A 144,179-nucleotide genomic window follows, 5' to 3' on the forward strand; every position below is an offset into this window, starting at 1 on the left:
AACAGACCAACTACCAAGCCCCTCTCTGCCTCGAGTTAGAAGTAGGACTTACTCCTCAGGGCTTTTTAGATAATTCTGGGGAAGGGAAAAAGGTCTTGGGAAGGAGATAGCACACTTGTTGCTCATAAGAGACAATGGTACATTGATAACTAACAAGAAAATTTGAAAAGGTACTTCTTTTTCTTGCCCTAAGAGAAGTGGGCCAATCAATTATAGCAAGGGTCAGCAAACTTTTTCTGTAAAGGGCTAGATAGTAAGCATTTTAAACTTATGGGTCATTTGGTCTCTACCACAACTGCTAAACTCTCATTGCAGCTTTAAAGAAGCTATAGTAAATATATAAACAAATGAGTGAATACGTTCCAAAAATTTTCATTTATGAACACTGAAATATGAATCGCATATACTTTTTGTATGTTACAATATGCTATTATTTTGATTTTTCCCAACCATTTAAACATGTAAAAACCATTGTTAGCTTATAAGCCATAAAAAAATAGGAACAGACCAGATTTGGCCTGTGGAGTATAGATTGCCAACCCCTGAGTTACAATAGTAACATATTATTCATTTGGATGTTCTTTTACTTATGAGAGTGTTAAACATTATATTATTATCTCATTCAAGAAGTCTAAAAGTTGGTTAACTTAGAAACCCAGGGATTCAGGCTCTAAGTCACTCAGCACTGCTGTCAGTATGGAGGGTGTGGACCAAGGAGGCAGCAGTGGTGCCAGACATCACCTCCTTACCAGTGGTTCTCAACTCCCACATGTATCAGAATCATCTGGAGGATTTGTTAAACTACAGTAACTGGGTCCTCCAGAATTTCTGGTTTAGTAGGTCTGGAAAGGGACCTGAGAATTCACTTTTTTTTTCAGTACTCATCACTAAAGTTTATTAAACAAAAGGGTTCAAAGCCAAATCAGCAAAAGGAAAAGACACATGGGGTGAAATCTGGAAGAAACCAGGTGCTAGCTTCCAAGAGCCCTCTCCCAGGAGAGTCACAAAGGATGAATCTAATTTTTCCAGCAATGAGTTGTGGCAACACGTGTGAACTGTTGTCTGCTAGGGAGGCTCATTAAAGACTCAGCGCCCATGATTTCCATTGAGGGCTAATCACTTAAGAATCCTCTCCCTGACATGTACCAAAATTTTGGAAAGCAGGTGTTCAGCACAGATAACCTCATTTTTACAGTTTAGGCATGATGAACCATTCTAATCAGGGAGTGGTGGGAACCATCCTGAAACTCAGTTTCCAGATACCAGCAAGGGCCAACCTCGCAAGCTTGGGCTCTTGAGGAAAGCAATCTCAGGCCTGCTATGTTAACTTTTGAGATTTACATTTTTAACAGGTTTCCAAGTAGTGCTGATGTTGCTGTTAGAGGACCAGACTTTGAGAACCACTGGTTTTAACAGAGCCTCCGGTCTGGAAGCAGGCAGGCTGGGCTAGGGGCCTTCTCCTTGTGGCCTTTCATTCTTTATAGCGAAAGGACATCTTAAAATGCCCTACAAACTTCTCTTTATGTTTCTATGTCTAGAATTGGTCCACATGCCCACCTCAAAGCTAGTCATTGGTTTAACCAACCAAGACTCACTTCCTGAAGCCGGACAAATGACAATCTAACCAAAATTAAATCTCTGCCACAGAATCAACACACAGGGTTTCTATCCCCCAGCCCTCTGTCTTCTGTCATCAACCTCACAACCTGTGAGGTAAGTAAAAGTAGGAATCTAAGTTGAGAGACCTTTTCGGTGTCAGCTGTGATCTTCTGGGATGTGGCAAAGTATGCTTTCTTAGTCTTGTTGCCTGAAGTCAGATGGCCTTGCTTGCTGCCTGGGGCAGAAGGGGGAGGTCAGAGGTCAGACGGGAACCATCTGAGCAATGACCAGCCTTTTTTAAATAGTTCATCTAACAGGACCTGGTTTAGTGATGGAGCTCCTTAACTAGGTTTTATTAATCTCTAGAAAGTTTTCTGTGAACACACAGGCACAGGTCAATATTTGATCTCCTCAAATATTAAAATGGAATGTGTCCAGTCCAAGAACCTCAGCCTCCACATTAAAAGAGAGTAACCTGAAATAATTAATGACAAATTTTCTCATTCTGATATTTTTCTCTTTCTTCAACAGGCTCCAAGTGCTTCACTAATATTTATTATTAATATTTCTCATATCCTACCTCAGCTGAACTGTATTAGGTCTAGAATGATCAGGTAATTTCCTCAAGGTGACACAGTGAAGCAAGAGCCATGAAGTTTTTCAATGGCGGTCCAAGAAATATTCTATAGGGAGTAAGTTGTGTGTGTCATTACCCAAAGAATCTTGATCACTTCCCTAGAAAGTAACCATTCCATAAATTAAGAACCAATACCACAGTAGCTCTAGCCTTTATTCTGTGCTTCCCAATATGAACTGAACTTCAAAGAAACAGTAAAAATATCCTGGAGGGGCTGACCCTACTAATTTATCCTGGCTGTCCCCCCAGTCTCATCATCTTGGCTTCCTTGAACTTGAAGACAAACATTATCCATTATCTCTGGTAAACTGGACTTGGGAAGATGAATTTTAAAATGTTAAAGGTTATGCCATGATTTCCTTCAAAGATAAACAGATTAAAGAGATAGCCAGCAAGGAAGGCAACAATAGCTGCTTGTATTTTGAAAAATAGTTCTGGCTGTATTGTATTATAATAAAACAGGCACAAGTTAACCCTCAACACTTCTGAAAAAGGGAAAGAGTGGTCACACACTCAAAGAAAGGTTTAGATAACTGAGAAGATGCTTTGGTTACTCTAAAGGTACCTCCTTTTAAAGATAATCTGATTCTAACTCATTCCTTTAAAACTCTTTCTAGCTTAGAACAAGGTGCCACAATGAGCTACTTAGAAGTGTAAGCACGAATAAGAATAAACTACTTAGAGGTGTAAGCAAAAATAAGACAATTTGCTTTTCTTCCACCTGAACTGTCAACTGTACAACTGAAGGCTGGGTTGGTGTTCACTATCCGTTCTTACTATGAAGTATCTGCCAAGTCAAACCATAGAGAAGAAATATGGACTTCTAGGAGGGATTTTTCTAACAGAAAAACTTTCCTCCAAACATAGGAAATTGTATCTGTTGAGGAAAACCTATTTCAACAAACAAAATCCCTAAATGCATTATCTCTGTGGTGAAAACCAAGATCTTTCTGATGTAACCTCAGCACAAAGACTCAAACTTGAAATTAGGGTAAAATGGGAGCCTACTTACAGTCCTGACTTGGACCTAAGTCAGGCTGACAAATATGACTGGCATGCTTACAGGTACATTCCTAAAGTTTATCCGTGGCAGACATGGCTGATTAATCAACGAATGCACAATCCTTTTCAACACAAGCTTCTAGTCCTGCATGAACTACTGCTGTTCAGCTTGGTAGTCGCTAGCCACAAGTGACTGTTGAGCACTTAACATGTGGCTAGTCTGAAATGTGACGTACTTAAACAGAAAATAAGCACCAAATTTTGAAGACTTTGTTTTTTAAAAAGCAAAATATTTCATTAATAATTGTATACCTCGAAGGTTTCAAGTGTAGTGAGTTATATTTACACACACACACACACACACACACACACACAATTAATTCTACTGGTTTCTATCTTTTTGAAAAAACATGTCTTCTAAAAAATTTTAAATTACATAAGAAATAAACCCTTGTGTATATGATTAAATGATTTGAGAAGGGTGCCAAGGCTATACATGGTGGAAAGATAGGTCTCTTCAATAAATGGTGCTATAGGAAAACTGTATGTCCACATGCAGACGAATGAAGTTGGACCCTTGCTTCATACCGTATCCAAAAATTAACTCAAAGCAAAATGAAGATGTGAAATTATAAAACTCCTAGAGAAAAACAGAGCAGAAAAGCTTTTCATGATACTGGATTTGGCAATGATTTCTTGGATGAGACCAAAAGCACAGGCAACAAAAGCAAAAACAGACAAATGAGACCACATCAAACTTAAAATTTTCTGCACAGCAAAGGAAATAACAGTGAAAAGGCAACCTACAGAATAGGAGGAAGTATTTGTAAATCATACATCTGATAAAGGGCTAATTACCAGACTATATAAAGAATGCCTGTAATTCAACAACCACAAAATAATCCAATTAAGAAAAGGGAAAAAGACATTTCTCTAAATAAGATATGCAAATAGCCAACAAGCATATGAACAGATCCTTAGCTTCCCTAATCATCAGGAAATTCAAATCAAAACCATAATGAGATATCACCATACCTGTTACGATGGCCACTGTCAAAAAAACTCAGAAAATAATAAATATTGAATATGATATGGAGAAACTGGAATCTTTGTGCACAGTTGGTGGGATTGTAAAATGGTGCAGCCCTTATAGACAACTATGTGAGGTTCCTCAAATAATTAAAAATAGAATTAACTATAGGATCCGGCAACCCTACTTCTGTAGCTAAAAGAACTAAAAGTAGGATCTTGAAGAGATACTTGCACATTCATGTTCACCGTAGAATTATTCACAATAGCCAAGATGTGGAAGCAACCTAAATGTCCACCAATGGATGAATGGATAAAGAAAATGTAGTATATACATACAATAGAATATTATGCAGTTTTAAAAAAGAAGGAAATCCAAGCTACAACATGGATGCACCTTGAGGACTTTATACTAAGTGAAATCAGCCAGCCACAAAGCACAAGTTCTGTCTGATTCCACTCACAGGAAGTATCTAAAATAGTAGTCAAAATCATAGAAACAGAAAGTAGAAAAGAGGTTGCCAAGGACTAGAGGAGGGGGAAAGGGGATTAGGTATCTATTGGGCATAAGTTTCAGTTTTCTAAGATGAAAAAGTTCTAGAGAGCTGTTACATAACAAGGTTTGTATAATGAACATGACGGTACTGTACAATTTAAATGGTGGACATGGTGAATCTTGTTATGTGGTTTTTACCAGTTTTTTAAGAGATTGCATACATGGCTCATCTGTATGTCTCCCTGTTTCTATCGGACAGCACTGCTGCAGATAGCCACCGCCTGTCAGTCAGCGTTGGCACACAGCATGAAACCTATTGAGCGGTAGCATCATGCTTTCCCGGATATGGAACTAAATTGAGATTTCCACTTGACTTTTTAAAGAATGTTTTATTAGAAAAGTTGGTTGCAAAGAATTTTTTATATCTAAAACTAAGGGATAATAACTAAATAGCAAATACCTTTATAATTTGGGGACTGAATTATAGATTATGTGGACAATAAAAGGGAGGTTTGGCAGGTTTATTTATTTTTATTTTTTATTAAGGTATGATTGATATATACTCTATGAAGGTTTCACATGAAAAACAATGTGGTTACTACATTTACCCATATTATCAAGTCCCCATGCATACCCCCATGCAGTCACTGTCCATCAGTCCATTTGGTAACCGCTAGTTCATTCCTGGAGTCTCTGAGTCTGCTGCCATATTGTTCTTTCAGTTTTGCTTCATTGTTATACTCCACGAATGAGGGAAATCATTTGGCATTTGTCTTTCTCCACCTGGCTTATTTCACTGAGCATAATGTCCTCCAGCTCCATCCATGTTGTTGCAAATGATAGGAATTGTTTCTTTTTATGGCTGAATAGTATTCCATTGTGTATATGTACCACCTCTTCTTTATCCATTCATCTACAGATGGACACTTAGGTTGCTTCCATATCTTGGCTATTGTAAAAAGTGCTGAGATAAGCATAGGGGTGCATACGTCTTTTTGAATCTGAGAAGTTGTATTCTTCGGGTATATTCCAAGGAGTGGGATTCCCATGTCAAATGGTATTTCTATTTTCAGTTTTTTGAGGAACCTCCATATTGCTTTCCACAATGGTTGAACTAGCTTACATTCCCACCAGCAGAGCAGGAGGGTTCCCCTTTCTCCGCATCCTCGCCAGCATTTGTTGTTCTTAGTCTTTTCGATGCTGGCCATCCTTGGTGGTGTGAGGTGATATCTCATTGTGGTTTTAATTTGCATTTCCCTGATGATTAGTGATGTGAAGCACCTTCTCATGTGTCTGTTGGCCATCTGAATTTCTTCTTTGGAGAACTATCTCTTCATATTCTCTGCCCATTTGTTAATCGGGTTATTTGCTTTTTGGGTGTTGAGGTGTGTAAGGTCTTTATATATTTTGAATGTTAACCCCTTGTCGGATATGTCATTTACAAATATATTCTCCCATACTGTAGGATGCCTTTTTGTTCTGTTGATGATGTCCTTTGCCATACAAAAACTTTTTAGTTTGATGTAGTCCCATGAGTTCATTTTTGCGTTTCTTTCTCGAGAAGATGGGTTCAGGAAGAAGTTGCTCATACTTATATTCAGAAGATGTTAACCTATGTTTTCTTCTAAGAGTTTTATGGTTTCATGACTTACATTCAAGTCTTTAATCCATTTCAAGTTTACTTTTGTGTATGGGGTCAAACAATAATCTGGTTTCATTCTCTTACATGTAGCTGTCCAGTTTTGCCAAAAGCAGCTGTTGAAGAGGCTGTCATTTCCCCATTATATGTCCATGGCTCCTTTATCATATATTAAGTGACCTTATATGGTTGGGTTTGGCAGATTTGGCAGAGACTTCATACTTTGTCAACCAGAGAGCTTAGGCCCGGGCAGTGAGCTTTCCTGTCTTTACACAGGGCTCTTTGAACCTGGACCCCCACTGCCAGTGCTCCACACAGCCACCCCAGTGGCACAGCATTGCTCTTGCTCTAATTCCTAGTGTTACTTCTAGACTGTGACGAGGTGGCTTTGTGACATACTGAGCTTTTCTCAATTTAGACCCAGAAATCCTTCCCTGGTCTTTGTTTAATTATCCTGTCACCCTTTCCTTCTCTGAATCCTTCCCAGAGACCAGGAAGAAGATACAGTTTCTCTTTACACCATCGCTTCACCCTTCCACCTCCCTGGTCAGAGTGAGAGAATGAAGTTCTCAGTGTTGTGTTCCTCTCTGAGCTCAGAATGCGCTGATTTCCCGTTACCTGTTTCCCAGCAAATAAACCATCTTAATTGAAAAGGGAAATATCTACCTTATTCCTTAACTTTTCCCCCTTCTATCAGGACAAGTCATTACCCATGGAAATTAATGCCCCACTGCACTGTTTTCACTGGTTCCCTTGGCAACAACTCCATCACAAACTTTCTTCACACACAGACTTCTTTCTATTAAAGGAACCATGTGCATTCTATGGAAGAAAACTTTCTATTGTAACATTTTAAGCATTTTAACAGGTCCAGCTTTAAAAAATTTTTTTAAACTGGTTTCATCCCATTTATTTTGTCAGGACCTCAAGGCCTGAAGATCTGTATTCCTTAGAGGAATAAAGACATTTCTCACCTTGTTTCCCTTTGGACTAATTACCTAGGAGGATCCCTTTCTGTGCCAGAGAAGGCTCAATAGGTTTGGCAGGAGACACTTGTGACATGGTCGGCTGGGGCTCAGAAATGGAGTTAGGAGTAAGGGGCAATTTTTTTTTAAAGGAACAAAGCTTAGATATTTTTTAAGATGCTGATTTAGTGGGTTATTGAAAATGCTGCCCACATAGCCTTTTAACCCTCAAAGATATCAGATAACTTTTTTCTTGCAGTGAGATGAAGTGGCTGTCATTATCTCCGAAGGTCTGTATCATATTGGAATCTGTCAGTGCAGGTCAGGGAGTCTGCGTGCTCTGGGCCCAGCTCCGGGACTGAATTACATTTCCCCAGCACAATGGCTGCAGAATGGGTGGGTGCTTTGTCATTTAAACTGCATAAAGAGGCAGAAATTGATTTTTATTGTGGATCTTCATATCTAATAAAGCTCCAAGGGGCTCTTTTCTTCTCCGATTGAATAGCCATTGAATGCTTTCAATCTAGTTCTGTGTTTCATGCCTAAACTGAATAGCAGGAAGGCAGAAAATAGATGAGGGAGAAGAGGCCAAGTCACTTTCCAGATTGAAAAGGATATGGGAGAGAAATAAATAAAAAAAATAAAATAAAATAAGACTATTTGGAAAAGCATTTAAGTGGAAAGGGGAACTTTCTTGATGCTCTGGGGGGGAAAATTGCTTTTTGAGGGGTGTGTGTATGTGTGTGTGCACGTGTATGTGTGTCTGCATACACATACACACACGTGCAAATCCACTTGTAGGTGTGTGGGGACAATTGCAGTACTTTATGGGCATTGTAAAAATCTATTTATGGTCAACTGGCCCAGAGCTAAAGTGCTAACCATAAACTTACCTCTCAATGCCCACCTTGCCTGTCTTCAGGGCTCCACCCAAAGAAATCCCAGCCAGAGCCATTTCTTCAGGGTTCCTGGAGTGGAGGATCCTGGGGGAGGAGGAATGTGCTCTTGTTCCTTCTGTGGAGGCCAAGGAAAACCCTGGGACCCAGATTTTTGTCTGATGCATGCAGAAGTCTGGCAGTCTGTCAATTTAATAATCCAGAAGAGAATTTAAACTCTTCTGATACTTCCACCTGCTAAATCCTGACTTCCCTCCCTGAATGGAGTTTACTAGTTATTCGGGCTTTTGAGTTTTGACCCCAGTCTTCTAAAAACAGCACAGAATCCTAAGAGCTCTATGAGGATTTGTGCTTTCAACCATGGATCCCAGACATCTGGCTCAACAAAAGTGTACTCAATCCCTTCTCTGTATGCAGTCCTTCACTAAAGATACACTCCTTTCTGGTGTAGGCATCCAGACTTTTGATGTTTACCTTCCCAGTATCTAACCTACCACCTCCTGGCAACAGTCCCATGTTCATTCAGGGATCATCCTCCCCCTCTCTCAGGCTGATGATCTGAATCAGATCCATCCCTGTCTCCAACCCTTAGCAAATTAGCCAATCATTTCCCCCTGGCAATTTTGTTTGGTCCAGGGGATGCAAGTGACCTAAACTCATTTAATCAGAATAATACATTGTAGGAGCTAGGAGAAAATGAGACTCCTATCCTGGACTAGAACCTGGAAGAGAGAGCCTGGAACTGCTGCCACAATTTTACCGCACAAGGGGCCTCACTGAAATAGAACCATCACACAGAGGAGAGAGGACACCAGCTGAGAGCTGAAGGGAAATCAGGAACCCCTTGATCCAACTGTACCTGAAGCTATAGACCTATTGCTACACTGTCCATTTAAATGAGCTGATATGTTTCCTTTGCACTCAGTTCAGTTTGCTTTGGGTCTATGTCCCTTGCAAAGAAAACAGACTTTACTTATACATTAGATCACTATTATTTGTAGAAAGACTAATAACATTTAGTTTAGAAAGTCCTTTTCACACACACAACCTCACTTTTTATCTACTTGAGGTAGAATCTTTACATTTAATTAGGTTCAAAAAAATCTCTTCAGGTAAAATGCTAACATTTCAGAAATGATGAACCTGAAATCTAGAGAGAGATTAAGTGACATCCCAAGCTGGAGCACCAAGGATCAGTATTACTAAAACCAGACTCAGTCCCCCTCAGACTCCCTCCTGCTTCTGTGAGCTCCATCTCAGATGGGCAGGTCCATGCACCTAGGGACCTAAACCAAGACTCCTTCCTTTGCAGCATCTCCCGCAACCAATAGGTCACCAAATCCCGAGGCTCCACCTCCTTAATAGTGCTGGAATCTGCCTGCCCCTTCATTCTCACCATCACACAGATGCTTCCTCGAATTCCATGGTGACCTGCTAACCACTGTTCTCTTCTACCTCACCCCACTCCAGGCCAACGCTCTCATGGCTGTCACAGGAAAGTTTATGCAACCGGACTCTAGTCAGTTGCCTCGTGCACTTAAAATCCTTCCCTGGCATTCCATATTTAGGATTTACTTAAAATTCATACCCTGGCATAATGTTTTTCTAACTATTTTACCTATTTTCACATCATGATCCAGCATACACACACACACACACACACACACACACACACACACACACATACAGTCATTGAAACAAAATATTCAATATAACACTTCAGATGTTTTCTGATATTTTCCATTCCACTCTAACCACATTTCCCTTTAAAATGCTGGTCATGACCCTCACAATCAGGGGCTCTTAACAAAGTGATAGTGGGTACTTTCATGGGGGCCGTGACTGTATTTCAGAGGAGTTATAAACTTTAATGGGAGAACTTCCATCTTCATTTCAGTAACCGAAACTTAATGTTTTCTTTTGTTATTAATGTAGGCAATAAACACCATAGTGTTAGCAGTCCCTGTGACTTGATTACCATAGAGCTCCCAGCTATAGGTCATTGAATATATCTTGAAATCGTGTTCATGCTCATCACTACTTTAAAATTATGCCCCAGTCTTCCCAGAGAATTCTTCCTCCCCTCTTTACCTATTACGTCTCCCTTTGGTCTTTCCCTCTCCCATCCTCTGTGTTCCTTGTATTTCTCGACCTGACACATCATATGTGCACTCTAACTCACACATGAGCACATAATGAAGATCATACACTTATGGAGTTTTGAGCACATCACCATATATACTTGCTCCTATTTCCAAGCTCACACATACACGCTCACTCACACAGGGCCATGCATCCGCATACAAGGGTACATGCCCACTCGTGCACACACGCAATTCCCTAGACGCTCTTCTAGAAAGATTCCTCGGCTAGCTCTTCTCTCTTTGACGTGCCTCAGCGACTTGGGGCCTTTCCCAGAACCTTGTTAGGGGACAATAGCCCAGAAGTGCAAGCACCCCAGTGACCAAGAATAATGAATAATCCAGAGAGGCATACGACAAGGTTAGGGAGAAGTGACCTTGGTCCCAAACAGCCAGATCAGCTGAGCCAACCCTCATTTTTAAGGTCCTAATTTATTATTACTTTTTATATTGTAGACATCATATAAATCTTAGTTGTTTTGGAACAAGATGGGGTGAAACATGTACAATTCACCAACACTCATTCACTTTTTTGGAACATGGGCTATTCTGAAAATCTAATGAAAGTCATCAACTGTTTCCTGAGTGAAAAAAAGCAAATCCTCTTATTCACATAAGATTTTATATATAATTTCAGGATGTTCTGGACTCTTTTACCTGAATTCTGGGAAATTATTTTCCATATTCATAAGATTTGAGTATTTAACATTCATGAATTGGACAGGTTGGTATCTGCAAAGATCTGTGGCATCTAGTCGGGTCTGAGATACAGTGAGTGCTGTTCGGTCTACAGATGGCCTTGGCCAGTCACTGACCGTGATCACTCGGCTGCTGCCCACACCCATAGAGCAACAGTCCTTGGCTGGTCTCTACCCAAAGACCAGGTAGTGGTAAGTCTCCAGAAGTGATCATACACTTTATTTCCTGTCAAGGTGGCTCTGAAAAGACAGCCAGCTGCTAGAGTTGATGATGAAAATGAAGAAAGGGGAGGAAGTGAGGTCTCCTAACTGAAACTGTGGCAATTTGCAGGGAGAACTATAGGCTGTCACGGAACATCCCATGATGGTTATTATCCAGTGATGTTTATAATATATTCCATAAGGCTAATTCCCATGGGGCTCTTGACTGTACACATGCATAGACTTGAAGGGTTACAAGAACAGATTGCCACAGGGGCCAGGCAAGTATCACACGTAAGTGAGGCATGCTGATAAAGCATGCAGCCCTTGAAGTCTTTTATTTCCTCCAAGAGAGTCACAGGACCAGGGAAGAGTCCATTTCTTCTTTACCATAAGATGAACAGCAGCACAAGCTGAGTGAGCAGTGGCAGGGACAGTGGGCCTCCGTGAGGAGTTAGGGGACAGTCGGCTAGTTAAGGCGGGTGTGGCCTGGGAGAGGCAGTGTGTGCACCCACCTAGCCTACTGGGAACAGACGGTCACCAGGTGGAATGCAGGTGGAGTCACCACGGCACAGCTCTCCCATTTCCCATGAGCCAGACATCTGGTCACTGTGTGACGTGTACTCTACCCTGCAGCACTGTGTGAGCTAGCTCTAGGCTGAGCAAACAAAACATACATGCGAGCTGGGCTCTCGCTGTGGATAGTTCTTTCCTTGCACCTCCCCAACCCACAGTCAGTCCCCAGGGAACAGAGAGTCCAGGCTCGTCCCTGGAAAGAGGAGCTGCGCATACCAAGGCTAAGCTAGGCTGACCCAGATGCAGACAGGTTTACGCAGAAAGTGTGCTCAGAAAGTGCCCTCTCAAAGGCTCAGAGGAGAGGAGCTGCCTTGTGCCCTGACCAGCGTTGTCCTAGCATTCCCAGCAGTCCAGCTTCTTGAAATGAGAAAAAGAGAAGTCACCTGAGGCATTCCCCAGCACCCCAGGCCACTTAGAGGCCTGGGCTCAGCCCAGTGTAAGGGGCCTGTCTGCCTCAGGCTTGCCCAGGCTCACCAGGTGGATGCTGCACTCCTGCCCGAGTCCTGTGCGCAGAGCTGACTGACGGGACAGGACAGCTCACCCTCCCTGCCCTGCCTGGGAACTGCCTGTCTGCACAGCTGAGGCCGCTCTCCCCTAGGTGTGTGGGGGGGGGGGGAACTGGGCTAGCACTTCTATGTGCTCCACACACATCTGCATCTCAGCAAACCCCGTCACCCACCACATCAGCACCGTTTGGGGTTATCTTTCTGATTTGGATTAACCTCTTAGATACAAATTGAGAATATTATATTAATTGAGCCATTCTCTTCTCTCTTCCCACTTGTTCCTTGTGTTTTACAGCAGTCACATCATTGTTAGGACTCTTTAACTTTCCTGAACTATTTTTTCAAGGGTGCAAGGAATCTAAAACATACGTTACTTCATCTGTGTAAAACCATAAAATATTTGTAATGGAAGTTGAAGATAATTGCAGGCTGTTCTTGATTTTACTAGTGTTTTATTAACAAATCTGCTTTAATCCAGGATTAAAACTGAGTGAGATTAGAGGATTTCTCCCGTCCACAGCTTGGAGCAAGGGACTTTATGCAATGGTATGCCTCTTCACTTGCCATAAGGCTGCCTCCTCACAGCCCCAGCAGTGCCAAGCGCAGACCGGGTCCCGCCCGCCCTGTGAGGTGCATGCACAGTGACAAGCAAGAGGGGCTCCCAGCCTGGATAAAGGCCATTGCCTCCCTGGGCCCCTCAAAAAGGTGTCAGGACAAAGTTGACAATCTCTTTGTCTGTGTTCTCAGTGGCCTTTTCACACACTACAGCCCTTCCTCTGAATTTAGCATTTAATTTCAGCATTATAAGTGCAGGGCACGTCATTCCAGGAAAACAGGCAGTGACCAGAGTATAAAGCACCCTCTGCTGGGCGTAACTGGTTTGCTCCATTGATTAGAGCACCATTAATAAGGGCAAGGTCACAGGGCCTCCATTCTCCTGGGCACCATTCAGTATTCTTCCGCTCCAAAGTCTTTGGCTGCACCTGAAGGCTGAACCAGCTGCTGCTCTGACAATGTCATCATCCAAGGGATGATGGGGACTCAGAGGGCTTCTCTGGCAAACAGTAGGTAGTGGCATTATGTCCGCAGACACAAGATATCATTTTATCTATTGAAGGTCACCATTATAGGGAAAAGGTTATGTCAATCAGAGGTGACTACAGACAAAGCAGGCCTAGGTCATCCCGCGACCAGTGACTGGTGTATTGTTTCCTTCCTGGCCCTAACCTCACTCTGAACCTTCCAGGGAAGCTGCAGCCTTCCTCTATGTTCATTTCAAGCACCCACACAACCCCTCTCTGTCACCTTTGATTCTGTTTCTTTTTAATGTCAAGAATTATTAGTGGGTGAATGGCGTGTATGGACGTGTGAGCACAGGGGCATGCAACGAGCATGTCTGTGTGTAATGAGCTCATTCTTTCACCCCTAATTCCAAGGAGGATCCAGGAATGATTCCACCATCCAATAGTTTACCCACGTAGGCACACTGGCTGTCACTTCTTTCTGTTCTCAGTACTCTGTGTATAAGTGACCTCAAAATCTTGTCCAATCTACCGTTAAGAAGTCTTGCGACCCCTACTTTCTTTCTTCCTTCCACTATGCCAGTTCAGTCTCCTTCCCTTGCAATGTCCTCCTACCTTACCCATTCTCATTATGGCAGCCTCATCAATCCACCTAAACACATATCTGACCCTTCCACTCCCTTACTCAAAAGGTTTCAGTGGCCTCCACTGCCCTCAGAAAGGAGTGTAAGCTCCTCAGCAAGGAAAAAAGACCCACTGAGATCTGGTCCTAGCCTCAGCTGCTGCCTTCCCAATAGTAAGCATTCCACATTCAGCCATATCAGACAACTCGCCACCCTAGATCATCCCAAGACCTCTCAAGACTTCAGCTGCTTACATATATGTCCTCACTTAGAATGCCCTCCCCCATCTTCTCTAATTCCTCCTCTGAGGCCTGTCTCCAAATGACCCAGAAAGAGCCAGCCAGGCCTGCCTCTGCGAGGCATGAGTCACAGCACTTATCTGCCCGTTACTAACAGGAGATGGTGTTCATACACGTATCTCCTCCCTTTGCCCAGCTAGTAGGTCTGGGCAGGGGTTGGTGGGGGCGGGGGGCAAAGGATGGGTCATGTCAACGGGACCAAGGAGCCAACCAGGAAGAGCTCCCCATGCCAAAGTTGGAACAACAAGCTTTGCCTGTTGCTTTGTTTCAGCAACAAAATTAACTACAATAGTATTGGATTATAACACCATCATTTATATTCATATAGAACTATTATATAAATTTATACTTACATTTATATAATATTTATTTTGTATTTATATAATATTATTATATAAAGAATAAAATAAGTATCTATGAGACCCTATTGATATAAAACAAATGACTGAATAAATAAATTAATAGGGGGGGTAAGGGACAAATTTCTCTTATAAAAGAATTCCAAAGTGTAAATGATTTATCTGATAGGGGGTTAACATCCTAAATATATAATGAACTCATATGACTCAATACTAAAAATAACAAATAACCTGATTAAAAATTGGGAAGAGAACCTGAACAGACATTTTTACAAAGATGAAATTCAGATTCAACAGGCACATGAAAAGATGCTCCACATCGCTAATCATCAGGGAAATGCAAATTAAAACCACAATGAGATATCACCTCTCACCAATTAGAATGGCCACTATCCAAAAGACAAGAAATAACAAGTGTTGGTGAGAATATGGGGAAATGGGAACCCTCTTACACTATTGGTAAGAATGTAAATTGATACAGCCACTGTGGAAAGCAGTATGGAGGCTCCTCAAAAAACTAAATATAGAAGTACTATAAGACCCAGTAATTCCACTTCTAGGAATTTACCCAAAGAAAACAAAATCTCTGACTTGAAAAGGTATATACCCCTATGTTTATTTATTGACACATTATTTACAATAGCCAAGATAAGGAAGCAATTGAAGTGTCCACCAAATAGATGAATGGATAAAGATGTGGTCCATGTGTACATATTCAGCCAAAGGAAAGAAATAAAGATGCCGTCCAGTGTTATTCAGCCAAAGGAAAGAAAGAAACCTTGCCATTTGCAACAGCATGGATGGGCCTAGAGAGTATTGTGCTCAGTGATATAAGCCAGGCAGAGAAAGACAAATACTGTATGATTTCACTTACATGTGGAATCTAAAAACAAAACAAAACAAAATGAATAAAATAGCAGTAGACTTATAGACACTGAGACGTGACTGGTGGTTACCATAGGGGAGGGGTTAAGGGAGTGGGTTGGGGGAGGGAGATAAAGAGGCACAAAAATTCTCATTCATAATGTAAGTCAGTCACGGGGATGGAAGTGCAGCATGAAGAATAGTCAATGGTTCTGTAACATTTTCCTCTGTTGACAGTACTGCACTAGTTGGGGTGAGGATTTAATAATTTGTGTAACTGTTGCATCACTGTGCTGTATCCTTGAAACCAATATAATATTGTGTATCAACTACACTTCAATAAAAAAAAAGAACTCCAAGTAATATGTGTAGACAGTCCCCTGTCCTGGAGTGGGGGCTGGACTCAATGACCTGTGTCCAACAGAAGGCATATGGAAAGGGAGAAGTAAAAAGCTTACAGAGGAGAAACCTGAAAGACAACAGACACTACCTTAACCAGGTGACCACCAAGGTCAAATATCACATGCCCCTGATAGGATTTGAGAGCGGCATTTCATCTCTGTGGCATTCTACTCCCAAATCCATGACTCCAAGCTGATTGTAAGAAAACACCAGGCAGATCCCGATTGAGGAATGAATGTTCTACAAAATAACCAGTATTCTTCAAAACTGCCAAGGTCATGGCAAACCCAGGAATACTGAGAAATTATTATAGATCAGAGGAAACAAAAACACCTGCCACATAAATGTCACATCATATTCTGGATTGGATCCCAAAAGAGACAGAAGGATGTTAGTGGAAAAACTGATGAAATCTGAATAGTCTGTATTTAGTCAACAGCATTGTACAAATCTAATTTTGACAAATGTACTGCAGTTATATAAGAAGATAACATTGAGGGCAGCTGGGTGAATGGTATATAGGAACTCTCTGACTCTGTCACTCTTTAATAAATCTAAAATTATTCAAAAATAGAAAGCTTTTTAAAAAAGCATCTGAAATTGTTATTGGTTCAGATACATATGTATATATAGTTCTGATTTTTAAGACATGTAAAAATATTTCTTACTCAAAAAAATAAAATTAAAAAATAAAACAAGCACAGCATTCATTATAATATGCTTCTGAAAGTGGTAGGGTTATAAATTTGCTGCTTTTCTTATTCTGCATTATTTTAGGGCATTGTTTTTGTTTCCATAATAATCTGGATTTATACCTAGGAAAATGTCAGCTTGAGTTTTGTGCAAATGTGAAGTTTCTCCATTTCTCTTTGCTGGTCTCAGGGGTTGAACTCCAATTTGGGATAGATTCAGAAATGAATCCTCTCTAATTGAAATTCATTTGCAATGGCTGAATTAGGCCCCATCCCCTGGGTTTGACTAAGCCCAACGGCTTATGCCTGGGCAGAAAAAAAGACTAGAAACAGCAGACAAATGCCCTCAGTAAACTTGCCACACAGAAACTTTTAGCAAAGAGGCCTGTTTTCATTGTGAAAGGTTGGTCGGAGAACTAATTTGGATATCTACTTCCTTCCAGATTTGTTTCATGCCCATATCAGCTGGAACATACAAATCACTGATGACAGATAGAGGTGTGAGCTGCTCTGCCATAATAGGGTAATTCTAGGTGTATAATCAGGTGTTTTGTGGCTGTCACTGAAGCAGCCCCTGACAAACGTCACTGCCGATGAAGACTGACACAAATATATGAGGCGCCTTCTTGCCATCACTTGTGCCAAAGCATCAGGTGAAACACATCATCTGTGACAGGGCAGCATTAAGCAAATTAATGTTCAGGAGTTTTTTAAATAATAATTTTTTTAAAAAGCAAGGGATTTATTTTTCAGGCATGACTAGGGAGAAAAATTGTGGCAATCCAATGTGGAGATGGCTCTCAGCCACTGTAAATAGGTTCCACAGGACTTGGCTCCCTCCTTGCTGCCACATCTTCTCGTCCTAGAATTAGAGGAAGAGCCTTGGAGGATGAGTGTCAATCCTCCCCTGCACATTCTGTGGTGTGCTCTAGGAGGAAGACATGTGTCCCTTAGGAGGGATCCCCCACACAGGCCTTGCCTGTGGATGGCCCGGGGAGGCCAGGAGAGCAGCTCAGAGGGACAGAAAAGTCCAGGTTGTCCACACCCATCTCTGGGCTCCCAGGACAAGGGAACAGGATGCTGGACAGAGGCAGCTGTTTCTTGAATGGTCCCCCTGCCTTCATTTTTGCCCACCTCAGTCTCCTCTCCTTAACACAGCCAAATGATCTTTTCTTTTCATTATTTTTTAAAATTTTGCAGTCAATATTTCTATGAAGAAATTTTAATAACATGGAGAAGTTTAACATAAATTTATGTTTTTTTTTAATTAAGGTATCGTCGGTGTACATTCTTATGCTCAGGTTTTACATGAGCAACATTGTGTTTACTACATTCCCCTCTATTATCAAGTCCCAGTCACATACTCCATTATAGTCACTGTCCATCAGCATAGTAAGATGCTACAGAGTCACTACTTGTCTTCCTGTGCTATACTGCCTTCTCCATGCCCCCCATATCATGTGCACTAATCATAATACTCCTTAATCCCCTTATCCCTCCCTTCCCACCCAACCTTCCCAACCTCTTTCCCTTTAGCAAATGTTAGTCCATTCTTGGGTTCTGTGAGTCTGCTGCTGTTTTGTTCCTTCAGTTTTTGCTTTGTTCTTATACTCCACAGATGAGTGAAATCATTTGGTGCTTGTCTTTCTCTGCCTGGCTTATTTCACTGAGCATAATACCCTCTAGCTCCATCCATGTTGTTGCCAATGGTAGGATTTGTTTTCTTCTTATGGTTGAATAATATTCCATTGTGTATATGTACCACATCTTCTTTATCCATTCATCTACTGATGGACACTTAGGTTGCTTCCATTTCTTGGCTATTGTAAATAGTGCTGCAATAAACATAGGGGTGCATATCTCTTTTTGAATCTGTAGTCATGTTTTCTTAGGTAATTTCCTAGGAGTAGAATTCCTGGGTCAAATGGTATTTCTATTTTGAGTTTTTTGAGGAACCTCCATACTGCTTTCCACAATGGTTGAACTAATTTACATTCCCACCAGCAGTGTAGGAGGGTTCCCCTTTCTCTGCTTCCTCGCCAGCATTTGCCTTTGCTTGTCTTTTGGATGTTGGCCATCCTAACTGGTGTGAGGTGATATCTCATTGTGGTTTTAATTTGCATTTCCCTGATAATTAGTCATGTGGAGCATCTTTTCATGTGCCTTTGGCCATCTGAATTTCCTCTTTGGATAAGTGTTTGTTCAGATGCTCTGCCCATTTATTAATAGGGTTATTTGCTTTTTGGGTGTTGAGGCATGTGAGTTCTTTGTATATTTTGGATGTCAACACCTTATCAGATATGTAATTTATAAATATATTCTCCCATACTGTAGGATGCCTCTTCATTCTACTGAAGGTGTCTTAGCATGATGTAATCCCACTTGTTCATTTTTGCTTTTATTCCCCTTGCCCAAGGAGAAGTGTTCAGGAAAAAGTGGCTCATGTTTATATTTAAGAGATTTTTGCCTATGGCTTCTTCTGTGAGTTTTATAATTTCATGACTTACATTCAGGTCTTTGATATATTTTGAGTTTACTTTTGTATATGGAGTTAGACAGTAATCCAGTTTCATTCTCTTACATGAAGCTGTCCAGTTTTGCCAACACCAGTTACTGAAGACGCTGTCATTTCCCCATTGTAGGTCCATGGCTCCTTTATCATATATTAATTGGCCATATATGTGTGGATTTATATCTGGACTCCATATTCTATTCCATTGGTCTATGAGTCTGTTCTTGGGCCAGAACCAAATTGTCTTGATTACTATGGCTTTGTAGTAGAGCTTGAAGTCAGGGAGCATAATTCCCCCTGCTTTATTCTTCCTAATCAGGATTGCTTTGGCTATCTGGGGTCTTTTGTGGTTCCATATGAAATTTAGAACTATTTGTTCTAGTTCATTGAAGAATTCTGTTGGTATTTTGATAGGGATTTCATTGAATCTATAAATTGCTTTAGACAGGATGGCCATTTTGACAATATTAATTCTTCCTACCTAAGAGCATGGGATGCATTTCCATTTATTAGTGTCCTCTTTAATTTTTCTTGAGTTTCTTATAGTTTTCAGGATATAGGTCTTTCACCTCCTTGATTAAGTTTATTCCTAGGTATTTTATTTTTTGATGCAATTGTGAATGGAATTGTTTTCCTGATTTTCTGCTAATTCATTGTTAATATATAGGAATGCCACAGATTTCTGTGTATTAATTTTGTATCCTGCAACTTTGCTGAATTCAGATATTAGTTCTAGTAGTTTTGCAGTGGATTCTTTGAGGTTTTTATGTACAATATCATGTCATCTGCAAACAGTGACAGTTTGACTTCTTCCTTGCCAATCTAGATGCCTTTTATTTCTTTGTGTTGTCTGATTGCCATGGCTAGGACCTCTAGTACTATGTTAAATAAAAGTGGGGAGAGTGGACATTCTTGTCTTGTTCCCAGTCTTAGAGGAAAATCTTTCAGCTTTTCACTGTTAAGTATGATGTCGGTTGTGGGTTTGTCATATACGGCCTTTATTATGTTGAGGTACTTCCCCTTTATGCACATTTTGTTGAGAGTTTTATTGTGAATGGGTATTGAATTTTGACAAAATGCTTTTTCAGCATCTATGGAGATGATCATGTGATTCTTGTCCTTCTTTATGTTGATGTGGTGGATGATGTTGATGGATTTTTTAATGTTGTACCATCCTTGCATCCCTGGGATGAGTCTCACTTGATCATGATGTATTAACTTTTTATTATATTTTTTAATGAGATTTACTAATATTTTTTTGAATATTTTTGCATCTATGTTCATCAGGGAAATTGGCCTGTATCTTTTTTTTTGTGGTGTCTTTGCCTGGTTTTGGTATTAGGGTGGTGCTGGCTTCATAGAATGAGTTTGGAAGTATTCCCTCCTCTTCTACTTTTTGGAAAACTTTAAGGAGAATGGGTATTAGGTCTTCTCTAAATGTCTGATAAAATTCAGCACTGAAGCCATCTGGTCCGGGATTTTGTTCTTGGGTAGTTTTTCAATTACTGATTCAATTTCATTGTTGGTAACTGTCTGGTCAGATTTTCTGTTTCTTCCTGGGTCAGTCTTGGAAGGCAGTATTTTTCTAGAAAGTTGTCCATTTCTTCTAAGTTATCCAATTTGTTAGCATGTAATTTTTCATTGTATTCTCTAATAATTCTTTGTATTTCAGTGGTGTCTGTAGTGATTTTTCCTTTCTCATTTCTGATTCTGTTTATGTCTGTAAACTCTTTTTTTCTTGATAAGTCTAGGTAGGGATTTATCTATTTTGTTTATTTTTTAAAAGAACCAGCTCTTGGTTTCATTAATTTTTTGTATTGTTTTATTCTTCTCAATTTTATTTATTTATTTCTTCTCTGATCTTTATTATATCCCTCCTTCTACTGACTTTGGGCCTCATTTGTTCTTCTTCTCCAGTTTCATTAATTGTGAACTTAGACTGTTCATTTGGTATTGTTCTTTCTTCTTTAAATAGGCCTGGATTGCTATATACTTTCCTCTTAGAACTGCCTTTGCTGCATACCACAGAAGTTGGGGCATAGAGCTGTTGTCTTCATTTGTCTCCATATATCAATTGATCTCTGTTTTAATTTGGTCATTGTCCATTGGTTATTTAGGAGAATGTTGTTAAGCCACCATATGTTTGTGAGACTTTTTGTTTTCTTTGTACAATTTATTTCTAGTTTCATACCTTTGTGATCTGAGAAGTTGGTTGGTACAATTTCAATCTCTTTGAATTTACTGAGGCTCTTTTTGTGGCCTAGTATGTGATCTATTCTGGAAGATGTTCCATGTACGCTTGAGAAAAATGTGTGTCCTGTTGCTTTTGGGTGGAGTGTTCTGTAGATATCTGTTAGGTCCATCTGTTCTAATATGTTGTTCAGTGCCCTTCTCTCCATACTTATTTTCTGTCTGGTTGTTCTGTCTTTTGTAGTGAGTGGTGTGCTGAAGTCTCCTAAAATGAATGCATTGAATTCTATTTCCCCCTTTAGTTCTGTTAGTATTCATTTTTGGTGCTCCTATGTTGGGTGCACATTTATTTATAATAGTTACATCCTCTTGTTGGACTGACCCTTTTATTGAGATACAATGTTCTTCTTTGTCTCTTGTTACTTTCTTTGTTTTGAAGTCTATTTTGTCTGATACAAGTATAGCAACTACTGGTTTTTCTCCCTATTGTTTGCGTGAAATATATTTTTCCATCCCTTACTTTTAGTCTGTGTATGTCTTTGGGTTTGAAGTGAGTCTCTTGTAGGCAGCATATAGATGGGGCTTGTATTTTTTTATCATTCTTTAACTCTATGTCTTTTGATGGCATTCAGTCCATTTACATTTAGGGTGATTATCAATAGATATGTACTTATTGCCATTGCAAGCTTTGGATTTGTGGTTACCAAAGGTTCAAGGGAACCTTCTTTACTATTTAACAGTCTAACTTAACTTACTTATTACACTATTTTAAAGACAATCTGAAGATTCCTTTTTCTCTTCCTTCTTTTTCTTCCTCCTCCACTCTTTATATGTTATGTGTCATATTATGTACTCTTTGTGTATCCCTTGACTGAGTTTGTGGGTAGCTGATTTAATTTTGCATTTGGTTAGTAATTAATTGGTCTACTTCCTTGGTTATGGTTTTATTTTCTCTGGTGACAGCTATTTAGCCTTAGGAGCACTTCCATCTAGAGAAGTCCCTTTAAAATCCACTGTAGAGATGGTTTGTGGGAGGTAAATTCTCTCATCTTTTGCTTATCTGGAAATGGTTTAATCCTTCTTTTAAATTTAAATTATAACCTTGCTGGGTAGACTATTCTTAGTTAGAGGTCCTTCTGGTTCATTGCATTGAATATATCATGCCACTCCCTTCTGGCCTGTAAAGTTTCTGCTGAGAAGTTTGATGTTAGCCTGATGGGCTTTCCTTTGTAGGTAATCTTTTTTCTCTCTCTGGCTGCTTTTAATATTCTGTCCTTGTCCTTGATCTTTGCCATTTTAATTATTATATGTCTTGGTGTTGTCTTCTTTGGGTCCCTTGTGTTGGGAGATCTGTGCACTTCCATGGCCTGATGGACTATTTCCTTCCCTAGATTGGGAAATTTTCAGCACTTATTTCTTCAAAGATACTTTCTATCCCTTTTTTTCTCTCTTCTTCTTCTAATACCCCTATAATGAGAATATTGTTCTGTTTGGACTGGTTACACAGTTCTCTTAATATTCTTTCATTTGTAGAGATCCTTTTCTCTCTATCTGCCTCAGCTTCTCTGTGTTCCTGTTCTCCAATTTCTATTCCATTTTCCATCTCCTCTACCTCATCTAATCTGCTTTTAAATCCCTCCATTGTATATTTCATTTCAGCTACTGTATTTTTAAGGTGACTATCTCCCTCCTGAATTTGTCTTTTAGCTCTTGAATATTTTTCTGTAGTTTCATTAGCATGCTTACGACTTTTATTTTGAGTTATTTTTCAGGAAGATTGGTGATTTCAGTCTCACTGAGCCCTCTTTCTGGTGTTTGACAGATTTTGGATTGAACAGGTTCTTCTCCCTTTTCATAATCCTATTGGATAGTGAAAAATATTAGGTTTGTGTAGGAGGCACACTCTAGTGTCCAGAAGCTCTGCTCTTTGGAGCTGCCTAGTACCTGGAGCAATGGCAGTGGTTGCAAGCAAGCAGTGCTAGTGCTTACCCTAACGTGTGAGTCCTTTCCTTCTTCCTGGCCACAGTGCCTGCCTCTACTGTCAGGGACAGTGAAGAGTGCACAGGGAGCAGGCTCTGTGTTAAGGCCCTAAGCTGCCATAGAGGGGCTGCCCTCCAGCTGGCCTGGAGCAATGACTGGGGTTGCAGGCAAGTGGCACCAGTGCCTGCCAGTAGGACAAAACTCTTTCCTGTTTCCCAGCTGCAGTGCCTACCTCTACTGGCAGGGCCAGTGAGCTGCACACATGGGGCAGCCTCTGATTTAAGCTGTGTAGTTGCTGTAGGTAGGGCTACTTTCTAGCTGGTCTGGAGCGATGGAGGGGGCAGCAGGTTTTTGCATATGTGCAGGTGTGGAGGAAGAAGCGCAGCCTGCTTATCATGGTGGGGGACCTTGGGGCTGCATTGCCAGCCAGGGGGATGGAGCACCTGAAGCCCCTAAAAGTTCCCGAAATACTGGCTGAGTGTGCTGGGATGATTTTGTCCACCTGTTCCTTCTCCTGTGTCCTTGCCCCTTTAGCAGACCTCTCACTGTTGGGAAGTCTTTCAAAGTGCCTGCCTTTCTTTTGTACCAGTGCAGCCAATTGTGGGAACCTGTTTGCAGTCTTAGTGTCTGACTTTGGTTTTCAACCCCTCTAATCACCAGAGCACCATGCAATGTGGGTCTGTGCTCCTGGGGTAGATTTCTAGGGCTGGGTATTTAGCAGTCCTGTGCTTCCCCTCCCTTCCTGATTCTCTTTCTTCTGCTGGTGAGCTGGGATTGGGGGAGTGCTCAGGTCCCGCTGGGTCGCAGTTTTGTTACTTTACCCTTTTCCATGAGATGTTCTCTTTTTGCACATGTAGACTGGCTGGTGCAATGTTATTTCTGGTCACTCTTTTAGGAATAGTTGTATTTGCTGTGTTTTCATATTATATGTGGTTTTGGGAGGACATTTCTGCTTCATTTCTCACATCTCCATCTTTTTTCCTCTCCCTCCAAATGATTTTTTAAAAACATAAATCAAATCACATCACTCCTTCATTGCAAATCCTTCAACAGCTCTCCATCACACTTGAATTAAAATTCAAAATCCTGATCATGGCTACATACCTTATCCTGGGATGGGCTCCTCCCTTCCCTTGCCCACAACCACCACCCCCATACACTCCAGCCAACTGGTCTTCATGGCTATTTTTCTAACACATGGAGCCTATTCCCACACTGGGACCTTTTGCTTGCACTTGCTGTTTCCTTCTTCCTAAAATATTCTTTCCCTAGATCTTCTTGTGGCTCATTTCTTCACCTCATTTATCAGCTCAAATGTCACATTCTCAGAGAGGTCTTTCCTGACCACCTTATCTTAAAAAGCTTCCTGTACATGTTGCCTCTACTACTCTCTATTCTTCTGCTGCTTTAATTTTTATAGCACTTAATTCTGCTTAATGTTATTCACAGATTCATTAACTGCCTGCCTCACTAGAATAAAGACTTTCCACAGTATCGTGTTGCCTAGAATATGTCATGGCCAACATCGTGCCCTGCCAGTACACATGTTCGAGTGATTTTTTTTGGCCAGTGAGATGTAACAGAAGTGACACATGTCATTTCCAGATAGAACCATGAAGAGCTGGTGCATGGTTCTTTGCTTTCCCTTCTCCCTGCTGTAGGTCAGGAAAACACATGTCAAGACAGAACCTGAGCAAAAGACCCCTGGCAACTTACACTTTTTTTTTGTTATATATAAATTTTTGTTATTTTAAACCCCAGAGCTTTGGGGAGTGGTCTGCTGGTTATGTCAGCATAATCTAACCTATCCTAACTAGCACAGGGCCTGAATGAACAAATGAATGAATGAACACAGTAAATAGATGATTTGCTGAGCCTGGCAGTATGCTTTTCTGGCATCGGCAACCACAGGGCAACTCAGATTTGCCCATAGCCAGTAGGATAATGAAGAAGGGCAAGGCTGGGACAATGACCTCAGTAGAGAACACATAGGAAAACTGAAGGTCTTAATGTATTATAGGTCCAGCCTAACTCTATAGCCAGCAATCACACACAGCATGCTCCCTCTCACTCCAGGTTATTTGCCTAGAAAATAGGCCTCCCAACAGAGTCATGGCAGAGGGGTATCTCTAGTGCAGGAGCCTGGGTGGGGCAATGTGAGGAAGGAAGCCCAGTACCTCCCTTATTCCTCCCATTAGTCAGCTCCCTCTGATGATTTTAAAAGCATCTCTACTATTCCATAGCTATGTGCCCTCTGGCATATTACTTAACCTCTCTGACCTACAGTTTTCTTCTCTGTAAAAGGTGGATAATAATACCCCTACTACATAGGGTAGTGAAAATTAAATAACAAAAGGCATTTGCAACAATTGACTAAGTGTTTGGCACAGATTATATGCTCAGTAAATGCTAGCTACTAATGAGTGTTTTCTGAAACTCCAGAAATCTCTCAGGTAGGAGCTAGAGGACAGGAAGGAGAAGCCACCATCTTAGGATGGATCAAACATGGTAGAAACAAATGAAATATTCTTCTAAAACAACCCAGATGTCCCAGAATCTAAAATAATTTTCATTCAACAGAAAGCACCAACAGACACAGAGAGGCCCAGCCACAGCCACCCTGCATGACTTGGCATGCCCCAAAGGAATATACACATTGGTTACGTTTGTTGCTTTTAGTGTTATCGTATTTTTGCACAGACCTTTTAATCTCAGAAATTAAATGACTACTCTAGAAGGTTACAGGACTTCTTACTCTCCCTCCCTCTGGTTGTATTTCCTTTTGAGACATTTAAAAAGTTTTCAGTAAAAAATAAATATGCTGTAAAAGGCTAGGTTGAATTATATGATACATTTAAATTAAAATGAAATTTTAAATTATCATGCAGTTCAGAATGATGTAGAATGAGTGATAATAAATAAAGGTTAAAAGGATGATGGTAGATTCTTTTTCATGGTTTTTATTTTTTTCCCTTTCTGTTGTTTATAAAAACCTTCTCAGAAGATTAAAAATAATATTTCTTTCCCTATTGATTTTTTTCTTTTCCCATTTGGCAAACATTAATTTATTTCCTGTGTTTCTAATGGAGCTGATATTAATACAACTTTATTTATTTATTTCATCCCCTAGACATCGGCATTACTGATGATAGCCCATGGCCTGAGTACAGCAGCCAGACAGCTTCAGGGGTGACAGGGTATATCTGGGGACAGTGGTGCAGTTCCCACCAGCCTCTCCCCAATGTATGCACGGGAAGGCCTCTGCCTACACCACCTGAGATTCAAGGGACTTCTTGCCCACCCCACTGCCCTGGCAAGGCTGCTCCAGAACTGGACCAGGGCCTGCTCACATGGTTCCCTCTGCTTGGAATTCTTCTTCCCTCCTCTCCTGCTTTCCTTTGGTGCCAGCCCAGATTCTGTCTTTCGGGAGGAAGACTGCCCTGATCTCTTCTTTATGTGAGACACCTACCTCCCAGCAGAGCAAGTTTCTAATGTATTCAATACACCTTTAGTATGCTTGACTCTGGGCCATGTGCTGGAGATGCAACAGTGAGAAAGACACAGTTTCTGCCCTTGAGGACATGAGTCCAGTTGGGGAGGCACAGCGGCAGTATTACGGTGCAACACTCCTCTGTGAGGGGCACTCACCAGGGCACTTAAACCAGGCTGGGATCAGGAAAGCCTTCCAGGAGGAGGTGGCTTCTGAGCTGAATCTTAGGAACGAGAGAAATGAAAAGAGGAAGTTAGAGAATGGAGCACCAAGGGCTTAACTCAAAGCGCATCCCCGGGTGGCCAGGCCAGGACTGAAACTAAGGTTCCCAGGTATGCTTCCTGTGCCCCGCTCCTCCCAGGCCACACCTTGCTTTCTCATACTGTGGATGCAGCCTGTTAGTTAAACCATGGTTTGGGGTTTATTAGTTATGCTGTTTGATAATTTACAGAATCTTCTGGAATCAATGCTAAAGTTCAAAGGAGCTGCTTTAATAGTGGAGATTCCGATATGTGGCAGAGAAAAGTCTGAAGGCACCAGTGCCTTACATTCAATGTGGCTGTTACCTACCTGCACACGGGGCTGTCGCTGAGGCACTGAGGTTCTCCAGGGAGCCTAAGACTGTTCACCCAGCCCTCACTCCTCAGCCTGCAGCGTCAGCTTTCTCCAAAGGGGTGGGGCTGGGCTGTGGTCTGGGTATCCAGGAGGGAACTTCTGCTCTTTTTCTTGTCCTTCTCTCCTACTATCCTTTTCTTATAGAACCTTTGGCGAAAATCTGTGTGCAAACTCTTTCCTCAGCAGGCCTCTCCACCAGGTCACCAGGACTGCCAAAGACATCTGTATTCATAGGGAAATGCCGGCTGCTGTAATAGTCAAACCAAAGAGAATAATAGTTTGGGCATGTTAGAAGTTTCTTTTTTGCACAAATAAAGTCCAAAATGGCTCCTCCTAATTAGTGGGGGGACTTTCCTCTAAGCAATGATTTAAGGGCCCCGGTTCCTTCCAGCTTGTAGCTCTGCTATGCTCAACACGTGGCCACCGGGGTCACCAACACTGGCCTGTGTTAGGTTTGTAGAAGGAGAAAGAGCACAGAATATAAAACAGTCCAGCCTGGATACGCTGCACTTCACTTCCATTCTAATTTCAATTCTTGAACTTAGTCACATAGTCACATTTAACTATGTAAAGTCTGGCTGGGAGTCCAAGAAGAAGGGAAAACAGTTATGTTAATGGTTAGTCGGGCTCTGCCAAACATATATGGATTCCAGTCTTAGACGCCATGAGGACTCAGTAAAAAATAGCTACTAATCTCTGACTACAACTGTGCGCTTTGGGAGATTGCTAGGGGATGGCATTATCCATTTCTCTTCCCCAGAAAAAGCAATGGGTTCACACAACAAATCACAGAGCTAGCTGACTGATTCCAAAGCCACTAGGCTATGTCATGTCAGTGAGAAGATTTAGATAAAACCCCTACTCTCAAGGAGCTTACTTGTTAAAAGTAACAGAAAACAATTAGATACTTACTGAACTGGAATTTACTATTTATTCCTAATGTGAAAAAGATAATCACTTTCACTTTTTCACCAATGTAAGACCCTTTGCACTCTCTGTGGCTATTACCTCTTCTAAGCCCCACAGGTAGTTATTGGTGTTTCTCATCAAATATTTCTCGTTTTCTCCACTTCCAGGCACACAATAGAATTAATTGTACTTCACTGTCACCTTGAAGTTAGTTGTGGCCTCATGACATTCTTTAGGTTATAAAATGTCGATGGAAGTGATATTCACACTCCTAGAAGGAAATTTTAAGGACCAGGATACAATTTGCCACTTTTTTTCCTCTGAGGTAACCACCAGCACTATGCGGGACGGCAGATACACCATTAGCCTGGGCCCTGGAGTGGAGCGACATGGTGCAGGCCCCCAGGGAACTTGCGAAGGACCTTAGAATGAGTGTGGAAAAGACACTTACTAGGAATCACTAAGCGTCTGCCATTTGTGTTACTGCCACATAGACTAACCTTATCCTGATACACACTTTCCTTGCAAATATGATGAGATAATTAAATATGACTAGATTAAAAAAAAAATATGACCAGATATTCAAATACATTATCATTTATTTTGTGGAACTCTTGGCCTAGAAGAAAACAGAGTCTTTTAAGACAAACAGGTTATTCATATGCTTATTACAAAATAGAGTCCAAATTTATTAATTTATTCCCTGGTGGAATGGTGGTCTCTTCTTCCATTTTACGGCCATCGAAGAACTCCAAAGCTTAGGATAATTCTGCTGATGGTCTGGTCTCTGTTGTTATAGGAACCAATGAAGGAAAACAAACTTGGCCTCAGTAGGCATTGGCCTGTAGGAGACTTCTGGAACAGAAACAGACAAGGCTCAAGGCAGTAAAAACCATAAGTTCCACAGAACCCGTGCATAAAAGCAGCACTTTGAACAGATTAATTGAGGCAGTTCATCCAACAGGGGTGAAAGGCCCTAAGGGGATTCTGTTTAGGAAAAGAGTCAGAAGACTTAAGTTTTGCTGTACAGCAGGAGCAGCTCAACCAAAGACTTCCCCCGTCAGACCAGGCAAGTTGAAGTTGGAGTCCCAGTAATCAGTGATGAGGAGGTCATAAATGATGACCAGGCACTGGTCATAAAGTTAAAAGGAAAGGCCCTATTAATTACTTTAATCTCAATATGTTTCTAGCTCTTTTTTGGAGGAAGAGGGAATTAACATGCAATACTAGATTTTGGAATCTGCTCTTCCTCGGGTTAGGATCCTGCTGTGCTGGTGAGCTTGAGGAAATTTTACAACCTCTCTGATCCTAAATTTCCTTTTCTATAAAAATGAGCATAATTATATCTCCTCATAGGGTTAAATGGGATGAAATGGAGTGTTCTTGCTGGCCAGAGGTGTGCCCCAGTCCCTTTAGACTGATAGTGATATCCCCTCCTACAGAATCTGTTTGCAGGAGGAGGCCCTCTGCTTTCGGTTGGCAGAGAAAGGAGGAGAAAGAGGCCTTTCATTGCAAATAATCCTAGAGGTAGAAGACAGTGGGCAGGATGGCCCAGATGGGTGTGTTGAGATGTTGTCTATGTTCTCTTGCTGGTCTAGAGGGTGGTGAGGAAGACAATTGAAGGAGCTGCCTAAAGGAAATCTGTGCAAAACTGGACAGCCCTATGGTTCTACTTCTGGGCTTGGGTGACCCGGTTAAGCCTAGAGTAAAGGTAGGGGGCACCATTCTCTTCCTGATGCCCCCGCACTCCATGCCATTCCACCACATTTGTATGCACCAAATGGTAAACTTGAGAAATTCAGATCACAGAGACAACATAAGTAAATTGCTATGCTGTGACTGCTAAAGTATTTCCTCAGTAATTATGCATTATATTTCATGAAATCTTCCTTCAAGAAGTATTCATTTTGAAATGTGGGGTTCGTGTCTTATAAACAGTTTTTAATTTTTTAAAAATCATTTATATTTACCTATAAAATAAAATATGAGTGGATCTTGAGGGCATCCCTAACTACTTAAAGTTTTCTCATCCTGTAGCAATCTGACCAGAGAATTCCTACCACAACGTGGTGTTTCCCCAAAGCCAGTCTATGTTTAGGTGCTAGGCTGGTTGCCTAAGAATTACTTGGACAAAGTCAAACATGTTGAATTTGTCAAAATGGAGGTTTCCAAGCTCTATCTGAGAAATTCAGATTTAACAGAACTGGAAGATTCCACAAATGATTCTCATAGGCATTCTGACTTGAGAACCACTGTCTCAAGCAATTCCATTTCCTACTTACAACAACCAGTAAAATTGCAGACATAGAAACATACAATCAAATCCTGGGGACATAATTTGCAAGTCCAATCCATTTCAAAAAAATAAAGGACATAAAATGAGAGTTCAAGTAAGTGAAAGAGAATGAAGCTGCTCATACATGGATATTTTTTTGACTCTTGTTCTTGTTTCTATCCTTCCTAAGGCTTGTTGAGAGAAAGAAGAGATTTTGGTTTGGTCCAGAAAAGTATGTGAGGAGAATAAGACATGAAATCAGAGAGGTAAAGGAGGAGACAGAACATGTAGGGCATTGTGAGGACTTTGGCTGTTACTTTAAATAAGATGAGAAGTCCTTCGAGTGTTCTGTGCACAGATGTGACATGATCCAACTTAGGTATTTGCATGAGTGCTTTGACTGCTTTTTAGAGGGTGGAATACATAGAAGAGGGGAGGAGGAGTAATTTGGAAAACCCTCTGGAAAGAGAGTGCAATGACCTAGTTAAAAGATGATGATGACGTGGACTGGGTAGTAGGAGTGGAAAGGTGAAAAGTGGTCAAATTCTAGATATATTTAAAGGTAGAGTTGACAAGGTGTGCTAATGGGAAATCTAAAAGGAGGAGTCCAAGATGGCCAGAAGATATGGCTTAACCAATTGGAAGGATTGGTTGCCAATAACTGAAATGGGGAAGAATAGAACTTTCTAAGTGAAGTGTGGTGTCTGGAAATATCAGTGAGTCCTCTATTATGATGAAGATTCATCAAGAATTTATTCTATTTCCTGAAGAGAATAAGGAATATAAGCAATAGTCTTGTGTCCAGGATTGTCATAAGGATTAGAAGTAGACTATCTATGCAGGGGAAATATCTAGATCAGCAGCTGTTAATAATGATTTCTTCTGAAGAATATGAAAGGGAGAGTTCACAAAATTTTCTTTTTGCTTTTCTTAACTGTCTTACTATGCACATGCTTCAATTTTTAACACTGCTCAGTGATAAAAAGACAAATAACTACCAATAAATGTAATAATGTGGATGAATCCCCAAAACAACATGTTAAGCAAAAGAAGTCACATACAAAAACAGTATGCATTGTATGATTCTATTTATATGCATTTAAAAGACAGAAAAAACTAATCTATAGTCATAGAAGTCAGGATGGTGGTTGATTCTGTGAGGATTGACTAGAAAGGGCAGGAAGGAATTTTAAATTGCATCCAAGTTAATTTTCTTAATCACTGCCTTTAAATATTGCCTGTGAGTAACTAAGTGAACTACAAACACAGCTGCTCCTCTTCAGCCCACAAATCACTATATAATGTGCATCACTTTTCTCAAAATCTGTCTGATTGGTCACTGTACTGTTTGCACACAGACAACAAAGCTTATAGTTGTGTTGCCTCCTCATGACACAATGATACACGCAAGACATTTTACAAAAACAGGTAATTGAAAGAGGGATTGACCAACAAAAACAAAAGTGAAACAAATGAATGGAAAGTGGTAACACTGGAAATGAAATTAAAACAGTGATAGAAGAAATTGCTGACCATGGAATGTTGACACTGCTGCCACTCAAGAAACTCTAATATGCCACCAGAGAAATTTAATGAAGTCAAACTTATGGATATAAATAGCTCATGAAAGGAATAAAAATGTACCAGAAGATCCCAGCAGAAACTTCACACTAAAGAACTCTCAGAGGTATTACATTAAGAAAAAAAAAGATTAAATGTTGGAAGCTGAATCAAGCTTAAAAAACAGGATGACAATCTGTCAAGACAGAAAAGATTCTCACTTCATATTGTAAGAAGGCAATTACTATCCAAACTTCTCTTGACCATTTTTTAAAATAAAATATTTTAGTTCTCAATGTTTCTAATGTTTTATAGTGTCTAAGTAGTAGTTCTACTATTTTTTATTCCCAATACATTTATTTAAAAAAATAAGAGTTTTTAATGTTCTGATAAAAACTTTGAGAGGTCATGGCACAAATATAATTTTCCCCATTGATAGCTAAGATCATTTTGTATGATTTCAGTTTGCACAGTTATTTTTTTTGGTCCCAAGCATCCATGCAAAAGGAGACCTGCCTGTACTTGTATAACTTTAAAGAGATACACATTAAATTATATCTCCGTATTTTATTAATGTTAGACAGTATATATTTTTAAATTAAAATATCATTGATATACAATCTTATGAAGGTTTCACATGAACAACATTGTGGTTTCAACATTCACCCATATTATCAAGTCCTCACTCTCCAACCCCCATTGCAGTCACTTAGACAGTATCTTTTGGTACCCCTTTGGCTGGGTAATAAAATTACTACTCCTACACCACCCTCAGTGTCAAGTTTCCCTTTCTTCCCTCAATTCTTTTTGTTTTAACATTACTTTGTAGTTGTAAGAACAATAAAATGTTAGTTTTAATTTTGTCTGATAAATTTTAAAAATAAAAAACCAGTAAGTAATATTGGAGCTTTTAAATTTTTTGTTTGTTGCTGAGAAGAAGGATATGACTTCTACGTATGAAAATCCTTTAGCTTCTTAGTCATAGTGTTTGTTGTATACAATTCACTTCCATATTAAAGACAGTCATTTTAGAGACTTCTGACTTCCCATTCTAATTTGGATCAGTTGACTTCTGATCTGTTGAATGCCCATAATTATGGAACATTTATCTTAGGTTAGTTCCAGTTTTTTTAAATTAATGTCTCACTTTCTTTTGCTGGATACCATCATTTTAAAAAAATTAAAAGGGGATGGTGGATGAATGAATGATAGTTTTGCTGGGTATAAAATTCTGATTCAACATTATTTTCTCTCAGAGTGTGATGATATCACTCCTTATAAAACCAGTGTTACTGATGGAAATAAGATTTTTATAGATAACTCTCTAAATTATAAAGATTTATTGTCTATGAAAGCTTTCAGGATCTTTATCCTTAATGTCCTGAAATATAATCACGATATGTATTATCATGTTCAACACTCAGATATCCTCTTAATGAAAAGTCACATTTTTCTCCAACTCTAAGAAACCATTTTTTGTTATTTATTTGAATATTTACTCCCATATACGTATATATTATATTTTTTATTTATGGAATTTATAATGAATAGATACTGCCTTTCCTACATTGGTTCCTTTATCATTTAACTTTTCTCTAATACTTTAGCTGTTCTATATTCTAAAAGAATCTAGTTTTTATTCCAGACTTTCTCTCTTTTTTATTTTAATTTAATTTTTATTCTGGTATAATTTATATAAGCTAGAGTACAAACATTTTAAGTTTACATATATACATCCATACACACCCATGTAAACACTACTGAGATTAAGCTATAAAATTTCCAGTACCGTAAAAGACTCCTTCCTGGCTCTGTCAGTTGATGTCTCCAAAAGTAACCACTATTCTGACCTCTATCACCATGAATTTGTTTTGCCTGTTTTGAACTCATTTTCTATTTGTACTAATTGTTCTTTCTTTCCTTCTTTTCCTGCCTTTTAAATAATTGAATGTTTTTTATGACTCAGTTTTTCCTTTGTTGGCTTATATTTCAGGGATTGTTTTAGGGCAGGGTTTCGCAACCATGGCATTACTGGTTGATTGGACCAGAAAACTCCATGTGCACTGTATGATGTCTAACAGCATCCCTTGCCTCTACCCACTACATGCCAGTGGTACTCCCTCATTCATGACAACCAAAGATGTCAGCAGACATCACCAAATGCGCTCCAGGAAAGGAGGGAGTCAAATCATCTGAGTTAAAAGCTATTTGGGTTACAAAATAGATCTTTAACTTATTGAAGTCTAACTTCACATGATGTATCCCACTTCACCTTTAGTACAAGAATTCATGAAAGCAAAGTTTTTCCCTCCCAAACCTTGTCTCACTGTTTTCATACATTTTACTTTTACATATTCTACATTCCCACACTTCATTTTTTGTTTAAATTGTCAATTTTTAAAGAGCTTTAAATAAGAAAAAATATTTTATACCCATATAGTTACCATTGTTCACTCCTGTGTAGATTCAGACCTTCATCTGATATCTTTCTTTCTGCCTCAAAGACTTGAAAAGTTCTCATAATGCAAGTCTGTTGACAAATTCTTTGTGCTTTTGTGCATCTGAAAAAGTTATCTTACATTCATTTTATAAAGATATTTGGGATAGATAAAGAATTCTAGGTGCAGGAGAAAGAGTGGTAAACAAGACAATGTTCCTGCCCTCATAAAACTTATATTCTAATAGGGGTGGATAGAAAACAGCACATAGGAAGAAGTAAATAAGAAAGATACCAGTTAATATTAAGAGGTATGCAGAAAATTAAAATAGGGGTCATGTAACAGAGACGATTTAGGTAGACTGGTCAGGAAAGGTGGCATTTGGGCTATAATCTGAGAGCAGAGGAGTCAGCTATATGATATGACCAGAGCAAGCACATTGCAGGCAGAGGGAACAATGAGGATTGCTTGTTTTTCTCTCATCAGTGTGTAAGATCTTGATGTAATTAGCAATATTACCTCTTTGTCAGTGTTATATACTTGAAAAATGGTTTCCCTTTACATTTAATCTATGTGCTGTATTTTGCCAATCTTAAATTTTATTTTACCTTTTTTTAATTATTCAAAGAAATATTTCCTTTGTGGTGTCTCATCCTCTCTTTCCCTCTCACTAACTCTTCCACTCATCAGAATGGTGTGCCCATCTGATGGATGAGACTGGGAGTAGGCACTTCCACTCACTCAGCCCCTCAAGGTTACTCCCTCCTTTCTTGCCCTGAGCTTTCCTCAAGGACACACATTCTCTTCTCTGGTGGGTTGTGTGCTATACCTTCCTGTTCCCACCTCTTTTTCCAGCCTCAATATCCACTCCTGACATCTACAGTGGAAAATCTCCCATATTGTTTAAGGATTTCACTCATGGCTTTAACCAAGTGCCAGATGCTACAACCAGACTCTCTGGGAACAACGAGCAGCCATTCATAACTCTGCAATTAAATATCCTGCTTTCTGCTCCCAGCCCAGCTTTCTCTGATCTGAGACTTTTTCTGGAATTATTCACTATTTTGGATATCTTTTTCTTGTGCATGTAATTAGGGATTCTTCAGCTCTGTTGAGTATTGTCATCAATCTGAAATTCTTTTTGTTTCATGTTTTACAGTATTTTCTTAATTTGCAAAACTGTAAGTGCTTGTATAGTTTTGTTGCCTTTTATAGCTTTGTAGGATTCCAGAAATATTATGAAACATTTTTCTTTGTTATTTCAATGAAACATTGTGAGAAAGAAGATGTAAATGCATCTGATCAGTTACTTGAACTAGAATTCTCATGTGAACATTTAGGATCCTTTTTTTTTCGAATTAAAGTTATAGATTAATTTGGGGAGAATTGATATTTTTTCAAAAGGGAGTCCTTGGTACTGTCTGGTCCATATGGTATTGTATAACTTTTTTTTTTTTTTTTTTTTTTAATAATTATTTTTTATTGAAGGGTAGTTGACACACAGTATTACATTACATGAGTTTCAAGTGTACAACACAGTGGTAGAACATTTATATACATAATTCTAGGTTCCAGCTATCACCCTACCAGGCTGTTACAATATCTTGACTATATTCCTTATGCTATACATTACATCCCGGTTACTAATTTATTTTACCATTGGAAGTCTGTCCTTTTTTTTTTTTTTTTTTTTTTTTTTTTTTTTTTTGTGAGGGCATCTCTCATATTTATTGATCAAATGGTTGTTAACGACAATAAAATTCTGTATGGGGGAGTCAATGCTCAATGCACAATCATTATTCCACCCCAAGCCTAATTTTTGTCAGTCTCCAATCTTCTGAAGCATAACAAACAAGTTTTTACATGTAGAACAAATTCTTACATAATGAATAAGTTACATAGTGAACAGTACAAGGGCAGTCATCACATAAACTTTCGGTTTTGCTCATGCATTATGAACTATAAACAGTCAGTTCAAATATGAATACTCATTTGGTTTTTATACTTGATTTATATGTGGATACCACATTTCTCTCTTTATTATTATTATTTTTAATAAAATGCTGAAGTGGTAGGTAGATACAAGATAAAGGTAGAAAACATAGTTTAGTGTTGTAAGAGAGCACATGTAGATGATCAGGTGTGTGCCTGTAGACTATGTGTTAATCCAAGCTAGACCAGGGCAATAAAACATCCACGTATGCAGAAGATTTCTCTCAGAACGGGGGGGTGAGGTTCTAAGCCTCACCTCTGTTGATCCCCAATTTCTCACCTGATGGCCCCCCTGCGACTGTGCCTGTCTTAGGTTGTTCCTCCCTTGAGGAATCTTACCCGTCTCTGGCTAACCAGTCATCTTCCGGGGCCATACAGGGAAATGTGAAGTTGGTAAGTGAGAGAGAAGCCTTATTGTTTGAAAAGGTTAGCTTTTTACTTCTTTGCATATTAATGCCCTGTGGCTTCTATGCCCAGCATTTGTCTTGAGGTATCTTTACCACTTGGAAGAATTATGATACTCGGTAAATTTGATATGAGGCACGAATTCTATTTAAGGGTTGTAATTAGGAAGGAAGAAGAAAAGCTATAGAAGTAGCAGGCGGAAGAAAACATGGGAAGATTGATTATTTCTTTGATATATCTTCTTGTAGAGTAACTTCAGCATGTATAGGTTTTAAGCTACTACTTAAATTGCACACACACATTAACATAATAGGAGTATAGTTACATAACCAAAGCATATCTGTAATTACCAGCCATCTGCAGTGAAACCAAGAAAACCAGTTAGGCACCTTAGGCATTTGTGAAAACTTATCTATGATATGGTGGATATTGTCCAAATGAACTTGAACAGTCTGAGAGAAATCAGACAAATTAAAACAACCCATTCCTGGGGACTGTTCACATGCCATATGTTCTTTTAACAATAAATAGTTTGTAGTTGTAAGACTTTGGAGCGCTACAATTTGCACTTCTCCAAATTCTTGGTTGAGTTCCAACAGTATAGATCCAGTCCAATTTTGTTGTTTTACTGTATGCACAGGCCAGCTTAGATATCTCCTTCCTCATTCCCATGGCAGGTCCAGGAACTGGTGGGATGAGTGCATCTACAGCTGTAGCAGTGCGTGGATCTTTGTTGGGGTTTTTTGATGATCATCTTCTGGCATGAGTCTTCCAGAGGGTGCAGATGTTGGAAGTTCTTTTTCATATCGTATCTTAGTTCATTTTCGGGGTAGCCCAATTAGGCTTTGATCCTCTGTATAAACACAAACAGACCCTTTGCCTACACTTTTATATGCCCTTTATACCCTTGTGTAGAACTCGTTGGAGGTTACCACACAGGAACTGCCCTTTTTTTTTTTTTTTTTTTTTTTTTTTTTTTTTTTTTGCTATCACTAATCTACACTTACATGACGAATATTATGTTTACTAGGCTCTCCTCTATACCAGGTCTCCCCTATAAACCCCTTTACAGTCACTGTCCATCAGCATAGCAAAAAGTTGTAGAATCACTACTTGCCTTCTCTGTGTTGTACAGCCCTCCCTTTTCTCCTACCCCCCCATGCATGTTAATCTTAATAACCCCCTACTTCTCCCACCCTTATCCCTCCCTACCCACCCATCCTCCCCAGTCCCTTTCCCTTTGGTACCTGTTAGTCCATTCTTGAGTTCTGTGATTCTGCTGCTGTTTTGTTCCTTCAGTTTTTCCTTTGTTCTTATATTCCACAGATAAGTGAAATCATTTGGTATTTCTCTTTCTCCGCTTGGCTTGTTTCACTGAGCATAATACCCTCCAGCTCCATCCATGTTGCTGCAAATGATTGGATTTGCCCTTTTCTTATAGCTGAGTAGTATTCCATTGTGTATATGTACCACATCTTCTTTATCCATTCATCTATTGATGGACATTTAGGTTGCTTCCAATTCTTGGCTATTGTAAATAGTGCTGCAATAAACATAGGGGTGCATCTGTCTTTCTCAAACTTGATTGCTGCATTCTTAGGGTAAATTCCTAGGAGTGGAATTCCTGGGTCAAATGGTAAGTCTGTTTTGAGCATTTTGATGTACCTCCATACTGCTTTCCACAATGGTTGAACTAACTTACATTCCCACCAGCAGTGTAGGAGGGTTCCCCTTTCTCCACAGCCTCGCCAACATTTGTTGTTGTTTGTCTTTTGGATGGCAGCCATCCTTACTGGTGTGAGGTGATACCTCATTGTAGTTTTAATTTGCATTTCTCTGATAATTAGCGATGTGGAGCATCTTTTCATGTGTCTGTTGGCCATCTGTATTTCTTTTTTGGAGAACTGTCTGTTCAGTTCCTCTGCCCATTTTTTAATTGGGTTATTTGTTTTTTGTTTGTTGAGGCGTGAGAGCTCCTTATATATTCTGGACGTCAAGCCTTTATCGGATGTGTCATTTTCAAATATATTCTCCCATACTGTAGGGATCCTTCTTGTTCTATTGATGGTGTCTTTTGCTGTACAGAAGCTTTTCAGCTTAATATAGTCCCACTTACTCATTTTTGCTGTTGTTTTCCTTGCCCGGGGAGATATGTTCAAGAAGAGGTCACTCATGTTTATGTCTAAGAGGTTTTCGCCTATGTTTTCTTCCAAGAGTTTAATGGTTTCATGGCTTACATTCAGGTCTTTGATCCATTTTGAGTTTACTTTTGTATATGGGGTTAGACAATGGTCCAGTTTCATTCTCCTACATGTAGCTGTCCAGTTTTGCCAGCACCACCTGTTGAAGAGACTGTCATTTCGCCATTGTATGTCCATGGCTCCTTTATCAAATATTAATTGACCATATATGTCTGGGTTAATGTCTGGATTCTCTAGTCTGTTCCATTGGTCTGTGGCTCTGCTCTTGTGCCAGTACCAAATTGTCTTGATTACTATGGCTTTATAGTAGAGCTTGAAGTTGGGGAGTGAGATCCCCCCTACTTTATTCTTCTTTCTCAGGATTGCTTTGGCTATTCGGGGTCTTTGGTGTTTCCATATGAATTTTTGAATTATTTGTTCCAGTTCATTGAAGAATGTTGCTGGTAGTTTCATAGGGATTGCATCAAATCTGTATATTGCTTTGGGCAGGATGGCCATTTTAACGATATTAATTCTTCCTAGCCACGAGCATGGGATGAGTTTCCATCTGTTAGTGTCCCCTTTAATTTCTCTTAAGAGTGACTTGTAGTTTTCAGAGTATAAGTCTTTCACTTCTTTGGTTAGGTTTATTCCTAGGTATTTTATTTTTTTTGATGCAATTGTGAATGGAGTTGTTTTCCTGATTTCTCTCTCTGTTGGTTCATTGTTAGTATATAGGAAAGCCACAGATTTCTGTGTGTTGATTTTGTATCCTGCAACTTTGCTGTATTCCGATATCAGTTCTAGTAGTTTTGGGGTGGAGTCTTTAGGGTTTTTTATGTACAGTATCATGTCATCTGCAAATAGTGACAGTTTAACTTCTTCTTTACCAATCTGGATTCCTTGTATTTCTTTATTTTGTCTGATTGCCGTGGCTAGGACCTCCAGTACTATGTTAAATAACAGTGGAGAGAGTGGGCATCCCTGTCTAGTTCCCGATCTCAGAGGAAATGCTTTCAGCTTCTCGCTGTTCAATATAATGTTGGCTGTGGGTTTATCATAGATGGCCTTTATTATGTTGAGGTACTTGCCCTCTATTCCCATTTTGCTGAGAGTTTTTAACATGAATGGATGTTGAACTTTATCAAATGCTTTTTCAGCATCTATTGAGATGATCATGTGGTTTTTGTCTTTCTTTTTGTTGATGTGGTGGATGATGTTGATGGACTTTCGAATGTTGTACCATCCTTGCATCCCTGGGATGAATCCCACTTGGTCATGGTGTATGATCCTTTTGATGTATTTTTGAATTCGGTTTGCTAATATTTTGTTGAGTATTTTTGCATCTACGTTCATCAGGGATATTGGTCTGTAGTTTTCTTTTTTGGTGGGGTCTTTGCCTGGTTTTGGTATTAGGGTGATGTTAGCTTCATAGAATGAGTTTGGGAGTATCCCCTCCTCCTCTATTTTTTGGAAGACTTTAAGGAGAATGGGTATTATGTCTTCCCTGTATGTCTGATAAAATTCCGAGGTAAATCCATCTGGCCCGGGGGTTTTGTTCTTTGGTAGTTTTTTGATTACCTCTTCAATTTCGTTGCTGGTAATTGGTCTGTTTAGATTTTCTGTTTCTTCCTGGGTCAATCTTGGAAGGTTATATTTTTCTAGGAAGTTGTCCATTTCTCCTAGGTTTCCCAGCTTGTTAGCATATAGGTTTTCATAGTATTCTCCAATAATTCTTTGCATTTCCGTGGGGTCCGTCGTGATTTTTCCTTTCTCGTTTCTGATACTGTTGATTTGTGTTGACTCTCTTTTCTTCTTAATAAGTCTGGCTAGAGGCTTATCTATTTTGTTTATTTTCTCGAAGAACCAGCTCTTGGTTTCATTGATTTTTGCAATTGTTTTATTCTTCTCAATTTTATTTATTTCTTCTCTGATCTTTATTATGTCCCTCCTTCTGCTGACCTTAGGCCTCATCTGTTCTTCTTTTTCCAATTTTGATAATTGTGACATTAGACCATTCATTTGGGATTGCTCTTCCTTTTTTAAATATGCTTGGATTGCTATATACTTTCCTCTTAAGACTGCTTTTGCTGTGTCCCACAGAAGTTGGGGCTTAGTGTTGTTGTTGTCATTTGTTTCCATATATTGCTGGATCTCCATTTTGATTTGGTCATTGATCCATTGATTATTTAGGAGCGTGTTGTTAAGCCTCCATGTGTTCGTGAGCCTCTTTGCTTTCTTTGTACAGTTTATTTCTAGTTTTATGCCTTTGTGGTCTGAAAAGTTGGTTGGTAGGATTTCAATCTTTTGGAATTTTCTGAGGCTCTTTTTGTGGCCTAGTATGTGGTCTATTCTGGAGAATGTTCCATGTGCACTTGAGAAGAATGTATATCCCGCTGCTTTTGGATGTAGAGTTCTATAGATGTCTATTAGGTCCATCTGCTCTACTGTGTTGTTCAGTGCTTCCGTGTCCTTACTTATTTTCTGCCCAGTGGATCTATCCTTTGGGGTGAGTGGTGTGTTGAAGTCTCCTAGAATGAATGCATTGCAGTCTATATCCCCCTTTAGTTCTGTTAGTATTTGTTTCACATATGCTGGTGCTCCTGTGTTGGGTGCATATATATTTAGAATGGTTATATCCTCTTGTTTGACTGAGCCCTTTATCATTATGTAGTGTCCTTCTTTATCTCTTGTTACTTTCTTTGTTTTGAAGTCTATTTTGTCTGATATTAGTACTGCAACCCCTGCTTTCTTCTCACTGTTGTTTGCTTGAAGTATGTTTTTCCATCCCTTGACTTTTAGTCTGTACATGTCTTTGGGTTTGAGGTGAGTTTCTTGTAAGCAGCATATAGATGGGTCTTGCTTTTTTATCCATTCTGTTACTCTGTGTCTTTTGATTGGTGCATTCAACCCATTAACATTTAGGGTGACTATTGAAAGATATGTACTTATTGCCATTGCAGGCTTTAAATTCGTGGTTACCAAAGGTTCAAGGTTAGCCTCTTTAGTATCTTACTGCCTAACTTAGCTCGCTTATTGAGCTGTTATATACACTGTCTGGAGATTCTTTTCTTCTCTCCCTTCTTGTTCCTCCTCCTCGATTCTTCATATGTTGGGTGTTTTGTGCTATGCTCTTTCTAGGAGTGCTCCCATCTAGAGCAGTCCCTGTAAGATGTTCTGTAGAGGTGGTTTGTGGAAAGCAAATTCCCTCAGCTTTTGTTTGTCTGGGAATTGTTTAATCCCACCGTCATATTTGAATGATAGTCGTGCTGGATACAGTATCCTTGGTTCAAGGCCCTTCTGTTTCATTGTATTAAATATATCATGCCATTCTCTTCTGGCCTGTAGGGTTTCTGTTGAGAAATCTGACGTTAGCCTGATGGGTTTCCCTTTATAGGTGACCTTTTTCTCTCTAGCTGCCTTTAACACTCTTTCCTTGTCCTTGATCTTTGCCATTTTAATTATTATGTGTCTTGGTGTTGCCCTTCTTGGATCCTTTCTGTTGGGGGTTCTGTGTATTTCCGTGGTCTGTTTGATTACTTCCTCCCCCAGTGTGGGGAAGTTTTCAGCAATTATTTCTTCTAAGATACTTTCCATCTCTTTGCCTCTCTCTTCTTCTTCTGGGACCCCTATAATACGGATATTGCTCCTTTTAGATTGGTCACACAGTTCTCTTAATATTGTTTCATTCCTGGAGATCCTTTTGTCTCTCTCTATGTCAGCTTCCATGCGTTCCTGTTCTCTGATTTCAATTCCATCAATGGCCTCTTGCATTCTATCCATTCTGCTTATAAACCCTTCCAGAGTTTGTTTCATTTCTGCGATCTCCTTTCTGGCATCTGTGATCTCTTTCCGGACTTCATCCCATTTTTCTTGCGTATTTCTCTGCATCTCTGTCAGCATGTTTATGATTCTTATTTTGAATTCTTTGTCAGGAAGACTGGTTAGGTCTGTCTCCTTCTCTGGTGTTGTCTCTGTGATCTTTGTCTGCCTGTAGCTTTGCCTTTTCATGGTGATAGGAATAGTCTGCAGAACTGGGACGAGTGACGGCTGGAAGGACTTCCTTTCTTGTTGGTTTGTAGCCCTCCTCTCCTGGGAGAACAGCGGCCTCTAGTGGCTTGTGCTGCGCAGCTGCGCGCAGACAGGGTTTCTGCTTCCTGCCCGGCTGCTATGGAGTTAATCTCCGCTGTTGCTGTGGGCGTGGCCTGGCTCGGGCAGCTACTCCAAAATGGTGGAGTCGCGTTGGAGCAGGAGCTGCTGGGAGGCTATTTATCTCCGTAAGGGGCCTCCCTGCTCCCTGCAGCCCAGGGGTTAGGGTGCCCAGAGGTCCCGGATTCCCTACCTCTGGATTAAGTGGCCTGCCCTGCCCCTTTAAGACTTCCAAAAAGCACCCGCCAAAACAAAACAACGACCACAGAAAAAAAAACAAGAAAAAAAAAATTTTTTTTAATTAAAAAAAAAAAAAAAAATTTTTATTTAAAAAAAAAAAAAGGTGGTCGTTCGTTTTTCTTTATTCTCCGGTGCCAGCCTCAGGCCTCTGCTCACCGGTCTTTCTGCCCTGTTTCCCTAATATTGGGGTCCCTGTCCCTTTAAGGCTTCCAAACAGCGCTCGCCAAAACAAAGCAACAAAAAAGCCAAAAAAAAAAAATTGGTCGCGCGCTTTTCTTATGTCCTCTGTCTCCCAGCCTCCAGTGCCTGCTCACTGTTCTTACTGCCCTGTTTTCCCAGTATCGAGGGCCCTACACTCTGGCCCGGATGGCTGGGGCTGGGTGTTCGGCAGCCCTGGGCTCCGTCTCCCTCCCGCTCTGCCTGCTCTTCTCCCGCCGGGAGCTGGGGGGAGGGGCGCTCGGCTCCCGCGGGGCCGGGGCTTGTATCTTACCCCCTTCGCGAGGCGCTGGGTTCTCTCAGGTGTGGATGTGGTCTGGATATTGTCCTGTGTCCTCTGGTCTTTATTCTAGGAAGGGTTGTCTTTGTTATATTTTCATAGATATATGTTGTTTTGGGAGGAGATTTCCGCTGCTCTACTCACGCCGCCATCTTCCGCCCCCGTTGTATAACTTTTTATTTATTAAAATTATATTTTTCCGTTTCTCTGGTGCAATCTAGCAGTAAGTTATATCACATTTCCATCAAATTATATTGTGAATCCAATTACTTATCAAAACCTCTGCTACTACCCTACCCAAAGGCTCTTATAAATTCTACCTTCAACTGGTCATTGTTGAGTTATAGGAAAGTTACTGGTGTTTTTGTATGTTTTGTTTTATAAATAACAACTATGCAGAGAATTAAAGTTTAAAAAGACACTTTTTTCAACTTATTATGGTTTTAACAGTTTTTCATTTAATCTTTTTGGGTTTTCCAAAGAGACAATCATCACCTTCAAATAATACAAATTTTGCCTCTTCTTTCATAGTTGTTGATTTATTAAACTTTCTTATCTCTAATAAAGTAAATTATAATCACTTAATATTATACTAGAAAAGTCTCCAGATTATTGTTTCAAATGTATTTGTATCTGTTGTTTTATTCCTCCATAATGTGCATGTTTCTCTCTTTCCTCAACTGACCAGGAAATGTGGTTTGCAAGACTGAGGCATTCTGAGAGGTCTTGGTGCCTTATTTTAAATAATACTCTTTGTCATGTTAAGAAAACAAACTTCCCAATTTTCATACTTTCAATACAAAATTTATGTCCAGTTATTTTGAAAGTCAGGACACCAAGGCCCAGAGAGGTTAATTTTCCTAGTCACACAACAAGGAAAGGCCAAAACTGTAACTTCCAATTCAGATCTGAGACCTTACCCTCTACCACACTGGGTTGTAGTTTTTAGTGTGTATACATGCATGCACACACACACACATGAACACACACACGTATAGTATTTCTTACATTATATCTCCTTCATGCAAAGGAGCCTGGAGAAAGGAAGCAGTTGAGGTTCAGGAGATTGAGAGGACAGTTTCCGTACTGAAGAACTTCAGTAGGCAGAAAGAAATGGAACAGACTAATTGTAAAACCTATTTGCCTCACCATAGCTCTGCTTATCTGAGAGCAAGGGCAGGGCTGGGATGCATACGACCAACCTAGGGTGGCCTCACATTGCCTGTTGCCCAGGGCTTCGTCCACCAGAGGTTATGTGGTATCCTTGGTGCTGCTCCTCTGCTGGTAGAACTGGGATTCTTCTAGTGTCTCATTATCAGTCAGTTTGGTTAATAATGTCCCCACCTCTCAAATCAATGTCCTCTCAGAAACTGTGAATGTGACACTTTTTGGAAATTAGGTCTTCGCAATCAAGTTGAGATGAAATCACACTGGATCCAGGTGGACCCTAACCCAATGACTGGTGTTCTTATAAGAAGAGAGAAATATGGAACAGACACATACAGAGGATAGATGACCACATGAAGATGGAGACAGAGACTGGCCACAAGCCAAGGATTGCCAGCCACCCCCAAAAGCTAGAAGAGAAAAGAAAGAATTCTTCCTTAGAGCCTTTGGAAAGAGCATGGCCCTTCTGATTTCAGACCTCTAGCCTCCAGACTTGAGAGAGGGAAATTTCTGTTGTTTAGAGCCACCCAGTTGATTTGTTAGGAGACTAATAAAAGCAGGAAGCCTCCCAGAACCACATCCCCAACTCCCCACCACCACCCCTGACCTAGCACAGCCACACAAACCATTTTTCTTTCTAAATGTGGGTAAGCGCAAAACTCCATTTTTATTTGGGGCTTACCTGTGAAGTACTGTTCTTCAACCCTCAAAACGAGGCACTAAATGAGTAAGTGGGGAGATAACCACATTTCAATAACTCTACGTTTGGTTTTATATAGATTTTCAAAGCAAGTGCATGCAGCTGTAGGAGTGCGCGCGCACGCGCGCACACACACACACACACACACACACACACATTTTGAAGTCCTTCTTCAAAATCTGAGAGTTGAAGTAATAAAGCCATGCTTATTCTTACAACTTTAAATGTCAGGGCTCAGAATAAACATATAAGTCACCTTGCCATTTCTTTCATTTTCTTTCTTGGTGACTTGTCTTTGGCTCCAACATTTCAAAGAAAAAGGGATCTCTCTTTGAGAACTGTTCTTAAATGAAACTGTCTGGACCATTCTAATTTGCATGATGAAATTTCTTTCATGTAATGGACTTCTTGTTCCCTTGTATCCCTGATCCTGGTATTCACAGGACTAGTCTTTCCTGTTTCCTCAAGGGTCCCGTTTATGTATGAATTTCCTCCACGTACATGGTTTTCACCTCCCTTCATAGGACATGTAGACATTCTTGAGTTTCTGGGCTTCTCGATTTTGTTCTTAGCTCCCTGTGATTCTTGTTCACTCTTTACAGATATTTCCATATTTTTGCTGTCCTCTAGTTTTGTAACTTGTTTCATTTTTAGCATCATTGTTACTTCTTTTAAAGTTATCAACTCATTCAAGCCTCCTTCAGGGGTTGGTCCTGCCTCTCTGGTGTTGCAGAACTGCTTGGTTGAATCAGGGTCACTGCATTTACTTAGATTTGTTGGTTGTTTTCTTGGCCTAGACTAGGGGGTCACTGATTTTCTTTTCCTCGGAAGATGCTATTGTTCTCCCGTTACAGCAGCAAGGAGGGGGAATCTGGTCCTGCTTTTGATCCCCCATCTTCCAAGAAGGCCCCCATCATCTTTAAACCTTCCTTCCAGTCAAAGCTCTTGCTCTTGAAATCTCTTCAGTTCCTTAAGTTCCCTTTCACATGCTAAATGTCTCTCCTGCAAGTTTAGCTTTGCATAAATGTTGGTATCAATTCTTTGTTCTAAATAAATCATTCAGGGTTATACCAACAAAAACAACATAGTTCATTTACATTCTTACAATGGCTAGCACAAGGTTGACTTGTCTACTTACATCTAATGTTTTAAAACTTAACTTACTGAAGTCACAGCTTCATTAAAGAAAATTTGGGCAATGATCTTGCATACGTTTTTCTATTAACATTATTATAAGCATTTCTATATGTTATTACAGAGATGTGTATAAACATACTTTTTTTTTGGCTGGATCATATTCCCTTAAGATGCAGCACCATGCCCCCAGTGGGACATTTAATTTTTACAGCAGGTGGTACTGTTTTCGTCTGCTAAGCATCCTTTCCTCCTCCCTGTGGTAATCATACTGTCTCATCCCACCTTCCCTTTGGAGAACTGTGCTTGCTTTCCTCACATGTGGTCCTGGGGCTATCACCTCAGTACTTGGCTTCCATGTCCCTGGGCCTCCAACCCCAGTGATGGGTCTCAGGCCTGGTTAATCCTAACTCCTGTGGTAGTTTGGACCTAGTCCGAAGAATGCTCTTGTGACTCTAGTCCTTGCCAGGCCATTATCACGTGGGATGCATTTGCTGCCAGTAACAGCAAACCTAACAATGGCTTAAACCTTAGGGACAGTTATTATTTTATTTAAGAAGTCTGGAGGTAGTGATGCTATGGCTTGATTTGTGTTTGCCAAAAAGATATGTTCAAGTCCTAACCCCAGTGCCTGTGAGTCTGACCCTATTTGGAAATAAGGCTTTTGCAGATGTAATCAAGTTAAGATGAGGTAATTATGGTTGGCTCTCACTCAGTATGACTGCTGCCCTTGTAAGAAGAAAACACCATGGGAAAACAAAGACACACAGGGAGACCGTCACAGGCCAACGGAGGCAGATCCTGGAATGCTAAGGATCAACTAAGCCACCACCAGAAGCTAGGAAGAGACAAGGAAGGATTCTCCCCTACTGGTTTCAGAGGGAGCATGGCTCTGCCAATACCTTGATTTTGGACTTTAAGCCCCCAAAACTGTGAAAGAATAAATCTCTGTTGTTTTAAGCCACCAGTTTTTAGTACTTTGTTATGGAAGTCTGAGGAAACTAATAGTGATGCATTAAGATCCCAGGAGATAAACAAGAAACAGAAGGAAACCTGTCATCCTAAGTATGGAGACAAAATGGTCAGTGAAGGTAGAGGACATGTAAGCTAGTACTCATTCATCCAAAGAAAGATATTTACTAAATGTTTACTACGTCTCAGTAACTACAGAGTGGCAAAAAGCAGCCTGACTCAAATAATGCAGTGCACAGACTTTGTTATGATCACAACTATTATTATTGTGGTTTTAATAACTGTCACTGTTTGTTGAATATGTATTACCTGTTTAGCCATATGCCTGGTGCTTTTAAGACATTATCTCAGTCACTCATCTCAACAACCATGGGAAATGGTACTATTATTCTGATTTTTCCCATTTCTAAGAAAGAAAACTGAAGCTCTCAACCAATGATATCTTCCGCAGACTGTTGTGTTAAGTGTACATGCAAAAGAAGCCGGTGGTAGCCACCCACACCGCAGGCTTTGGAAAATGCCCAAATGCATTCTCCCTGTTGCAAATGCAACCCAGACTCACACCAAACTTGCCTGGCTACTGTGGCCCAGGACTTTGGGCTTCTGCATGACCCCATGCCAGGGGATCGCAGACTGTGTCAGCAGCCAGTCATTCTCACAGCAGACTCCACAGCAAATGCCCTCTGTGGGTCAGCATGAGGACCCAGCCCTACCACTGTCAGTCGCCTGGTGTTCACGAGAGTCCCATGAGAGCCCCATGGCATTCTAACATAGTCTGAAACTTTCCCATCCTCAGAGACTCTGTAACCCAAGGCATGTTATAGTCAACATTATTTTATATCTGAAAGCAAACATTAGAATATGCTTTGAGGTAGAAAATGAGTCAAGGATGTTTATGCTTAAGAGTTGAAGAAAACTTACCAAACTATGGATAGGCATAGCATTATAGGAGATGTTAATTGGAGCCTCCCAAAAATGGGTTCCCTATTTTAATAAATAAATAAATCCAGGAAACACGGCATAATGGAGGCTCTGCGAAGTACTGGCTGTTCTCCAGAAACCAATTTAAATGCATTTTCATCCTTATTTGACATGGGATGTGCACCCCTTCTCCCTCCTTTCTTCTCTCTCTCTCTCATTCATGCTCTTTCATTCTCTGCCCTCCCCCCATTTTTCTTTCTTTCAATTGCCTATTAATGTCCTTTAGAACAGTGTCAGTGGGGCATCAGTTATGACACGCTGAGTTACAGCACATTGTAAAAGTGCTCTGGAGATGCTCACAGAAAAAGTGAAGAGCAGGATAATGGTGTGGAGCATTTAAAGAAGAAGGTTCTCACCACAATACTGCAAAGTCCGAGTAAAGCTCATTTGTAGGAGGTTGGGTTCTTCCTGACGCCAAGCAGGTGGGAGCATATTCCTTTTGTTACAGAATTATAAGTAAAAATCATCTTACACTAAGACTTTTTTGTAGCTTCTGCTCTGGAATTTTAGAGAATCAACCAAAAATTCTGAAAAATTTTGAAAGGACACATTAAACCTCTCAGAAAAGGAACTCCTAAACAAGGCACACTCCTGCCCACCAGGGCAGGCATCTCCCGGCCATGGGTTTCAAGTGATGAGGCATAAAACAGAGGCTCGAGGTAGGGACAAGAACTTCCTCTTTAAAAGTGAAGATGTAAGCCTTAATTAATATAGTTGGGTGCAAACCACTCAGCTAGGCACTTTGACCAGCACAGTACTAGGCACCAGAACCCGAGGGAAGCACAAACACAGCCTCTGCAGGGCTGGAATGGTGAGGACACGGCCAGTGGGATGAGTGGGGAAGTAAAGGGGTAGCCAGAAGGCAGTGAACCCCGCACAGCGGTTCAAGGGGAATTAATGGACTTAACGGAGCCGAGCCTTGAAGGATGAGTGAGATCCTCCCAATAGGAGATGAGAACATGTTCAAAGGTATAGAGGCCTGAGAGGTGATGGAGACCAGCACTTAGGTCCGTGCGGCCGGGACACAGAGTGGAAAGTGCACAGGGTGGCGATGGAGAGGGAGAACGGGGCTGCAGCGGTGGCTTGAAAGTCTGGCATTGGATCCAGATCCACCAATCAGGTGGCTGTGTGACCTTTCTTAATATGTCACCTGCCTTGCCCATGCCTCATCTAGTTCATCAAAAGCACAGTTTCTGGAAGTGGGTCCCCAGGCTCTACCACATACTGTGTGATCTCGGACAAGTTATTTAACTTCTCCTTGGCTCAGTTTCAACTATAAAATAGCACTGACCTTAAAGGGTTGTTGAAGAGATTAGATGTAACAGTCTATATGCTTGACACAAAAGGAGCACGCACCAGTGTTTGTGGCCACCGTCGTGGTAACTGATGATGCTATTATCATAATCTTCCCCATATGGAGGGATGTGTTAAAACAATTTGTGTGCAAGTGCTTAGTAAGCTGAAAAGAAGAATATTATTATTGCCACGCCAAATAATCAGCCCATTCCCTGGACACCAGGGCTGCCTTCTGGGCCACCACCAGCCCTCCACAGATGGCAGTGCCTAGCTCTGCGGCACCCCTCGCCTGGATCAGGGCTGCGAGCGGGCTGCAGGGCCGGTCACACAGACAGACACATATGTCACAGCCAATAAAACTGGTCCCTTAGGACCTATCCATTTTAAAGTATTTTTAAAAATCCCAGTTCTGAGTCCAAAGCACTTTCAGTTCAGGCTGGTATCTAACCAAAGCATCGCCAGCCTCTCTGGTTAAGTCCTGGCACGGAGTCATTTCACTACAGGATGGAAAGACCTCGAATGACTTATTTTTGTCCATTTCTACCAGTTCTCTGTCTCTTCAGGTAAAGCAAGGGGGGCAGGAAAACCCACTCACTGCCCCGATGTAAGAAGACGTCTGGCTCCGTCTGGTTCCCCTTTCCTCGCCACTGGCTGGAGGCGCTCAGCTTGGCTGACTTGCCTTAGGACAAGTTTTAAGTTCCCGAACTTTCAGAATTCTTTTTTGAAAAGCGAGTTTCGCTTACACAAAACAACACCTTAAAAAATCCAAGCGATTTATTTTTAACAGATTCTTAAAGTGCTCTAAATCACCAATATTTGCCGGCGGGGCACGATGTAAGACTCGGCCATCGTTATCAATCAAGTACCGGCTCTGCAGCGAGCAGGGCGCTGAACAAAGCGAGAGGCACAAATTAAGGACGTTTTCTGGGCTAAGCCCCTGGTGGGCAGGGGCTCTGGCTAAATTGCTTTGTGCCACACAGAAGAGAAGAAACGAGCAGTTTTTTATATTAGTGATGGTTATGTGCTTGCTGCGGACCCACCAAAGTGAGCAAAGGCCAGAGCTGTCGGGGGCGTCTGACAGAAGATTTTCTTAGGGGGGACACAAGACCTAAGTCCTCAAGCAGGTGGAAATCTCTCAGCAAAGGAGTTCTGGATAAAAAATTTTTAAAAAAAGACTAGCACTGCCTATGAGCTCTAAACACCTCACAGAATTCACATTGATTTGTTTATGTTTCTTGAAAGACACACCATCAACTACTAATGGCTCTAGAAACACTGGAGAACAAGTGTCTGTTTCACAGGGGTGTGCACGAGCAGCTTCCCACACCGGGGGCCCCCCGAGGAGGCCCGCCTCCCCGCGGCTCACCTTCCCGGCCTCTTCCAGCCAAACTGCATCCCCCAGACTGGGCCCAGAGCGTGTTTCAGGAGAGATGACCGGGCCGAGCAGCTGTGTGGGTCTCCCTTTCTCCTTCTCGCCTCTCCCTCTTGCCTTCTGCCTCCTCCTGTGCTCCTCTCTCTCTCTCTCTCTCTCTCCTCTCCTCTCCTCTTCTCTCTAAACCTTTTACACTGCAGTTGAACAAGCCCCTGGATAAAGACTTTATCCAAAAACCCCCTCTTTAAAGTTATTTCAAATTTCTCTGCAAGGCTTTCAGAAATCTGTTTGTTTGAGGGCAGAATTAGATGTGACCGGCGTTTTATTGTGACATAAAACCATATTTCTTCCCCGGAAGATTAAAAAATAAAATCGGTTAATAAGAAAAGCTGTCAGCAACAGAAAATGGCTGACATAATCCGTTTATCCTCCGAGCAATAAAGATATTGGTCCTTGGGAGTCTATCCTCTCTCTCATGTTATTTCGCCCAAAACATTATCTTCCCAGCATTCTGATGGATTAAGAAGTCATATGGGAGATAGCAGGGAAATGACAGATACAAAAAAATATATAATATCCTTTCATTTCCCCTCCTCCCTCCACACTCACTCATATTCCCCCTCTCTCCTGCTCCCTCCCCCTACCCAAAACACACACACACTTTATTTTCTCTTTTCGCTGTCCCTGACACCCTCCCATTTTCTCACCCTTTGGAAAAGAAATAGATCTTCTTTTACCCACAATTCCAATACTCTGATAATCCTAATGGGGGTGATAATGCAAAGTGGCAGAAAAGTCAGTTCGTGCTTTGTGTGCGTGGGAGTGTGTGTATGTGTGAGAGACAGAGAGAGAGAGAGAAAGAGACTTGCACACATCTACATAGACACAGATCCCCACATGAAGAGATGGACCTTTGATAAGGGTGCTGAACACCTACAGAGAAGAGACTTAAATGCATTTAGCCACACTACTAGATTTTTAATCTAGGATTTCGACAATAGCATAAATTTCAGGAACAACGCTGAAGGCAGCACAAGTTAAAGGAAACAAAAGGTGCTTTGGAGAGGTGCTAAAGTACAGTTTGGGTCTTAGGGGGTTGAGTAATCCATTAAAAAAAATGCACAGTGTTGACAAACTTGTTTTCCTCTTTTCTAGCTAACGGTGCCAATCACCATCTTCTCCGTATGCATGCAGACTGTTCTGGGGAAAAATTCTGGAGATCACCCAGCAGAACCTTCAGGATACTTTTAAACTACTTTACAAATAATCCCTAGAACCCCTTCCTGGGATTTGAAGGAGGGGTAACAAAGAGGGATAACGAAGGAGGGAATGCAAAGAGAAACTAAGCAATGTCTTTAAAATGTGTTCTTCTGTCAGGAATGTTACTCTCTTTTCTAATTCATCACGTAAAACACCAGCACCTTAGTCATTTGTATGAATTCCGTTCAAACAGCTAAATATTTAGAGTCCTAATGACCAGGCCTTAGCTGGGTTCCAAGGGAATTTGATCAAATGAGGTTACTGCTGACATGTGTCCTCTTAGGTGAGTTGACAGGAAGCTGCAGAAGGAATCATTAATACCAGAAAGAGATGATGAACCCAGTAAATGAAAGATTGAAGGATTTCTGGATGATTTATAATGTGTCCCTGAAGGTAGATAATTATATGTACATATACATGTCTATTTCAGTATTTAGAAATCTTCTGAACTGTATCACTCATAATTATTTTTTAAGTTTATTAGTGCATCCTCACCTAAATTACCAGAAGTGGAAAGTTTTATATATTTCCATTTTTCTAATAGCTATTCCTCAAGTGTGTCTGTGACTGCAGTATACTCATGTGGGTGTGGGGTGAGAGCAGACCTGGTGGAGGGTGAGAGGTGGGGGACGAGGGAGGAGAAGGAGGATGTTTGGGGGTTCCACTCCATAAATTACCTTTCTTTCCCAAAGCATTTGACAGTTTGCTAATGATATAACAGACATGCAATCAGGGTTCCAAGGAGAAAATAATTTTGATTTCCTTCAATTTATATACTTCCATCTACTCACATCTTTCTACAGCAAATGTCTTTTGGATTATAACGTTCTATACATTTTGAAAGCTAGTTGCTATAGAAGGCTTTAACTGCATTATACAAGACACACTCCCATAAAAAATCATGTTACTCACTCAAAACAAATATACACATTTTATTATGGCAAAACCTCTTCATTTAAATGGCTATAAAACCAGATGTTTAGCAAATGTCTACAGCAATTAAAAACAGGGAGTAAAATTCATAAACCACATTTACTGAAGCTAAATGTTTAATTGAAGAAGAGGCTATTCCTCAATTAGAGGCTTTTAGTAAATAAAAGCTGCTTGAATTTTAAGTGTATTTAAGTTCCATAGCATAAAGCTGAGCTCCTCAAATATTTCCATGTGATAGTATTAATGATTAAAACAGAAACTCTGAATTAAGTTAATTCCTAGGTTTGATAATTGGCCATGTCTAAAACACAATTCATGTATTATTTCATTGAGTATGTTCTTGTCATTGTGTTAAGCCAGGCATCATAAATCATTCCAATGCAAGGTTTAATATGGCCCTAAGCCACTGCTAGGAATCGGCTAGGAACAAGTTTGAAGTTGATTACAATCCCTGATTTATACACTTTGCCTATAACATTTGCTCATTTTTCTTTCAACAAACATTTATGGAGAGCTCACTGTGCACCAGTTGTTGTGCCAGGCACTGGGGATCTACAGATAAATAGGACAAAGAGTTCTGCCCCAGGGTTCAAAGGTCACTGCCCTCTGGAATGCCATAGTCTGGCAGGGGAAGCAGACCAGAGATAGGCAGCGACACCTCAGTGTGGTAGGTGTTTTGACAGAGAAGGCAGAGGGCTGGGGGCTAGTCATCCCACAGAGGTGGAGGCTCCAGCCCAGCCTGGGGGTAGTGCCACGGAAGCCCTTTCTTCACATACCACTTGCCCACTCTGGTGCCCAAACCATACTGCTTCTGGGAGACAGATGCCAGCGTCTTGTCCCCAGGGTCCCTCCAAACTTTTCTGCAGGGGAGTATGTGGGAGTCACAGTTGTGAATACATACTGTATCTCTGATATGGGGCACCTGCCCATCAATGATCTAATCTATTGGCTCTGAAATAGTCACAAACTAAAATAGAACAGTTTAAACATAAATGTGCCTATTTTCTTCAAAAGCACTTTAAAAACTGCAGGCTTGCCAGGTTGTTTTTATTACAAAAATTACAAAAGTCAAGACATTGGTAACACTTGTGTTTTCCCCATAACAGTATTAACACTGTACGGAAATTCTAAATGACCTGACTATCTCTCCCATGACACCGTGAGGTCATTGGGAATTGGGATGGCTCACGATGGGTGGTCTAGAAATGCCTGTCAAATCCAGTCAATGGAAATGCCTTCAAGTTAATGGAAAGAATGAATCATTAATGTTCAAAACGATTCAGTTTGCGAGTGACTCTTTTCTGCAGTAGTTGTCCTAGCAAGATTTTTAGACAACTGGTCTATATAACTCTTGATCTGGCCATGGAGTGGGATGTTCTATTTAGTCAAGATATTCATTTCTACAGAACATTACCCAAAATACTTTATTTGGGTTACCAATTCAGATAATAAATCTTATGATAAAGTTTACTTTACACTAAACCTATATGGACAGGATCAGGAGGTTGATGATTCAGGATTCAGGAGGCTGGTCACTCTGAAGATCAAGTAGCCCTTGCATAGGGGGCGCAAATGCCACTAACAGCTTTTTTCAGTGGGTTGTCCCTGGAATGAGACACTATTTAAAAATGAAATTCCAGGTTTGTTCAGGTCTACCTGCAGCCTTCTGGGGTTCCGCTTGGCAGTTTCTTAGGAAATTTCCTGGTGTTGTGAATTTAATCAAGCACACCTAGCAGTGTAGGATATTATGTGTATGTGTGATTTATAAAGAAATTACTGTGCCTGGAAAATCCACTTAGCATTCATATAGTCCTCACAACAATGTTCTGAGCTAGGTATTATTAGAGCTAATTTACAAGTAAAGAAATGGTGACTTCAAGTTCACTTGCCCAAAGTATAAACTAGGACTTCCCAGAGCTAGAGCTGGAATGCCTATCTGCCAGATCTAAAGGTTCTCACTCTTAATTAATATTTCAAACTACTATCTCTACTCAACTTATTTACTGAATTATCAGGCAAACCATGCACAAATTACTATCTTATTCCTGGTTGAATAAAACTTGAGAGGAAAAATAGAAATGCAATCCTCAGAATCTTTACTCAGTGATTTGGCCTGTTTTCTTCATCTGGGCCTTTTGGGATTTTTATCACCCTTTTTCCCTGCTAACCTGACAGTGCTCTTTTTTCTCCCCTGATGTGTGCAAGTCTAGGGTCAGGCAAAGGTCAGTTCTTACCACCTAGTCAGTCAGTAAGGACCTGCCATATGCTTAGCTTGGTGCTAGGTGGGGGTAGAGTAAATGTGAGTGTTTAGAAAAAGTCCCAGTGAGCTGCAGTTCTAGAAAAACTCCAGGTCATGGATATAAAACTAAAATGAGGAAACATGGAAAATAGGCAGGTTTCCAAGACAGAGGCCAGGCCTTACACACATTCTCTCTTCTTCTCCTTCATTATTCCCAGGAATGCACCTTGAATAGCTAGAGTAGGCCTGAATTCTTCAAGGAAAATGTGTGGGAAGTTCCTCTGCATTCCTTACCCTCTAGTGCAACTGTTGAGTAGCTCATACAGAAAGAGTTTATTGCATACAAATTTAAGTAATTGAAGAGAAAGTTTCCAGCCTGGGAAGAGATGTGTAGGTAAAGTAAAAGTCATCTCCTGATTGGGAAAAATAAAAGTTCTTCCTGTTGCTATACATACATGCATAAATATCCCAAATAGAAAAATCTCTTTTTCTGACTGAGAGGGACCACTTGGATTATAGAAAGGCTTCTTGCAGAGAAGTACTTTCCTCATGTGCAAGAAGGTATAGGAAATGTAAATCCCTCAGTTTAGTTTAAGAAGTCTAAAGATAAGGCTCCTTTATAACAGCAGTTTAAGGCTAGCACATGGCCTCTAATTAATATCAGCATATTAATGCTAACAGGGAAGAAAGTTATCAACCTAAGATGAGTTTGGACAAGTTTTTGATACCTAATATGTATACCTAATATGAGAGAAATAAAGAGATACTTTTTAAAGCAAAACAAGAAAATCTAGGATTGGATAAGTAAATGATGATGCTTCCAATTGATAATGAGAAAAATTTATTTTTTATACTTCTTTAATCTTGCTCTAAATGGCATCTTCCCTAAATTTGGTATGCAAAACCAATAACAAGAAATAGCTAAATAGCTAACAAAATGTTTATGTGCAACATACATTGTAGCATAGTATCTATTTGCAACATACAGACAAGTATTTTTTCTGTAAGAAGAGCTCCTACAAACTAGACAGAAAAAAATCTCTACAGAAAGATGGACTAAGGGTTAAAAAAACAGGCAATCCACAAAAGAAAAATCCAAATAGCCAACAAGATATACATGAAACAGAATGTTAAAATGGAATCAGTGAAAAAGTAACTGCCAGGGATCCTCGGGTCCCAGAGCAGGGCTGGACATGCTGAGTGGTCGTGAAGTTGGTTTTGCCAGCTCCGGTGACCATGCACAGCTAGGCTACAGGAAGTAGTAACAAAAGAGGCCCCTTGAAAAGAGTTGTCAGTGTCATTGTACTGTGCTTTCCCTCCCTCCTTTCTCGCACTCTTCCTCCTCATTTCCAGACATCTGGGAGGGCCTTTAAGGGAATCTTTCACAGAACCTGACATGGGGTTCCTTAAGCCTGCCGTGACACAAACACTGGGTTTCACATTGTCTGAGAAGACTGAAGGTAGAGAGCTGTGTCCAGAGCTCACAGAGTAAAAAGACTGAGATCAGAAGCTAGTTCCTTCCTGCATTGGTGGGGTGTGCCTGTGGGTTAAATAACTCCAAGGGAAGGAGCAAGAGGATTTTTGAAAAAAGTCTCCATCCAAGTGGGCTTCTTGCCTGGAGCTGGACAACCTCAGAAATAAGAGGTTCTAGATACAGAGGGAGGTGGGGTGCATGAGAGGCCAGCCCAGGAAGAGGTGCTGTCTGTGAGCAGGGGGCCCAGCAGGGAGTCTCTGAGGATGGTCGGCACTGGCATGGTGTCTGGCTCTTCTGGAGTTCTGAGGAAACCTCAAGTTTGGAACAAACAACTTTTTACTCATTCATAAAGTTAAAAAAATTATACTTTTGACTAAAACTTCACACTTAACTAATTCACTGATTAGTACAAGGTGGGAGGCCAGCCACACCCTGGCTTCCCAGCCTAGAGCAGTTGCAAATAAGAGAGATGAAGTGTTACGGTGGAAAGGAGTAGAGTTTTACGATATGACATTGGATCAGATTTTTCATTCATTCTACGAAGCTGTTCTTGGAATAGGAAGGGAAAGGGTATCTCGCCACAACCCTCCTTACCCCAGAACCTCTCAGGAGACACGGGCCCATGCACGAGATTCGATTATCTGAAAGAGAAAGTGGCTGCCCCCAGAGGGAGGGAGCAGCAGCTCGTGGATGAGGAAGCGCATTTTTAAGGAGTAGGGGTAGGGTGTGTTCTGCCTTGGTGATTGGATCTTAAGGGGTGGGCGACCATCTGGTCGGTGGTGATTGGGTCTTAAGGGGTGGGGGTCTTAGCGCACCAGAATTTGCCTTCATTCCCGTATTTTTCTGTTCTTAGTTGGACTTCTGGGGAATTGGGCGTAGAATCTCATTCTCTAGCTACTTCCTGCTGGAAGGGGGTGTAGATTCTGGGGTTAGCAAGGCCATTGCTGTAGAGTTGGGGAAGGGCAGGCATTCTGAGATGATTCGTGATGTCATCTAGCTGGTTTCGTTATTCTTCATGAGAAGGCCTTGATAGCCCTGGAGGAGTAACTGGTTGACAGTATGATTAGAAATTTTCAAAATTTGATTTTGAATGAATTTTTGGAATAGGTTAATGAAGCAGGGAAGGAAAAGGAGAAGAAGAATGATAAAGGTAATAGGGGCTAGGAGGGGCAGGAGCCAGTTGAAGGGGTAAGGGAACGGATTGTTAGGGGAGTTTTCTAGGAGTTTGGAGGCTTGTTCGCGGAGGTGTTTTGCGCCATCCTGGACGAGACTGGATTTGTTGGTGTAGAAGCAGCATTGTTCTGGGAGTAGGGCACATATGGCACCTTATGCACCTGTAAGGAGGTGACAGAGGGATTATTTGAAAGACCTGATGGAGGAGAATTCCAAGGTCCTGGAAGAATGCATCTGCAGTGGTTTGAATGGACAGTGGAGAAGTGAATAAAATTATTTTTACTTATACCCTACTGGGGCTATTTCCTCAATAAATTGGTTGCAAAAATAAAAATTTTCAACCTTGGAATAAAGGAAGGGAGTAAAGGAAGGAGAGATGTGGGAAAACGAAAGGAAAAAAGAGGAAGAAAGGGATAGAGAGAGAAAAGGAAGAAGAAAAAAGAAGGGGGGGAAACAAATGGAAGAGGGAAAGGATCGAGGGAAAGAAAGAGAAGAGGAAAACATATACTAATAGAAACAACCATATATCCCTTTTCATGTAAAAATTTGGCAAAGATGTTCTCTAATAACCAGAGGGGGTCCTGATGATAACAACCAGCCATTCTTGCATGTTGTTGGCAGAAGAGTTAATAGATATTTCCAAAGAGCCCTCTAGAAAGTTGTATCAAAATCTTTTACAAACCTACGCTTTGATATAGATATAACTGTAACTCTATTCCTAGGAATTTATTCCAAGAAAATAATTATAAATGTGCACAAAGATTTTGCTACAGAGATATTCCTTGTGGTGTTTTATAAGAAGGAAGAAATAGAAAATCAAGGTAATGGTCAAGTGAACTATGCCAATCCTACAGAAAACACATGGAAATTGGAAATTTCCCTTGGAAAATTTACCAAGGGGAATATCACCCTTGGAACTATCTTTTTAGTTGTAAACAAACACCTTATCAGAGTGTCTACAGAACACACACACATGCATCAAATGTTAGAACTATATCAAAATGTTAGAAGTAGTTAAACTCTGAATAATGAAATTATGGATGATTTTTTAATTTTCTTTCTTTTGCTTGTATCAGTTTTCTATAGTAAGCATGCATTATATTTATAATAAAAAAGCAAATGTTTTTAAGAGTATTTTTATAGAAAATGATGCATAATTGTCTGATTTCATTCTTCTGTTCTGCTCCTTGGTTCTCCATGGCTGAGGGAAAGCCTGGCATTTTGGTCCACACAGTCATAATCTAATCCTTGCCCATCAAATGACTGGAATTTAGAGTATTTAGGAGCTGATAATGAGCTGGTGAGCTCTGGTGTTATAAATCAAGTGAGGTAGCAGCAAATAACAAGAAATCAGAAGGTTAGGGTTCAAGAATAAAGTAGCAGCTTCATGCCAGCTGAGTATGGCCATTTGTTATGGACTGATGTCTGTGTGCCTCCAGAATTCATAATTTGAAGCCCTAACCCCTGGTATTGCTGTCTTTGGAATAAGGAAGTAATTTGGGCTAAATGAGGTCATTCAGGTGGGACCCTGATCTGATAGGATTAGTGTCCTTATAAGAAGAGACACCAGAGGACAAACTCTCCCATTCTTTCTCCTTCCCCACCCTGCCACGTGAACTGAAGAAGCCCATGTGAAGATACAGTGAGAAGGCACCTCAGAAAGCGAGCTCTGTAGCCCAAGAAGGGAGCTCTTACCAGAAAATGACTCTGCTGGACCTTGCTCTGGACACTTCCAACCTCCAGAACTGTGACAAAGTTAAGTGCCTGTTGTTTAAGCCCCCCATCTGATGGTATTTTGAAATGGCAGCCCAAGCTGACTAATACAAATTTGGTACCAAGAAGTGAGGCGCTGCTCTAACAAATACCTCAAAATGTAGAAGTGGCTTTGAAATTGAGTGATGGGCAGAAGCCAGAAGAGTTTTGAAGTACATGCCAGAAACAGCCTGGGTTGCCTTGAATTGACTGGTGGTAGATGTATGGATATTAAAGGCAATTTGGGTGAGACTTGGGGAAAAAAAGAGGAGATGCTCAATTAAATTTCTATTTATTAAAATGACTTCTGACTTGTTGGAGAAGAAAGAATAGCAGTGGCTAGAAAGTCATCTGCAAGACTGAAAGAGCCAGTGTTTTGGAGTCAGGATTGCAGCATTAAAGCAGCAGTTAATATCATCAGATGCTCTGGAGAACTGAAAGACCACATTCTTGGAACATGAAGATATTTTATATCTCTACTTAAAGCTCAGCTAGGTTCTGTTCAATGTGATTTTAACTTTATATCCTGGTGTGAGGAGGAGTTTCTTCGGTAACCTCAACTCTCTTATCAGAGAACAGTTTCGTGGTCAAATCTTTTGAATGTGGGTAGTTGCCAGAGAATGATTAAAATGAAAAAATGACCAGCAAACACCCAGCATATAGATTCCTAATACAACAAGGAATTTCATACAACTCAGAAGTTACCTGGTCTGAAAACAGTTTTGGTGGGGGTGTCTGGAGCAGCACAAGGTATTTTCTATTTAGCGTTAAGGACTTGTAATGACCTTGTGGGCGCACCCGCCCTCTAAGCCCACAGTTCACAAATGTCCTGGAGCAGGAAACTATAGAGAAGGCCTTGCTCCACGTCAGCTGGCTTGTTTAGAGAGCCCCTTACCTCTGACCAGCCCCCGGGCTGCCTTCCGAGCGTGGCTGCCTACAGCCCCGTGACCGCTGGGGGGCCCCATCAGTGGTGCTCGGCCTGCTCTGACTATCGTCAGGTGCACCTGCCTTGTAAGTTACTCCTTACCAGGGAGCTGCTTGGGAGCTCTGACTCATCCTTAGCTGGAGATGAATTCGTGTTAGTGGGTAAGACAACAGAGGGCATTTAGGGCTGTATGGGTTGTGGCTTTAAAGTACCAAGAAGGAATTTCTCATGTATAAACCTGGAACTATCAGTGACCATCTTCCTCAACCCTGAGAGAATCACAGGTTGATTCTGAGACCTGAGAGATGGAAAGGGGAAAAGATAACTGATATTGTTTGAGCCCTGGATTCCACTTACCAAAATTCAAATTAACTGGGTTAGAGAGAAGTGCGTGTCTGTTGCATGAAACTTGTAGTCCAAAGTAATAAGATTCTAGACTTTTTTCTTGTATTTAAATACGTACATATATCAAACATGTAAGATAAACATATACATACACATACAAGAATAATACTGTATTATTATTCAGTGATATTTTTTAATGTAACAATATAGCTTGGAGATCATTTCAAGTCAAAATGTACAGATGTACCACATCCTTTAGAAACCATATATGTCATACTATGTGTGATGGTTAATTTTATGTGTCAGCTTGACTAGGCCAACTTGAGTGTCTGTGAGGGTGTTGCTGGGTAAGATTAACATTTGAATCAGTTGACTGAGTAAATTGCCTCCCAATATGGGTGGGCCCCATCCAGTCAGTTGAAGGCCTGAATAGAACAAAATGGCACAGTAAGAGAGAATTCCTTCTGCCTGACTGCCTTCAAGCTGGGCCATTGTTTTTTTCCTGCCTTTTCCGAGTCTTAAGCCTGCCAGCTTGCCCACAGGGACCACATGACTGGCTCTCTTGGTGCTCCAGCTTAGTGACTACATATCTTGGAACTTGTCAGCCTCTTTAATCACATTAACCAATTCCTCATAATAAATCTACATATAAATTTATATGTAAAGAGATTTATATTTGCTTTGTCTCTGGAGAATCTGACTAGCACACTATGGATGGGCTACCACATCCTTGACCACTCCTCAGTTATAGGTCATTTATATTGTTTTTAATTTGCCTATTTTAAATACTGCTAAATCCATGTTGCTGGAATGGGTTTATTTCTGTAGGAGAGATTCCCAGGAACAGAATACCTAGAGTAAAGTATAAACATTTAAAATTTTACCTTTTGATCTGTATTGCAAGTTTCCCTTCCAAAAAGGCTTTTCTAGCTTTCATTCTCATCAATATCTCACTGTGGCTATTTATCTATACCCACATGCACATTAGCTATTAAAAATACTAATTTGATAATCCAAAGAATAAAAATCTGTCATTATTACATTAAACTGAATTTACTTGCTTAATTTGCATTTGCTGAATTACTAATGATGTTGAACTTTTCCCCATATCTTTATTAAGCATTTGTATTTATTGTTCTGTCAAATACTTTAACCATTTTTCCATCAGGTAACTTGCTTTTTCCTGCTGATCAGTAGTTGCTCTTTATATATTATTGATATTAATCTTGCGCTTGTTATGCAGTTTGCAAATGTTTACTCCCAATCTGTCACTTGTTTGTACTATTGTTTGTGACATCTTCATAGTGGGCAGGAATCATAGTGCTCTGGAATCAGAAAGCATAGATTCAAACCTTATTTCTCCAACTTGGCTTTTTAAGACTTACTTTACTCTCCTAAAGTAGGAATTATAGCCATACCCAGATCACTGAATTATGTGAACGTTAAATGAGGTAATATATGAAAGGTGCTTAGCACACCATCTGGTACATTTAATTAGTAGCAACTATTATGATTTTTATGATTACTATATCATATTAAAGAGTGCATTTCAATTTAGTCACATCCATCATATGTGAGTTAGATGTTATTTAGAATCTCTTCGGTTAGAAACCAAACTAAAAAAAAGGCCTAAAAATCACCAAGAGGTATTGTTTCAAATAACAAGAAGTCCACAGGTAGGGCAGCTCCAGGGTTGGTTAACTCAGTGGCTCAACAATATAAGCAAAGCTGGTGTTCTTTCTTCCCTTCACCATCCTCAGTATGTTGTACTGGTCCATAGATAAGCTTCCCTTACAGGCATAAGTCAGCTATCACATTTGCAGACATCACAAACAGATACAATGCCCAGTTGATAAAAGAGGAACAGTTTCTTCCTCATCAATGAGTAAGGAAATCTTTTTCATAATGCCTCCCTATTCCAACCCTTATATCTAATTGGCCAGAACTTGATCACATGACCATGTCCAAAACCATTTCTAATGATAGAAATGGGATTAAATTATTGACACAGATAAATTAGGACCAATCTCTGAAACATGTAAAAGAGGAATGGACATGCAGTAAAATCAGGAGTCAGCTACTGTGTCACTATTAGGATACTTTCATAAAATAAACATCTAAATAAAGAGTGTTTTCTTTTTTACAGATAGAAATTTAGTTCTCTTTCATATAAAAGATAGTCAGAGGCAGGCACTTCAGCACTGGAAGTGTCTCCAAGATCATTAGAAATTCAGGCTCCTTCTACATTCCTACTCTATCATCTTCAGTCCTGACTTCTATCCCAAAGGTTGCTTCATGCCCCAGAATGGTTGCTGGAGCTCTGGTTCTCATGTCCATGTTCCACTCAGGAAGAAACGGGAGAAGGGAAAAATGGACCACTTCCAACTGAGTCAGTCTCTGTTAAGAGATTTTTTTCAAAAGCTCCACCTACCAATATCAACGTCATTTACCTCTAGCTTCAAGGGTGTCTCAAAATTAGCCTTTTAACTGGGCATGTGGTTGCTGAGATTAACATTTGGATTTTATACAAAAGGGGAATGGGAAGAATGGATACAAGATAACCAACCAAAGAAGAAGGGAACAATGGCTTTTTGGGTGGGCAATGAAAACAATCCAGTTTTTATTTTCGTTTGTTATCTGTTTAAGAATTTTTTCCATATCTATGTATTAACCATTTCATTCTCTTTCTAGTGTGCCTTCCTTGATTATAGAGGCTGAGATGCTAAAAACTACATTTCTTAAACTCCTCTGTAATTTGAATTCCAGGAGCAATTTAGATTCTGCCAATTAGATATCCTATAGAAGATTTGGAAGCTGGACTGTCTAGTCACTACATACATGAGTATCAGTAGCTAGGCACAGGCATCCATCTGCCACAGATATATTAAAGGCAGTTTCCTTCACTATTGGTCACAGCTAACATAATGAATTCCTGGAGCTGAGTTCCCATTTTCCTGAGTGTGATAGATGCAGAAGCCTCCCTGGAGGACCAGCTCTGGGTGGTGTTTCAGAATCAACTTAGACCCCACCTATCCAGCACTTTTATAGACTTGGAAGCAACTAATTCTCTACATTAAATCTTTTCAGCTTAAAATAACTAGTTCAGTCTCCATTTTCTACAATGGAACTCTGTGCTATACCATTCAAATACTGTAAGAATGTTTTCCTCTATTTCTGGAACCTTAAAATTTTTTTATATGTATTTCTTTAGTCTACCTAGAATTAATTTTGATTATATGTGAGTAATTAACTTAAAAAATGATCAATTGTCCCAACACCATTTATTTCTCCACTTTTAAAATGACTTATTAATCATATACTACCTTATAGAGGGGAGCTGATAAACTGAAGGAGTATTAATGCATTAAACTAAAAATTATAGTAGCATGTAATGGAAGTACATGGCTACATTTGGATAGAAAGACTTTCAAAAAGGGGAAACATTCTTTTTTATTTTTTTGGACAGGTTGCTTTCAATCACTTTGTGTAGTTGTCCTGGTATCAGGATATAGTTGACTGACAGAAATAAGATAAAGAGAGAGAAGACCACATGATGTTAAATACTTTCAAACATTGAAGACTAAACTGAAAGCAGGCACTATCTAGGGAAAATGTCCACTCTGAAGTACCCTGATTAGAGCCACCCCTCTTCATGGTATTATACTATAGGAAGGCCACTGAAAAATTAGACAAACATGAAGTACATTGTTCCATCTAGTTTAGTCATTGTTGCCATAGGGAAGGTACTGAACACATTTGGTTTGGACAGCAAAGAAAGAAAGAATTTACAAGTAGATGGATTTGGCAGTATTTAAGAGTCCGGGATACTGGACATACCTACTATCTGCCTTCTCACCTGGTCAAGATTTTCATACTCATATGTTGTCTAATCTTTCTAACAGCATTTCTTCAAGGAAGGCAACAGAACTCATTCTCCCCATACTCTGTCTGTGCTGGCCAGGGATTATAGCCATTATATGCTACTTGAATTGCTCTCTATCTTTTCTGCTGCTGATTAGGGGGATCAAGTTCAATCCAAGGCTCTTAGAAGGGGTAGAAAAGATTGTTAACTACATTGTCACTTGGTTTGTTGTTGTATTCTTTTATTAACTTGTCTATTTAGTACCAATGCCGAAGTATTTAAATTGCTATGACATAAAACATGTTAACATTTGGCAAGCAAAAGCTCCTTCATTGTTCTCCTTATTAAAATTCTTTTCTTTCTTCATGTGCATTTTCACTGTACGTAAGCCTTAGAACCATCCTTTCAAGTCTCATAAAATACCATTTTTGGCTTTTATAATTTATTTGCATTTGCAAATTAAATTTCTAGAGAGTTATAATTCAAGTCTTATAATTTCAAGTCTTTCCTTTTGAATCATGGTATGTCTTTATTCAGCATTTCCTATTAGCCTTTCAATAAAGTTTTATACTCTTTTATATGGATCTCACACATTTCTCATTAGGTCTATTGCTAAACATTTCATTGATATTGTAAATGGCACATTTTTTGCACCATATTTCTATTTGCTTATTGTTAATCTATAATAAAGTTGCTAGGTTTTGTATGTGGATTCTGTATTTTTTTCAGCTTTGCTGAACTATTTTAGTAGTTCAACTAATTTTTATGTTGTTTTCTTGGAAATTTTAGATAGACAATTATTCTTTTTCCAAATAATAACAGTTTTATCTCTTCCAATAATTGTACTCATTTTTCATGTCTTATTGCATTATCTAGTACCTCCAGAATTATGTTGAAAGGTAGCAGTAGTCTTGTCTTCTCCTGTTTTAACCTTAAAGGGATTGCTGCTAAATCTTCACAATTAAGTATAATATTTGTAATATATTTCTGTTGGATATGCTTTATCAAATTTAAAATTTTCTATTACTATTGACACTTTGCTATAAGCATTTATACTGATTTTTCTGTTACTAATAAGAAATATGTGCTGAATTTCATCAAATATTTGAACATCTACTGTAAAGATCATATAGTTTTTCTTCCTTGACTTCTTAATAAAAAGAAATCATAATTAATAACTTCATAAAGAAACCTGGCTTACATTCTTGGAATAAACTCTCTTGTTCACAATTGATTATTTGGCATAGCAGTTTGGTTTGGGCTTATGGATGTAAGGTTTTCATGAATATCTGTTAGAAGATGGCCTCAAGGACCTGTGGGGCTACAACAAAAGTTTTCACATTTGTGTCATCAGAATCCCAGGAGAAGATAGAGGATGAAATTAGAAGAAAAAAAAAACTTGAAGAAATAACAACTGAAAACTTACCAAATTTGGCAAGGGACATAAACTTAGAGATTCAAGAAGATGAGTGAGTCCCAAGTAAGACAAACCCAAAAAACTCCACACCAAGCCTAAAGGGAAGTAACATTTAGAGTGACTACTTCATATCAGAAATCACATAAGCCAGAAGGAAGTAGTATAGTACTTTTCAAATGTTAAAAGAAAATAACTGCCAACACAGAATCCTATACCCAGTTAAGATACCATTCAGGAATGAAGGAAAAACAAGATATTCTCAAAGGAAAGAAAACTAAGGGAGCTTGTCACCACCAAAACTACTTTAAAGGATTGATTAAATAAAGTTCTCTAAACAGAAAGGAAATTATAAAAGAAGCACTTTTGGAACATCAGAAGGGAAGAAAGAATATAATAAGCAAAAATATATGGATAAATATGGTAGGCTTTCCTTTTGTTCTTGAGTTTACTAAATCATGTTTGAGGGTTGAAGTAGAAATGTAGCATAGACTTCTGTGGTTTGAAATGTATATAAAGGAAATATTTAAGAGAGTTATTTTATAAGCAGCATATATTTTATAAAGGGTAATAGGATTTAAAGTGAGGTCACATTATTATATCTCACCTGAACTGGTGAAATGACAATATCAGCAGACACTGATAAGATAGATGTATAGATAGAGATATTGATCTATAAAGATACTGTATATATAATCTAATATCTATCTATATATTTATATATATATATAAATAATCTAATACCCAGTAAAATCACCAAAAAGCTATACAAAGAGATATACTCAAGAATACTATCGATAAAGCATAGTGTAAATTTCTTAAAATGTTCAACTATGCCATAGAATTCAGGAAAAAGAAAACAGAAAAATAAATAGGGAGAATGCAAAACAAAAAAGTGAAACATCAGACTTAAGACCTAATTTATCAATAATTTCATTAAATGTAAGTGGTTTGAATACAACTAAAAGAGAGATTATCAGAGAAGATTTAGAAAAAGCATGATCCAGCAATACACTGTCTATACGAAACTACCTTCAAATATCATGCTATAGCCACATTGAAAATAAAAGGATATATAACAAAAACACTAATCAAAGGAACACAAGGGTGAATCAATTAATATCAGATAAAATAGATTTCAGAGCAAATAAAATTAGCAGAGATAGAGGGACATAATACAATGATAAAAGAGACATCCACTAAGAAGAAACAGTAATCCTAAATCTGTATGCACCAAATTAACAGTACCAAAATATATGAAGCAAAAATTGACAGAAAAGAAAGGAGAAATAGATAAATCCACATATATATTTGAAGATTTCAAAAATCCCCTCTCAGCAATTGATAGAACATCTACACGGAAAATGAGCAAGGATATAGAAGAACTCTGTAACATCATCAACCACAGGAGCTGATTGACGTTTATGGAATACTCTACCCAACAAGAGCAAAATGCACATTCTTTTCAAGTGCCTAATGAACATAAACCAATATATGCCATATCCTGGGCCATAATACAAACCTCAACAGACTTAAAAGAATTGGAGCCATGCAGAGGGTGTTCTCTGCCACACTGAAATCAAAAACAGGAAGAAAATAGTAAAATCTCCAGACTTAGAAACTAAATAACACACTTCTAAACAGTCCATGGATCAGAAAGGACATCTCAAGAGATATACAAAAATAGATTGAACTGTACAGAACTGAAATACAACATATGAATAGTTGTGGGACACAGCTATCACAATGTTGAGAGGAAAACTTAAATTCATTCATTTCAATACAGGACAAGTCTCAAATCAATAACCTAAACTCCCACCTAAAGAAACAAACAAACAAAAAAGAGAAAAACCAAAATGAGCAGAAGGAAAGAAATAATAAATATAAAGCCAGAAGTCAATGAAACTGAAAATAGAAAAGCAATAGGAAATCAATGAAATAAAAAGCTAGTTCTTTGAAAAGATCGATAAAATTCATAAACTTTAGCAAGACTGCCAAAGGAAAAAAAAAAAGAGATGACACACATTAATAACATCAGCAATGAAATAGGATATATCGTTACAGACTCTGCAGACATCAAGGGTAATAAGGTAATACTATGAATAATTGGACACCCATAAACCAAAAACTTAGTGAAATGAACCACTTTCTCAAAAAGTACAAAGTACCACAACTCACCCAATGTAAAATAGATAATTCATATATTATACAACTCACCCATTTAAAATGTACAATCAAATTGCTTTTAGCATATTTATATAGTTGTACATTTATTAACACAGTCGATTCGAGTACATTTTTATGACCCCAAAAAGAAATCCCACTCACTTTAGCCATCACCCTGCAATCTCCCAATTCCACCTACACCTAGGAATCTTTCTATATTTATAGATTTGCCTATTCTGGATATTTCATATAGATGAAATTATACCATATGTGGTCCTTTGTGACTGGCTTCTTTCAGTTAGCATAGTGTTTTCAGGGTACTTTAGTCCTTCATTTCCTTTTAATGCTGAATTATATTTCACTGTATGGATATATCACATTTTACTCATCCATACATCAGTTATGGACATTTGGGTTGCTGCCACTTTTTGGATATTATCAGTAATGCTGAAACAAACCTTCATGTGCAAGTTTTTGTGTAGACAAATGTTTTCATTTCCTTTGGGTATATACTTTGGAGTAGCATTGCCAGGTTATATGGTAACTCTGTGCTTAATCATTTGAGGAATTGCTGTGTTGTTTTTCAAAGCAGCTCTACCAGAATTCCTACCAGCAGTGTATGAAGATTCCAATTTCATTAACACTTGTTATTACTGCCTTTTCTATTATAGCCACCCTAGAAAGTGTAAAGTGGAATTAGTCATTCCCTGATGACTAGTGATGTTGAGCCTCTTTCCTGTACTTATTAAGTCATTTGTATACCTTTTTTGAGAACTATCTATTCAGTTACTTTGCCTATTTTTAATTGGGTTATTCACCTTTTCATTGTTGACTTATAATACTTCTTTTTATGGTCTGGATACTAGATACCCATCAGATATATGATTTGCAAATATTTTCTCCCATTTTATGAGTTATTTTTTCATTTATTTGATAGTATTCTTTGTAGCACAAATTTTTAATTCTAATGTAGTCTAATTAATTTATTTTTACGTGGTTGCTTGTGCTTTTGGTGTCATGTCTAAGAAAGCATTGCCTAACCAAAGGTCAAAAATATATATACCTATGATTTCTTCTAAGAGTTTTATAGTTCTAGTTCCTGCATTTAGTCTTTGATGTATTTTCAGATAATTTTTGTACATGGATTGAGTTAATGGTCCAACTTCATTCTTTTGTGAATATCCAGTTGTCCCAGCTACATTTGCTGAAGGACTGTTCTTTCCCTATTGAATTGTCTCAGCACTCTTCTTGGAAATCAACTGACCATAGATTCATGGATGTTTAATTCCTGGACTCTCAATTCTATTCTATTAAGCTATATGTACATCCTTAGGCCAGTACAACTTTTGTGTTGATTACTGTAGCTTTGTAGTGAGTTTTGAAAGCAGGCAGTGTGAGCTTTACAACTTTGTTCATTTTCAGTATTTTGGCTAGTCTTGGTCCCTTGAATTTCCATGTGAAATTTAGGATCAGCCTGTATATTTCTGCAAAGAAGTTAGCTGAGATTTTAATAGAAATTGTATTGAATCTGTACTTCAACTTGGGGAGTATTAGCATCTTAACAATATTGTTTTTCAATCCAATTAACATGGAATGTCTTAATTTCTTGTAATAACGTCTTAGAGTTTTCAGAGTATAAGCTTTGCACTTTTTAGAAATTTATTCCTATTTTATTCTTTTTCATGCTATTATAAATGGAATTGTCCTATTAGTTTTATTTTTGGTTTGCTCAATATTATTATATAGAAATATAGTTGATTTATGTATATTGATCTTATATTCTAGAACATTACTGAATTCATTATTAGTTTTAGTAATATTTTGAGGATACTTTAGGATTTCCTATGTACCAGATCATATCATCTGAAAACAGAGATAGTTTTGCTTCTTCCTTGCCAATCTGGATGCCTTTTATTTTTTTTGAACAAACTAAAATCGTCAGTACAATATTCAACAGAAATAATGAAAGTGGATATCCTTGTCTTATTCCTGGTCTTTGGATGAAAACATTCAACCTTTCATCACTAAGGATGATGTTAGCTCTGGGGTTTTCATAGATGTCCTTAACTGATTGAGGAAGCATCCTATTCTTAGTTTGTTGAATGTTTTTTTAAATATCATTAAGAGGTATTTGTCAAATGTTTATTCTCCATCTACTGTAATGATCATGTGCTTTTTTTCTTTATTGTAATACACCACTTATGCAGTGTATTACTTTGATTTTCAGATGTTAAACCAACTTTGCGTTCCTGGGATAAATCCTACTTGGTCATGGTGTACAATCCTTTTTACATATTTCTAGATTTAATTTATTAGCATTTTGTTGAAAATTTTTGCATTTATATTCAAAAGATATAATTATGTATAGTTTTCCTTACTTGCAAAATCTTTTTTTTTTTGTATCAGAGTTATACTGACCTCATAGAATGAGTTGGAATGTATCTCCACCTTTTCTATTATTTAGAAAAGTGAGGGAAAATTTGATATTAACTCTTCTTTAAATGTTTGGTATAATTCTTCTGTGATACCATCTGATCCTGGAGTTTTCTTTGTGGGAAGTTTTTAAATTAATAATCCAATCGCTTTACTTGTTAAATATATATCTTGAGATTTTCCAGTTTTTCTTGAGTTAGTTTCGGTAGTTCATGTTTTTCTGAGTATTTTTCTATGTTATCTAAATTATTTGTGTCATACAGTTGTTTATAATATTCTTATAATTCTTGTTTCTGAAAGGGCAGTAGTAATAGCCCCTCTTTTATTATTGATTTTAGTGATTTGAGATTTCTTTATTTCCTTGGTTAGTTTAGCTGAAAGTGCCAATTTTGTTGATTTCTTTAAAATAACAACTTTTGGCTTCACTGATTTTCTCTATTGTTATTCTGTACTCTATTTTATTAATTTCTGCTCTAATCCTAATTATTTCCTTCTTTTTGTCTGCTTTGGGTTTGCTTTGCTCTTCTTTTTCTTGTGTCTTTAAGGTAGAAGATTAAGTTGTTGATTTGAGACCTTTTTTTTAATGAAGGCATATAATTTTAATTGTGACTTTATTTATTATTCATGGATTTTTCAGAAATATGTTTCTTAGCTCCCAAGTACTAAAAGTGGACATCCTTGGGACAACCATGGATTTTCTAGTTAATTTTTGTTATTAATTAATCATATAATTGTTACCTGCAGTGTTCATTTCGATTCACCTATGTCTTTTTCACTGTACTTTGTTCTTTCTCCAGCTTCCATCTTGGGTGATTTTCTTCCTCTTTGAAGGGTATCTTTATTGCTGGGTCTTCTAGTGACAAGTGGCCCCTTTTTGTTTGTTTGAAAATATCTTATTTTCCTTTCATTCTTGAAAGATGTAGAACTATAGGTGGGCAATTATATTATTTCATACTTTGATATAATTTCATTGTCTTCTGGTTTCAACTAGTTAAGTGGCCATCAGTCTAATTTTTGTTCCTTTGAAAACCTTTTTTTCCCTCTGATTTTATATATATGGATGTATGGGGGTATATATTTTTGGTTTTGAGCAGCTTCGCTATATGCCTCTGTATGAATTTCTCTTTATCTGAATAATATACAGGGCATCGAATAATATACAGGATTTACAGGGCATCTTAAATCTGTGGCTCAATTTCATTCCCCAGCTTTTGGCAAGCTCTTCTCCATTACCTTTTTCTGACCTATTTTCTCCTTCTCTGACTCCAATTATACATATACTAGAATCTCTCCCTATATTGCATAGGTCTCCCATTATCTTCTTCTATATTTTTGTCCATGTTATATTTGTGCTGCTTTCTTCTGATCTTCGAATCCACTGATTTTTAGATGTGCATAGTCTGAAACCAAACCTGTGAAATGAGTTTTTAAAATTTGATTATTAAATTTTTCAGTTCTATGAATTTCACATGGTATGGTTTTCAGTTCCTTGTGGAAGAAAAATCTCAATCTTGCTTTTTTTTTCATTGAGCCTACTAATTAGTTACTTTAAGATCTGTGTCTTCTAATTCTAATTATGAGCCAGGAAATTTACTACACATTCCACAAACACAATCTCACAGCAACCCTAATGGATTATTTTTAGAAAAGAAGAAACTGAGGCTCACAATACAGTTTCTAAATAGTAAAGCCAAGAACCAAATTCAAGTCATCTCAGCTTCAAAATTCATGCTTTTAACCATCTCATTACAGGGCCATGAAAGTCCCAAATATCTGACTGAACCAGAGTTCAGAAATTGTAAGGTTAATTTATTTCCCTACCAGAGCAAGATTTCTCTGTACTTGTGATTGGTTCTTCATCAAATCCATCAAAATGTTCATCCCAAATTTGTTATCTTTTTGATATACCTTCCCATTCATTCACTGCTCAGTATTTTTTGAGTATCTGTCACACTGTTCTAGGCTCTGATACCTGCTAAATAAGGTAGACATGGTTCCCATCTCATGAAATTTTTATTCTAGTGGGAGATAAATAATAAACATGTCAGCAAGTACATAAGATAGTATCAAGTAGTAACAAAATCAATAAGGAAATAAAATAGTCTGACATAGTAGATTAGCACACTGCAGATTGACTTTAGCTAAGTGGTCAGGGTAGGCCTTCAGAGCAGTTGACATTTGAGCTGAAACCTGAATGAGAAGAGTATTCTAGGCAGAAGAAAAATAACTGCAAAAGGCCCCACATTTGAAAGATGCTTGAATTGTTTAATGGAGAGAAGAAAATTGGGTTTTGGCTGGAGTCTCATGAATGAAGAGGAAAGTGTTTGTTGAGTTTAAGGTAGAACATGAGATAGAAAAATTGGCAAGGATGAAAGTTTGAACACTATTGCAGATAAAAAGTGATAATAGCAACCTTCACTTTGAGTTGTAAGGAAGTAACTGTGACCCGTCCACCCTAAGTCACTAGAAAACTGGACAAGATATATGAAAGGACTGTTTTCAGACATTGGGGAACAAGCAGCACAGGACTATGTGAAAAAGAAAACCAACCAGATGGCTATGATCCTCCTAGCTCTTTTCCTGAAAACGTTCCAGACCACAGGCAGCAAAGGGAACCCCAAGCTGAGCATGCGGTTTCATTGAGTCAAGAAGATAAGTGAGTAGTAGTTCAGGGAGGCTGAGGTGGCTGGAAGCTACAGGGCAGATCTTCAGAAAGAAGAGACCTATTCAGCAAAAGAATTCTGGAAATCTCCATAGGGACCCTCTCCTAAAAACTGCATTTTTAACAACCTCCCCTCCCTGAGTTAATACTTGCACACACTAAAATTTGAGAATCACTCTCTACAGGTCTAAGAAACCAGAACATTGAAGAAATGGTTGTAATATTCTCCAGGGAATAGGCTGCATTTCTTAGTACTGCCTGCGGTTGTGATGAATTTCACTACTGTAAACATACACTGACCTCTCTGTTTAGCCAAAGGTAAAAAGGGGTCAGTAGTCTCTCAGCTTATGAGAGTGAAGATTTCACTAGGTAGAGGAGACAGTTTGGCAAAGAGGCTCTTCTTGACTCTTTTTCCATTCTGACAGTAATCTCACTGATTCCATTTGTCATCTCCTCAGCCTGGAACATATGTTCACTGGGGCAGATTTTTGCACTTCCCAGGTATGGATGCATGTTTGTTTGCCTGTTGGTTAGATGAGTGATTAAATAAATGAATGAATTAAACTAGTTAGGGCAGGTTCCCAGAATACATCATCATCTCCATTCTATTAAGATTGGGTAAGGAAGTCAACTCTGCCAACTTCTGGTCTCTGAGAGCTCCCCAGGGTCCCTGATGGGTCATCATTCTCTCTTTCCAGCCAGTGCTGGCCAAGGTAGACAGTGACCCTCCATTCCTCACGACCTGGCCAGGGCACTGTCACTATGCCAAGCACCCAGCATCCTGTCAAGGCTTGGGATCAAGTCTGGTTTTGAAAAGAGCAAAGAGAACGACATAATTTAAAAATCAAAGAAATTCATTTTAGTAGTAAAAGGTTAACAGCCTTTAGGAGAAACAATTTTTAATCACCCTCGTCTAGACTCTATCACTGGAATCACCAGCCACCGAGTGAAATATGGCCCAACTGCCGCCACCAAACAGCTCCTAAAGACTGTTGTATTTAATCATGTCTGTGCACCACTTATGGATTTTCATTATGATTCCCGATGCTGTTGCGCTGGGTAAAATATTAATATCCATAGTAATGATGCATGAAGCTTGGAGTGTAATTTCTTCACTCTTCTTGTCTGATATTAAATTGTTACCACTTTATCATTTGTGTAGAACTGCACGTTTCAATTAATCTTTCCATATCAGCAGCCCTGATTAATATAGATCATGATTCATAAGCTTATCGTCACTATAGTTTTAACAGATCATTTATAAAGATCTTAAATTTCAGGGTCTGGGAGGTGCAGCTGCTGTGTCCAATGTGCCTCTTTATTCTCTGTTCCAACAGTGCTGCTATACACCGGCTGTCACCTCCTGTTGAATGATTAATTTCAGGAAACCAAATTTGCCCAAGAAAAAAACAAAACAAAACAGAATGAGACAACTGGTGATGGGCAGGGCACTGGACAATGCTTGTTCACCTTTCCATGCCCAGCCCGATGTTGCCTGCTCTGCATGGGTCAGAACTGCTGCTCTGGGGGATTAACCACAGGTGTGTGTGGGCTTCTGCAGGCTGCCACGGGCAGTCCCAGCCAGCACAGCCATCCCAGGACAGTTGTTGAGGCTGGATATAGCATTGGATGACTTCCCAGGCAGCTGCTGCTGCTCACAGGAATGCACAGACCTCATCAGGCCTGGCTTGGTGCCTGGGGCCTTACTCTCATCCTGGAGTACACAGTCTAAGCTGTGCACTCGGAGTAGGGTGGGGGTGAGCTGGGGAATTAGTGAGAGGTTTTCAGACATTTTTATAAACACCAGAACTACTCACAGTTGATCTCTTTTATCAGAAGAGGCAATTGAATTTCAGTGAGAATTCTTTGGACCACAGACATATTGCCCATCATTGGGAGTCTGGGGAGCCACACCAGGGAACCTCCCCACTGCCTGCCTCCTAACCAACTTGAGATTGGAGTCGACCCATGCTGAACCCCCTAGAGAACAGCCTCCTTAGTTGAACAAAAGTTAAGGAATAAAGAACAGGGAACGAAGCAGAGCCTGCTGACTCTTCTTGGGTCTGTATCTGAAGCTTAATTCCTAGGGCTCAAATTTCTCAAAGGCTGCATGTACACAGAAAACAACTGGAATTTTTTTATAATACACTCTGGAAACTGGTAAAGTAACTAAAATTTTGGTAACATTTCATAGACTTAAAAATGTGAATATTTCATTTCAACCTCAATCAAATCAGATGATTTTTGAAAAACTTGTTTGGTGTAAATTTGTACTTTTGGTTTGATCAAATTTATACATCATCTATTCCACATCTTCCTGCAAAAGGTATTATCATGGGCCCTAAAGCTTGGGCTTACATCATCTTCGTTTGGATTCTCCCTGAAGCAGACTTGGAGACAAGAATTCAAGAGCAAGTTGTTTATTTGGGAGATGATCCTAGGAAACCTCATTAAGGGGGTGCAGTAGCGAGACAGAGAAGGGGAGGCAGCCAGTAGAGGCTGCATTATCACTTAAGTCACTACTGTGGGCAACTGGGACCTCTGGGAGACTGTAGAATATGCCTCAGAGACAGCTCAGTGGTGGGACATGGAAGCCGAGTCATTTATTTGCCAACGCCCCATCTGTTACGGGAAGGGCTCATAGTTCTAGGGTATTAACTCTCCCACACTCACTCCTGACTTTCACTGGTCAGGAGCAGATTTCCTGCAGCCAGAAATAAAAGCTCTCAGATGCAAGTGCGATGTATTCCTAGTAAGCAGGCTTGACATGTGGAGGTGAGGGCCCGGAGAAAATGACCAGTCAACAGCATTTTCTGCAGCCACCCTCAAGTCCCATGCATTTGTTCACTCATTAATTCAAAAAGTGTTCGGAGGTGTCTTCTTATCTAACACTCTAGTGGTTACTGAAAAACTCCACTAAAGCTGTGAACTTAAAAAAGCTACATAAACATACATGTCTTATTTTAACTAAAAACACAAGTGTACATTTATTCACCATTATTTTGATGTTGGGCCAAGATCTTCCCTTTGAATGGACATGCGCTAATGGACTTCTGCCTTTCTTTTCTTGTGCAAACCACACCCATAGAATTTCATCACCTCCAATTTCCAGTATCCGTTTCTATGAAGTATACAGCACAGCAAGAACTTAGAGTGATTTTTGAAGTAATCTAAGTGTAAAAACTTTCTAGATGTTTATGATTTTTCACCAATCTTTTATAGTGGTTTTTCCCACATCTAATTCAACAGCTATTTTTTAGTGACTCACTTTTATTGAGTCCAAAACATTCAATTTAATGTTCAAAGAAGCAACAATTTTTCTTTCTACACTTATCATCAGTTTGTGCAACATTTAATTCAATTTCATGGTTACAATATTAAGCACAACTGTCACACACAGATTTATGGACGATTAACACTTAGTAAGGTACAGCCTGACTGGTGCATGCCCAAACAGATAGGCCTCCTGTTGGTGAGCGCCGTTACTGCATGCCAGGTAAGTCCACATGGTGAACTCATTTGATCCTAATAACCTGGAGGGAGGCACTGCGGGTACATCCACTTCACCGAAGGTTCTGAGGTGCAGTTGCTCAGGGTTACACAGCTAGTAAGGGGCAGATCTCGGTTTCTAACCCATGGACTGTGACACCAGAGCCCAAGCTCAACCACAATACCACACTGCCTCACTGCCCTGTCTATAGAGAGTAGCCTCAGCCAGGGTAACAATTATTTATCTTTCACACAGTGACACTTTTGAAAGTGAGAGGGTCCATTACTGATAAAGATGCCCAAACCACAGATGTTAACTGGCACAGTTCTGAGAGAGTGAGAATGTCTGCTAACCGTGAGCGCTCATGATACCGTGGGCACTGGCCAAATCTAAGTGATTGCTAGTCAGGGGCGGAACTTACGTGGGAACCAGTTAAGGGAGCATCCGTGGGTAGGGGTGAGGGGGACTCAAAGGGAGAGCCTCACAAAACTTACAAATCAAGTAGAAATAAAGCATGTGCACCTTAGTTATATCATAAGGTACTGAAAGTGTCTGTAATAAGAGGTGTCAAGAAACATGTAAATGAAAAGGTTTTAGGAGAATTCAGAGGAAGAGCACCTCTTCGACTCAGGAATTAAGGGGGTCTTTATAAGGAACATGGCATTTCAGGTGTCCACTGAATATGGGAAGGCTTTGGAATTGTAAAGGAGAAGCAAGAACATTCCAAAAGGGGGAAAAAGCAAAGGTGAAGAGGTAAAAAGCCAAGGGTGTTAACAAAGGTGAAAAGATGTTTAGTGATTCTGTTTGCCTGCTGGAGCATGGTGATTCATCACTGTTGGCAGTGGGAAGCAGGACTAGAGGTTGCAACCAGGTTATAAGCTTACGTGTAGGTATAGTTGGTAATGAGCAGAAACCAGAGATTGTCCTTGAACAGGATGAAGCATCCAGCAGCCAGGAGCCTGGTCTGGCCCCTAGGAGCGCAGACTTTGGAGCCAGCCTGCCTGGTTTCCCTTCCTTTTCCCCTGTGACCTGAGACAAGTCACAACCTAAGGTCTCAGTTGTCACAAAAAATATGGAGATAATAATGGTAGCTACCTCTTAGGGTTTTGCAGATTAAGTTAGTTTATATACCTGTAAAGTGCTTAGAATGGCACAGGGTAAGAGCTTTGTAACTATTAACTATTTTAGCATGACTAAAGTTGAGCTTTACAGTTTAAGCTAGTGGCAGAGAGGGGAGGGTGGCTGGCAAAGGGAAGGAAGGGAGAGAAGCAACGAGTGTCAGAAGAGGTGAGGAAGATGGCAGAGACAGAAAATGTGTGCTGCTCACAACCATTAGGAAATTTTGAACCTTCTCCTTCCCCACAACCACCCTTTCTGCTCCCTCAACTTCCAGGTTCACCAGCATGCCTCCCAGGCAGCCCTTGGCAAACAGACCAGCAGAGACTCACACAGGCTGCTGCTTCTCCTAACAGGGCACTCACCTCCCTGTGGCCATTTATGCCCTCACCACTCCTGTGACTACAGGAACTAATGCCGGCACCATTCCTCAGTAAAGATCCTTTCCAGAGCCTCCTGTCAAACTACGCTCTGCAGAGTGTTTAACCTTGTAGTGTTTTTTACAATTCACAACACGGTTTTCTATTGAATGTTGACTTTGCCCTATTCACTTTTATGTCTTTGGTGTTTACTACTGTGCTTAGAAGAGAGTGGCTGGTCTGCAAATGTTTAGGAATGAACAAAAAGACTAACGAATGTGTGTGATCTTACCTCTCTTCCTCCTCCTCTCTTCCTCTATCTATATTTCTTTGTCAAACAAAATAATCCAGTCAAAACTTTGAAGAAAGCCTGATACATAATAATTACTTAATAAATGGTGGCTAGAACACTATTACTCAGTCCTACTCGACCACTGCTCACAGTCTGCCTTGCTAGGACCTGCTGTAGGTGTGGGGAGTCGGGGGTGGCTACTTGGGGGTAAGGCCGAGGTTCTCTTCCAGGGAGTCCCCTGCACAGTCCAGAGGAGGTATCTGATTCCTGCCCATTCCATCAAATGATTAAATTTTTTAATCCATCTGATTTGGGTTTAGTGGAGGTGAACAAATTTGTTGGTAACCGACGGCCCCCTCCTGCCCCATCTTTGCACTGAATGTTTCATTTCATAATCAGATACCCAGGCCTAGGGCTCTGGTCTCACACTGTGGAGCATGACCAAATGGGCCGCAGGGTGGGGCCCTCTCCCTCCTCTGTCCTTCTGTCCTTCTGTCCCTGCAGATCAATTGCTTCATGATCACTTCCCCTTCACTGGGTTCATGAGGTCTAAGAAAGCCTTATCCATGGCCCACAGCCTCGCCATGCAGTGGCCATCACCTCAGGGATAACAGAACTGCTTTAAGAATCAGCGTGTCCATTTATTAAATGGAGGAAACTATATCTATTTCTAATTTATAGGCATGGCAAGTAAGCTAATGAAATAATCAGAAGTTTTGCTTGGTTCTTTCAAAAGTAAATCATTAGCAAAGAAACCCCAGATACTGAAATTATTATCCAATAATTTGCAAGGCTATTGGAAAACTGGGAGTTTTCTTTTTTACCCTTGTTTCAATTTCTTTTCTTAAGGAAATTAAGCATTTGTCTGAAATTTGATTACACTGTTTACTTAATAAATCCTTTTTTTAATTCCTGGACCTTAAACCAGCCTGACACATCAGACATCATAAAACCTGAAGACCATTACTGCAGAATGCAAACAGCTACTGATGTTCAAAGCGGCGGCCCAGGACACTCTCCCCCGTCCTATACCTAGCCTCTCATTGCTAATATCTGTCCAACTCTGAACATGGCCTGGCTCCTTATTTCTCTCTTATAGGCTAGAGGTGGGATATTGGCATATTATGGCATTAGGCCAGAGTCCTAGAATACTGAAATCCTGCCGCCCTTGCCACAGGGACAGAGCAGGAATGATGGTACTCCCTTACTATTGACTAAGCCAGCTCAGTATTGCTCAACGCGTCTCCTTTGTGAAGCTCAGTTGAAGAAAGCAGCTTTTTGGTTGGAGAAAGGGAGAGAGAAAGACTCCAAGCACCAAGGTAGGCCTGGAATACCCTGTCCAACCAATAGTTTAGAGTCAGGGGGTAGACCTGCAAGGCTGGCCGGCTTGCCCCAGAAGGCCCGGCTTCAGTCTGAAGAAGGGCTGAGCACAGTAATCCCACCCAGCAGGCAGTGGGGCCCAACCACATACACCCGTCTGGCCTTCAGGTGCGCAGTTTCTTCCGGCTTGTGGGGAAGCTTGCAAAAACAGCGAGCCAAGGTGCAGAAGATGGCGGCGGTTGAAGAGTCCTCCCCCCACACTGCCCAGTGTTCGTACCTCCATTTTCCTGAAGGGACTTTACCTGCATCTTCCTGCTGACTCTCAGGGCTCCTGTCCAAGTCTCCTTCCCGGCTCCACTTCCCACCAGTCCTCTGCCTGGCGAGGTTAATCCCAAACCCTTAGTTCGTTCAGCTCTTCATCCACCAGTTCCAAGACATGTAACATAAAACAAGATTCCCTGGTGTCTAAGGAAAGGATTTTAAGAGAGGTTTCATAGCGACACATGACTTTGGGAAATTTTAACCACAAGTGAAAATATGTGGTGCCTCTGTGTGTGTGAGGAAAGAGAGTAAATTTTTTTTTTTAAGTGACATTTGTGTCACCTGACATAAATAAGAACACTAGAGCAGCCGTGAAAGTTTCATGATTGCGAGAACAATTCTCATTTGTTTTCAATGCCCCAGGATAAATCAGAGCCAATTTATCTCCATTCCAGGCAGGTCTGAATCTCTTCACCCTCTCTCCTTCTACTTAAATGATACCAACCTCAAACCCATCAAACTCCAGACCATTTGGGTCTTTTAGAGTTATAATTTTGTTTCTTTATGTCTTTATTGCTCCTTTGATAGAGAAATTGAAAGAAAAAAGAAAAAGATATGAAGGAGAACAACAAAAAGCTATAATTATGAAGATTCAATTTAATTTTAAAGCTTGTGGACAGAAAAGAAGGAACCAAATTAATTTAGCAGGGAAGCATTGCATGAAATATTGTTGAAGTTTAATAACCATGCAAAGACAGATGATATGTGTGGAAAAATTAGTTGTAGGACCTCATAATAGTCTATTAATATTTCCTACAGGCGCAAAACCCTTTCCTGAATAATTGTGACAAAGTAATCTTTTGAAAAAGAGTGAGTTGAAAAAAAAAAAAGAATCTTCAAAAGGAGGCAGAGATAATGACGGCGCTAGAAGGAGAAGGAGCCTATGTCAGCCAGGGGATCTGAGGCTGCGTTCGCTGTGACACTCCGTGGCTAGACAAGAGAGAGGAGGCTGACAATCAGAAGCCAGGTGGCGGGCACATACGCACAGGCATATGTGCACAGCAAAGAGCAGTGAAAACGAACAGTGTGGTTTTTTAGGCATACCTGTCTTGTTTTCATGAGTCTTTATGAAAATTACTTAGTATTCCTGCCCATGAAGTCAACATTATTGAGCTCTCACTCACACAAAAGAAAAACGTGAAAGGCACAACAGTGGAGCAGCTGTTCACAGAGGCCTCCAGGAGATGCAGTAAGAGAGGTAATGGGAGGGCCAGTGTGATGGGCCTGGCTGCCTCCCCAGGGCCCAGAGAAATGGAATGGCTTCTTCTGGCGTGGTCTTCCTCACAGAGGCTGAATCCTGCTTCGGGTTTTACAGAGTCTGAAGTCCTCAAAGCAAAGCACCTGAACTCCTTAATTCAGATCCACCAGGGTGATTATTCTGTACACCCAGACGCCAGAGACTACTGTTGTAATGGGACTCATTAGATACCTCGATTGAATTGTGTTCAGTCTGGGCAAAGAGGAGGGGAAAAGGAAAGGGAACTAATATTTGTTCATAACCTGTACTGTTTCAGTGCATTAAAATGCATACTTTCTCTAATCTGCACAATAAAGTTGCAAAGCAGTTGGTATTATGCCCATTTTGCAGAAGAGAAGAGTTTTCTGGTTTCACATGCAGCAGGGAACTGGCAGAACAGGAGAGCCAAACCAAACACACGGCCTCTTCTACCTGTGGGAGGATTGGTTAGGTTTGCTCCCATTCTCCCTCTGCAGAGGTCTCTTCTGCCCTTCACTAACTTGCAGAGTCTTTATTGCTGGAATCTTAGCCTCACTTTTCAAAGTTACGTCCATCCAGAAAATGGCTCATGGGAAGGGACCATCTTCCGGCTTGCCGAGCATGGGCCTTTCCTAGTTCAGGCTCTCTGCCACTTAGGTATTGGTGACTTGGGTTACCTGGGATAAGGACCAAGATCAGTGACAAATTCAGTTCATGAAAGTCTGCAGGACTTACATGGTTAACTGAGAACTCACTTCCTCCAGAGTAAGATAAGCATATAGCATATAGCATATGAATACATCAGATGAAATAGTTGAAAATCTGGAAGGAAGAATTTTGAAAGGCATAAGGGATAGGATTGGGTTTCAAACGAGTACCATCTGGATACTTTGACAAAGCAAAACTGTTCTTCCAGGTTTCTGTCTGAGGGGGTAGGTTGATGGTCTAATTTGGTTTAGACATAGTGAACCAAAGTATGCACACATGGCTGAGACAATGGCACACATCTCAGCATGTTGTCAGGGGCCACAGGGGCCATGGCTCATGAAGTGTTGGACTGTAGAGGGTGATTCATAGAATATGGATTTGTTTGATGTGATCATATCCAGCACAAAATTTTAGTTTTCACTTCTTTTCTTCCCTATGATGGACACACCGAGACCCACCCTGACCACCTTGAGCTCTCTAGTAAGTCATTCTTCATCCAAAACAGCAGAGAATGGTGGTCATTGGGACTAATCCTGGGATGGGACAGGATGGTACTTGCAGCTCAGGAGTCACTAAAAGCCATCTTCCCAGCCTCCAGTTCCTCCTTCTTCCCAGAAGTTCTGAAGCCCTTCCTAGGCAGATAGAAAGCAAGATGGGCCCCCATTTCAGAGGTGTCTCTACAAACCAAGGATCCACTGTTTCAGGCCAGGCAGAGAATGAGCACTCACCATGAATGAGTGCTCCCAGAAGCCAACTGGCATCTCCATGTTTGGGGCACGGGATAAAGTATAAACCCTAGAAGCTTTGCATAGAAGCTCAAGAATTTCTCCTACTGAGAAACTTTCCTATTTTACCTCTTAGTAAAAATTGTTTTAGTGATACCATATCACCAAGGAATAGTGTATTTGATCATACTTCCGGTTTCATTCATAGAACTCTACGGTATGACTTCCCACAGCGAATAAAGCAGAGCGCACACTAATTTTAAATTTTAAGGATGGGATTTTAAAAATTCTGCCACGTTTTCTTAAGAAATATACAAGTATTTTTAGTACTTCCTCTAAAAATATTTTAAATTGCTTTCTTCTGTCTAGTGAAACCTGTTTCCTTTCACTTGCCTTCATTACTTTGTCTATTTTATGTCCCGTAACTAGACATTTCCCCAATAGGTCTCACACTCTCAGAACTAAAAAAACCTTCCTTGTAATGAAGCAAAATACCTTGAAATATCTTAAGTGTGGGTGTCCTCACAGAAATACCAGTCTAAATCAGCCACTGTCACTGAGTCCCAGAGACTTACAACATCTTGGAGGACCTTCCATTTTCCAGCTGCTCAGCCTGTAATCCTCCCTTATTCCATTGCCATGACCCTCACTGCCTCTTTATCGACCCTCCTCCTTCAATGCTTGATGGTAATGGAGACTAAGCAATGCTGTGCTCCTTCTCTCTCTGAGACACACTAGACATTTTTGAGCAGGGGCACTAAACTGGATTGGGCTTCCAGCTCTGCCTCCCTAACTCCCATTTGTCCCTCAAGACTCAGTTGAATTGTCCATCAATTCTTAAACACTCCCTGATTCCCATAGATGGAAGTCATCTCCTCCTCTTCTGTAATTCTCTTATACATGGACTTGTGTCCCTGGCATTCAGTATATGCCCCCCACTGATGCCGTTGTATTCATGTCTGTCTTTTACCACCAGTCTCTAAGGTTCATGAAGGCAAAGATCATATCTTACACTTACCTCCTGAACTTGCATAACTAGTGCTACATGCAGAAAGGTTGTGAGTTAAAGCTTTATATCTATTTGAAAATCTTTACATATAATTCTCCAAGCTGTTAATAATGGTAACTATACTATTACAGTTCATAGTCAAGCTGTGGCTGAGTATGACCCTAAATAATTATCTGTGTACTCTGGAGGCTATGATAAGCTAAAGCAAATAGTTATGTCTAAGACACATTTGAAAAGGCAAAGAAAGAGAAACATCTAGGATGAAGACACAAGACCCACAAGTGAGAACAAGACCAATATAGGGAGATTTTGTCTCAACTTGCAAGTCATTCCCTCCATCCCACAGCAGCACTATCCAAATAGGGAAAGGTCTGTAAAGTAGGCTGACCCTGTGTTCGAATCACTGCCTGAGCACTTACTACCTGTGTGAAATTGGGCAATTACACTTAACTTCCCTCAGCCTCAATTTCATAATCTGTAAAAAGAAGATAATAATCACTTCACAGGGCTATTTTAATGATTAAATTAAATAAGATTATAGTTACACAATGATGAGCGCAGTTCCTGGTTACTATAGATTGAATTCTTGTATTCTCCCTGAAATTCTTGTTGAAATTCTATCCCTCAGTGTGATGGTATTTGGAGGTGAAGCTTTGGGAGATGATTAGGTCATAAGGGTGGAACCCTCATGAATGAGATTGATGCCCTGAGAGTAGAAACCGGAGAGCTCTCTCGCCCTTCTGGCCATGTGAGAACACAACGAGAAGATGGCTGTGAATTAGGGAAGTTACCCTCACCAAACACTGAATCTGCTGGTGCCCGGACCTTGGATTCGCCAACCTCCAGAACTGTAAGAAATAAATGCTTGTTGTTTAGGCCACCCAATCTGTGATATATTTGTTATAGCAAGCAGTCTGAACAAACTAAGAAACTGGCTCATAGCGGATGCTCACAATTGGTAGCCGTAGATGTTTCATCAGTGATGGACATAGACTCAGTTTCTGAAGGAAGAATGGATAAACACTGTGTTTTGAGCACTACTGGAAGTATTTTCTTTATATGAGGTGGTTTAGTGCTGAACTTTATCAGAACTATTGCTGGGAAATGGCACCAAATTTGCATTTTTATGTAGTACATGAAAGATTTTATTTTTTCAGGAATATCCTTAGAGTTCTAAGATTTAATGGTAAGTCTGATAAAACCATTAGGTCTTATGCACTCACAAGTTAGTATTATAATAGAATAACATCCCATCTAGTTACTCATTTCACTAAGATTAACTAGCTTCTGCTAGTCACTGGAGGAGATGAACCATGCTGGACACTGCCCCGTGGAGCCCAGTATATATAGGTGGGCTGGAAAGAGAATACAGTGATTTCTTGTTAAGAGTCTGGAGTGTCTATACCTGCCATCTACAGTTTTGTCTTCCCGGAACACAAATTTCCTGATTCTGGGAATTATTTTTCTACTCTAAACCATGTGGTTCTAAGCAGAGCAGATGTCATTTACAGATTTCATGTTTGTGCCAATTATATTTGTTGTAAATTAATAAAACATTTCAAAACTTAGTGGCTTAAAGCAACAACCATTTATGTAGTTCATGACTTTACGAGTTGGCATTTGGTAAGGGTTCTTCTAGGTGGTTCTTCTGGTCTCAGCTGGGCTTACTGATGGTGCAGATGACTCACTCGGCAGATCTGCTTCTTGCAGTTGGCTGGCTGACTGCTGGGGTTAACAGGGATATCTAGGCCACATGCCTCTCTATCATGCAGGCCACATCAGTGGCAGGTCTCAAAGAGAGAGAGAAGGGAGGGAAGGGAAGTGTGCATGGCCCAGGCTTAGAGCTTACACAGCATCACTTCTGCTACACTCTACTGACACCAAAGCAAGGCCCAAGGGAGGAGCTGCAAAGTCATAGTGAGATGTAAAAGATCATGGCCACCTCTGCAATCAACCACTATCTCCTGGAAAAACTGGAGGACATGTGTCCAGGCTGGGCCAATCATAGTACCTTCCTCCTAGACTCTCAGCCTTCTTTTCTTAACCCAGGGATGGACAGCTGAGAACTGCAGCAGTAATCAGGCATCTTGCCTAGGACTTTTCCCTTTGTGGTCAGAGAGCTCAAGTATCAGTTTGTCCTTTATGGGAAAAATATGAGACTATAGCCATCAGAATGTGTCTATCCACTCTATCAGCCCACCTTTGATGTGGAAGAATCCCATTAACAGCTGGAGAGAATGAACTCAGTATTTACAAAGAAGCAGAGGCCAAACAAAGAGATTTCTAAGGTTATACCAATCTTCTGGTTGGATCACCTGAGACCTAGAGGCCCCCTGCATTTTCCATGATTAACCAAGCCTTCTAATCAGTTGCCTTTCTGAACCAAGCTATGTTCTGCCACTTTTAACCAAGAGTGTTGTGCCAACATGAGGCATGGTATTTCCGAGGAAGTAAAAGCCATGTCCAACTAAGGGATGACAAGGACGGCCACATGGAAATGGAGAACAATTTACCAGGGAACTACAGAATTTGGACAGGTAAAGTTTTCAGGAAGAAATTTCAAGACAAGGAAATTGCATTGAAATAAATAGAGATGAGGAAATGGTAGCCATGTCTGAGCATGTGAAATACTTTGTGAAGCCTAGATTATAGAGGAGTAAGAGGAAAGGATGAGACTGAAAAGGCATGAGCATCAGATTCTGGAGGGCCTTAATGCTCTATTAAGGAGCTCGAGATTTTGAGCAGGGAATGTCATGGTCAAAGAAGAGTTTGGGGAAGATCAATGTGGTGATAGCAGGTATGATGGATTTGAAGGACAGAGGAGGACTGAGTGGGGAGATAAAGCCTGGGACAAAAGTCTTGAACTGGGACTAAAGAAAGGGGTGAATAAGGAACAAGGAATATACAAGAGGGAAAGGAAAGAAAAGGCCAGGACATGGAAACAGAGAGAGTATGTTGACCCTGGGTGATGAGATGAATGGCAGGAGAAGCTAACCAAGGGCCAGAAAGCCAAATGTTTAATTGGAGACATGGGACATTTGTGATGGCAAAAGAATCTAAATGAGATGTTCAACAGGAGCTTGGGAAGAAGTTGGGGTCAAAGGGAGGTGTTTGGGAGTTTTCAGTCAGTCAGTCACCATGTGTCAGTGGAAGACCAACATACTCTACTATGGAGGGTGCCAGGAACACGGTGACACACAGAGATGTCTCATAGCCTTAGATTCTGATGAGGACTGAGGAAGCACCAAGAGCAAAGAGGTCTACAAGAAAGGTGTCCCTTCTATCCTTATAAACATGGCGTGACATGTGGGGAGGAGAGTGGTTTCACTTCTACATAAATGGCTGAGGAAGACAGTGAGGACATAATCCGCCCTAGAGGAGACCCCAAGCCCCCTCCCCACAAACCCAGGCCTTTTCCAGGGATTAATACCTTCTATCCCAGCCTGCATCTCTTTCCTTTGGCTTCCTTCCACCTTTCAATTAGTTAGTGGTTGCTGTTTTCCACACAACTGGAAAAAAATAAACACCTGCATTTGTTAAGTCAGGGGTCATTTTCAAATCACTATTAGAAGACAGTTAAAAAATCTTTAATACCGCTAATCAGAACAACAGTAGCAGTGTGAAGGAAATGCTTTGGCAGGAATAGAAGAATATGAGTCACTAAGATTGAGAACCCAGCGCTACCTCTTAACAAGATTTATGTCGCCACTCCCGACTTGGGGATGAAGCAGAGTCCTAGAGCAACTGGATGCCAGCTGGGGGGCGTCTGCATGGGAGAGGTGGGGGGCTGGGGGAGGGGAACCAAAGGCCGCGTGGGCTTGGCAGAAACGGAATTCTTGGCTTTAGTGTTCCTTTTGCCTGCCTATTTTCAGCTTTATAGAACAAACCCTTCCCTGTCTTTCCCAATTCCCCATTTTCTTCTCTTTTTTCCTTTCTTTAAATGCAGTCTAATCCCGAGTATGAACTGATGTAGTTTGTGTGTTAGGGGGAAAAATCTCTCTCTTTTCTGCCTTTTTTTTTTTCCTCCTCCTTCCCCTGGCCCAGTTCATTATTTTTCTTTCTTGTCACTCAGTGTGATAGGTTGAACAGAAGTGCACAGATGAGCACTGAAAACGGTGTCACAAGGCCTTAATCTAGTCTTTAATGCCTGACTTCAGAGATGTCATTTATCTTCTAACTGCAGCAGGCATCCACCAACTTTATCTCTAATAATATATTGATGGATTAAAAGGGTCGGGCAGGAGACCGGGCTGGAAAAATTGCTTATTGACATCAAAATACAGTGCCCTCAACCTGATAAACATGGAGGGCTCGTGTATCTCCCAGAATAGTTGGCGTAGCTATAATTTTTTTTTCTAACATGTTTCTCCCAGGTTCATGGGGTGGTCCGGTAAAATAAACAAATACTAAACATTATTTCTAGGCTGACATGGCCCCGGAACACACGAGATATTTTAGGAACACATTTTTAACGTCAGATTTATAAATATGCCTCCCTTATTTATGACACATTATAGTATATACTGTGACAACTTGAAATGGGTACCCATAGTCTTGGCAGCATTCAGATATTCTTCGTGCAGTTTACTGGAGGAAAAGCTCCCTCTAGGACCTGATTATGCCTTTGGACAGCCGGTAACGCAAGGCTATTTCAGCGGAGAGAGGAGGCCAGTAATCTCAGAATGTAAATGAAGAGAGCCTTGCAAAGCTTCCCTTTGTTTATTGTTCTCTTCATTTCATTGTTGGGTTTGCAGCAGCATGTTCCAAATTAGGGTTCCCTTTCCCCCTCTGGGCTGTGTCTACACAGGTCAGTTTTGGAATAAACCAAAAAATAATTGTAGCCTTCTAACTCCTACTGAGTGGGCAGTGCCTAAATGGACTCTTTTCAAAATTACCTGTTGTTGGACTGAATTTTGTCTAATTTGTTATGTCCTTAGAAATTAGTTTGCATGTAAAGCTACTTCCCTGGGGAATTACCATTCTTTAATTTTATAAGTTGCAGTATTGTTGACTTTCACTGGATTTTCGAATGAAAGAGACTCCTTCAGCTCAACTTCCTTTGTTTGCAAAGCAAGCTCTAAAAATACCTTCTCAGCACTGTGGTAAGGGGAGGGAGCTGACCTTATTCTACTATTTCTTTTTATTAATTCATAGCATTATTTTTTCTGAGGACAAAGGTTGTCTGGAAGAGTTGCTTTTAAAATGATGTGCAGAAATGACACATTATCCAGCATCTTGCAAATTTTGTAGGGACTGTTTTTACATTGTTTCTCTTGCTGATGACAAGAGCGCTTTGTTGAGGACTGTCTGAGCTGGGATCCTGGGCATCAGTGTCCAGTACCTAGAGGTGCTGACAGAGAAAACCCTCCACAGGCAGCTCCAGTGTCCAGGCTGACCTGTGGCCAAGGTAACTGTTGTCTACTCGCTGTGGCTGTGCAAGGTACCACACCTCTCTTGCAGGACTTTCCCCATCTGTAAAATGCAGATAATAACTGCATCTATTACATGGCACAGCTGTGAATGCTAAATGTGTTCCTATATGTGAATTGGTCACAATAGTGTCTAACACATGGTGAATGCTCAGTCAATCTTACCTATTACTATTACTATCATCTGTAACAGTGTTGGGTTTGTAATGACATGTCATCCCAAAGGAAGGATGACTTGTGATACGGCCCGGAAAGAAGGGTGTCCATTAAGAGAAAACATGTTGGCAGGTGGAGAAAAGGAAACTTGTGAGGCCAAGAAAAGTGCCAAAATGAAACAATATACAGGCTGGCAATAATCCTAACAGTCTTCAGCTATCCTTTCACAGAGCTCTGATCAACAGATGAGAAGAGAGGATGGTAAGCACCAATATATGCATTTTCGAAACCAGACATCAGACAAGGTCCCTTGACCCCTTCCTATAAGACTTCCTGGCCAATTTGGAGATTATATGGGGGCAGGAGGCTTATTGCATAAAACCCTGCCACTTAAGTTGACAGATTCTGGAACAGGTTGAGAAGAAAGACTGAATTTGGAAAGTAGAATGAAGCCCATCCAAGAATGACCTGTCAATCCCCCTAGAATGCTCAGGAATAGACCCTGTATCTAAAAAATTGTCTTCTGTATTGAGAGTCCTGCAATTAGCACAGGTAGGTTGACTACATGGACAGAATTCAAAATGCAGACTATAAAAGCTAAGAATCCAAAACAAATCACTTAAAGGTTCCTCTACACAGAAACATTCAAAAGAAGATTAAGGATCAATGTGACTGAAGTACAAAAGCTGGATTGGGAATAAAAATAATAAACACAATTTACAGGGCACTGACCGTGTACCAGGATTAAGTCCAGGTCTGTCTTACTCTGAACTAAAGCCATGCTCTAAATTCTGACATTTCCATTCTGAATCACATTCAGATTCTAACTGCAAGAAGCAAAGGGAGGACATGAAGGTTCCCAAGATCCTGGGCAGGTGGGTTTTACCAACAAGGGGATAGGAAACTCAGTATCACATGTCTGCTAGTTGGCCTTTTACATGTATCTTCACCCAGGAAGACAACCCTGGGCAGATGGTTCCCAATCTTAAAAACTCTAATCTAGAGATTTATTGCTTTGTCCTCTGTCTTCAATTGCTCTGGTGATAAAGAAACCATCAATTCTTAGCGCTGCCATCAAATGGGGTCAAGGTAAGCAAATAAATAGAGGGCCTGTGACCTAGAAACTCTGTTACAATACAGAAGTGTCCATCCACCACCATGATTCACTTTTCACAGAAGATGGCCTTCTCGCAACTTTTGTTTAAATTTATATTTTCAGTATTTATGAAGCTCAGCAATCACACCTGTGTCCACCGATTTAACTTGCATGATTTGCTCTTCAGTCAGTGAAAATCAAACAGAAAAGCAAAGAGAAGAGAAATATAAATCAAAACTCATTCCAGTGTGGGTTATGTTCTTATGCTCCAAAGAGAAGCCAACCTCATGAGTTTATAGGCCAGATGCCAAGTTTTCTGCATTGAGTTTCATATTTAATCCTTATCACAATGCTGTAAGATAGGTATTATAATAGTTATTTATTTATTCTAAAAAAGGCTGAATGACTTACCCAAGGTCACAAAACAATAGCAACATCAAGACTCTAACCCAAACCTGTGGAACTGTCCAGTCCAGTGCTCCTAACACTCGTCATATGGCATGGTACTGCGCTGCTTGGTGGTGATTACCTGAACTTGAGGATGTAATAAGTCTATGGGAGGAGAGAACATCATCTTTCCTAACAAGCTCTATTTAAAGAAGGTACAAAGAATATGGGAGTAATATCAAGGTTTAAGGGTACCTCCTTGGCTTTGCACATGACCTCTTCTAAAATTCGGTACTCATTAACAGAATTGTCCTTGAATATAGAATATTTCCTTCTTTTAAATTCACATATTCTGCCCAGGGTCCCTGGTGAATTTTATTTTGATATCCAGATGGTCCTTTCACCATTTTCAGATGCTTCCCAGGACTTAGTTCTCCCTGTAACTAGAGGTGCCACTTTCTTTTGCGGGCTCAGCAGTGTCACTGTTGATAGCTCAATTATCAGAGGGTATTAATCACTCTAGAAAAATCGATCTTTTCCTACCTGACAGTACAGGTGGCCCCTTCATTGGAGCGCAAAGTGCATGTGAGAGTTGGTCATGAGGAGCATCAGAACAGACAGTGGCTGGCAGCAAAGGAAGAGTCAGTGCAGAAAAAGAAGGTGGTGACGACACTTGGATAGAGAGGAGGAAGCTGGCAACAAATGCTGGATGGACTAAAGCAGACTTGCTTTAATATGAGGGATGACAGATCACATCAAACACCAGGGAGCTGTATGTCAAAATACAGCCTAATGAGGTTAAAAGGTCAATGTTGAGATTAATAGGGCAAACAAAATGAATAAAAAATAGTAAAGGCCAGCAAATGGCAATAAATGTATTCAACCACAGGAAAAATAAGAAAAGGGGTTTCCTCCAATGCAGTCATATTAAAACTACTAATCAAAGGAACTAAAGATTCCAGAGAGGAATGAAAAGGCAGAGCCCAGCAGGACCCCCTTGTGAGTTCTCCAGAACACCCCTGGGACTCCTTACTCCCTGCCAGGAGAGCAGCTGGTGCTGAGTCATCACCTTCCAACACTCAGCTTCTGTCCCAGGGGGCCGACCCACCACAGTCTCCCCACCCAGGAGCCCTCCCTCTCAGGTGCCTTCTGGCAAAACAGTCACTCAAGACTACTTTCCACAGTGCCTACTTGACCAAGTGAATATGACCCCCAAATAGTGGAGAGGCCTTCTGGCTCGTCCTTGGAGCCCCATGCTGCTCCACCTGCCGTCTTTCCCAGGTTCTCTTCGCCTTCAGCTCAGATAGGTGTAGAGGCACATCAGCACATCTGCTACCCAACTGGGGAATGAGATGCCGGTGTTGCTGGGTCCTCCCCATGACTTTGTTCTGAGAGGCCTGGGAACACGGTCCACTAAACCGATGACCCATGGGTCCCACAGTTTCCCTCTCTCCTTCATATTCTGATTACAGAGCCAAGCTCCTGGGTATTTCTAGAGGTAGCAGAGCCAGTTAGACTATTCTTAATAAGCTGCAGTTGTTGGGAGGCTCTCTAAGGAATGTGAGGTACTTGTTGTCTCCCTTCTCCTCAGTTTTTATCCTTTAGTAGCCACTTCAGGGCAAACACAAATCTCACTCAACATCTTATTGCACAATTACTTTGCACTGTAACACAGCTTAATAAGAGCATGAGTGTAACTTCTAAAAATGTGAACAGGAATACACATTTAAATAAATTACCAAAACCAGTAAACTAAGATACTGTAAGAACATTTTTAAAATATGAAAGACAAATTAAGAGACATAGAAAGAAAGAATGAAAAAGCACAAATAGGAGGAAAAGGTGGCAGGATAAAGGAGGTAGAGTGGAAGAAAGGAAGTAATAGAAAAGAAAAGAGCTAAGAATTTTTTCCAGAATTGATGAAAGATGAGACTCTTCAGATTAATATATCACAATGAAAACCAAACACAGTAAACAAAAATATAGCCATGCCAGGCACATCTTAGTGAAACTGTGGAAAATCTGAAATTAAAAGAATGCCTTAAAGCAGCCAGGAAGAAAAGGCAGGTTACTAATAAAGAAATCATGATGTATCTTAAAAGTGAACTGTTCACTAGCAACAATAGAGGCTAATAGACAATACTTAAATTATGCTGAAAGAAAATAACCATTAACTTAAAATTCTTTGGCCAGCAAAACTATCATTTAAAATAAACATAGAAATATTTATTTTCAAACAAATATGAGGAAATTTGCCATTCCTAGGTCCTTGCTAAAAGGATAAAATTATTAAAGGATATTCTTAAAGATACACTGAAAAAATAAAAGATATATGTTCAAGGCCTGACAAAAATAATAAAAAGATGCATGAAAAAGTTCTTAATTGCAGTATTATTTGGAACAGGAAAAGACTGTTTCTATCAAGAAACTGACTGACTGAATAAACTATGGTACATCCATACAATGGAGTACTATGCAGTCAGAAAAAGAAGTAGGAAGAATCTTAATATACTCTAAAAAAGAAATATCCATGATATATGGAAAGTGAAAAAAAGCATGAGAAATAAAGATGAGAAAAAGTATAATGGATTTTCTGTTTATGTAAGAGGAAGAGGAAGAATATAAATATGTATTTGCTGATATTAAAAAAACCATAATTCTCTTTAAAGAATGATTACCTACAGAAGAAAGAAGAAAATTGGTAGAGGAATTAGACAACTTTGAATATAATTTGTAGATTTAGTGTTGGAACCATATAAATACTTAACATAATTATAAGACAAAACTAAAGAAAATCATAAAGCATCCCCATGAATCAAAATTTTTTGGCATAATGACTCCAAGGAGTTATTCCAAGTAACCTTATGGCATAGTGATTTGACTATGTATCCCAAAAGGATATAAGCTAACAACAAAAAAATCTAGGAAAGAATATGTGGCTTTTAGTAAATATATTGCTGATAGTCATGCTAATACTGTTAATAAGTGACAATTATGTAGCAATCTGGATAAATAAAATAGGTGATTATACCAGTATTGTTAAAAACTGAGGTTTTCAGTATAGTTTAAAGGAAACACAAATACAAGCTGAACGAAGTAAAGGCCCTGTAGGCCTGAGAATTTTAATCTAAATTCAAATAGGAAGGATGCATATGAACTTGTATATTCTACCTTTAAAAGTAATAAATATATTATAACTCTAACATTGAAAAGGATTCAAAATAATGATCACCTCAATAGCAATGAACACCACTAGCACCTATATTCTAGTTTCTAAGAATCATTTCATGCAAAAAAGAACCAAGTTTCCTTAAACAAATGGTTGAATTGAGGTCTGGGTCAGGAAATGCACCAGATGAACTTAAAACATTGTGTCAAACCAGACAGCGAGGAAGCTATCAGAATTTACCAGGATAATGCCAAAGAATCTCAAAGGCCAAACCAAAAAACTCTCACTAGCCAAAATTGGGACAATTTGAGCAAGTAGGTAATAACTCCAAAATGATAAATATACCAAATACGTTTATTCATATGTGATTTATATTCATAATAAAACCAAAAAAAAAAACCACACAACACAACAAATTCCTTTTTTAGGATGTTAAGGCACTGATTACTTCCAAAACTGTATTATTTTCAAAACTATTAATAAAGAAGAAAAAATTTAACCTAATTTGCTATGTGACCTGTACCTCAGGATAACAAAATGGTTGATGAAGAGAAGCTTCTTTTTATAGATATTCCAGCTAAAAAAGACAAAGAAGAAATGATAGAATTAAACTATCAGAGTTTTGTAACCATTCATGAGTTGATGGATCTGGTAGGCCATCATCAATGCTACTAACCAGAAATTATGTGCCTCCTGATGAAAGAACATGCTACCACCAATAATCTACCAAAAATAAATAATTTTTTTAAAGGAACCTGAATTTGAACAAGTATCTAAATCAAAATACTAATGATTTTATCAAAAAAATGAGAGATCAGAAGATGGGAATGTTTTGGTATTTCTTGATATTTTAATTCCATGTTTGCTAAAGTTATCAGAGGTTGGAACTCAAAGTGAGAGAAAAGAGCACATATGTCTACCTGTTAATGGTAGTTCGCTTGTGATTCAGAGACATTCATTCATCAAACAGTTGTTGAATGCATAGTATGGACCAGGGACCAGGTTTACTGCCATGGGGATACCAGGATGAAAGCTAGTCATCTCCTCCAGGGACTCACCACCTAGGGGAAGAAGGGCAAAGAACCACCCCAAGGACAGTACAGCTAGGGCTCCCACAGTGGGGTATCAGAGCTCTGGAGGTACCAGAGCTAATTTTTAGCAGCACAGAGTTAATTATTTTTTAAAATATTCATTAACACCCTTAACATCTTGTGAAGATATATAGTTATGCACTTACTTTATTATGTGAAAAAAATGAATAACTAGCACATTCAAACCATAATTCCTTGGATAATACTGTGTGATAAAGCAAAGGGAGATATTCAGTTTAAAATAAAAGCATGCCAATTTAAAGAAAAACAGCAGTTAGAGCTGTTAGGCAGATAGGACCAAAACTTTTTTTTAATTGTGATGATAGACTGAAGATTCTCAAGATGGTGGCAATCTCCTCCCAAAACCATATATATTTTGAAAATACAGCGAATACAACTATTTCTAAAAGAGTGACTGGAAGGTACAGTACATGAGCCAGGTTACATCTCACGGAAAAGAGTAGGATACAAAGCCGTGACCAGCAGGACCCAAGCACTCCCCCCACCCCAGCTCACCGGCAGGAGGAAGGGAATCAGAGTGGGGAGGGAATGGAGGCACAGGACTGCTAAATAACCAGCCCTGGTGGTCTTCTCTGGGAGCACAGACACACATTACATGGTGCCCTGGATACTGGAGGAGAGGAGAAGCAAACAGGTTCCCACAGCCGGCTGCCCTGGAACAAAAGAAAAGCAGATGCTTTAAAAGTCTTAAAGGAACAAGGGTTTAACAGGTGGACAAAATCATCCTAGCACACTAAGCCCAGCAGGCTGGGAAATTTAAGGAATTTCAAGGAACTTCAGGCACCCTAACACCCTGGGTGGAAATGCAGCTTTGAACCTCCTTGTGGCGATAAGCAGCCTGCTGTTCCTCCCCTGTCACTGGCACTGCAAGCAAACTGGCTGACCTGCCACTGTTGTGGAACAGCCAGGAAGCAGCCCCGCCTACAGCAACCACACAGCTAAGCACAGAGGCTTCTCCCTATGCATGGCTAACCGGCCCAGACCCAGAGGCTGCTCTCTGTGCGCGTTAGACCAACACAGACAGCAGAGACTGGCACAGAGTCCGGGAGGCACAAAGGGGCTTTGTTCTCATGGCAAAACATGTGCCACTTGCCTGCAACCCCCACCATTGTTCTAGGCCAGCCCAAGGGCCACCCTGGCCACAGCAGCTCAAGGGATTAACCCAGAGGCTGCTCCCTGTGCGCGGTTGAATGGTGCAGACAGTGGAGACAGGCACAGACTCCGGAGGACACGAAGGGGCTCTGTTCTCACAGAAGAACACGCACCACTTGCCTTCACCTGCCTCCAATGCCCAAGGCCATTCTGAGGGCCTCCCCACCCACAGCAGCTCAGGGGATTAACCCAGAGGCTGCTCCCTGTGCATGGTTGATGGGCACAGACATGTGAGATGGGTACAGAGTCCGGGAAGCATGAAGGGGCTCTATTCTCAGGGCAGAACACATGTCACTCAACTGTGACTCATACCAATGTCCTAGGCCATCCCGAGGGCCACTCCACCCATGGCAGCTAGGGAATTAGCTTAGAAGTTGCTCCCTGCACATGGTTGACCAGCACAGACAGCGGAGATGGGCACGGAGACTGGGAGGCACAAAGGGGCTTTGCTCTTGTGGCAGAACACACACTACTGGCCTGTGACCCCACCAATACCCAAGGCCATCTCGAAGGCTGACCCACTGATGGCAGCTTAGGGGATTAACCCACAGGCTGCTCCTTGTGTGTGGCTGACCAGCACAGACAGTGGAGACAGGCAACGTGACCAGCAAGCAGGAAGGGAGTTTGTTCTCCCAGCTGACACATGTGCCACTCGTCAGCAACCACTCCCATTGCCATGAAAAGGTGGAAGAACCTTGTTCAGTCCAAAAATTCCTCAAACACCAGACAGAGGGCTTGCTGAGACTGAAACCACCAACCTTCCTAAAAAAAGAATTAAAAATAAAAGTCATAAGCATGCTGATGGAGCTACAGAGAAATATGCAAGAGCTAAGGGATGAATTCTGGAGGGAGATAACAGAAATGAAACAAACAATGGAAGGATTTAAGAGCAGACTGGAGGAGGTGGAAGAGATTGTTAATGGAACAGAAATCAAAGAACAGGAATACAGAGAAGCTGAGGCAGAGAGTTAAAAGGATCTCTAGAAATGAAAGAAAATTAAGAGAACTGTGTGACCAATCCAAATGGAACAACATTCGCATTATAGGGATACAGAAGAAGAAGAGAGAGAAAAAGGAATAGAAAGTGTCTTTGAAGAAAAAATAGATGAAAACTTTCCCAATCTGGGGAAGGAAATAGTCTCTCAGACCATGGAAGGCCAAAGATCTCCCAACACCAGGGACCCAAGAAGGAAAACACAAAGACATGTAATAAATAAAATGGCAAAGATCAAAGACAAGGACAGAGTATTAAAAGCAGACAGAGAGAGAAAAATGATCACCTACAAAGGAAAACCCATCAAGCTATCATCAGACTTCTTAGCAGAAACCTTACAGGTCAGAAGGGAGTGGCATGATATATTTAATGCAATGAAGCAGAAGGGCCTGGAACCAAGAATACTCTACCCAGCAAGATTATCATTTAAATATGAAGGAAGGATTAAACAAATCCCAGATAAGCAAAAGTTGAGGGAATTTACCTCTCACAAACTATCTCTACAATGTATTTTAAAGAGACTGCTCTACATGGAAGCATGCCTAATGCTAAACAGCTGTCACCAGAGAAAATAAAACCACAGGAAAGAAAGTAGACCAACTGAATACTAACTAAAAGCAAAATAAAATTAGCTATCCACAAAATCAGTCAAGGGAACCACAAAGAGGACAGAACACCTAACATATAAAGAGTGGTGGAGAAAGGAAAAGAAGGGAGAGAAATAAAGAATCATTAGACTGTGTTTATAATAGCATAATAAGTGAGTTAAATTAAATGTTATATAGTAAAGAAGCTGCCCTTGAGCCTTTGGTAAACACGAATCCAAAGCCTGCAATGGCAATAAGTACATACCTATCAATAATTACCCTAAATGTAAATGGTCTGAATGCACAAATTAAAAGACATAGAGTCACTGAATGGATTAAAAAAGAACCATCTACATGCTTCCTACAAGAGACTCACCTCAAACCCAAAGATATACACAGACTAAAAGTCAAGGGATGGAAAAAGATATTTCATGCAAACATTAGGGAGAAAAAAGCAGGTGTTGCAGTACTTGTCTCAGACAAAATAGACTTCAAAACAAAGAAAGTAACAAGAGACAAAGAAGGACATTACATAATGATAAAGGACTCAGTCCAACAAGAGGATATAACCATTATAAATATCTATGCACCCAACACAGGAGCACCGGCATATGTGAAACAAATACTAACAGAATTAAAGGAGGAAATAGAATGTAATGCATTCATTCTAGGAGACTTCAACACACCACTCACTCCAAAGGACAGATCAACCAGACAGAAAATAAGTAAGGACATGGAGGCATTGAACAACACACTAGAACAGATGGACCTAACAGACATCTACAGAACTCTGCACCCAAAAGCAGCAGGATACACATTCTTCTCAAGTGCACATGGAACATTTTCCAGAAAAGACTACATACTAGGCCACAAAAAGAGCCTCAGTAAATTAAAAAAAGATTGAAATTGTACAAACCAACTTCTCAGATCACAAAGATATAAAAAAAGAAATAAATTGTACAAAGAAAACAAAAAGGCTCACAAACACATGGAGGCTTAACAACGTACTACTTAATAATCAACAGATCAGTGACCAAATGAAAGCAGAGATCAAGCAATATATGGAGATAAATGACAACACAAAGCCCCAACTTCTGTGGGATGCAACAAAGGCAGTTCTAAGAGGAAAGTATATAGCAATTCAGGCCTATTTAAAGAAGGAAGAACAATCCCAAATGAATTGTCTAAATCCACAATTATTGGAACTGGAAAAAGAACAATAAATGATGCCCAAAGTCAGCAGAAGGAGGGACATAATAAAGATCAGAGAAGAAATAAATAAAATTGAGAAGAATAAAACAATAGAAAAAATTAATGAAACCAAGAGTTGGTTCTTTGAGAAAATAAACTAAATAGATAAACCCCTAGCCAGACTTATTAAGAAAAAAAGAGAATCTAAACACATAAATAGAATCAGAAATGAGAAAGGCAAAATCACAACAGATACCACAAAAATACAAAGAATTATTAGAGAATACTATGAAAATCTATATGCTAACAAACTGGATGACCTAGAAGAAATGGACAACTTTCTAGAAAAATACAACCTTCTAAGACTGACCCAGGAAGAAACAGAGAATCTAAACAGACCAATTACCAGCAACAAAATTGAATCAGTAATCAAAAAACTACCCAAGAACAAAACCCCCAGGCCAGATGACTTTACCACAGAATTTTATCAGACATACAGAGAAGACATAATACCCATTCTCCTTAAAGTTTTCCAAAAAGTAGAAGAGGAGGGAATACTTCCAAATTCATTCTATGAATCCAGCATCACTCTAAGACCAAAGCCAGGCAAAACACCACAAAAAAAAAGAAAACTACAGACCAATATCCTTGATGAACATAGATGCAAAAATACTGAACAAAATATTAGCAAACTGAATTCAAAAATAAATCAAGAGGATCATACATCATGATCAAGTGGGATTCATCCCAGGGATGCAAGGATGGTACAACATTTAAAAGTCCATCAACATCATCTACCACATCAACCAAAAGAAGGACAAAAACCACATGATCCAGTCAATAGATGCTGAAAAAGCATTTTGACAAAATTCAACACCCACTCATGATAAAAACTCTCAAAAAAATAGGTATAGAGGGCAAGTACCTCATTTTAATGAAGACCATATATGACAAACCCATAGCCAACATCATACATAACAGTGAAAAGCTGGAAGTTTTTCCTCTAAGATCGGGAACATGACAAGGATGCCCACTCTCCCCACTTTTATTCAACATAGTACTGCAGGTCTGAGCCATAGCAATCAGACAACACAAAGAAATAAAGAAATAAAAGGCATCCAGATTAGTAAGGAAGAAGTTAAATTGTCACTGTTTGCAGATGAAATGATACTGCACATAAAAAATCCTAAAGAATCCATTCCAAAACTACTAGAACTAATATCTGAATTCAGCAAAGTTGCAGGATACAAAATTAATACACAGAAATCTGTTGCATTCCTATATGATAACAATGAACTAGCAGAAAGAGAAATCAGGAAAACAATTCTATTCACAATTGCATCAAAAGGAATAAAATACCTAGGAATAAACCTAATCAAGGAAGTGAAAGACCTATACCCTGAAAACTAAAAGACACTCCAAAGAGAAATTAAAGAGGACACTAACAAACAGAAACTCATCCCATGCTCTTGGCTAGGAAGAATTAATATAATCAAAATGGCCATCCTGCCCAAAGCAATCTACAGATTCAGTGCAATCCCTATCAAAATACCAACAGCATTCTTCAATGAACTGGAACAAATAGTTATAAGATTTATATGGAACCATGTAAGACTCTGAATAGCCAAAGCAATCCTGAGAAGGAAGAATAAAGCTGGGGGGATTATGCTCCCAAACTTCAAGCTCTACTACAAAGCCACAGTAATCAAGACAATTTGGTACTGGCACAAGAACAGACCTATAGACCAGTGGAACCAAATAGAGAGTCCAGATATAAACCCAAGCATATGTGGTCAATTAATAGATGATAAAGGAGCCATGGATATACAGCGGGGAAATGATAGCCTCTTCAACAGCTGGTGTTGGCAAAACTAGACAGCTACATGTAAGAGAATGAAACTGGATTACTGTCTAACTCCATACACAAAAGCAACTCAAAATGGAACAAAGACCTGAATGTAAGTCATGAAACCATAAAACTCTTAGAAGAAAACATAGGCAAACTCTCTTGGACATAAACATGAACAACTTCTTCATGAACATATCTCCATGGGCAAGGGAAACAAAGGCAAAAATGAACAAGTGGAACTATAACAAACTAAAAAGGTTCTGTACAGCAAAGGATACCATCAGTAGAACAAAAAGGCATCCTACAGTATGGGAGAATATATTCATAAATGACATATCTGATAAGGGGTTGACATCCAAAATATACAAAGAGCTCATGCACCTCAACAAATAAAAAGCAAACAATCCAATTAAAAAATCGGCAGAGGATCTGAACAGACACTTCCCCAAAGAAGAAATTCAGATGGCCAACAGGCACATGAAAAGATGCTTCACATCGCTAATCATTAGGGAAATGAAAATTAAAACCGCAATGAGATATCATCTCACACCATTTAGGATGGCCACCATCCAAACGACAAGCAACAACAAATGCTGGCATGGATGCAGAGAAAGGAGAACCCTCCTACACTGCTGGTGGGAATGTAAATTAGTTCAACCATTGTGGAAAGCAATATGGAGGTTCCTTGAAAAACTAAACACAGAAATACCATTTGACCCAGGACTTCCACTCCTAGGAATTTACCCTAAGAAAACAGGATCACAGATTCAAAGACATATGCACCCCTATGTTTATCACAGCACTATTTACAATAGCCAAGAAATGGAAGCAACCTAAGTGTCCATTAGTAGATGAATGGATAAAGAAGATGTGGTACATGTACACGTGGAACATTATTCAGCCATAAGAAGAAAACAAATCCTACCATTTGCAACAACATGGATGGAGCTAGAGGGTATTATGCCCAGTGAAATAAGCCAGGCAGAGAAAGACAAGTACCAAATGATTTCACTCATATGTGGAGTATAAGAACAAAGAAAAACTGAAGGAACAAAACAGCAGCAGACTCACAGAACCCAAGAATGGACTAGTGGTTACATAAGGGAGATGGGTGTGGAGGGTGGGTGGCAAGGGAGGGAGAAGGAGTTTAAAGGGCATTATGATTGGCACACATAATGTAGTGGGGGGCATGGGAAGGCAGTATAGCACAGAGAAGACAAGTAGTGACACTATAGCATCTTACTACACTGATGGACAGTGTCTGTAATGGGGCAAGTGGTGGGGACTTGATAATAGGGGGAATGCAGTAACCACAATGTTGCTCATGTGAAAACTTCATAAGATTGTATATTAATGATACCTTAATAGAAAAAATAAGATAGTACATTTTATATGTTTCATACAACAATTTAAAAAGAAATAATTCACACGGCCTGCACAGAAAGCACCATAGCATTGTGTATGAAGGGTGTATAAAGGCACACAAGAAAATAGCATCTCTTTGCCAAATAAGAATATATTAACAGACACATACTGTCCTGCTATGAGCTGAATTGTGTCCCTACCCAGCCTGCACCACCACCGAAATTCATATGTTAAAGGCCCAACCTTCAGTGTGACTGTATTTGGACACAGAGCCTGTAGGGTGGCGACAAAGGCTAACTGAGGTCATGGGGGTGGGGTCCTGATCCTACAGAGCTGGCTCCTTACACGAAGAGAAAGAGACACGAGAGCTCTCTTTGCTATGTGTGGCTCCAGAGGGTGGCCATCTGCGAGCCAGCAAGGGTCCTTACTAGGAACCAAATCGGCCAGCACTTCGATCTTGGACTTCCCAGATTCCAGAACTATGAAAAATATATTTATGTTCTTTAAGTCACCCAATATGTGGTATTTTGTTATAGCAGCCCAAGACAAAGACAATTCCTATTAAATATAGTTTAAGGAGAGAAACTTGTAAAGAAAATGTGGATGACACCTGGTATGGCTGGAAAGAGCATGGTGAGATTTTGAGGGAATAATAAATGAAGAAATCGGAGAAAGAATCCAAGATAGGGAATATAGGTGAAGATGAAGGACAGAAAAGAAAGAGAAGTATTAAATTGACAAAGGAGAAAGAATCCGATACGGTAAATGTTGTGAAAAAAGATGAAAAAAATACTGGTGTTGAAAAAAATACTCTCCTCCACCCACGTATTATATAGCATGGAAAATCTTGAGGGGGGGAAAGCCTCCAAAAAGCTTATCACAGAAGTAAAAGGGAGACCAACATGGGAAAGTAGTAACTATAAAGGGGTGAAAGGAGAGAGACAAATGCTATACTGATGAGAAAAGTCACATTTTTAATTCTTGGAAATGCTTCCATTGTGGCTGGAAGCTTTCCAAATATAAGATCACTTACTTAAGATTCTCTGAGGGCTTTTTTACTATTGTTTCATTTTATGTATACTGAGTATTGCCATAGCTTCATGGTTAAGTCTGAAATTTCACCATCTGGCCAAAGCCTGATGATCAGTGGCACCCTTACTGATTCAATTCCACCTCTGCCCTTCTTTCAATTCCCTTTGCAGCAAGGTTTAAACACACACACACACACACACACACACACACACACACAATTGCTTACTGGCAGAATGACCAAGTTGTGTCTTTCAGAGGAAATTTAAATAGTACATTAAAGCAATTTTCCTGAATTTGAAAGAAATATTTCATTTATAATATGAGTAGGCCTATATAGGTTAGCATTTCTTCCTTTTCTCCTGCAAATCACACAAAACTAGAAGGAAACAGTAACAACAAAATCTGAAAACTCCATTTCCACATGTAAAACAGAAAGATATAATCTTCAGCTTCCAAACTATGTCTAAGGGTTGCCCAAAACACAGTCTCATAAAAACAAGTGAAGAGAAGCATGGAGAGAGCATGGGGCACAGCCCAGCCCATAGCAGCCCATGGAATGAAGGCAAGAAGACCCAAGGGCAGCAGATCTCAGAAAATGTCAGCAAAAGTACACCACCTCGAGGAGAGGGGCTCATGCTGAAGAGTAATCTTTTCTATATCCTTTGTTTGCAAAAAATGAGTACAGAAACTAGGGTAAGTAGGACAGAGGCCTAAGTGAGTCTCATCCAATTTGCTTCAGAGATATATAGCAGATCACACAGTCAAGTCATATTTTCAGGAAGCAGTTTGTCTCTGTGGCAGGAGGAAAGAAGAGACTTTCATGGATTGTGAATCCCAGAAAGCAATTCACCTTCCACATCCTCTACTCCCAGAGCACAGCTGGTTGAGAAAATCCAACTCTTTCAGTGGTGAGCAACAAAAAAGGAAATTGATACAGCATTAAGAGAAAGATATTAGAAGAGGAAATGTAGAAAAGAGAAGCAAAACTTAGTAACACACAAAGAATACTCATAAGGAAAAATGTTTCTGTGACCATAAGAAAATTGGAAATATTTCCATTACCTACGGCTGTGTAACAAACAACCTAAAACTTAGTGGCTTAAAACAACAACCATTTATTATATCTCATATTTTTATGGGCCAGTAATTCAGGCAGTACTCAGGGGGGTGATTTTTCTCTCTACATGGTTTCACCTGGGGTCACTTAGCCTTTAGCTGGTGGCTTGGTTGGTCTGGAGGCCCAAGAAAGCCTCACTCACAGTCCTTAGCACCTTGTCGCTGAGAGCTGGGCTCCCCTGAACTACTCCACCCCACGTAGTCTCAAAGCCTCTCCATATAACATCTCCAGGATGCTGGTCTCAACCATGGTAGCTCAAGAATTCAAGGGAAGAGAGAAGAAGCTACTGGTTTCTTAAGGCCTGGGTATTGAAACTAGCCCAATTTCTTCCACGTTCTGTTTATCAGAACAGTCACAAAGCTCACCCAGATTCAAGGCAAGGGCATACCGACCCCACCTCTGATCGAAAGGAGAGTCAGAGAATTTGATCTGTATAAACAGCACAACATAAAAGAAGTAGTACTAAAAACACAAAAGCTGATTTTTAAAAGTACAATGCTTTAAAAGTCATAAAAATTGCTATCTGACCTAATCAAGATAAAAGTTACAGTTACAGAAATAAGAAATCATAAAGTGGAAATAGCAAAATAAGAAATTAAAAGAATCTTAAAGAATACACAAAATTTTTTAAATGAATTTTAAAATCTGGCAGGGTTAAATAGCTAATTTTCAGGAAAATTTAATTTACCAAAATGTACCCAATAAGAGAGGATAAGCTAAATTAACTGACCTCTACAAAATAAAAAGTAAAAGCTATCAAAACACTGCCTTCTCAACCCCTATCACCAAGACCCAGATATACACACACACAAAAGAACCAGGCCCAGCTTCCAGAGAAATTCAGCCAAATTTTGAAAAAGAGATCCATGTCAACACCACATTTAAGCTGTTTTAAAATTATAGAAAAGTTCTTTTTATAATGTAAATATACTATTCATGCCAAATTATCACTAATATCCCACACACAGAATAAATGGCATGTCAATCTCAATAAGTATCAGTGGAAAAAGTCCTCAGTACAACCTTAATAAGACATAAAAGAATAATACTTTGATAGCCAATGACTTTTATTTAAGAAATGCTTAAATCATTTTAAGTTTTACTTCATTTAATTTTCTTTATTGCCTTTAAGAAAATTTATCTTATTTTATTTATTTAAGGATAGTTCAATATTAAGAAGTTCACTAATAAATTCATTATGGTAACATAGTAGTAACAGAAATATAATTCATCATATTAATAGTTCTATGGAGAAAATTCATATTCAACAAAAATTAGGAACTGTTTTTAATTAAAAATATCAAAATTAAGATACATGCATAACTTCTTACATGACATAATGTAATTCACCCTAAAAGCAAGCACATGCTTAAAGGGGAAAAATACTAAAGCACTGATAGCAATCTTGCTGCACATGGAATCATTTGGAAAGCTTTAAACAATACTGATGCCTATGTCCTGCCTCCTAGAGATTTTGAATAATTATTCTGGGGTGAGGTCTGGACTTTGGAATTTTTTAAGTACCTAAGTGATTCTAATGTGCAGTCAAGATTGAGACTACAGCACTAAAGTCATTCTCTTTATATTCAGAAACAAAAACAGGGATGCCCACCATTAGCACCATTATTTCATATTATATTCAAAGGGCAGTTGTACAATTAATGTTGTATTGGAGGTCAATGCAATTATATAGGAGAAAATAATAATTTGGAAAGGAGAAGTTAAACATTATTTTTAGATTTTTATGGTATTTTGGGGGAAAATTTGAGAATTGAGTTTTAGATTTAAAAATTCTGCAAATGAAAATTCTTTAAGACAGTGGAATACAAAATAATATATAATCATCAATGGCTTTTACCAAATACAACAGCCAATTACAAGATAAAGAAAATATAATCACAACAAAAATATAAATATTAAGCAATAAACAAATAGAAAAATGTAAGATCTACATGAAGAAAACAACACTAGGAAAGATGCAAAGAGAACTTGAATGAACTGAAAGACATAATACGTTTTTGGATAGAACTGTTTAACAAAATTAAGATGTTAATCCTCTCTAGTATCATTTACAAATTTAATGTCATCTCAGTAAATATGCCATTTTTTAAAAACTAGGCCAGTTGATTCTAAAATTCAATTAGCCAGGAAGATTCTGATTAGCCAAAGAAATTCTGAACAAAAAAAGTGGAAGGTGTGATAACGTTATTAAAATATGTAAGAAAGCTTCAATAATTAAAATTATATATGATACATGTATAAACAGACTAACTGATGGAACTGAAGAGTGATTCCAGAAATAGACCCAAGTATACATAGAAATTATTAGTATTGATAAAGGTGGCATTTCAGTGGAGGAAAAGAATTATTCAATAATTAACTGGGAGTCATCTGAAGAGAAATTAACTTTTATTTATAAATTGTATGTTATGATAAACTCCCAACCAAAGATTTAAATGTAAAAAATGAAATCATAAAGGTACTGGAAGAAACACAGAAGAATTTATTATCTTGGCATAAGGATGACTTCCTAAGACTCAAAACTCCAGGAGCCATAAAGGAAAGAGTGACAAAAATTTACTCCATAAAATAAAAGGAAACTTCTGGATAGAAAAAAAAATCACAAAAACAAAAGACAAAGGACAAATGGGAAAAGTATCTTACCAAAATATTTGTAATAAAGAGCTAATGTAGTCAATACTCCTAGAAACCAGTGAAAAAAAAGACCATTAGCATAAAAATGAGTAAAGGATAAGAACCAATAGTCCCCAGAAGAGGAATTGAAATGACTGTAAACTATATGAAAAAAATGCTTACTACTACTCACAATAATATATAAATGGACACACACGCTGAGAATTCTGACCTAGAGGAAAACAAATTTTATAAGAGGAAGATAAAAAGATGGATTTGGAAAGATTCTGAAAGTAAATGTGGGTTAATTTTGAAAGCTTAAATACTCATATTTCTGTAAAATTTTACTTCTGTGTCTGTTTTTCCTTTTCTCACACAGAAGTTTCTCTTTGGGATAATTTTGAACTAACCATGAAAAGAAGGGGCAGGATAAAAGAAGAAAGCAAAGTCTTACTATTATTGTACAGTAATTGGAAAACAATGAAAAAAAAGGAAATATGTATATATGTATGTAGCTGGGATGCAGGAGGTACGGTTCATGATTACAGAAAATACGTCAATACAAAGGAGAGCTATTGCCTGGGCTACGCTGTCAGCAATGAACCACAGAGAACACAGAGCTGGCCTTGGAGAGGAAACAGAAAGAGGCAGGAAGCAAGCCCATAAAGCCACAATGCTGCCAGGAGGGGTCGCCAGTGGTCTGGGACAGCCTGGTTGCCACCTTAAGGGGCAGGAAAAATGAAAGTAGTCCAGAGAGCAATAGGAAATGGAAGGCAGAATATTAGGTGCTAGTGCACTTCTGAAATCAGGGTCCAATACTCAAAGGGTAGCTCCACTGACACTGGTAGTATAGAATTACTTCACGTACATATTTCTTTAATAAAACTAAACTGTGGGGGAGAGGGGCGGAAGATGGCGGCGTGAGTAGAGCAGCAGAAATCTCCTCCCAAAACCACATGTATCTATGAAAATATAACAAAGACAACCCTTCCTAGAATAAAGACCAGAGGACACAGGACAATATCCAGACCACATCCGCACCTGAGACAACCCAGTGCCTCGCAAAGGGGGAAAGATACAAGCCCCGGCCCAGCGGGAGCCGAGCACCCATCCCCCCAGCTCCCGGCGGGAGAAGAACAGGCAGAGCGGGAGGGAGACGGAGCACAGGACTGCCGAACACCCAGCCCCAGCCATCTGGGCCAGAGTGCAGACACAGTACGTGCCCAGGGGGCCATGGATGCTAGGGAAACACAGCAGCAAGAACAGTGAGCGGGCACTGGAGGGTGGGTGCCGGAGGACATAAGAAAAGCGCGCGACCATTTTTTTTTCCTGTTTTGTTTTGGTGAGCGCTTTTTGGAAGTCTTAAAGGGATAGGGCCCCCAATACTAGGGAAACAGGGCAGCAAGAACAGTGAGCAGGCACCAGTGGCCTGGTGCCAGAGGACACCAGAAAAGCGCACGACCATTTTTTTTTTTTGGCTGTTTTGTTCTGGCGAGAGCTTTTTGGAAGTCTTAAAGGGATAGGGCCACCAATACTAGGGAAACAGGGCAGCAAGACCGGTGAGCAGATGCCTGAGGCTGGCGCTGGAGAATAAAGAAAAACGAGTGGCCACTTTTTTTTTTTTAATTTAAAAAAAAAATTTTTTTTTAATTTAAATTTTTTTTTTAATTTAAATTTTTTTCTTTTTTTTTTGTGGCTGTTGTTTTGTTTTGGTGGGTGCTTTTTGGAAGTCTTAAAGGGGCAAGGCAGGACACATAATCCAGAGGTAGGGAATCCGGGGATCTCTGGGCACCCTAACCCCTGGGCTGCAGGGAGCAGGGAGGCCCCTTACGGAGATAAATAGCCTCCAGGCTACTCCCCCTCCAACGCGACTCCACCACATTGGAGCAGAGGCCCGAATCAGGCCACACCCACAGCAACAGCGGAGATAAACTCCATAGCAGCCGGGCAGGAAGCAGAAACCCTGTCTGCGCGCAGCTGCCCAGCACAAGCCACTAGAGGTCGCTGTTCTCCCAGAAGAGGAGTTCCACAAACCAACAAGAAGGGAAGTCCTTCCAGCCGTCACTCGTCCCAGTTCTGCAGACTATTCCTATCACCATGAAAAGGCAAAGCTACAGGCAGACAAAGATCACAGAGACAACACCAGAGAAGGAGACAGACCTAACCAGACTTCCTGACAAAGAATTCAAAATTAGAATCATAAACATGCTGACAGAGATGCAGAGAAATACGCAAGAGAAATGGGATGAAGTCCGGAGGGAGATCACAGATGCCAGAAAGGAGATTACAGAAATGAAACAAACTCTGGAAGGGTTTATAAGCAGAATGGATAGGATGCAAGAGGCCATTGATGGAATTGAAACCAGAGAACAGGAACGCATAGAAGCTGACATAGAGAGAGATATAAGTATCTCCAGGAATGAAACAATGTTAAGAGAACTGTGTGACCAATCCAAAAGGAACAATATCCGTATTATAGGGGTTCCAGAAGAAGACGAGAGAGGAAAAGAGATGGAAAGTATCTCAGAAGAAATAATTGCTGAAAACTTCCCCAAACTGGGGGAGGAAATAATCGAACAGACCACGGAAATACACAGAACCCCCAACAGAAAGGATCCAAGGAGGACAACACCAAGACACATAATAATTAAAATGGCAAAGATCAAGGACAAGGAAAGAGTGTTAAAGGCAGCTAGAGAGAAAAAGGTCACCTATAAAGGGAAACCCATCAGGCTAACATCAGATTTCTCAACAGAAACCCTACAGGCCAGAAGAGAATGGCATGATATATTTAATACAATGAAACAGAAGGGCCTTGAACCAAGGATACTGTATCCAGCACGACTATCATTCAAATATGACGGTGGGATTAAACAATTCCCAGACAAACAAAAGCTGAGGGAATTTGCTTTCCACAAACCACCTCTACAGAACATCTTACAGGGATTGCTCTAGATGGGAGCACTCCTAGAAAGAGCACAGCACAAAACACCTAACATATGAAGAATCGAGGAGGAGGAATAAGAAGGGAGAGAAGAAACGAATCTCCAGAGAGTGTATATAACAGCTCAATAAGCGAGCTAAGTTAGGCAGTAAGATACTAAAGAGGCTACCTTTGAACCTTTGGTAACCACAAATTTAAAGCCTGCAATGGCAATAAGTACATATCTTTCAATAGTCACCCTAAATGTTAATGGGTTGAATGCACCAATCAAAAGACACAGAGTAACAGAATGGATAAAAAAGCAAGACCCATCTATATGCTGCTTACAAGAAACTCACCTCAAACCCAAAGACATGTACAGACTAAAAGTCAAGGGATGGAAAACAACATATTTCAAGCAAATAACAGAGAGAAGAAAGCCAGGGTTGCAGTACTAATATCAAACAAAATAGACCTCAAAACAAAGAAAGTAACAAGACATAAAGAAAGACACTACATAATGATAAAGGGCTCAGTCAAACAAGAGGACATAACCATTCTAAATATATATGCACCCAACACAGGTGCACCAGCATATGTGAAACAAATACTAACAGAACTAAAGGGGGAAATAGACTGCAATGCATTCATTCTAGGAGACTTCAACACATCACTCACCCCAAAGGATAGATCCACTGGGCAGAAAATAAGTAAGGACACGGAAGCACTGAACAACACAGTAGAGCAGATGGACCTAATAGACATCTATAGAACTCTACATCCAAAAGCAACAGGATATACATTCTTCTCAAGTGCACATGGAACATTCTCCAGAATAGACCACCTACTACGCCACAAAAAGAGCCTCAGAAAATTCCGAAAGATTGAAATCCTACCAACCAACTTTTCAGACCACAAAGGCATAAAACTAGAAATAAACTGTACAAAGAAAGCAAAGAGGCTCACGAACACATGGAGGCTTAACAACACGCTCCTAAATAATCAATGGATCAATGACCAAATCAAAATGGAGATCCAGCAATATATGGAAACAAATGACAACAACAACACTAAGCCCCAACTTCTGTGGGACACAGCAAAAGCAGTCTTAAGAGGAAAGTATATAGCAATCCAGGCATATTTAAAAAAGGAAGAGCAATCCCAAATGAATGGCCTAAGTCACAATTATCGAAATTGGAAAAAGAAGAACAGATGAGGCCTAAGGTCAGCAGAAGGAGGGACATAATAAAGATCAGAAAAGAAATAAATAAAATTGAGAAGAATAAAACAATAGCAAAAATCAATGAAACCAAGAGCTGGTTCTTCGAGAAAATAAACAAAATAGAAAAGGCTCTAGCAGACTTGTTAAGAGGAAAAGACAGTCAACACAAATCAACAGTATCAGAAACGAGAAAGGAAAAATTACGACTGAACCCACAGAAATACAAAGAATTATTAGAGAATACTATGAAAACCTATATACTAACAAGCTGGGAAACCTAGGAGAAACGGACTAGAAAAATACAACCTTCCAAGACTGACCCAGAAAGAAACAGAAAATCTAAACAGACCAATTACCAGCAACCAAATTGAAGCGGTAATCAAAAGACTACCAAAGAACAAAACCCCTGGGCCAGATGGATTTACCTCAGAATTTTATCAGACATACAGGGAAGACATAATACCCATTGTCCTTAAAGTTTTCCAGAAAATATAGGAGGAGGGGATACTCCCAAACTCATTCTATGAAGCTATCATCACCCTAATACCAAAACCAGGCAAAGACCCCACCAAAAAAGAAAACTACAGACCAATATCCCTGATGAACGTAGATGCAAAAATACTCAACAAAATATTAGCAAACCGAATTCAAAAGTACATCAAAAGGATCATACACCATGACCAAGTGGGATTCATCCCAGGGATGCAAGGATGGTACAACATTCGAAAGTCCATCAACATCATCCACCACATAAACAAAAAGAAAGACAAAAACCACATGATCATCTCCATAGATGCTGAAAAAGCATTTGACAAAGTTCAACATCCATTCATGATAAAAACTCTCAGCAAAATGGGAATAGAGGGCAAGTACCTCAACATAATAAAAGCCATCTATGATAAACCCACAGCCAACATTATATTGAACAGCGAGAAGCTGAAAGCATTTCCTCTGAGATCGGGAACTAGACAGGGATGCCCACTCTCCCCACTGTTATTCAACATAGTACTGGAGGTCCTAGCCACAGCAATCAGACAAAACAAAACAATACAAGGAATCCAGATTGGTAAAGAAGAAGTTAAACTGTCACTATTTGCAGATGACATGATACTGTACATAAAAAACCCTAAAGACTCCACCCAAAAACTACTAGAACTGATATCGGAATACAGCAAAGTTGCAGGATACAAAATCAACACACAGAAATCTGTGGCTTTCCTATACACTAACAATGAACCAACAGAAAGAGAAATCAGGAAAACAACTCCATTCACAATTGCATCAAAAAAAATAAAATACCTAGGAATAAACTTAACCAAGGAAGTGAAAGACTTATACTCTGAAAACTACAAGTCACTCTTAAGAGAAATTAAAGGGGACACTAACAGATGGAAACTCATCCCATGCTCGTGGCTAGGAAAAATTAATATTGTCAAAATGGCCATCCTGCCCAAAGCAATATACAGATTTGATGCAATCCCTATGAAACTACCAGCAACATTCTTCAATGAACTGGAACAAATAATTCAAAAATTCATATGGAAGCACCAAAGACCCCAAATAACCAAAGCAATCCTGAGAAAGAAGAATAAAGTAGGGGGGATCTCACTCCCCAACTTCAAGCTCTACTATAAAGCCATAGTAATCAAGACAATTTGGTACTGGCACAAGAGCAGAGCCACAGACCAATGGAACAGACTAGAGAATCCAGACATTAACCCAGACATATATGGTCAATTAATATTTGATAAAGGAGCCATGGACATGCAATGGCGAAATGACAGTCTCTTCAACAGATGGTGCTGGCAAAACTGGACAGCTACATGTAGGAGAATGAAACTGGACCATTGTCTAACCCCATATACAAAAGTAAACTCAAAATGGATCAAAGACCTGAATGTAAGTCAAGAAACCATTAAACTCTTGGAAGAAAACATAGGCAAAAACCTCTTAGACATAAACATGAGTGACCTCTTCTTGAACATATCTCCCCGGGCAAGGAAAACAACAGCAAAAATGAATAAGTGGGACTATATTAAGCTGAAAAGCTTCTGTACAGCAAAAGACACCATCAATAGAACAAAAAGGAACCCAACAGTATGGGAGAATATATTTGAAAATGACACAGCCGATAAAGGCTTGACGTCCAGAATATATAAAGAGCTCACACGCCTCAACAAACAAAAAACAAATAATCCAATTAAAAAATGGGCAGAGGAACTGAACAGACAGTTCTCCAAAAAAGAAATACAGATGGCCAACAGACACATGAAAAGATGCTCCACATTGCTAATTATCAGAGAAATGCAAATTAAAACTACAATGAGGTGTCACCTCACACCAGTAAGGATGGCTGCTATCCAAAAGACAAACAACAACAAATGTTGGCGGGGCTGTGGAGAAAGGTGAACCCTCCTACACTGCTGGTGGGAATGTAAGTTAGTTCAACCATTGTGGAAAGCAGTATGGAGGTACATCAAAATGCTCAAAACAGACCTACCATTTGACCCAGGAATTGCACTCCTAGGAATTTACCCTAAGAATGCAGCAATCAAGTATGAGAAAGATCAGTGCACCCCTATATTTATCGCAGCACTATTTACAATAGCCAAGAATTGGAAGCAACCTAAATGTCCATCGATAGATGAATGGATAAAGAAGATGTGGTACATATACACAGTGGAATACTACTCAGCCATAAGAAGAGGGCAAATCCAACCATTTGCAGCAACATGGATGGAGCTGGAGGGTATTATGAAACAAGCCAAGCGGAGAAAGAGAAATACCAAATGATTTCATTTATCTGTGGAATATAAGAACAAAGGAAAAACTGAAGGAACAAAACAGCACCAGAATCACAGAACTCAAGAATCGTCTAACAGGTACCAAAGGGAAAGGGACTGGGGAGGATGGGTGGGTAGGGAGGGATAAGCGGGGGGAGAAGTAGGGGGGTATTAAGATTAGCATGCATGGGGGGGTAGGAGAAAAGGGAGGGCTGTACAACACAGAGAAGGCAAGTAGTAATTCTACAACATTTTGCTATGCTGATGGATAGTGACTGTAAAGGGGTTTATAGGGGAGACCTGGTATAGGGGAGAGCCTAGTAAACATAATATTCATCATGTAAGTGTAGATCAGTGATACCAAAAAAAAAAAAAAAAAGGCAGTTCCTGTGTGGTAACCTCCAATGAGTTCTACACAAGGGTATAAAGAGTATATAAAAGTGCAGGCAAAGGGTCTGTTTGTGTTTATACAGAGGATCAAAGCCTAATTGGGCTACCCCGAAAATGAACTAAGATACGATATGAAAAAGAACTTCCAACATCAGCACTCTCTGGAAGACTCATGCCAGAAGATGATCATCAAAAAACCCCAACAAAGATCCACGCACTGCGACAGCTGTAGATGCACTCATCCCACCAGTTCCTGGACTTGCCATGGGAATGAGGAAGGAGATATCTAAGCTGGCCTGTGCATGCAGTATAAAACAACAAATTTGACTGAATCTATACTGTTGGAACTCAATCAAGAATTAGGAGAAGTGCAAATTGTAGCGCTCCAAAATCTTACAACTACAGACTATTTACTGTTAAAAGAACATAAGGGATGTGAACATTCCCCAGGAATGGGTTGTTTTAATTTGTCTGATTTCTCTCAGACTGTTCAATTTCAGTTGGACAATATCCACCATATCATAGATAAGTTTTCACAAATGCCTAAGGTGCCTAACTGGTTTTCTTGGTTTCACTGGAGATGGCTGGTAATTACAGGTATGCTTTGTTATGTAACTATACTCCTATTATGTTAATGTGTGTGCGCAATTTAAGTAGTAGCTTAAAACCTATACATGCTGAAGTTACTCTACAAGAAGATATGTCAAAGAAATAATCAATCTTCCCATGTTTTCTTCCGCCTGTTACTTCTATAGCTTTTCTTCTTCCTTCCTAATTACAACCTTTAAATAGAATTCGTGCCTCATATCAAATTTACTGAGTATCATAATTCTTCCAAGTGGTAAAGATACCTCAAGACAAAGGCTGGGCATAGAAGCTACAGGGCATAAATATGCAAAGAAATAAAAAGCTAACCATTTCAAACAATAAGGCTTCTCTCTCACTTACCAACTTTACATTTCCCTGTATGGCCCCAGAAGATGACTGGTTAGCCGGAGACGGGTAAGATTCCTCAAGGGAGGAACAACCTAAGACAGGCACAGTCACAGGGGGTCATCAGGTGAGAAATTGGGGATCAACAGAGGTGAGGCTTAGAACCTCACCCCCCCTGTTCTGAGAGAAATCTTCTGCATACGTGGATGTTTTATTGCCCTTGTCTAGCTTGGATTAACACATAGTCTACAGGCACACACCTGATCATCTACATTTGCTCTCTTACAACACTAAACTATGTTTTCTACCTTTATCTTGTATCTACCTACCACTTCAGCATTTTATTAAAAATAATAATAATAAAGAGAGAAATGTGGTATCCACATATAAATCAAGTATAAAAACCAAATGAGTATTCATATTTGAACTGACTGTTTATAGTTCATAATGCATGAGCAAAACCGAAGGTTTCTGTGATGGCTGCCCTTGTACTGTTCACCATGTAAGAACTTATTCACTATGTAAGAATTTGTTCTCCATGTAAGAACTTGTTTGTTATGCCTCAGAAGATTGGAGAGTGATGAAAATTAGGCTTGGGGTGGATTAATGATTGTGCATTGAGCATTGACTCCCCTATACAGAATTTTATTGTTGTTAACAAACATTTGATCAATAAGTATGAGAGATGCCCTCACAAAAAAAATAAAAAATAAAAAATAAAAAAAACTAAACTGTGAATATGTAATCTACATTAGAGAAAAAAGAGAGAATCTCACCAGTCAAAAAAAAAAAACAATCAGTTAGATTTTAATTGCATTGCCTCACACTATGCTGACAGGGAAAAGGCAGACATTCCTGTCAAATTATGTATGCCAGGAGCTGCCTGACTTCTGTCATAAAAGGCAGATGATTTTTAAAATGTGCAAGTCAATTATTCGAAGTTCAACACACCTACTATAGTACTCAATAAACATTGGTTTGACAGTCATGATTTTCTGTGTTTCAGGTTTGAAGGTATTTTAAAATAAACATTTTAAAGTATAGGCTTCTTGTTTCATTGTGATCTTCTGCTTCTTCGTTTAATTTTAATTTAATCATGGTCCCTTGATTTTCAGCTGGGGTTACTTTGTGGGTTTTTTTCAAGCCCCATCAACAGTTTATAATATTGCACTATTATTTATCTACTTGAATCAATCTTAATTCAAAAGTTAACAAAGTCTCCAAAGATACACCATAGATCATTCAACCAGGATTTTAAATGAAAATAAAGGTGCTTTTAGTGTTGTACAATAATTATAGATCTACATTTGTCCTACAATATGTTAATAGGCAACTGATTAAGTTGCAGATATCCTAGGAACCTTCAGTATTATTTATATATGAATCTGCATGAATTACAACTTCAGCTATTCCTCACATTGAGCATAGTATTCCTCTGTGCACTGTTCTTGTACAAGTGAGGCACACTTGGCCATTTCTTCCTATATGTACCTTCTAGATTTATCTCTTGTCATTCTACAATTAGGTGACAGTAAAATTGGTATTATATTTGCAGTATCTAAATGATGCTACATACTTAAACTGAACCACAGACATAAATTACTCTGAACCAGCTGAAAACAGTCTGACAGAGCAAAGGGAAGGAAAGGATTATCTTTGAAATTCCTCACATGGTATCTCTGACCTTTCCTATGTCAACATTTTGAAGGTACTTTCTCTGATTCCTTGAAGATAAGTAGCTCCACGAAGACAGGGCTGATGATCTGAGGCAGATCAGAGTAATATAGAGAAATATCTGAAATATACTCAAAAGGGATCTTATTTAAATGTTAATAACTTTCTAGGTTATAGAACATTAAAATAATTCCATGTAGCAAATACCTACTTTTGATGGCTACAGCATTTGAGCTTTATAAACATTATCTCCAATCCTGGTGATGCTGAAAGGTAGACAATTGACATACAAGGAAAAGGACTTGGAAAGTTAGATCATTACCCCCAGAGTGTTGTAAAGGGTGGAAAGATGGAAATACAGACACCTCCTATTCCAAGGCTAAAATATATTGAGATTGAGTTCAAAATTTGGGAAGATGCTTTCATTTCTTTCAAACAGCTTTGACAGCCTTTATCCCTCATCACCATTGGCCTAATCTAGTTCCCCTTTACCTCACTTATAAATGGTGGCATTGTGAGAAAACCAGGAACATAAGACTCTATTTAAGAAGACAGTAAATACAGTCTCTGTTACTTTGGGCAAAGTAGTTACCCCTTCAGAGCGTCATTTGTAAAGTGTGGATAAAAGCAAAGCAATCAGGGAGAGTAAATGAAATCACATTTGGATTGTAGTCCACCTTCAATAATGATGTCCAGCTTTCTTGCATTTCTACAATAGTTATCTTGCTGGTTTCTAGGGCTCTGGCTTACACTCTGCCACTAGTCACTCATCTGGCATTATCATGTAATTAGGGTTTAGGTTCCATGATTCAAAGAGACATTGACCAAGAGTGGTAAGTTGGAGCGATACCTTTTCCAAGTCATCTTCACTTCTCTGACCATTCAACAGGTACAGAAACTTCTCTGCAGCAAATAAATTCATAAAACTACCCTAGACCACTTCCAGCAATCAAGAAACCAAGGGGCCAGGGATGAAGGCAGGCTGAGGTCAGTGGCAGGAATTGGGTAATAGGGATGCAGAAAGATGGCGCTTCCTCCACCATTCAGAACTGTCTAGGTTGCAAGAGACTGGAAAACCCAAACTAACAAAAAGGAGATTTATTGGTTTATTAGCTAGAAGTCCATGTGTGGCTGGATAGGGGTTCAAAGGATAGTGTTAGAACTTGGTTTCTTCCTCCTGAGTCAGCTGATGGCACAGATCTCAGACAGGTTACTCCCCACTGGTGCAAAGTAGCCTTAGCAATTCTTTCTATACTCTTACAATTCAGTAGAAGTAGAACACCTGTCTCTGCCCTAGCACTCTCAGAGGTCTCATTATAACATGTTATACATCATGAGAGTAACCTCTGATTGGGTCACATACCTTTTCTTGAACCAAAGCGGTGACCAGGGAAGCCAGAATGCACTCACTGGTTTCGGTCTGGATTATATATTCAACCCTGCTACCAATCATTGAGTCCAGGGCAGCATTACGTGTTGACATCTTAGTCATGCATCACTTTTGCCCTGGAGACAAGGGTGGAGCCCTATTCAGATCTGGGAGGCAGGAATTTCCATCCAAAATCAGAGATACTAGATGCTTCCCACAGTGCTATACACAGGTTAGAGGGCCTCATGGTACCTGGCCAGCTCTTCATTAAGAAGGAAAGTCCTTTCCATGAAAGTACTATACACTAAGGAAATAGTACATGCAGAACTGACCAGAGTAGGTAAAGGATGGTGTATAAAGGAGCTGGAGAAGGCCAGTGGGCCAGAGCAGGGCTAGGGATTGGAAAGTGGCCTGAAATGCTGTTGGAGAAATAAGAGCAGCAAGATTATGAAAAGTTCTGTAAGTTATTATGGAGTTTTGCTTTTAAGAACAATAGGAAGTCATCAGAGAGTAGAAACATTAATCCATGGATATATGTTTTTTAGAAGTCATTTAAGTGGCCTTATAAAACTAAATTAGAACAGAAAGGAGATATTTACTCCACTCAAAATTGTGTCTATTAAGCTATTTAATTGCAGCTTTCTTGATGTGTGACTCTAAGCACCCTACTTTTCTTAGGACAAAAGAAAATCTTAATTATTAAAGTCATAGTCATCTTCACTTCTAAAATACATATAAGTATAACAAATGTGGAAATACCCAACTATGTCAATATATAATGTCCATTGACATATTATTTTTTATATTTGAATGTAAACATTTTACCTAATCATTCTAAAATAAAGCAGATTAGAACTGAAAAAAATATCTTTCCTGTGATATTATCCCTGCCCTCTGACTTCCAGACCCAGAGAGGGCATCCTGCCTGCCTGAATCTATGTCCAGCTGGTATCGTCATGGAGTTCACTTGCTGATAAGCACCTGAAGATGTGGTTTTCCCAGTCAGCTGAGGTGCCCTGGTCCCTAAAGCCTAGGACAGCCTTCTGTAAGAACACTGTAGCAAGATCTATGCAGCCCAGACCCTGACAGACATCAGACAAGAAAGAAAAGGGCCCTTCTCACCAACTATTTCAGGTTGGCGGAGCCTCGGGGTAGTGAAAATGAGCCAGCACTAATGGCTTTGCTAATCAGAAACAGTGACCAAGATATGATCTTAATTTTCTATTCACTAGACCTTGCAGTACAAATAGCATATATTCATGAAGGAATAATTTCAGAGAATCAGGAACATAGAAGGCTAGAACTTAAAATGACCCTTCCTTTACCTTCGAAGAAGTGAAAGCACACAGAGGGGTTGATCTTTGATCAGGATCTCACAGAATTTGAAAGAAAACCAAAGAAAAATTAAATTTTAATTCTGTATTTCCAGTCTCTGGGATAAGAAAACTATATTTTCATGATGCATTCACAGTCATAATTCCATGTATCATTACAGTTTTAGAATACTACACAATCCAGTACCACTTTTAGCTGACTTCTCAACTCAAGAGTTTCCTGAACAAGATTGGAGGTATAAATTTGAACCTCAAATCTATCTCAGACCTCGGTTATTTATCTGCTGACAGGAATGCTTAAGGGAGACTTTCCCACCTAGAGCCTAGGTCAAAATTAAGTTTCCTGTTCTCTCCTTTGGAGATGGAAAGATTTCTTTCTTCTAGTATTTCCTTTGACCAAGCAGGTGGCATTTTCAGTGACCCACCTCTTTGCAAACTCCTCAGCTGTTACTCTCCACCCTACAGAGACCTAAAGGGTTGTTTCCAGCCAGTGGCCCCAGCTTCTCCTACTTTCTATTTTCTTCTTAATTTTTTGCCTATGCGATATTCTTTTTCCTTATTTTCCTTTATCTTATTTTACCTTATTTCTTTAACTTGTTTTAATTCCAAGTGTCCACCTGAAAAGCTGTTTGTTATATTTAATTAAGTTTTGGTATTTTGTATTATAAGGATTTATTAGAAGTTCAAGTTTGCCCACAAGCAGTATCTATTTTCACTTTTCCTATTTTAATAAAGCAGTTATAACCAGAATCTACAGTACTTTTTAACTGATTGGGTCTTTTCTTTGGAAGGAAAAGCAGACAGAGAAAAATCATGATTGAGTTCCCCATGTTCATCTGGATTTAGAAAAGCTTAGGAGGCTGAGCAGGAATCCAGAAGAATTGTGAAGAATGCTTGAGAATGTGGGATTGGCTATTTTCAAGATCACAGGAAAAAATGATCTTCTACTGGAAGAGTATCTAAAAAACAAAATTCCACAAGTCTTTTTGGGGCATATGCCTGCTGCTCCAACCACCTCACAGAAATGGTCCTGTATCGGCTATCTTTTGCTGTGTAACAAAACACTCCAAAAACTGTAGCTGAAAACAACAATTATTTACTTGCTCACATTTCTGTGGGTCACAGTTTTGGCTCAGCGAGGCAGTTATGTTGGTCTCATCTGGAGTCACTTGGACCACTGCTGTCATTAGGCAACAGGCTCAGACTGGGTGGTCTAGGTTGGCCTCAGTGACACGACTGTCCAATGGTGCTGGGCCTGTATCTCCATCTGATAAAGTTCTTCACAAGTGAATGGGTTCCAAGCACAGCAAGAGTGAGGGGCAAGCCCCACTGGGTTAGTGCCTGTGGATAGACAAAATGAGAGTTTCTGTGGCCAGGATTCTCACCTGGCCATGGTTGACTAGCTCACTGCACACCTGTGGGCAATACATGGCTGTTGACTCTATAAAAAGAGCTCTGCCCAGTGCTCTGGGCACGACATGGTGGCAGGGCTGCAAGGCTGCAGGAGAGCAGAGCAGAGGCTGGAGTGGTGGCAGCGCCGAGGACAGAGACCCAGAGGCAGAGACCAGTTTGCTGCATGCAGACTCCCTCTGAGTGAACGGGATTTTAGTGACTGACCTGCCACCTGGAAATAAAGTTCGGTATAACCCCTTCCCAGAGAGGCCAGGAAGACAGCTGTGCAGGACAGCTGTGTGGACAGAGGGGCCCAGAGGCAGAGACCAGCTTGCTGCATGCAGACTCCCTCTGAGTGAACGGGATTTTAGTGACTGACTTGCCACCTGGAAATAAAGTTGGGTATAACCCTTTCACCCCAAGAACATTTTGCAGTCATTTTCTTTGGTCACACTGAGTCTATAGTGAACTTGCCTGGGGCTGAAACCCATTGGCAAGACAGTGCCTTTCAAGCCTCTGCTCCCACCACGTTTACTAATATCCCATTGGCCAAAGCAGTTCACAAGGCACAGCCCGGAGTCAGTGTCAGAGGGAATTTGAGGAGCGTGCAGACACAGGCAGGTGAGTTTTCCCAGCCATTACTGAAACAATCTACCCCAGGGCCCAAGAGCTGAGCAAAGCATACTAGACAGCTTTGCTTTGTGAAAGGAGCCAGGGCTTCAAATCAGATGCTGTGGTGAAATCCTGGTCCCGCCTGCATGTGACCGTACTCTCTCAGAGCCTCAGTTCCATCAAGGGGAAACAACTACTTCACAGGATTGATGTGTAAAGTTGAAACAATGTATATAAAGTCTCTGCCTAAACATGTTTTAGTCAGCCTTACCCAAACAAATTTTTGTCTTGACCTGCCTCTGCCTCAAGATTTCACCTTATTACATTCTCTCTCCTTTGATGACTTGAAAAGTTTCATTAAAAGGCATTCTGATCTAGAAATCACACAAGTCCACTATCTCCCAGTGTTCAGCCCTCCCTTTTCATGCTATACTGACCTCTTAAGTGAGGCTCCAGACTTCATGTCAACTGCAACACAGTGACAACTCTCAGATCTGTTTGTCCAGTCCTGTCCTCTCCCATTCGACTCATTCACCCTGTTTTGCCTGAGGGTTTCAGTCCCGGGCAAGTTCACTATGGACTCTATGAGATGGAGAAATGACAACAGAACGTTCTTGGGGTGCAGGGGTTTTACCTGGTTTTATTCTCACAGCAGTAGGTCGAGCACTAGAATCATGTCTACATCCAGCAGTCTGCAGGTCTGTAATCCACGTCTGCCTCTGCCTCTGCCTCCGCCCAGAGCACTGGGCAGAGCTCTTTATATAGTGACTCAGTTAATAATAGCTCATTGCCCAGGGGTGTGGAAGCAGTAGCCTAGCAGAAGGCCAATTACCATCATCAAGGAGTTTAGGGTCAGATGAGGATCCTGCCCTAAGAACTTCCACTTTCCCCACAGCTGTATTACTAGCTCTTCCTCAACAGCTCTGCCTGTCTCTACTTTGCCTCTGCCAATTTATCTTTTTACTCTGTCCATCAGAGTGCTCCACCTAACACCCAGGTTTTACCATGTCACTCCCTTGCTTTTGAATTTATAAGGCTGTCCATCACCTACAGAAAAGTACAACCAAGTTTGTTATTGTGAATAGAAGTTGGAGTTAGGGTATGAAGACCCCTAATGCCACTCAAAGAATTCTGGCTTTTATCCTGCAGGCAAAAGGAAGGCATAGAAGGCTTAACACATAGGAGTAACATATAGAATTTGTTATTGTTTTTATGTTAATTTGAATCTGATTGTAGGATAGCAGGTAGACCTGGGGTAGAAAATGAGGTAGCAGAAGACCAGAGGCAGGAACTCTTCTTAGGAAGCTGTTTTGATAGTGAAAGTAAGAGAAGAGGACAAGGAACTAAGTAGTGTCTGAGTTCAATAAATATTTCCATTTGGGCTGTGGTGGTGGGGAGGGTGGGGGTTAAATGAATGGTCCAGATAGCAATTTTGAAACTATGTAAATCCCAACTGGCACTGTTGTTGGGATGATGAAGATACAATAGTTTGGGTCTTCTCTGAGCTCTTGGCTGAGATGGGATCATCCAAGGCTGCTAACTATATTAGCATTTTATAAGCTTTTAGGAAAGCTTGGGCCACGAGCTGAAGCTGAGCTTTCTAAGTCCCCCGACATCCAGGATTAAATCAAATGCATCGCAATGATCAGCATCGCCTTTGGGCTCGTCACACTTAACAGCATTTCCTACCTCTCTGTCCTGAGAATTAGATCTTCCCCATGGAGGCAATCATATGCATTTAACACTGGTATGATAAATTCTTTCTTATTTGGTTTTTAAAATTAAAAGAACTGAGCGAGGCAGCAATTCCAGATTGTGTGAGGAAATGTGATGATGAATGGCCTTGGGAGTTCTGGCTCATTTTCTCCCACCCCTGACTCCCAGCACAAAGTTCTCTCTATGCCATCATGTTATGGGTGAGGTAGTGGGCATCTAAAATCAGTACAGCTGGGCAGAAGAAGCTGAAGTAAAAAGTCCCATAGCAAAATTTTTTGTTTTCTAGAATTTAAACTCTTAAGACAATTTTGTAATAAAATTGTGGAGAAAGTGAAGGTTCCTGTGGCCAGGATTCTCGCCTGGCCCTGGTCGGCTAGCTCACTACATACGTGTGGGCAATCTGTTGTTACTGACTCTATATAAAGAGCTCTTCCCAGGGCTCAGGAGGGCACAGTGGCATGGCTGCAAGGGTGCAGGAGAGCAGAGACTGGAGTGGTGGCAGTGCCGAGGACAGAGACTGAGACGGCTGCAGCAGTAGAGAGGCCCAGAGGTAAAGACCGGCTTGCTACATGCAGACTTGCTCTAAGGTAGACAGCATTCTTGAGCTTGACCTGCCACCATGTATAAACCCTTTCACCCTAAGAATCTTCCACTGTCATTTTTTTTGGTCTCGTTGAATCCATGGTGAGCTTTTCTGGGGCTGAAACCCATTGGCAAGACAAAAATAAATTAGATTTAAAATATTATCCCTGAAGTAATTGCAGAACACAAACAAAATGTAGAAGAGAATAAAATATTTTAACAATACTGGCAGAGCCCCCAGAGGCCTCACCTATAATACATGCCTAAATATCAGACAATCTAAATCAAGGATAGTAAATTCATTATGACTAGGAATATAACCTGAATACATTTCATAGGCCCCTGTGGTTCATTCTTTGTACTACATAAACTATTTTCAATTTTACTAGGTGCCTCAAAAAATGTCAAAGGATAATGTGAAATTTATTTAAAGTAGAAAATCTTAAAACCTCTCTCTCCAGGACCCTGCCTCGTTCAATGTCCTCCACACAGAACATAGCTTGTTCTCAAATATTTCTCCCCCACTCTCAACACCCAAACCTCAAACATGCTTGCTGATGTCATATGACCAATCCTTCTCTCCCTCTCTTTCTAATTACTGTTTCTAAGCTTATTAGATGTATTTCTTGGTTTCTTTCTAATTTCTTTCTAAGTTTTCTGGTTTCTTTCATATAAAAGTTTCTTCTGCTTTATTTTTACCTACCTCCTGTACAACAAAGAAGAAATTCCTTTCTTCTCAGAAGCGAGAGGCACAAGAGGAAATTGAAAGAACTGATATGGTGGGATCATTTTTGTCCCTGTTATACATTAATACTTATCCCCATTAGGAGAAACTGAGAATAATATGATATATATTACTAACTTTGACCAACATCAGAATAGGTAGTGGTTAGGAACATGAGCTTCAGAATCAGAGAAACCTGTGTTAAGATTGTCCTGCCATTTACTCCTTCCCTAGGTTTCAGTATCCACATATGCAAAATAGCAATAGAGGGTATCAGGATTGAATTGGATAATTCATGTGAAACATTCACCCTAGTTCCTGGAAACCTTTATTATAATTATTGAATAATGAATATGAATACTTTATAATTATTCACTCTTACCTTGGGGGAAAATAGTCCCTGGGGAACAGGATTCAATCCAGAACAATCCTTCCTATTGGCACAAAACAGTTAACAATTCCAAAAACAATTTACTTTCCATCCTCAACTCTAGAGAAACAAATGCCACCTTCCCCATATGTCAATGTATTTTTGCCTGCTCATGTGGTCACATGCTCAGCTTACTTCGTGGCAACTCAATAGATATCAATGGATTAATTAATGGACTATTGAAGCAACAAATATCTCAGAGACACCAGATGGGAACTGCCTCACCTGAGGCAGATTGCCCCCAGGCAAGGTCATTCTGGATTTGGTGAGATGGAATAACAACTGAATGGTAGGGCTGAAAGGGTTTATGCCAAGCTTTATTCTCATGGTGGCTAGTCAAGGGCTGGGATCACATCTAACTCTGGGACACTCACAACCTGACTCCATCTCCATCTCCATCTCTGCCTCCAGGCATAAAGAGGTTGGAGAAACTCTCCAGGAGCTGGAAAAGGTGCATATTATAAAGCCCACCCATACTCCTTTCAATTCCCCAGTGTGGCCAGTAAAAAAGCCAGATGTCTCCTGGCCTATGACTGTGGATTACAGAGAACTGAATAAAGTCATACCCCCTATGCATGCTGCTGTCCCCTCTACTGCAGGCTTGATGGATACCTTCAGCCATGAACTAGGAACATACCATTATGTGGTAGATCTTGGCCAATGCCTTCTTTTCCATTGACATTGAGCAGGAAAGTCAGAAACAGTTTGCTTCACGTGGGAAGGACAGCAATGGACTTTCACCATCCTTCCACAGAGATACCTCCACAGCCCTACCATCTGTCATGGGCTTGTAGCCCAGGACATGGCTACATGGGGGAAACCACCAAGGTTGCAGCTGTACCATTATATTGATGATGTCATGCTCATGTCTGATTCTCTTTCAGATCTAGAAGTGCAGCAGCCAGACTGCTGCAACATCTACAGGAGAAAGGATGGGCTGTGAACAGCACCAAGGTTCAAGGACCTGGTTTGTCTGTCAAATTCTTGGGGGTTGTCTGGTTGGGTAAGACCAAAGTTATACCAGAACCAGTCATAGATAAAGTCCAGGCCTTTCCTACTCCCACAACTGTAGCATTGCTACAGGAGTTTCTGGGTCTTCTAGGCTTCTGGAGAGTGTTTATCCCACACTTGGCACAAATTCTGAAGCCCTTATACCCGTTGTTATGAAAGGGTGCCAGATGGGGCTGAGATGAGACATGTGCATCTGCCTTTACTACAGCAAAATGGGCAGTCAAAGCCGTGCAGGCCTTGAGTGTGACAGACCCATCAAGGCCCTGTGAGCTGGACATTCACATGACTGAAGACGGTTATGGCTGGGGTCTCTGGCAGTGGCTTGAATGAACTCGCCAACCCATTGGATTCTGGTCACAACTCTGGAAAGGGGCAGTGGTATGATACACTTTGATAGAAAAGCAACAGACTGCCATGTATCACACCTTGCTGGCTACAGAACCCATCACTGGAGTGTCCCCAATAAAGGTAATAACCACCCGTCTCATCTTGGGGTGGGTACGAGACTGGACACAAAAGCCAAGGAGTGGTGTGGCACAAACAGCCTCACTAGCCAAGAGGGGTGCTTACCTATAGCAGCGTGGTGACCTGTCTAGTAGCTCCTTGAGTGAATAGCTCCAACACTTATTGGGGCTGGTGACACACACTCTTGGAAAGCAGGAAGAATTTCCTTTTGAACCTTTAGTTGCAGAGAGTCCCTATCCAACACTTATTGGGGCCAGTGACATATACTAGTGAAAAGCAGGAAGAACTTGGTATTGAACAATTAGTAGCAGGGAGTCCCTATCAGGAGGAAAGAGCACCTATACCTGAAGATGCATGGTACACAGATGGCTCCAGCTGTGGGCAGCCCCCTAAATGGATGGCCATAGCTTTCCATCTTAAGACTGAGATAATATGGATGGAAGATGGTGAGGGGAAGAGCAGCCAATGGGCAGAGTTGCAGGCTGTGTGGCTCGTGATCACCCAGGAGCTCTCCCCTATAGTTGTCTGCACTGACAGCTGGTCTGTCTATCAGGGCTTGACCCTGTGGCTACCAACCTGGTACCATGCCAAATGGCTAGTTGGTCACTGACCCCTTTGTGGGCAAGAATTGTGGCAAGGCTTATGGGCCTGTGGTCAGACTAAAATAATTACTGTCTACCATGTGATGGGTCATTTGCCACTAGCATCCCCAGGAAATGATGAAGCAGATAAATTGGCCCAGATGCATTGGTTAGAAGGAAAGCCTGCCTCTGATGTAGCCCAATGGTTACATCAGTATCTGTTGCATTCGGGGCAAAAGACAATGTAGGCTGTAGCCTGTTGGTGGGGCTTGCCTTTGACCTTTGAAGAAGTTAGTAGAGCCAGGCAGGAGTGTGTCGTGTGCTCCAAAAGGGACTTACACACAGCAACATGGAACAATAGCTAAGGGGCCTATACTCCTCATCAGGTGGCAGATAGACTATATTGGGCCTCCACCTGTGTCAGAAAGATATCAGTATGCCATGACTTGTGTGGACACAGCTACTGAACTTCTGGTTGCTTTTCCTACCTGTTGTGCAGACCAGCAGATGAACAAAAGAGGCCCGGAGCATCTCTTTGCAGTCTATGGCCGACCACAGGTAATTGAGAGTGATCAGGGCACCCATTCTACTGGACATACACTGCAAGAATGAGTGCAACAGCTGGGAGTCAAATGGAAGTTTCATGTGCCATACAATCCTACCTGATGGACAAGATTTGCCTATGTTGGTGGCATTAAAACATTTGCCTTATCACCCCTAAAGTCTTTGTGGATTGGGAACTTCCTCTGGCTTGAGGATTATTATAATTTTTGTTACCTGTATCAAAATCTTGCTGTATCCTAATTTTTATTATCTCTAAGTTGTTGTTATCGTCTTTTGTTGTTCTGGAATCTGGTTACAGTGCTCCAGCTTTCTTGTACAGGGACCATTGTGGAAGATTGAAAGCATGTAGATTGCAAGGCGAGAATCCTGGAGGGGTGGAGTGTGGGGAAGTTGGGGTTCCTATGGCCAGGATCCTTGCTGAACCTAAACCACCTGATGATGTAACTGGCCTGTTGCTAGGCTACCGCTTCCACACCTTTAGGCAATAAGCTATTATTGCGCCATACAGAGAGCTCGGCCCAGTGCTCTGGGCAGAGGCAGAGATGCTAGTGCTCGAACCTACCACCAGGAGAACAAGCCGGGTAATAAACCCTTTCATCCCAAGAACATTTTGCTGTCAATTTCTTTGGTCACATTGAATCCATAGTGAACTTGCCCGGGGCTGAAGCCCATTGGCAAGACAGATTTCAATTTAAGGATGCTGGTGCCTATTAATTCAGTTGAATTAGCTCCTGCCAGTTATTTTGTCAAGACGTGCAAGCACCCATAACAGAGTCCACATGATTACTCAGCTGTATCAGAGGGCGGATGAGAGAAGCATGTGTGAGAATGGCCATGATTTTAAGGAAGGAGGAACCCAATGGTATCAGGTTTGACTTTCCAAAAAACTTCCTGAAAGCACAGAAATAGCAAATACCCAATTACAAATGTTTCCCTGTCTCTTCCAAGGCTAGAGGTAGCGGAGGGCAGTGGGAAGAGAACGGGTGCGATGTGGCAGCCAAGGGGATGCAGAACCAGGCTCTGCCCCTCCCTACCAGGCCACTTGGCTCACATGAGGAGGCCTCATGTTTTAATCTCTAAATCTCTAAAATGGGAAGGGTTATCATACCCACCTCAGAGGCTGCTTGTATTTTATAAGATGATTTGCAGAAAGCACTTAGCACAGTACCTGCAGTGACCATGAAATCATTTGTGTCATTATTATTGTTATTAATAAAACTGGAAGCCAGGACAAGTGTCCTTTATCAGGGCTTTGTCAAGGCACACACTGGAAAAAGATAAATCTCAATTAGAGCCCATACTCTGACTTTCAATCAGACCTGTAATATTGTGTAAACACAGGTGTTTTGTAATTCGGTTTCTCTGCTAACATGAAAAAAAATGATCAAAAAGAAGAAAGAAAAAAACAATCACTATTTGAAAGTGAATGAAGGGCGCCCCGCTCCTCCCCAGCCTTTTTATTCCCTTACTTTGACATCTCAGTGTTTTTTTTTTATCTTTTAGCTGTGAGTTCTGGAATAGGTGATAACTGCCAGTAATAGGATTAGCATTGATTTCTTTAGCAAGAACAGAGATGTGGCGGTTCCAGTCATTTCCTTAACTGCCAGCTTTGAAATATCAAAAAAATAGAGAGAAAGAAGAAAAAAGAAGAAAAGAAAGAAATCTGTAGGGGGGTTGGGGAATACAGCTTTTAGAGAAAAGGGAGCATGTGTGAATTCAACCATGTGGGTCTGTGTGTGGGCGTATGGGCACATGTGTGCACATAGAGGGATATAGAAACGCTCGCACATGTGGAGATCATGGGAATATTTTGTTGTTCCGTGATAAAGGATCAAAAGCTCTGTTTCGGTTCTGCTTCAAAAGGTTTTAACGTTCTTTCAGCTTTTTCTTTCACTTGTAAACATATTACTGGCTGATGTGTCATAGTTATCTTTGAATCCTGACTTTTGTAACCTTGAAATTCAAACAAAGAAAAGAAGTGTCTCAGAGAAAGGCCATGCAGTGGGCCCTGCCAGACCCACACTCCCAGAATTCCATTTCTCTGAGACTAAGTCCACAGGAGACCAAAATACAGGGTCAACCAAAGTGTCTCCCTAAAAACAGCTGGTGGACATTCTGCAGGAGGAGACCCAAGTTTTCACATCCCAGCCAGGGAGTGGGGGGAATCTGCTCTCTTTCCCGAATGTGCCCAGCATAAAGCCAGGCAGGAGATGAGGCTCTGCCCACCAGCTTCTGGTGCTGAAACCAAAGAGGAAGCATGGGGAAAGGGTGTGCTTCATCCACAGCCTTTGAGCTACTTTGAAAGCAAAATTAGTGTAAAGCAGTTTAGTGAAGTCAGATATCAGGGCAATCACATAATTCAGATCTTGAGGCTCAACTATTTATTAATAGGAAATTTTCTGGAGGAAAGAAATCAAAAAAGGGGTAGTGAGATGATGTTTTCTTCGATGACTCCTTGGGTTGGATATATATCCAAATCAATATAAATGAATTTCTTTAAAAAAGGAAACAAATCACTTTAAGGAGGAAACCCATTAAACCAGTTGATCGAGGATTTTTACTTAGCAAATTATTTTATCGACTATGATATCATTTGTGATGATTATCATTATTAACTACTATTAAGTGAGTAAGAATTATGTACAAGGAACTGTACAAGTCCTGTATGCACTCATCATTTCTTTTAATCTTCAGGAAAGAAGATAGGTAATGTCCATCTTGCATTTACAGATCAGGAAACTTAAGCTAGATAAATTGACTTGTCTACATTATGCAGCAGTGAGGTAATGTAGCCTGTATTTAATCCCAAATCTGGATGATTCTAATGGCTAGTATCTCTTCAATTTCACTGTTGACTCAGGGTAACTGAGTCACCCCCATTCCTTTAAGGTTATCGCATTTTTCATTTGCTGAGACACTATCTAATGAGAGCCATTTCTCCATATTCATTTATTCATTTATTCATTTACACCATCCAATCAGTATTGTTTGGGCACCTGCTATATGTCATCAACAGAACTAGGTCACTGAATTCAAGGATGAATCAGCCAAGGTCCCTGACACAAAGTGATCGGAGCCACATGGAATAGACTGTCCCAAGGATAGCACAGAGGAGAAAAGAATTTAGTACCTTCACCTAAACTTGGAGATTGAGTAGGAATTCATAGAATACACATGTCATAGTAAGTCATTTCTTAGCTGGCTCCAATCAACAGCTTTGAAATTCCCAAAGACAAAAAATCCTATTGAATCATTTATACACAATACCTTAGCAGCCAGTTGAAAAATGAAATATTAACTTAACCAGTTGTTTGATCATTACAAGTTGTTAAGTATTTATTTTACTTGTTGCTTATTCTCACTGAAATGTTTATACATTTATATATACACCTATATGAAAATGCAATTCATTCATAATCCTACTACTCAGAGGTATTCAGGATTAACGTCTTGGAATATATTTCCTTCAAGTTTATTTCTATGCAGTTATCCATTTTATTCACAGAATTAGATTTATAATATGTACACTACATTTTAATGTTTTTCCCACGTTTCTATCTTTAGCATTTTCCTGTGAGATTCAACATCCTCTGACAGTGTTAACTTCTGATGGCTGCCTAGCACATATCCTCTGCATACCCCAGTCCATCTCTGCTCTGTAGAACAGCAGGTACTTTCCTTGCTGTAGTTGTTACAATATAAATTACACTGCAAAAAATATCCTTGTGTGCAGATCCTCATGTGCATCTATAATTACTTCCTAAAGATAAATTCCCAGAGGTATTATTATCTCATCAAAAGTTTGAAACCATTTTAAAGTTTTTGGTGTGTATTTCTAAATATATCTTCAGAAATAGAGAATCAATTTGCCCTCCCCAAAGTGGTATGTAAGGGTGCCCATCTTCTGTCTTCCTACCAATACTGGACATTTCCATTTAAACCACTTTAAAAGAATTTCCCAGTTGAGTAGGTAGAAAATTCTATCTTGTTTTTATTTGCTTATCACTGAATACTGATGAGGTTAGACATTTTTCATACATTTATTATCTACTTGTATTTCTTCTTTTGTCATTTATTCATGTCCTTTGCCCATTTTTCAATTGCTAGGCTTATCATTTTCTTATTGATTGGTAGGCGTTCCTTATAGATTAAGGGTATTAACCCTTTGTCAGAGGTGCTGACACAGCCTCAAACACTAGTTCAAACACGTCGTAGTCGCCATTCTTTAAAGTTCAACTCAGACACCCCCAAACTTAAATAAGCCAGCCATACACTCTGCCCCAGCTCTCAGCCACACAAAGCCTATTTTTCTGAGTATATAATGATTTGCATCTTAGTTTGCTAATGTGCTAAACTGGTCCCCATCCTACCCCTCCAAAACTGCTTGGAAAGTTCATTGAAGATAATAAACTATCTAAAGCTTCTCTGTCTCCTTGCTCTCTCCATTACAGGTCTCCCCTGCTATCCAAAACAAGAGCATGAAACCTTTTGTAAGCTGAAACAGCATAAGGCACAGAAGCAGTTACCGTTAATTTATATGGAAAATTTTTTATTTTTATCAGACCCTAAAAATAACCTATCTTAGGCTTTTCTGATACCTTTGGCTACATCTTGCTAACAGATACACAAAGTAAATCAAGATAAAGCACAGAGGCTCACAGCCAGTTCCGCACTATGGCAGCTTGGTGCTGAGATGCTGCGTGAGGTTCCCAGGGAAGGAGCTTGGTGGGGCCACCCTTGCTGCTGGGGGTGTGCAGTGCCTCTCCAATGGCTCACTGCAAAGCAACACAAAGCTATTTTTCACTTTCCACCACTTATAAAAAAGCAAAAATCCTCTTCAGATTTCTTTTGGTTAACAAAAACAGGTACTAAGGTAGATCTTCCCTAAAAGCAAAGTGGCATAAAACAAATCTTCAGAAAAATACTTGGATTTACCAAACAGCCAATTCTTCTGTCTCCACTCTGTTCCCACTCTAACCTATTTACCAGAGATCATGACTTAAAAGCACTCTTCTAGGAACCCGGCTCTGATTTTTGCCTAATTAACAGTTTTTAAGTAGGATTTTTTAAAATGGCATCAAGGCCATAACATTTACATGTGGTCAGTATGAATGAAGCCTAACACTTACTTCTTTGTGCATAAATTGGACCACCCATGACTATTCAGAAAAGATAGAGATTTTTCTCTCTTATAGAGGAGACATGAATGGTAATGCACCATGGAGATTGTGACTTTTCATGAACTCTCACTGTTCCCATTGTTAGGTAGGTAAATAGAAGGAATGGCAGGTGATTCTATTCCTTCTGGCCTGATCACTCTGGGTTATGGTTACCAAATAAAATACAGGTTATCTGGTTAAATCTGAATTTCATATAAAGAATGAATGAATAATTTTGAATATCAGTATGTCCTATGCTTCTGAAATTCAAGTTTAACTGGGTACATTGTATTTTTATTTGCTAAAACTAGCAACTCTACCCTGGATAAAAGCCCACTGGCCACTAGGAATTTGAACAAAAGATATGTACATCAATTAACCCTCTAGTGGTGCAGATTTAAGAGGGAATTTGACTGAAGAGTAAGCACAGAAAGGCCATTTGGAATTTATGTACTGTATCTTTTGGCAACACTAGATTTGAAACACTCTACCCTATTGAAGGAGGAATCTAAAGGGGAAAAAACACAAACAAACAAAAGCAGCATCCTGAAGATCTGAAGTGAAAGAAGACTATGAAAATATCCTGTAGGGCCTAGAACACATTCCTAGAAAAATGTTCAGCATTCCTAATTAGATGTAAGATACATTCTTAGTTGGACCTCTATAGAACAGGAACAGAAACCCACGAGGTACAAGTGAATCAAGAAGAGATCAGGAGGGAGATAGATGAGGTAAGAAATTATTAGAAAGAGATCAAAAATTAATTAAGAGCATTAAAATCTCCTTTGACACACTAAAAATTAGAACTACTTTAAAATTTGAAATCTTTCAGGTAGGAGATAAACAGCAAGCTATCTTAAAAAGTAGAGGAAAGAGGGGAAAAAAGGAGAAAATGACAATTGTTTTGAAGCAGGATGGGATAAACAGCATTAGAAGTATAGGTGCTTTAGAAATCACAGGACCAGATCTTATAAAAATAGGGTTGAAGTTTCTGGTTTGGAATAAGATGCAAAAGCATACTCTTATCTTGCTCTTCTACTGAATGCAGTTTTAAACCCTGGGCAGAATACATGATGCAGCTATTTGAAACCTCTGAAAACTAAATAGTTATAGACAGACCAAAATTTGAAGCATCACTGAAGCAGTGGTAAAGTTACCCTTTTTTCCCACCAATATGCCCCAGGTGAATCTCAGGGCAGCCCAAAACCCAGGAGCTGGTACCCAGGTACAGAGAAGGCTCAAGGAGTAGCTTTCTGGTTCTGGCTCCAGGAGTGGGAGATGGAACTGCCAGCACTCAGGCAGAGTACAGAAATCCCTGTCTTTTCTCCCTGCTCCACTCCTGAGCGTGCCAGCCTCCACACAAGCCCACAGTGGTAGCAGCAGCAGAAATGCCTCAGGGCCCAGATCCCTAAGGGGAGGATGAGTTTCTCCTACTAAAGGAGCTGTGGTCCCAAGAAGATGAGGCAAACTCCTCCTCCCACGCACACTTGCTCTCCTACACGTGTCACTTGATTGTGAGCATAGGAGCAGTAGTAGAGGCGTCATAATGAGGTGACTAAAGCCCCAGCTTTCTGGTTGGAAGACCACAAAGGGGAGCCCCAGAAAACAAAAAAGTACCAGGAAGATGACAAGGAGGGAAAGTCTTGGAAAACAAGCCATAAAGTGCTTTCCAAGCTCCTACAGTCACCACAGATCATGACTGGATCTAATCCTAAATAGCACACCAAATAACTAGAGAACTGGGCCAACCCTCTCCCAGCTTCCAGACTGGCCCTGGTGGCACATGTGGGCCAGATCCAAATAGTACTGCTAAGGCTCTGAAAATTTAACAGATATTGAAACAGCCCACAGAAGACAGAGTGAGACTAGCAGCCTAGACCTAACTAACCAGACTGACTTCCTGCTTAAAAAACAAAAACAAAACAAAAACCCAAAACGTTCTCCAAAGGATTTAACAAGACTCAGTCTCATAATACTCAGAACAACCAGGATACAATGCAAGATTACTCATCATATGATAAACAAGGAAAATATTACATGATAAAAGACCATCAAAGACACCAACATCAAATTAGAATCATCTGACAAAGACTTTAAGGCAGCTTTTAATCTAATCATAGACACTCTTAAAATAAATGGAAAAATAAAAGGTCTCATAAAAAAATATATGATATCAAGCAGAACCAAATAGAAATTTTATAATTTAAAAATGATATAACTGAAATGTAAAACTCACTGGATAAACTAAACAGCAGAATGCAGATGACAAAGAAAATGGTCATTAAACTTGAAGGTAGTTCAATAGAATCCAAACAGAAAAAAAAGATTGAAAAAAAGTGAAGGGAACTTCAAAACTTGTGGGACACACAAGAGCCATATCAACTAAGTCCCAGGGGGAAAAAAGGTACAAAGCTGATGAAGACCAAAATAAATGGAAAGACCTACATAAAGAGTCCAGAAGTACACCCAAACAAATACAGTCAATCTGCTCTCATCCCACCTAACAAATTTTAAAAGTAAGACTCACAAAGATCAAACTGTTTCCATGTAACTCAACTGAATCCCAGAACAAAATTCAAAAATATATCCAGCACCCAACAAGGAAAAATACATGATGTCTGTCATCAGATTAAAAATTACCATGCATGTACAGAGGCAGGATAACACAACCCAAATGAGGAGAAATGTCAGTCAATGTACACTAATTCAAATAGGTGACAGATACTAGAATTAGCATTAAAATACATTAAAACAGTTATCACTCCATAAGTTCAAAAATTTAAATAGAAATACGGAAGAATGTTTTAAAGGCTCAATTCAAACTTCCTCAGATAAAAAATACAATGTCTTGATATCACACATCACACACCAGAAGAGATTAATAACAGATTAGACATTGCAGAAGAAAAGATTAATAGAGTTAGACATAGCTATAGGACCTATCTCAAATAAATTACAGAGAGAAAATAACAATAACAATGATAATGATAAAGAACAGGGCACCAGTGTGCTTAATGACAAATTCAAGAGTCTATTTATACTGTCATTAGAGTCTCTAAAGATGGGATAAGAAAGAAAAAAAAGGTTTAAACATATAATTGCTAAAATGCTTCCAGAATTGATGAAAATTATAAAAATAACTTTGATGAAATTGATGAAAAGTATAAACCCAAAGATCCAAAAGCTCAATGAATCCAAGCACAAGAAACATGAAGAAACTGCATCAAGTTCTTTATAATCAAATTGCTGATAGTCAGTAAAAACAAGAAGACATAAAACAGAGGAATGTACACAGGAATAAAGATAAAATAATAAAACAATAAGATAATAACAATAAAGAAAAAAGATGTACAGAGCAATAAAGATAAGACAGTAGATTTCTAATCAGAAACAATACAAGCAAGAAGACACTGGATCAATCTTTAAAGTATTAAAGAAAAACAGACTCAATCTAGAATTCTACACCCAGAAAAAATATCTTTCCAGAACAAAGTGGATTTGAAAGGGAAATTTTTATTTTTTGAGAAGAAGCTGAAAGAATTAATCACCAACATACCTGCACTAACAAAAAAAAAAGTTAAAAGAGATCCTTTACACAGAAGGAAAATGACACTAAATGGAAATATGGATCTACACAAAGAAATAAAAAAATATATGTCCATTCAAATACTTGTATATAAATGTTCATAGTAGTATTATTTGTAATAGCTAAAAATTAGAAACAACACAAATGTCCATTGGCAGGTGAATGGGTAAACACATTCTGTTATGCCCATATAATGAAACACTACTCAACAATGAAATGAAATGAACTAGTATATGCAAGGACTCAAATGGATCTCAAAATTATCATACTAAATGAAAGAAGCAAGACTATACTAGAGTAAATAGCACATGATCATATTTACATAAAATTCTAGATAATACAACTAATCTATAGGGATAGAAAAAAGATCAGTGGTTTACTGGAAATTGGGTAAAATGGGGAGAGGTGAAATTGATGAATTATAAAAAGGCAGAAAGAAACTTATGAGGGCAATAGATATATTATTTTTATTGTGATGGTTTCATGGGTGTATATATATGTCTAACTTATTAAATTGTAAACTTGAGATATGTGCAATTTATTGTATGTAGGTTAAACCTTAATAAATATATTTTTAAATAGAGAGAGGTCTGATACTTCTCACTGAGTGGTCTTTTCTTTGTCTCTCCCAGTTAATGAAACACTGACATTAAAAAAATCAGAACTGGCATTAAAGATTTAAACATATCACATAAGTTCCCTGACAAATGGCTAATTAGTTCTGCTTTTTAGAAAGGTAGAGAAAAAACTTTGTTTAGTAATTTTTTGGCATAGAATCCTAATTCTAAAAATATAGTACTCATTTTTACCAACTTTTTAGTTGAACTAGGTCACCAGATAAATTTTACTTAACTAGGAAGCATAACAAGACGCTATACCTATACTCTAGAAAAAATTAATGATTAGGGTGTTTTTAGGCTGATTCTACCTATGAGGAAATAGAGACACAGAGGTTGGGTTGGCAAGTTAGCTCAGGATCACACAGGCTAATAAAGGGCAGATTCAGAACCTTCACACAGGCCTCTCAACTCCAGAACTATACTTAACTCTCCCTATTGGTTAAAAACCTTTGTCTACGACCAGGGATGGTAAGATCATCTTCTGTGGCTATTTCCTAGTATACTCACTGAAGTTTTATGTCATGGCATTTACAGGGAAACAGTTAACCCTCTACTTCTAATACCCTTTTTTCTCTTATTTGGAGAGCTGCCTATTTTCCAACAATTTTCCTAGAATTCTTCCCTTTTCTGTTCTCCCCATTGTGTACTAACTCCAACCCAGTGGCAAGTCCTGTTGGCTCCACTTCCTACCATATACCCCATGTCAGTTTGCTTCTCTCTGTCCCCACCATACCACCCAGTTCAAGCACCATCATCTCTTGCCTGATGACTCTCTTTGTGATATGAGCTGCACATTTTTCTCTAACTTGCCATTAGTCTTAAAACTTGTCTACATTTTGAGGGTTTCCTTCTTTCTTTTCATCTACAAGTATTTTATTCTTATATATTCTAATTTATCAATATTTTCATTTATGGCCAGACTTTGAATCATATTTAGAAAAGGCCTTTCCTAATTGTTCACTTTGAATAACAGACTTGCAAGCCTGAGCACTATCTAGAAAGGACATTGAATCTGTGCTACAATGCCAACACACGCTGCAAGTTAGCCCCAAACATGGAAGTTTATATACAGCTTATACTCTAAAGCTTCTTAATAAACACAGTCACTCCAAAGGAATACACATACTTTCTAATCTCTGAACCTTCAAGCCAGATTTTAGGAAGCAATACTCAAAATCCAGTAGCCCCTATAGAGCATGATTCTTTGTGTACAGGTTGTCAAACCTTGGGCTGCCATAATAAATCTCTGACTTAATACTTGAGTGCACAGGCATTTGGCAATAATGAGAAAAAAACTACTATTAAATACATCAATTAAAAAAATTTCTAGAATGATAAACAGAATAATTAAAGCTAACTCTATAGAGAAAAGGAAACATTATAGCTTGATTCAAACAAACTGTAAAAAAATGACAAGATAATCAGAAAAATATGAATACAAACTAAATATCTGATAATATTAAGGAATTTTTGTTCATTTAATTCTGGGGTGATAGTGATAATATGGTTATGTTTTCTTTTAAAATAGTCCTTAACTATTGGAGACATACTGCAATATTTATAGACAAAATAATATAATTTCTAGAATTTGCTTTAAAATATCCAGAGATATTTTTAGGAACATATGTAAAATAATATTGGCCATGAGTTAAAATTTATTAAAGATACAGTCATCTTTAATAAAGGGGTTCATGTGGATTTATTATATCATTGTCACTACTTTTGCATGTGTTTGAAACTTTCCATAACATTATTTTTGAGAGAATATGTTAACTATATAGACTAACTCTTTTTAGAATAAGACTTATGAATATCATGAGGCCTCACTGGAAGCTAGTTGACTCAACACCTATTCCCGACCCCTTTTCACTTGACTCTATGCAGAAGCTGGAACATGTGAATGCTCATTTTCCCAGCATTCTTTGCAGCTAGGAGTGGCCATGTGGCACAACTTTGTACAAGGATATGAAGCTGCAATCTGCTGGAATTTCTCTGTGTTGCTAACTGAAAAGTTTCATTAGTTTCAGTTGGATGCTAAAATGTCATTTGAAAAATCCTGCTCATATTCCTTAAGCCCAGTTGGATCATCTCACCAAAGTATCTGAAAGCTATTTAAAACTATTTTTAAAGTAGTCATTACAAAGCAAAATGAATTGTTTAATTAGTAAGTTCATTAATGACTAGTTAATGATCAATTTTTTCCTGACCCTAATTTCAACCCTGCCAGTTATACTTTTATTTAAGCTCCTAACTTCAAGATATGATGAGTCCCAGCCTTCCTCAATAAGATGGAAAATGTATGTATGTTCAGCATCTCTAAGGTAAGCTGCCAGACACAGGACACAGTCCCACAGCTGAAACTGCTCTTCTTCTCTTGAGTCCAGCCAAACTCTGTCATCAAGGCTTCCTCCCCTTCAAGAAGTCCCCTAAAAGTAGGCAAGATGAAAGACTTCACATATGTCCCAAATTCAATGCATACCAATGTATGTTTAAACAGAATTTTAGCTACAGGTCAAAACTAAATATCACCCAATATTCATTAGAGCAAAGAGCAATCATCAATTCTTGGTATTTTCATTTAAAGGCTAAACATCTGTGTGTTTCAGTTAAGATGGTCTGACTTAATTGAAGGCAACAATACTATGATGAATAACACCTGTCAGAGTATCTAGCACACTAGCAGGAACTTAAACATTTGAAAATTAATTTGTTAAATGCATTAATTACCTAGTTAATAGATCTTTAAAGTTCACAGTAGATTGTATTTCATATCAAGAGCTCCAACGTTGCCAACACTGTTACACAAATATAACCTGTTTTCAAAATAGAAAATATTACATGTGCATGATTGTCCTACATGAGATCAGCAATATATCACTCTCTAGTGATAGCATATGCCTAGAAACAGCTTCATCCATTCTCTCACTCACTTCTACACAATACAGCAGCTACTCCTTAGGTTAGGTCACATCCCATGTCCATCAGCTGTCTCTTAGCATAGCACCCTATCTCCAGTAGAAGTGAAGACACCCAGTCCCGCCAACACAAGCTAGATTAATAAATGATGTCCAATTATGTCAGGCAAAAACTTGAGCTAGACTCTGAATGTGAATCCTAACTCCAGCATGTCCACCTGCATAACCTGGGACAAATTTCTTAATCTCTTTCAACCTTGGTTTCTTCTTCTGTAAAATAGAGGTGGTGATAACAGTGCCTACTTTATAAGGTTATAGAAGGACTGAAAGAGATTATAATGTTCTGACATGCCCCATAAGTTATTCATTAGTACCTAACTCTAGCATTGGGTCCTGAGCAAAGCTTTCTGTCCATCTGATCTGTTACAGTCACAGGACATCGCAACAGCACTTATTAGTCACCACAGTTCATAGGCAGCTGTGTCCAGGTTGTCTGTTTCTACTGGGAGTCAGCCATGACAATCCCACATGTTGCAACAACCCTCCTGGGGACCCAACACATTTCTCATCCACATCAAGGTCTTTGCATGTGCATCACACACAACCCAGCTGTTGTAGAACCACAGCAGAACAGGATGATCCAGATTTGGTCCAGCCCAATACATATTTAGAGAAAAATCCATTTCCCTTATAGAGTCTATGTTTCTTCAACTGTGAAGTTGAAAAAATACCTACCTGATTGTAAAGGATTAAATGATATAACCTAAGAAAAACCTTTCCAAAGTGTGTTGCATACTGGGTGTTATTACCCATCTTTGTATCACCAGTTTCATTAATTCAAAATATACTTAGTTCATTTCTGACTTCCAGGAACTGTCCTAAGATCTAGGGACATGGAAATAAGTAACCAATCATAGCCAGAGTTGAATACATATTTGATTAGTGTATTATTTGTTGACTGATCAATTAATATTGCTAAACATATTTAAGCTAGAGACTTAGACAAAATTTGAAAGAAATGTAAGATGCCATATTCCATTTTCTCACGAGAGACGTGTGGCCTCCTCTCCTGTGTGCACTTGCCAGTGAGCATTTACATCTGTCATAGCACTGAACACTCTCTAGTGTAATTATGAGTTACTTTCTGCAAAGTCTCCCTTCTAGACTGTGAGCTTCTTGAGGGTAAATCGATGGGGGGAGTGGCAGGAGGAGGGATTTTCTTTGTATCCTCACTTTTGGCTCATAATATTGCACAGACACTTAGCAAACATTTCTTTTCAGTGGCTAAGAATGACCAACATGGAGGGAAAGCAACGTCACATTTCAATGAAATCCTTTCATCCAGAAACCCTGTAAACAGAGTTCTCTTTTGTACTAGCACTTGGGTATGTGCCACCTGTGTGTACACAAGTACACACATCTGTAGTGGATCAGCCCTAGCTGGGGAGGTTACATCAGAATACTCAGTAGCCATTTAGTGGCAACTTCTGATGTCCTAAGCTTCCAGAAAGAGTTAATGCACCTCAAAGAAGTAATCAGTGTAACTTGGCAACCAGCAAAATCAAGCCCTTAATATTCTATTTAATTTGCTAGGAGTTTTTATATACATATATATGTTCAACATACATAGCTCCTCACACATATACCAGCACTATATATTTTTTTACAACATAGGGTTTTCTAGGATTGAGTAGTTTTAAACAACAGTATTTTATTATTTTAAGCACACCCACTGTGGAAACATTCTCAGGGCTCACTGCTTCTGCTATTGGAACATTTGTTTTTTATTCTGAATATTTCAGCACATCTATTTACCTGGCACTATATTTAGTACCACAGTGCCAAGATGGCATATATAAAGATTCAATTGCAATTCCCATCTGATGTCCCTTCCCTCTCCTTTTTACCCCCTTTTTTATGTCCACACTCTGAATTCAGCACAAAGTTGGTGTGTTTAATTTAAAAAGAAGTAAAACGCTCCAGGAGACACCTCAGACCACTGCAAATCACCTACTTTATAGAGGCAGTAAAATTGTGTATCGGATTAGAAGTGATGCTGATCTGAAATTTATGATAACTTTTAATGGCATTATAATTTTTTTCCCTGTGCGCTTCATAACTGCGTCGTTTCGATGCACAGTGCAGTGAGATGAAATTTGTAAGGGAACAACATTACCCAGGCAAGCCCAGGGGGAAGAAAGGCCAGTGGAATAATGCAACAGCCCCACACAGGCAGATGGATGTTATTCTTTCCATGCACTATGGAGATGCACAACTCCAAAATGACCCTTTGAAATTAAAGGCAACCCAGGGTACAGAATTTGTTGATAAAAGTAGGAAATGTGGCAGAAGCAACCTCTTTGGAAACCTGGAGTGAGTGGCTTCCTCACATCACCTCACAACTTCTGGGATTTGTCACTTCTGAGAGCAGCACACTCGGGTGCCCTGAAGCAGTTTTCTGGAACAACCAGTGACTCTCCAGCCTGGTCTGTTGCCTGGCTTTCCCTGGGACAGCTCAGTACCCCACTGGTTCCAGGAGGGTGAGGGGCCATTCTTGGTATCACAGGCTGAAAAGACTTGTAAAGTCCTGAGAAGTTTGCAACTAAGAAAAGGGTGGTAAAAGAGAAAAAAGAAGAACTCAATGACATAGGGAGAGAAAAAAAGAAGAAGACATGGAAGAACTTCTAAAAATCTCAACAGTAATGTTTATAGTAAGTTCTAAATTGAAATCTGAGAGAAAAATCTCTCCAGGAAAGCCACCAGAGTCAAAGGAGAAGACCTTCTCTTAATGCCAAATCCCATCATCAGCTCTTTTCTCCAGGGGTCACCTGGCCTCTGCTCAAACACTTCCAAGGACAAGAGACTCCTCACCAACTGAGGCAGTTCGTGAATTCATTCATAGATTCACTGCACAGTGGGTCAGGCACAGCGCAGGCACCACGTGTGGTGCTACTGTTCACTGTGTGCTCGCCCTCTTGCTCACACTCTAGGGAGGCTGTGTCATTCCTGATCCATGTCTCAGGGAATTAGA

Source organism: Manis pentadactyla, chromosome 1 (assembly GCF_030020395.1).
Source record: "Manis pentadactyla isolate mManPen7 chromosome 1, mManPen7.hap1, whole genome shotgun sequence".
In the NCBI taxonomy this organism is placed as follows: domain Eukaryota; kingdom Metazoa; phylum Chordata; class Mammalia; order Pholidota; family Manidae; genus Manis; species Manis pentadactyla.